The sequence below is a fragment of the Corvus kubaryi genome, unplaced genomic scaffold (assembly GCF_017639235.1).
Source record: "Corvus kubaryi isolate FWS band 111438036 unplaced genomic scaffold, C.kubaryi_AGA036_p1.0 37260, whole genome shotgun sequence".
Taxonomy (NCBI): domain Eukaryota; kingdom Metazoa; phylum Chordata; class Aves; order Passeriformes; family Corvidae; genus Corvus; species Corvus kubaryi.
This window is the reverse complement of record NW_024581077.1, coordinates 6829805-6972032: the sequence shown is the minus strand read 5'-3', so window position 1 is coordinate 6972032 and position 142228 is coordinate 6829805. Positions and strand designations below refer to the sequence as shown.

The following is a 142228-nucleotide window of genomic DNA, read 5'->3' as shown; positions in this document are numbered from 1 at the left end:
GAGACGACACGACCGCAGACCTGCCCTCAGTGCCCAGCAGCCCCGAGCCAGCTCGGCTCCTTCAGCATGGATTAGTGGCTCGGTAATTTCTAGCTGCTGCTTAATTTGTCTGGGGTCACCTAGCGTTGAGCTGGAGTGAAGGGTGGAGGGCATTGCCCTCCTGTGCTGTGTTGTGCAGCCCTCCACCCCTTTGCTCCACAACCCTTTCACATTCAGGGATACCTCTGGAAGTGCTTAAACATGGGGAGAGGCTTTGGGGCATGTCCCTGGTGCATGGATCCACTGACAGTGCCACAAGACCCCAGGTGTCTTCCCAGTCCACCTCACCCTCTTCCTGCTTTCATGCAGCTCCAAATACACCATTTAGGTGGAGAAAGTACAACCTGCTCTCAGGTGGCTGCTGCTCTTCGGGGAGCAGCAGGAGATTTCCTTGGCTGCAGCATAGCACAGATTGTGCCCAGGCTGGTTTTGGGGGGTGTCCCCTGGGTCACACCAGTGCTGGTAAGCAGTACCCAGGGCCTTCCAGACTATTTAAATTATTAGGACCATCCCTGGGAAAGGACTGAGACTTGATATGGCACAGGAAATTCCCACAAAGCAGTTTGCATTTTGCTGCCTGGTTTGGGAGTATGATGTATATGGGCTGTGCTGGACCAGCTGAGCACAGTCCCAAAGGAAAGTCCCAGGGTTTCCTAGGATATTTACAATTACATTATCCGAAGGAAAGTGGAACAGAGATATCTTGGTGTCTCTGGGAAGACTGGGGTGTATGGTGGAGGACCTGTCATGTAGGCAACACGGAGGGGGAGTTTGAAAGGCAACACGCCAGTGGGTCTAAGATTGCCTGGTCACCCCTTGCTGTTAAGTCTCCCCTGCAGAAGGAGGTGGTAGAAGCTAGAAATGATTTTCTCACAGCCCTAGGCTGTGGTGCTGGTGTGAGTGCTTCTCTCTATAGTCTGGGCAAAAGCATGTCCAAGAATCAACTCTGTGGGGTTAACCTATGCATTACATAAAGATGGCAAGGACAGGGTTGTTGCAAGCCGACTCCTCTCCCATCCTCCACTGTAGGATGCTATGGGTCTTACTCTTCCCATGAGGTGAGGGACTGCAAACTCCCAACACTGGTAATGTGAAGCTATGGAATGGTTTTGCAGCTTTGACTGAGCTTTGTCAAAGCTTCAGTCAAAACCTGCATCCCTGTGAGACCCTCTGAAGTCTGCTCCCTACCCTGTGCCTAAACTGTCCCAGGGACAACCAAAGAGGGACAAACAAGGGTAAAAAAGCCAAGACAGCACTTCCCTCTTGTTCATTGATGGTCAAAATTGTTTTTACCTGTGGCTTTGTGATGTCTGAGCCCTTACAATTCCCAAATATGTATATCTAAATTGTGTTTAACTTTGTGGTGATGGCCTGGTGACAAACTGTCCCTCTTCTCTCCCTGACCTGTTTGAAGTTTTGATCCTCTGTAAAACTAAGATGTAGGGCTAAAGTCTCTTCTAGGGCTGTTTGGGGTAAGACTGGAGTAACTTCATGAAGCTACAGGATATCCCCATGGAGAGGCATTTATGAGATCTGAATCCTGTCCAGGGATGACCCTGTTTTCAAGGCAGTATTATTTCTAACTCCTTTTCCCTCCTCAGAGCAGCCAATTCGTCTCCCTAACTGTTAAGTTTCCCCGGGCTGAGGGCTGCTCTACAGTGTTTCTGTCTTACGCTTGCTAACTTGTGACTTCGCAATCCTTGGGTTGCCATGGAAAGGATTATGCTGTGATTAATGAAGGCATTGTCAGCTAATAGTTTTTTTCAAAGCCTCTCCTGGAGCTGCAGAGAACAGCTTCCAAGCCTGGCAGAAAGGGGCTGACAGGATAGGTGGCTGCAGGCACTCAGTCCTGGGCACATTTTTGGTTGTCCACATCAAGACCATGCTGTTGGTAGCTGGCTGCAGTCACTGTCACATCGGCTCTCCCAGTCCCTTTTGAGGGTGAGAGGAAAAACAGGGGGGGTTATTGTTCTCTTGGAGCAGAGCCAGTGTTTTTGTGCTCCCAAAGCAGAGTGGGACAAGTGTCACTGTACCAAGGGTTTGGCAGGATGTGGAGACGGCATGTAAGATGGCTTTGCACTGTGAAACCCTCCTCTCTGCTAGGCAATGTCCAAGGAGAACTGCTGTGGGATGAACTTACATGTTTGTGACTTTCTAGTCCCCCAGTCATGTGCTAGGTAGAGGCAGAAAGCTTATCAGGACAGCACTGCCCCAGTAGGGTCCATGTTTATGCTGTCTGTCCAACCCCAGTAGACCCTCCCAAACCCTGCTGTGCCTGGAGCTGTGCACGGAGCCCCTGCTCTGAACTGTAGAAACACAATGGTTGGAAAAGCCCTCTGAGGTCACCAAGTCCAACCCTCAGCTCAGCACTGCCAAGTCCACCACTAAACCGTGTACCCAAGTGCCACATTTACACATCCTTTAAATACCTCTAGGGATGATGACTCCACTGCTTCCCTGGGCAGCCTGTTCCACTGCTTGACCACCCCGTCTGTAGAGAAAGTTGTCCTAGTATGCAATATACATCTCTCCTAGTCAGACACTAGTAGAGAACAGAGCGCAGTTGTGCCCAGCTGCACAAAGGGAGTGCAAAACACGACAATCCAATGAAAAACAGGCATTTTAAGTAGATTGAGTGCCAAATGAAAATAGAAAAGTTAGAAATCCATAGCCAGAAATCTCTGTGGACTCCTGCATTTCTTGGCAGTGTTGGATGAGTCCCCCCCAGACCTGCCCAGCCTGAGCAGCTAGGTAGCAGCTTCTACCTCAGCCCAGGTGGAATCTAAAAGCTGAGAACTTAGTCCCACTGTCAACCTCAGAGTGGTCACAGAAAATCATTGAGCTCTTCTTGGACTGCATTCCCAGCAAATGCCTTTCTCAGGATGTTGGTTCAGCTGCTGCCATCCCCTTTCCTGCATTTAACCTGGTGTAATGACACAGCATTTGCCCGGGGTGCAGATGACCTGAACACAGTTTCATGTGCATGAAAGGAGTTAAAACTTACACTGTAGGTTGACTGGCAGGTGCCTGGGGGGGAAGGTTTACACTGCTGCTGTTGCTGCACAACCAGCCTGGTCTCCACCTTTATGGGTATGGAGGAAGGAAGGATATGCCTGATGTTATGTGGAGTGCTGGGAGAGTGGAGCCTCTGTGAATCCTGGCTTTGTCCTCTCTTCCCATCTGACACTGGCTTGTACAGTGGGAGCTGTGCTTGGAAGGGGCTTCACCCCATCAGACAAAGCCACTCTCTTCAGCTGTTCCTGACTTTGGAAATGGGAAGATAAATCTGGGATCATGGTAGCCGTCAATGTCTCCATGTAAATGTAAAGACTTTTAGGAATATTGTAGAATCATGGAATGGTTTGGGTTGGAAGGGACTTTAATGATTAACTCATTTCTACCCACCCTGCCGTGGGCAGGGATGACTTCTACTAGACCAGGTTGCTCAAAGTCCCATCTAACCTGGCACTGATCACTTAGATTTAGTCTCGTAAGGCTTGCAGGTTGCAGCTATGAAACACCTTTCACCTGAGCAGGACTCACCTGCCCAAAATGCCAGGGCACAGGGGAAAGGTGCTCTGGGCTGTGCTAGTTTGAGACCAGGACCCAAATATTGGGACCAAGCCCTTCTGTGTTCCTCCTCATATCTGCCATTGTCCAGAGAGCAAATTCCACTCTTCTGCTGATTTATCTCATTTCAAGTAATCTAAAACAAAAATGGTTCCACCACAGAGAATTCTGAGAAAGGAAAGATGGTCAGAGGTTTGAAACACCCTCCACAGGAGGAATGATTGTTTAGACAAAGGCTCCAAGCTGAGAAGAGATGGGAATAAGGTATGTTATAGGTCCTGAAAGATCATGTTTGCATGGGGAATGCAAAAGGAAGATTTTCCATAATTTTCCTTTGAAATACAAAAATTAGGGAGCATCAAATAAAGCTTATAGAGACCAGGCTCAAAGATAAAAAGAGTTTGCACAATCTGGCATCTGTGCTGCTCCTTATGGCAGAACCTCATGGATTCTCAAAGTATTGGGTTAAAAAAAAGCACTCAGACAAGTTTCATTTACAAAAAGCCTCTAAAAAACTATAAACATGTCTATTAAAAAAACCCTTACAATTTTTTGGCTCTAGAAGTTCTTGAGCTGCGAATTACTAGTTTCTGGGGGAATGTTGCAGAGTAATGCCATTACATCTGCTTTTATACTGCTCCTTAGGCATCCTCTGTCAGAGAACTATAGTAGATGGGGAGCCCATCTACTATGTATATATGTACTACTATACAGACTGGATCCAGTGCTATTTTATGTGGAGCTTACCTCACTAAAAAGTTGTTCATGCCCTGAGATCCTCCTTGAAACAATTCTTCTGAGATACTGGCCTTGCTGCACTTCTTAGTTGCCTTGGAGAAGATAAAGTGTCAGCTCATCATTTTAGTACGAGTGCCATGTGTCATGCAGGTCGAGGGAAATACAACAAAACCTGTTCTCTTCTTTTTTCATTGAAAATATTTTTATTCCAGCAGATACAGAGAGGAGCTTAATGGGATTTCTTGCAGGTTCTGTATCAGCTTTCCTGAAGGCCATTAGGGAGTTGCCACAAAGATATTGATCAGCTAGATCTCTGCTAGAAAAGCTGGGGTTTGTGTGTGGATTCCTGTGATTTCCAGAGCTGACCCATGCTTTTGTTGGGGTCAGGCTTGCTTTGTAAGTCAGTTTTCCATGTGCCTGGTGTGTGTTGGTGTACAGGAATTTGAATTCATGCCAACAGGAGAGGCTGGGAGAAGAAAATGCTTTGCCTCTTGGTGGCATCGAGTTCCCAGCCCAGGCAAAGCTCCCACTGAGCTCAGTGGGCTCCAACAGCTTCACAGTAACAGTGGGGCTGGAAGGGAAGGGGGAGCACCCACAAACCACACCACCTCTCATCACCAGAGGTAGGGTCCCCTTCCCTGGCTGAGGCTTTTGGGGAGAGGCAGACCTCCTGCACTGGGACAGAGGAGTCTAGCACGTGTGTGCTGTGGTGAGGTGGAAGGAGCTCTGCAAGCCCAGCTGGAGTGCATCAAAGTGCTGCCTCCCACGTCTGAGCCTTTGGGTGTTTCCCAGCATCAGTGGAGGTTGCTGTTACGTTGTGATACCCCAGCTATTTCTGTCCTGCTTCCTCTCATCCCTCAGCTTTGCTGGATCAGTGCCACCAAGGCCAGCAGATTTACCCTAGGCTGAGATGAACTCCAGAAGCCTCACACACACACACGGTTTGTCTCTCCTACAGCCCACAGAAGGTTTTGGTCTGGAGAAATAAAGGAGTGGTCATTTCATCTGTAATTTTTGTGTAAGAGCCTTCCTCAAGCCAAGTCTACTGAAAGTCCCCATGAGTTCTCCATGATGTTAGTGATACACCTCCCAAACACCCCAGGCCAGGCTGGTGGTGCTACTACTGCATCCCTGATTCAAAAAAAAGTGACAAAACTCTCCACCAGTCCTTTAGGATTTCCTTTCATTTCTGCAGGATTTGAGAGCTACCAGCTCTCTCAGAGGACTTGGGGTGCCCAGACACAGTCTGCCCAGGGATCAAGATCCACAGCAGGAACTATTGGATCTTTTATGTAATTCCTTAAAGCGGTGCACAGAGACTTACAAACAATTAACGAGCAGCTCATCCCAATCTGCTGCCTTGCCAGGGAGGGCTCTCAGAGCAGGTATTCTTCAAGGACACCATCCCTCCCATGGAAGGTATTGCTCTTCTCCAGCACAAGACAGGGGAAGCTTTGCCTGCTGATGCCCCCAGTGCTTGTGGGTGATGGAGCAGGTCCTTATAGAGTCAGAGATTCATAGAATCATTAAGGCAGGAAAAAATCCTCTAAGATCTTGGACAAATGATGAAGTAAATCAGGGCTGCAGTTGATTCTGTTTAATTGTACCAATACGAGCTAGGGTGGTGGGTAACAGAGGGTGAAAGCTGTTAGGTCAGCCTTATTGGTCTTAGAAAAAACCCTCTGGATCTGCCCCAATGCCCTGTCTTATCTGTTTTTCTCTCAGGGCAGACTACTGTTTAGAGTAACAAACTAGGTCCTGTCCTCCCAGCCCTGAGCTGAGCAGGCAGGGAAGATATTAAGTGAAAAGGGCTGGAATGAAAGTCAAGCTTTTCAGGTGCAACTGTGATGTTGACATCAGCCGGGGAAATGAGACTTGTCTCCAGAAACTACTGATTTCTTAAGTGTAGCTGAGAGCAAATGACATATATCAACAGCTGACCCCTTTCTTTGTGTGGGTGTCTCTACTGCAAAGAAGGGTAGGAACAGAGCAACTTGTTAATGCTGGAATAAATTAAGGACCTGATTAAAGCTGGCTTTCTCATCTAGGCTGATTTCCATAGGAAACAAGGCTTGTGTGGCCACTCTGCCTGTCCCTTTAGATGTGTCACCTAATCACAGTAGTTTGATGATCAAGTTCACTTCAAATTTGAGCTGTAACAAGGAAACAAAGTTCCTGGACACTTCCTGAAAAGACACAGGTGAGCATGGAAGAAATCTGCAGCATGATGCCAGCTCCTGTTGGACATCTCAGGTGGGGTGAGAAAGCTGTAATGGATACCCCACATGCAGGAAAGTCTTCTTAGGAGGGGCTATGCCCTACTGACCATCTAGAAATCTTATTATTTGGAATTTCGTCATTGTAAATGAGGCTTTTGTTAGCACTGCTCCTCACAGAGGAAATTCTGTCTGTTTCTGGCTCTGCTGTTTACCAGGTGGGAACTTGTCATGGAGCAAAGCCACTTTACTTCCTGGACACTCCACTTCTTTTGTCCATCCAGGCTGTTTGAGGATGCAATGACTTTTACTTTATGCCTATGCAACACCTAACATATAAAATCATAGAATGGTTTGGGTTGCAAGAGACCTTTTAGATTATCTCGTTCCAACCCACCTGCCATGGGGGCAGGACATGGACACCTGCCACTATACCAGGCTGTTCAAAGCCCCATCCAACCTGGCTTCCAGGGATGGTGCATCCACAGTTTCTCTGGGCAGCCTGTGATAGTGTCTCACTAACCTCACAGTAAAATGTTTCCTCCTAATGCCTAATCTGAATCTACCTTTTTATGTGCCCTTTAGTCTAACTCTGCTTTGACCTATACGAGTGACTTCAGCTCAGCCAGATGATGCCCTTTAGAGCACAGAGTATCCCATGCACCGAATAACATCCAGCGAGGAGAGCAGTAGATGGGCAGCAAACGGCCCCTGTGACTCAGAATCCCGAGCTGAAAAATTAATATAACTTTCTGCATGTGCAGCCAGTGAGTCAGGGAGTGTCTGTCCTCCTCTCATCAGGGCTATTACAGGGCTGATGTCTCCCAGCACTGCCTGATACTGCCCTGAGGGGTGTGATGGTGATTGCACCAAAGGCACCCTGAAAGGGCAGAGCAGAGTCTCCACTTAATTTTACAGTCCCTGTTCAGGCAAAACAACCTCAGGAGTCAACAGGAGTCTCAGCAGATAAAACAGGGTTGGTATCTTATGATATGAACCCACTTAATCCTAACAGCTCTTGCATTTGGAGGCTGACCCCGGCCTCTTGAAGGGCCACCCCGAATTTCTCCAGGACCATGGAAAAATAAGAGGATAGTGTTAGGGCAGGCAGAAGGAGGATTTCACAAAAAATCCCAGCAGAGGCGTTCCTGCTGAGACAAAAACCCTCACAGGATTACAACAGCTTGCAGAAGTCTTGCTCCAGCCAGCATTAGCAGCACCAAAAGGAGAGAGCCAAGGCCAGACCATTAGGGACTAACAAGAGAGAGGTGAGACAGCTGCTTATTAGGCCAATTTAAGGCTGGAGAAGAGCAGAGGAGGTGCCTTTATTAAAGACATTCTGATCTGGAGTCATAGGCACAGACTTGGGTGCCCTGGTTCTACTGCAGGACCTTGAGGAAAGTGACATCCTCCCTCGATGCCTCAGTTTCCCTCTGTGTGAAATGAGGATGGCATTAGCCCCTCCTCCATAAATAAGCTGGGATTCAAAAAGGAATAACACAGGATAATATCTCACTGGAGTTGTTGGTAAAACAGTGGCTGAAGTAAAGACTCCTTTAGTGCACACTTGTAGGAAAAAAAGCAGAAGTGGATTAGTAATTAATTTACTGAGCTGGGATTAGTTCAGATCTTACCTCTGCCATGTATTGTCTGGGTGGTGGAAGGTCATCTAGAGACTGCTGTAAAAAGGAGCACCTCCCCTTAGATTTCTGGTTCCCAAACCTTTGCAACAGGCTTCCCAGATAAAGCTGTGGATGCCCTGCCCCTGTTGGATGGCTCCTTGAGCAACCTGGTCTAGTGGAAATGCTCCCTGCCCATAGCAGAGGGGTTGGAACAAGATAACTCTAAGGTCCCTCACAACCCAGATCTTTCTAGGATTCTGTGACCTTTACAGAGTTGTTCAGATAAGAGACAGAGTCTTTGTAAGTGCCTGAGCAATACAGCCAAAGGGTTACACCTGCATCTAAGCTAAGGGCTAGTGTCTGTGGTTCCACTGCAGGGCTGGCAGAGCCTGGGTGGCTCAGAAGGTTGTGGCCTCCTGAACTTGGCCCAAAACAGGATGTACCATGCATGAATCTCCTCCCAAATTCATGCATTCAGTGCATCAGGCTGAAGTCAACCACCTTGTCTGTGTGTATCCCTTGCTCTATAAATGACAGGGATTTACCTGCCCATGAAGGAGCAGGTCCATGGTGACCCCACTGGCACTTTCTGGTCTGCTCAGTCGAAGCTAGTTGGGGTTCTCTGAGCCATGGGTAGGCAGGTTCTGAGCTCTGGCCTTGGCACAGTGCTGTCCAGAGATCCCAATTTGCTCAGGACTAGCAAGCGGGCTTCCAGTACAGCCCAGCACTGTGGTACTCCGCGGAGGAGAATCTTGAGAGCATGTTCATGTCTCAAATCCCCCCTCAAATCCTCCCCTTTGTTTCAAACAAAGGCTTTGCTCCTAATTTGTTGTCATCTGCCAGGCCCTGTGTGTACGGGCAAGACTTGGGAGTTCATCTGCAGGTAAAGAGGAGATGAAAACAGTTGCAAACACCGTTCAGCCAACCTGCAAGTGCAGCATTTTCCCTAGATCAGCTCAGCCTGCTGCGTCTGGATTATGCTGAAATTACACCTGACCTCCTTGCAAAAGGATACTTTATTTGATTAATTATTGTGGCAGTTGAAAAATACTCAATCGCCGGTAGAGGTTGGTGCACAAAAGGAAATTGCCCTCCTCGGGAGGCTGTGCTGAGTGCTCTGCAGAGAGTCGGGATCGGATACTGCCGTGGTCCATTGTTCTGCTTGGGCTGTGTGAAAGCACAGTGAGGGAGAAAAGGTCAGGTCTTTTGTTCAGCTCCTCTACCTGCTGGACTTTTCGAGGAGATTGAATGCAGGGTAAATCTATTGAACTTCCTGCTGAAGGCTTAAAAAATTGATGCCTGTTTCCTGACCGCTCTCAGATGAACAGAGGCTACTGCATATTGATTCTCTGACTTTCCAGAGGGGGGAGTTTTCTGTGATTTCTTGCTTTAATGTAACATTTTGGCTGGGACTCATTCTGCTGAGGTGTGTCTTTCCCTGGCACTGCTACCAAAGCCCTCCAAACAGAGGTTTGGGGATCAAACCCCCGCTGTCAACTAAGTGCTCTTTTAACATATTTGCAGCTGCTCAGGGATGGGAGAAAGGAGGGGACATAGAAATGAAACCAGTCACCTCAGGCTTCTTCTGTAGCCTACAGAGATAAATAAGCCTGATAGATGGAATGAATTGGGCCTTGGAGGCACTAGTGTGTCCCCGTAGTCATGGGGGTGATCTTAGAGAGTCATAGAATCCTTCAGGTTGGAAAAGACCTCTGAGATGGTCAGTTCCAACCATTAACCCAGCACTGCAAGTTCACCACTAAGCGATGACCCTAAGTGCCTCATTCACATGCCTTTTGAGCACTTCTAGGGATGGTAATTCCACCACTGCCCTGGGCAGCCTGTTCCAATGCTTGAAAACCCTTTCAATGAAAAAAATTTTGCTAATTTTCAATTGAAACCTCCCCTGGCACAACTTGAGGCCACTTCCTCTTGTCCTGTTGCTTGTCACTAGGAGGAAGAGACCAACCCCCCCACCTGGCTACAACGTCCTTTCAGGGAGTTGTAGAGAGAGATAAGGTCACTCCTTTTCTCCAGGCTAAACACGCACTGATCCCTTGGCTGCTCCTTGTCAGACTTGGGCTCCAGACCCTTCAGCCTTCCAATCTTTGTTGACTTGATTAAACCCAATGTCTGCAATATCAGCTCAATCCCGCCTTGGGTGTTAGATGGGACTTGGAACATGAAAAGAAAAGAATGAGAACCACAAAGACACCTAAATGACAGCACTGTCACGGGAGAGGAGACAATGGGTGCTGATTTGAGGCATAAAGCCACAACAGAGAGATACAGTAATGGACTCCCATTCTGGGGTTTGCATGCTTACTCCGTGGTCCCCAGGCTTGTGTGGATAAACACAGTGACAGGTGTTTGCTCCCAGCTCTCCTCTGATCTGTGGCACAGCCAGGAGGAGGCAAGGAAATGTTCAGGCATTGTTTTGCACCATCCCTAGGTAGTGAGTGCATCACAAAGCAGGCTCTTGCCTTTGTGGAAACTTTTGCTTCTGTCGTGAGTTCTACTTAAAATCACATCCTGATGTCTGCAGTGTTTTGGGGTTAGTTTTTGGGTTAGCTAGCTTATCACCTTTTGAGACATGGTGTCAACTCAGAGTGTTGCACTCTTGCACAGAATAACAGAATTAGTTAGGTTGGAAAAACCTCTGAGATCAAGTCCAACCTCTGACCAAACACCACCATGTCAATAGACCATGGCTAGTCTTTCCTTAAACATTTCCAGGAATGGTGACTCCACCACCTCCGTGGGTAGCTCTTTCCAAAATCTAATCACACTTTCAGTGAAGAAATTCTTCCTAATGTCCAAGCTAAACTTTCCCAGGAGCAGCCTAAGCCTATGCCCCCTTGTCCTGTCGCTGGTTGCCGGGGAGAAGAAACCAACGCCCACCTGGCTCCATCTCAGGTAGTTGTAGAGTATAGCTCAGAATGCACCCCCAACATAGCTAAACACACAGGGGGGTCAGCCTCTTTTGGGGAACGGTCTTGTCCTCATCTGAAATATGAAAGAGTTTGGGTGACTCTGTTAGGAGATTGGTACTGACAAAGCAGAGGATCAAATGGACCACAGATGTTCGTGAAGATGCTCAGAGGACCAGAGCACGTTTCCTATGAAGACAGGCTGAGAGGAGAGAGTTGGGTTTGTTCAGTCTGGGGAAGAGAAGGTTCTGGGAAGCATCCTTTCCAGTACCTAAAGGGGCTAAAAAAATTCTGGAGAGGGACTTTGGACAAGAGGATCTAGTAATAGGACAAGGGGAGGGGAGTTGATTTACACTAAGATATAAGAGAGAATTTCTTTGCAATGAGGATGATAAGGCACTGGCACAGGCTGCCCAGAGAAGTGATCAATGCCCCATTACTGGAAGTATTCAAGGTCAGGTTGGATGGGGCTTTCAGCAACCTGATCTAGTGGAAGAGGTCTCTGCCCATGGCAAGGGGTTTGGACCAGATGACATTTAAAAGGTCCCTTCCAATTCAAACTATTTTGTGATTCTCAAAAAGTTCTGAGCCCCTGCAGCTGGAGTTGAGTCTCCATAGTCCTTTCACTGGCCAGTGCAGTGCTTTGCAAAAGCAAACAGTGTGGCACAGCCTGAAGCTGTCATCACAGGCTCTGGTTAGTGCTGCAGCTCTTGGTGGAGGAAGGCACAGAGGATCACATTCCTTTCCCTTGCTGTCTTTTCAAGCCCTTCACAGTCTCAGGAGAGATCAGCACCTGAGCATTTCATGGCACCGCATTTCACAGCTTGTGAAAATCAGCACAGTTTCTACCAAAGTCATTTTATCTCAATCATCTGATACTGCTGGGGACATGGTCATTGAGATTTTTAGCTGGGTCAAAAGAAACAACACTGTTTGCATTTTTAGCTGATCTGTAGTCAGCCTGATTAATGAGGTGAGCTCAGCACATGGTTTATAAGTGCTCAGTTTTCTGGGAGAAGCCACATTTTTCCTATTGTTCATCTCTACCCAAGGTCTGTTGAAAATCACACCCTATTTTTGGGTACTGAAATCTTTGGCTGGAAACGCTATCTCCTGCACAGCCCCTGGCACTCGTCTGTCACTCATGTTGAGTAGATGACACCCTGTTTATTGGTGGTTTCAGTTACGAGCATCATTTCCCTGGGTTTCAGTTGCACTTGCAGAATGACAGACTGCAGCGTGCTTTAGCACTGCACTTTCTTCCTGCAGCTACTTGCATGGAAAAGAAAAAGCCTGAATGTACGGAAGTGCAAAGTGTCTGTGTACGTAATGCAGCAAGGCTGCTCCTGTACTGGGCTGTTTTACTACAGAAAGCCACCTTGGTACCTGTGGTCTTTTCATACTGTAGTTGTTTGGCTCATTGATTCCCTGGTTGTCCATGTTCTTTTGTGTAGGAAAGATGGTTTTTTACTCCAAGTAGCTGCAGTTTTATGGGTTTGGAGATTCCAGATCTGCGGGATAGCTGGAACATCCTTTTTGCTTTAAAAAAAAAAAAAAAAAAAAGTGCCAAACAAAACCCCACCACAATAACGAACTATCAGGTCTTCCCTGCAAACAGTATCCGCCCACGAGAAGGAGAAGCCTGACGGGAGTACCCTCAAATCTAATTAGCACCTAATCCTGTGCCTTTCATCACTGTAAGGCTGAGTGTTGCAGGAATAGCTAGAGAAAAAGCTGCGCATCTCCTAAAAGAGCCCTTGCAGGCTGTTGTTTAGTTGCACCGTACTTACTGCACACCAAGGAGCCCTTCTGAGGATCCAGGGCTTCCTCATGGATCTTTACCCAGCCTGCTATCCGATACACCTTTACATGTCAGCTTGCAGCTCCGCTTGAATTTGTCTTTTTCCCTCAGTTGTCTGGGAAGTTGGATCTGCAGCTGATAGGGAGGTAATTCTTTACACCAAAATACACCTCTTGTTCAAGCAGCTATTCGTCTCCTGAGACCAGCATTCACTGGAAATCTGGTAATCACTCAAGTTCTGTTCCAAAAGCTGTAGGAAAGGCTTTTCTTGACCTTCAGTGAATTTGGGTCAGAGCTTTTCCAGGAAAACAGGCTCTGTGCTGATCACAGTGCATGCTGAGCCCGCAGGCAGGCTGTGTCATGGATGCACCGCTCACATGAGCAGTGGTAATTCCAATGTTTTCTGCAGTTTATTGCCACTGTGACCTGCCTTGCTGAGGTGAGAGCTTCCTCACATTCCTCACGTCATTTGTCAGCCTGACCTCAAGCTGATCTGTCTGTGCGGAGGTGGCAATTAAGGCATAAATAAGGGAACTTTCTCAGCACGGTGGCAGGCAACATGTGGCCAGGTGGTGCTTGCAGTGTCCCCACATCCCCACCACGAGAGTCTTGTGCTGTTTGCTCACTTGCAGAAGCTCAGGGTGTGCTGTCCTGTGTGTAAAAAACCCAGTAAATACTTGAGGTGAATTCCTGTTGCTATTTATTGCACTCTGGGCAATACCATTGCTTTTCATGAGAATACATCTTTTCTCCACGTTAAAGGAGATAACGGGTAACGAAACCAGAAGGCTGGATTTTACTTTTCTGGTGGAGTTAGAAATGACCATTTCTTCTTGCAAGGCTGAAGATACATGTGCCATGGGAAGGGAAGGTGTAAGTGAATGGCCACTACCATGACACTTCAGTCCAAAGCTCAGATGGGAGAAATGGGGGAGATCATAGAATCATGGAATGGGTTGGGTTGAAAAGGACCTTAAAGATCATCTAGTTTCAACCCTTTTGCCATGGGCAGGGATACCTTCCTCTAGACCAGGCAAAACCCTCCATGTGGGCCCATCTGTGTGATCAGTTGTAGTTGGTAAGCTGTGACTGCCTCAGGTGAGAAGCCGAAGGCAAATACAGAAGATGAGAAGATATTTAAATAATTTTTAACACTAAGAATTGTTTGAGCTGGAGCTAATTACCTAGAGAAGTAGTGGGTTGTCTCTGTTGAGGGCTTGCTTGTATTGATCAAGCTAGTAGGGAAGATTGCTCTTAGTCAAGAAGAAGATGAATGGCTGCCATATTCAGACTGACATCTTCTGACCTGAAAGCCCTGGTTGCCATTCAGGGCTCTAGGAAAAGGGCAAAAATACAAACTGTCATAGCTTCCCAACCATACCAGCTTCCAGATGGACAAAGACTAGGAGGAGTGGTATGTAGGGACGCTGCCTTCTTCCTTTCTGCTCGCTGTCACCCACAGTCAGTGGTTAGAGATCCCAAAGACTGGCGGGGTTTGTCAGCTTAACCGCATTCAAGAGCCATTGTTTTCCTTCCTGATTGTAATCCTGGTTTTGGTAAGGACAAAGGTGCTTGCCTCTGAGGGTGTAGGTCTGACCTTTTTATTTGCCATTTCTCAGATGAGCAGTAAAATACACTGGAAAATCCTTAATCCTTCTCAGATCCCTTGCAGGAGGGCAGGAGGTGAAAGCAGTTGTGTGCAGAGAGCACTGATGTTAAATCTCTTTGCTCAACTAAGGTGACAGACACATGTTTCTGCCAGTCAAGTGAAGTGGATATAAGACAAATGAAATTCTGGTTTTTCACGCTATGAAGTGCACAGGGTGTTCTCCAAAAGACAGGCTCTATACCAAGATGGGTATAGACAGGTACAGGCATGGAATGTGAATGCACACACCCCATAAATTAATTATTCATTTTTTTCACTGTATTTACATTCAGGAAAATCATGTAGGGCACAGAACTTCAGGAGAAAGGAATAGAGTGAAATACCTGAATTTCTTCTAACCAATGCTTAATAAGCATGTGCTCTGGAGGATTAGCACAGTGGAGTGATCCCCCAGGAAGTATGGCCAGTCATGTGGTTGGACTCTGGTCCTGAAGTACCAACAAGGAGCACAGAAATGGCAGTTAAAGAGATTAGAGTAGCAACCCCCTTCTTTGCAATTGCAGGATAATGGCTTCGTCCAGGTTCCTCAGACTTTCCCCCTCCAGAGTCTAACTCCATCAGGTTCCTTTTGTATTTAGGATCTCTTCAGAACCAGGAAAGCCATGCTGGAGATCACTGTGGTGCAGACCTCATACTGAAACACTCCTTGGTTTCTGTTGACCACAGCTTGCAAGCAAGTGGCATGTTCTGTGTGACACATCATTCTGCATCCAGAAGTAGTTTAAAGCCCCTTCAGCCTCACCCCACTGCCTCCCTCAGACACTCAGTTCAGATGATGTTCAACCAATGATGGCCACAAAGCTGAAAAATTAACCCAAATTACAAAAAATACACTTTCCAGAGGGTTGTTTCTGTGCCCTTATGTATGAGTGACTTGGAAGAGGTGCTGGGTATGTTTTGTTTAGCCCACCTCATTTCCCAGACCATCTGTAGAGCTTCTCGCAGGAGTGGGATTGAAGTGCCCTATACTCACCTGCCAGCAAGGGTCAGAGGGTCCAGGTGGCTGTTTTGTTCCACCAGGGCCCCCATGAATTAATAGGCAGCTGATCTCTTTGGTGCTCAGACAAGCCCAATCCTTACTGATCCTTGTGGGAAGAACAGGCAGGGGAGTCTGCTGCTTCCCCTGCCCTTCCCTTTTGGGGTGTTCACTGCCGAGCAAGCTGTGGGGAAAGCTGGCTCTCAGTTGTGTACAAGCTCCCTTGCAAAGACATCATGAAGGGACTGACAATGCGCTGAACAAGAGTAGGCCTGGTGGCATGGGCTGAGACTAGACCTGCAGAAAATAAAAATAACAATAACCCACAAAAGAGTCTGGCCACCGAAGTCCTGTTTAAAACCAGAGTGGATTTGGTATGTGAATACTCTTCCAAACATGGCACAAGACCTATTCAGCATCACCACAGGCCAGGCTAAGCAGGTTGCCCACATACCAGGTAGTCTTAGTGCTGGGAACCAGGATAACCATGGAAAAGTGCTTTGCTTCAGCAGCAGCAGGACAAAAGCTGAAGGAGCAGTTCTGAGACCTGAACTTTTAGCTTTAGCCCAGCCTGTGGGAACAGATGTCCCATGCATGGTTTTTGCAATGTGGACACCCAATGGGGCCAGCACACCTAGGTCACTTGGCTAATTAGCATAAAATTTATGCCTGGAATACTTAGGAGCTCCCTTGTTGGGCAAGATCTCTGTTTTTCAGAGAAGAAAAGGGAGGAAAGGAACTACTAGATGACTTGGTCATAGCAGATGTCCTTCAGCCAAGGAACTCCAAATGCTATCCAACTACCCACCCCAGCATCCAACACTGACCCTCATATCATCATGTTCAGACCTCTGAAGAACCTCCCCCAGAGCCTACTCTGAGCCAGGCCAAGATTTCACTGACTATTCCCAGTGGAGTAAACTCTTCAACATCCCTAGGCAGTCTGCTTCAGGGCTTTCTACTTGGCAGGGTTAGAAAGTTATTTTCAACCCATGTGAATTAAAGAGAAGAGTAATAATTTAGTGTGCTACAGAGAAGGTTCAATCTTAGAATTAGGAAAAGTGCCTCATAGCCTTTCAGTTATTAAAGTGTGCATGTGATTTTCCACCACTCATCTTCCTTCTAGGAAAAGCAAAATTAATTCATTAAATATGGCCTGTGGCCAGAGTTTGTCTAGTATTTCCTAGTGAACAGTGATGCCCTGGCTGTTCTTAGGACACCAGTTCCTTTCCCAGGCAATGCAGATGGTTTGTGGATCATGTAGATGGCTTTAACAGATGGATGTTTTCATTAAGGTGGTTGAAGGCACTTGGATGGCAAATGCCTACAAATTTCAGTGGGGTAGTTATCTCCATCAAATATGTGGTCTGTGAAAATGTAGAGGCGGTGCAGGCAGCTGGTGAGGAAAAAGGGAATAACTGGAAATTCTGTTGAGCCATTACAGTCTCTGCAGGAGCTAATAGAGATAAATCCTGCCTTTCTAGCTAGGATGGGAACATCTGTGTTTCCCGCTACACCTGAGAGGCTGCAGAAAATTCAGCCAGCAGGATCAGCACCAAAGGCCAAGTCCCTACCTGTCTGAATGGGATGCAAGCAGTTGCTGCTGGTGGGGAAATCACTTTCCTTGCCATGAGGAAAGTGTGTAGGGACATGCTTTATTCATGGCAAATGGGACATTATTGTAACTTTTTTTTTTTTTTGCAAGACTGAGTCTGCCTCTTTGGGAGATCCGACCTGGACACAATTGTGGGGAGGGTGGAAAGACTTCTCCCTCCCATCCCCCCAAGAAATGTTTGGTTTTAGTGGGGGAAGCATAAAAATGAAAAGTCATGGCTAAAACTTGAAACAAAATATTTAGGTTTTTATGATGAGTCCAGATTACTTTGCAACTGTGAATGACAATGTTTTGTGTCCTGCAAGATTATCCTTCATCAGCCTTCACATGTCTAGTGTCCTGTGGGAATTGTGTCTCTGAGAACTAGTGCCTTTTTCCCTGCTTTTTAAGGCATGAGTATTTTTACTATGCTGGAAAACATTCCACACCATAAATACAACAATTATTGATTTTCATGTAGCAAGGATGACTGAGAGATTAAAAGCTGCAGAAATTCAATTCTTTGAAAGCATTTTTCAGTCATACAAACCCAACACATTTAATTTTGGGAGCTGTGAAATGGCACCAGAGCAGCAAGCACAAACTCAGGAGCAGCGTGAGACTTTCCCATGTAAATCCCACAAAGATACAATTTGCACTACAGCTGGAGCAGAGAGAGGAAATACTCCATCCAGTTCAGGTCTCAGTTCGAGGCTCTGCTGGGGGACTTGATATTTTCTTTCCTCTCTTGAAAGCAGTTTGGATAGAAAGATGAAAAGCCAGCCAGCTTTGTGGTGTGCTGAGGACAGTACTCCCTGTCTCCATGTGCTTTAGTTCATACCACGGGATCCAAAGACACATGTAATAAATCAGTATCAGTGTGTTTGCTGGGTTAATCCTTGAATAACTTTCTAGGACTCAGTTTACAAAATATTACTTGCATAAGCAACCTCCAGTCCCAGTCTCATTCACCTCTGTGCCAGCATTAATCTGGATGTATTTAGAGGATTGTCTCTCACTGTCTGGAATTAATATTACGAAAGCATTGGGAGTTTCAGTGCTACTAGCCCTCTTCCACACCTAGGGCTGTGGAAACGCTGTAGGGTTGGGACAGTCCCCGAGCTGGGTCTCTTGAGTCTGGAGGAGAGTCATTTATTGCTGACTTCTTTTGATTTAGGTCCATTCCTGGTGATTGCTGATGTGTTTATACAGGAACCATGGTCATTCTACGACAGGTAAGTGAATCATTCCTGTCTTCAGCTTCTCTAGTTTTACTCCATCACCACAGGCACTAATAAAAAAATTTTTTTGGAGGGGATGGGTCAAGTCAGGTTATTTTTGTCCTATCTTATTTCCCTAAAAGGACTGTTAAAAGATGCAGAGATACTCATTAGCCTTAATCCTTTATTGGCTTAGAGGAAATCATTGCTCTGTGTGTGTAGTCCAGATTAACCTCACACAATGTTCCACTTCTGTTTTCTCATCTGGGATGGCCCAAAAGCTGCACGTGAGTCCTGGACATGCAGAAGAATAAAACAACTTACTGCCTGACTTAAAATAGGATCTGGTCAAAAATTGATTTTCAATTTCCAGGAACAGTTCTGCTTTGGTTGTGTAAAAATTGAGTCTTTTTGCACATTCAAAAGAAATCGAGGGGTGGAGCACCTCTGATGTGGAGACAGTCTGAGATAGTTGGGATTGAGAAGAAGAAGGGGAAGAGAAGGCTCCAGGGGGGCCTTGTGTCACCTCGCATTACTAAACGGGGCTTGTAAAAAAGGAGAGCAACTTTTACATTGGCAGGCAGTGATGGGACTGGGGAAGTGCTTTTAAACTAACAGAGGACTAGATTAGATCAGATATTAGGAAGAAATTCTTTCCTGGAGAGGCACTGGAACAGGTTGCCCAGAGAAGCTGCCCCATCCCTGGAAGTGCTCAAAGGAAGGTTGGAATGGGCTTTGAGTGATCTGGTCTAATGGAAGGTGATCCTGCTCATGGCAGGGGGTTTGGAACGAGATGATACTTTAAGTCTCTTCCAACCCAAACCATTCTATGATTCTATGAATTGAAGAATTAATTGTGTAGCAGGTCTCATGTAGATTCTGCAATAATTTAGGGCTTCAGATTGTAGTGTTTTCCCTTTGTCTAGGCATAACATGTCTCACTCTCAGCTTCTTATTGCCGTGTCTCACCTGGGGAGGACTGACAGTCCCACCACGTGTCCTGGGTTGGGGCTGCTGATTGAGACTCAAGTGTATTTGTCAATACAGTCGAGCATTGATGCAATGGAGCAAATCTACCCAACAATTTTGATTTAATTCTGTGTCTTGCTTGGTAAGCCTGCTTTTGTCCAGCAGAAAGCACTGGACCTTTGAAGGAACTCACATAGTTTCAGTTTATAGCAGTGACACAAAGAGCTGAGGATAGCTTTGAGTGGAAGGAATGCCAGAGATCTTGTGGAGCAACTGAAATGCTTTTTATAGTGTTTCCCCAACCTGCCAGAACCTGAGCCCAACAAAAACCGGCTGCACTTCAGTAGGGGTGTGAAGAAGTTCAGTCCTCCTTCCAAAGGCTCCAAGGCGTTGGCCCCATGCACAAACTGCCTGATGCAGTTTGCAATGACAAGGAAAATGGGTGTGGAAATAAACATGAATTGGGTTAAAAGGTCAGAATAGCAGTTGAGAAATACCCTGTAACAACTCTGTCTAGGATGATATCGCTCTGGGCTGCCTGTCATGTCTCTCTCTGGGAGGTACCCCTATGTGGTTCAGCTACTGGTTCATAGTCTTCTGTACCGGTCTGAATTCACACTTTGCAGAGCCTTAATCAAATTGAGCACCTTCCTCGTTATCTAAAAACAAAGTGTTCCGTCTAGGCAAGGCTGCAGCGTGCTTCTGAATAATTCTGGGCACTCTCCCTGTGGGTTCAGATGCCAAGCAGTGGCTAGCAGGTATCAGGGAAATAGGTTTGTGTTGAATTTGTTGCTTACTGCAGACATCTCTGCAGCATGGAAGAGGTGAGCAATGACCTCTCTGTGATGAAGTCAGGTTACCGAGTTGTTAGCAGGTACAGGCCCTTTCTCAAGTCACTTCATACCACTTTGTCCCATCTGAAGGTCCTTTCTGAGTCACATAGGAAACACTTTGCTCTCTGTCACCCAAAAGACTGCTGTTTATGTGATGCTTAATTGCAAATAGCAGCAATATTCATATTTTGCGTCCTTCAGTTTTGCTGTAAGATTTTGGAAATACATCTGTGATGTTCATGACCTGTATTACTTTACAAGGAGCTTTCTCTCTGTCTTTTTCGTGCTCGTTCTTGAATGTGCACAACATGCTTACAGTCCTGCCATCCTACAGCTTTTTCAAACAAAACCCCAAATCATCACCTGGGATAGATGAGCACAGAGTTTTGGGCCCTTATGGCTTGGTTTCCCTGTCCTTACCCAGCTGTAAATCCAGGAATTCTGAAGATGAGCCTGTGACATTGCTTCCCTTCCATTTTCCCATCAAAACAATTCCTACAAGGATCTCCCTTAGGGAGGGAGAACTGAGCACCGAGGGCAGTGCACAGCTCCAGCGAGGAGGAGAAAGCACACAGAGCTTTCTGCCTGCCCTGTGCCTTCCGCCCAGTAATCCAAAAGAAAAGCCAATATTGTTCCCCAGCAGGGGCCTGCAGGGAGCCAAACTTATCAGCTTTAGTCACTAGCAAATTACTAGTGGCAAGTCCATTTCCATGCACAAAGAAAAGGAAGATGGAAAAGGAGGGCTTCCTGAATTCCTGCCCTGGCAGCCTGACAAGTTGGTTTGGCTCCACAGCACAGCAGCAGCTCGTTCATGCATGTTCTGTCTGCTACGTAAAGCAGAGACATTTTTGGAGCTGGAGTGGCGACAGGGAGGGTGTGGTGGTCCTGCCCACAGCTGACCACACAGCCTGGCCAGGAAGAGGGCTTTCCTGGTGGCAAATGGCAACAGACTGCTGCTTGCTGCATGGCTCTTTTTGCCAGATCTGTCTTCTCACTCTTGTGGGCAAGCCCTCAATTAACCCAGTCTTAAATCCAAGGTGCTGCAAATTTGCTGTTGCTGGGCCAGCGCAACAGAAATCAAACCCACTTATCTGCTGGGAAATAAAACGTGCTGCAAAATTAAAGTCTTTCGTGGAAGACTGAGTTCAGCATCAGGAGTTGGACTGGATGATCCTTATGCATCCCTTCCAACCCAGGACATTCTATGATCCTGCAAATCTCATCCATTAAGCTGGACTTTTCAGATTATTGTATCTGTGTTACTGTGGTCGCCTGACCACGTCCAGACCACATGAGAAGCATCACTGCTATTGTAGGTTTTCCCCATTCTTAGTGTCCCCCATACCTGCTCCTGCAGTTATGGGGAGAAAAGTGGAACTAAGAGTTAAAAGAAACAGTGGAACCCTAATCCAAGCAGATAAAGGAAACCAAAGTTCAGCCAGACATTAAGGTCTTGAGGGATCAAGGACAGTGGATGCTTCACACTATAAAGCTCTTTTTAGTTCAATAGCAAAACAAGGAAGTTGTTCTAACTATTTTGAAACTTTGCAGTTTCAAAGTCAGAGACTTCAGCTCTGCTCTCCTGGCTTGTCAGAGCTGCTGGGGAGGCGACTCTTGGGGGCAATGCCAAAATCTCGCCGTTTCCTTGCCACTCTCCACTCTGCAGTTCCTGTGACATCTCTGGCATTTCTTTGAATGTAAAGTCCCCAGTACAGCTTCAGTTTTAAACCCCACAGGGCCAACATGAACAGGACAGTCCTTGATATCTTCATGTCTCTGTTTTCTGAGGATATTTGTTGCTTCCTGCTCTTGTGCCAGGAATGGCCTTTAGATAAAACTGTCCTTTCTCCTTCTTGCCATTTCTCAGTGTTTGTATGCAGAGTTATAGTTTTCCATTGTACCCTTGGAGCTGACCAAAATCCTACAAAACCCTTTTTACCCCCCTCATGTTAAACAAGCTCTGCAGTCCTCTTGTGATGGCGGCAGCCCTTTCTTCACTACTCCAGCTTAGCTTCTTCTTGTTAAGACCAGAATTGCACATTGCAATGCAGGTGGAGGGGATTTGTGCAGTGTGTAAATGAGCAGAAATAGATTTTGTGACTGCCAGTGTTTACAGAGTCTCAGTTTAATGCTCCAGGAGATGTTTCCGCATGCTGGGAGTAAGAATAGCAGAGACCAGGTTTTGAAACCTTTCAGTTCATTCACAGACATCACCCCCTTGGGCTGTGTGAGCAGTGGCTTTACCTGGAGCTGAGATACACAGTTCTGAGCACACACTCAGCTTTGCCAAGTGATTCATTGTGCAATATGTTTTGCTAGCAAGGAGGAAGGGGCGGGGGAGAAAAACAACGTTGTTGTAGGTCTTCTTGGGGCTCATCTGTAGTCATGTTATTATAAAAAGCAAAGTGTAACTCTGCTGTTTGGATTCTCTTTCTCATAAACACTGAATAATTTAAGTCTTCTCCCATTTATGCCTTGTATCTGTCTGATCTATGAGTCTGAGGCTTCCCTGGATAGCTGTAATGCAGCAGTGAAAAGTCCAGCACAAGCCAACCAAAGGGCACATTTGCATATAGATTGAAACATGAATCGTTGGGAGCCATTCATTAGTTGCAGTACTCAAGACATTTGGCATTTTAACAGCTCCTTGCATCAAATCCTTTCCATCACGTTTATGGGGCAATTAAAGTGCTGGGGTTGTTGTGTGCAGAAAATGAGGCTGCAGGCTAGGGAGATGCTCTTGCATTGCTATGGCTGTGGAATATAAATTGTGTGATGTCAAATAAAGGCAAAGCAAGCAGTCTCAGCCCTGGTGTGGAGATACCCTCTTAGAGAGCCTGTCTGAAATCCACTCATTCCTGCTTCTTGATACCTCAGACAAACCCCCAGCATCCGTTTTTCCTGAAGTGCATGCGCTGAAACCTTCATCTATTTGAATTCAAGACAGAGAAGGCTTGGAGTGAGAGTTGTTGTATGTAGGACTGAGTTTAGTATTGCTTTTTTAAAAGGCAGTAGCAAAATACTCAGCTAATAGGACATTCATTTGAGGGTATAGGAAATTTCAAAGGACTCAATAACAGATTTTACCTTGACTTCCTATTGGGGCCACATGTTTCCCCAGGAGAGCTCTTGCAGAGCAGCTCATATATCATCTTGTCTTGCTTGATGGTAACTTCTCCATGATTGTCAGAGCCTTTAAAGATGCATTTAACTTGCTGAGACCTGTCATCTGGAGCAAAAAGAGAGGGATTCAGCTCCTCAAACTGTCTCTTTCTCTTAAACCCTCCAACTCATCATAGCCTCAAGTTGTGCCAGGGGAGTTGCGATTGGATATTAGGAAAAAATTTCTTCACCAAAAGGATGATCAGTCATTGGAATAGGCTGCTTAGGGCAGGGGTGGAGTCATCATCCCTGGAGGTATTAAAAAGATGTGTAGATGTGGAACTTGGGGATGTGGCTTAGAGTGTTGGGTTAACAGTTGGAGTTGATGATCTTAAGGGTGCTTTCCAACCTAAATGATCATTCTATAATTCTGTAACCTGACCCTGAAAATGTCTCACTGTATTTACATGCTTTCTGTAAAAAAAAAAAAAAAAAATCTGTCATGAATCTTGAACCTCACCTGGCCACTCTGTCGCAGCTGGTGGAGTGGGGGTCTGCTGGCCCATCTATCAACCCTTTTTTCAGGAGCAAAGTTTGGGGAGGGAGATTAGAAATCCTTCATTGTCATCCACCCCACATCTTATCCTGCCACCAGGGATCACCACAAGGGTTGATTTCCCTTGGTCATCCAGCCATGGAGCCTCTGGTTACTGTTCTCAAAGGGAGGAAGCACTTCCATCTCAGCTGTGCAAACAAAAAAAAAAAGAGCTCAGGAGTTCCTGTCCCATCCTATCCCATCCCACCCTCCCCGTTCCATCCCATCCCCATGCCCTCATACCCACCTACCTCCATCTGTCCCAGATGTGTGAGACAGCTATTAGCTGGACCACCTTGTCCATAATTTTGCCAAAATCATATGATTCACATGTACTTCTAAAAATCTTTTACATAAGTTATGATTTGTTTTTTTCTGTTATTTTTACTCAGGTCAGTTCTCAGATTGTATATATAGGGGCTGACAACTGGAGGGATTTGAGTAAAAGGTAGACATTTAAGCCAACATGTCTGCTTTAAGGTTTGTGACGTGACATCCTCAGTAGAGTGTGGGACCATGCTTGCCATCTGCTCCTTGTACAAGTGGCTGTGCAGCAGGCGGGTGTCTCTCCTTGTTTGAGGTGACCTTCCTCTTCATCAAATTCCTCTTGCAAGATTGGAAAACATTCAACAGCAAGGCATTAGAAAGAGAACACTCAACATTTCATGGATTTGGGGTTACAGATACTTCTGTGGAATGACTCTGATTTGAGTTTTATGGTATAAAATTCATTCCCTTTTCAAAGCACAGCATTTGCTAGCACAGAGTAGACTTGACAGCAATTTTCCTAAAGAAACCCACTTAGCTCTGGCTTTTGCGATCAGGTTCAAGAGACCGAGCACATCTCCTGGGGGCCAGGGCAAGAAAAGCAATAACAGACCTTTTCAAATAGCACAAATTGAAAAATGGCATTTCTTTCTCAGGCAGAAGTTGAGATGGGGGTATAGAGAATATCTGTCAAGATGTCATTTCCTGGTCAATAAGTAAAATAGTTCCATTGAAATGAAAAGCTGAATTTGGAGACAGAATTCCAGTAAGAACATCAAAATTATGCTCTCCATGTCAGTTTTCAGTGAAACTCAAGTGCTTTCACTAAAAGCTTTGTTTGTATGTTTTTCCTGTTGCATTACAGGTTTTGGCAAAATGGAAATCTCTAAGGAAAATTTATAGTGAGAATTTTTGAAGAGGAAATCTGTTTTGAGTTGGTTCATAAATGTAGCCAAAATTGTAGGATAATTTAGATGTTTCCTCGAATACACATAAAGAGACTTCTGAAAAATAATTCAAAATCTATTCAAGAACAAAGAAAATTCAATACTGGGAGTGAAATAACCTGAGATAGGCCAGTGAGCCAGCTGCCACTTTAGATACTTCTACTGGAGCTTTTGACAATGGGGAAATGAGATGAGTAAGTGTGGACTGGGAGTTGAGAATTTGTATTCTGATACCTTAGCATTTCCATTTTTCTGCTCCTGGGTAGATTTACAGATACTGCCCTAGTGGTCAGCAGTACTGGCCAGCTTGTGCAGAGGTTGTGCATCAGTGTTGCAATGTAAGGGAATTGCCTTTTCTCTTTGGCCACACCCACATGGATAAGTTTTACAAAAATGGGGAGGTGATACGGTGGTGGATCAGTCCTCTTCTCTGCTTTGCAAATCAGCCCTGTTTGGGAGGTGGCATTGGCAAAGGAAACCATCTGATTTTTGCAGTTTGATATCCCCTTAATTTTGGACCAGAAGAGTATTTTAAAGAAGTATCTCATCTTACCTGTCCTGCTTTGTGCTAGGCAACCTCATGGGCCACTGGAGAAAGCAAGATGCTGCCTACCGTAGATGGTTGTTTGGTGTGCCTTAACCTTGCACACCCATTTGCATGCCCTGCCTGAGCTAATCCCACTTGCATCCTGAGAGTATTGCTCCCAACTCCTCTAGCAAGAAGCAGATGTCCTCCATCCTTTCCCCAGAGCCACTTTAGCAGAACCCAGGAGAAGAAGAGGTTGGCTTATCTTGTGTGCTGAAGAAAGAACCAAATGCTGCTTGGTTTTAAGATTAGGAAAAACACCTGTCTGGGACAGTGATTTGCCCACCATGACTCAGAAGCCTTTTGGCAGCTTGTGCAAATGCAATGTGAGCAATTTATGTGCATCCCCTACCACCCAGCCAGGCGTTTTATTGCCAGCAGCATTGCTGGCAAATGACTCTTAAGGTCACACACTGCATTTTCATGATCTACAAATCACTTTGTGAGGGCATTTTACTGCCCCTTCACCCCATAAAATTGCTAGATTCAGTGTGAGATGAACAGGCAGTCTTTCCAATTACATAGGTGCTGGAAATTAAACAACATTTGCATCCAGCAAAATGCAGTGGGGGCGTTAACTGTATTTCCATGATGATACTGTCGGCTAATTCCTTACAGAAACATAGGCTTAATTAATATACCTATATGATAATACTCTTGCAGCCTCAAAATTAAGGCTGTGTGGCAATTACTGAATTTTATACTGAAAATTATACTTTCTCAGAGCAAGTATAAAATTGATGAGTGTTATTCACATGAATTAATTTCCCTTCACATGATTTGGGTTTGCACATGAGTACCCATTTAGCTGCCAGTTTCTGAACAAGCTTTTATGCCATGCTAGGCTCCCTGAAAATGCCCCCAGCCAAACCAAAATTTTGGTTCCAGGAGTAACATTTAGCAAAACTTATTTGTAATGCAACCCTTCTCAAAATGGGTTTTGGAGGCCATATCCCCCTCGTGCAGCATATGGACTGTCCTTGTAATAAAATATCCATGAGAAATATAAGCAGTACGAAAACTACAGGAATTATTTGCTGTGCCCAAGTGCCAAGCTTATTTCTTTTATGGTTTCATTCTTCTAGCTACTAGAGTTCAAGATGTCCATATGAAAGTCTTATCCCACTGCCAATCTTACCAGCCACCATTCCTCAAAATTTTCACGTAAGAAATAGGTCCAACTTCCTTTTCCAAGCTGTGACTATTGCTTTGTTTGCAATGGCTGGGGTCTGTTTGGTGGGACTTGGATTTTGAAACAGTTTTTTGGGCTTGTGCATGTAAAAAAGGACTGATGTTCAGGCTCCAGTTCATGGTCAGTTTCTGAAGGCCAGGTCTCTTCAGTGTGTGCCCAACAAGCTCTAACCCATTAGCTGTAAAGCTGTCCCAAGCTCACAGTTGGAAGGCATCCACAGTGCGCATCTGTGTGTGTCCTGATCCAACAAGTTGACTGTCTTGGCTGGGTCTGGTAACTGCAGGTGTGATTTGAACAGTGAAGGTTGTCCCAATCTCTGTCATCTTGTGCCAGCCCACAAACTCCACTCCATCTCTGTTTGCAGCCTCTAGGATTTGTCTAGCTGAACTTGCCAACTGGTCCCTTCGGACCTTTGATAAACCAGGTTGTCCTCCGTGGTCCCTATGTTATTCCAGAGCCTTCTGGAATTTCATATACTTCATATTAGCTTCAAAGTTTAACGAAAACCCGTGGAGGAATCATCAGAAGCAAGTCTCCTGATGCATTTGGTAATTCCAGAGAGTTACAGCAGATGGGGCTGGTATTGTGCTGTGCAGCTCTGCGGCTGGTCCACCTCCTCCTTTGGAGGGACCCACCATCAGCACTATGGGATGTTTTTCCAATACTGTAGGCAGGGGGATTGAAGAATCCAGGAAAGTGGTTGCAATTAGCAACCTTTTCTGAGTTTCCTTTTCAAGGTGATCTTGTATGGAGGCAACTCTGGAGTCTTCAAAACCACAAAGCAAGCAATGAAATCCAGATTATTTTTCTGGGTTTTGATAAGTACTTGTGGGATTCTTTTGTTTTCTATTTCATTCTGAAAAAACAACCATGTGCTTAATGTCCTCAAGAGTTTTTTCATAGTATCATAATATCATAGAATGGTTTGGCTTGGAAGGGACCCCAAAGACCATGTCATTACAATCCTCTGCAATGGACAGGGACACCTTCCACTAGATCAGGTTGCTCAAAGCCCCACCCAACCTGTCCTTGAGCACTTCTGGGTTTGGGACTGCCACACCTTCACTGGGCAACTTCTTCCAGTGCCTCACCACCCTCACTGTCAAGAATTTCTTCCTGATATCTAATCTAAACCTGCCCTCTGTCAGTTTGAAGCCATTTCCCTTTGTTCTATCCCTACATGCCCTTTTCAGAAGTCCCTCTCTGTCTCTCTTATAGTCGCTTTAGGTACTGAAAGGTCACAATAAAGGTCACCCAGGAGCTTTCCCTTCTCCCTGCAGAAGAATACCAAAACCCAGGTTTTTTACATCTTGGAGTGTCTTTTCTCCTTTTGGAAGGATGCTACTTGCATTGCAGCACCTCTGCACCCTTGTTGCTAGCACCTAAGGAACAAAGACCGGTATCGAGATGTTTTGAATTGCATCACAAGCATTGCCAGCACAATTTGTTTGTTTTCAGTTATGCTTTCTCCTGCCATCCATTCCTCTCAGGGGCTGGCTTTTCAAACACACCCCTCGAGTAGTCAGCTTCTCCCTTCAGCAGTCATACCACAAATTCCCTCAGGATACTACTGACTGAGCTGCAAACTAACCTCCCTCTGGAACCCCTCGCTCTCCTCAGTAATCATCACAACCCTCAGTGGGTAAGCAAAGATAGTGTGCAAAAAGGACAGATCTGCTCAGATGTGGTGTGGCAATGAAGGAAAAGTAGCATTACTCCCCTTTCATTCCATATTTCCAAAGATGAGATATTCTATTTAAGTAGTAGGGCTTGTCTAGACAGATCGTGGCTTTGGCTAATGCAAACCCTTAGCACAGACACATTTCTGGTGGGAAAATTGCATTTACACGAGTATAGACTCCTATTCTATAGGAAAATAATATATTTGCAGTGCGATTAAGCACTTCTTTCTACTAAGTCGACGTCTTTGTTTATGCAGGAATTGCTGTGCAGATAACAATGGTCTCACATCTATTTGGTACGCAGGAGCTAATTGCAGACTAGGTCTCAGTGAGGTGGTGAAAAGGCAGGGAGGAGCAAAGGAGAGCCTGAAGTAAAGAAATTAAGCAGAAAGCATCTTCCCACAGCATGGAAGATAAAGCTAAAACTCTGAAAGAGAATTTGACAGGTTGCATGTGAAAAGTAAAAGATATTTTTATCGCAGATGGTGGGAAAATATTCTTTGTTTCCAAAGGAATAAAATCAGCCAAAACAATTAAATTCATGTGGTTGTTTTTAGGCTTCTTTGAACAGCCTGCATGATCCAGGATTAGAAACATCCCTTCCAATTTACATTTCTGTGTATCATCTTCTTTTTTTATTATTTTTCCCCTTAATCAGTACTGTACAATGTAATTCAAACTGTCCTTTCTGTGAATTGTTGTGATCTTGAAAAGGCTGTATGCCTCAGAGGCAGAAAAATGTTTTGCAGACATACCTATTTACCTCCATCTGTTACATAGTTCTGTAGCTCTCATGCTCATCAGCTGGGATTCTGCTTTCATTAATCAAATCAAACAGTTCTCTGCCTTCATCCAGGGAATAAAGCTCATCCGTGAGTGTGGCAGAGCCTCCATCCAGCTGTGCTTAGTGATGCCACTGCAGGTACCTCACAGGCAGCAGCTCCACTCCCCCAGCCATGCTGCCAGTTCTGTGTTCTTGCTGCTCTCCCTGCTCCTGCACTGGGGCTGTGCTGTTTGCCTGGGGAGCCAGTTCAGGGACTAAACCAGCAAAACACTTTGCAGAAACACATGAAAATGTTCCTTCTGGGTTAATGCCCTGAGCTAGTCCACTGGGGATCAAATCAAAGAAAAAAATCATAGATTCTTTTAGGCTGATCTAGTCCAGTCCCCCTGCAATGAGCACGGACATCTTCAACTGCACAGAGCCCTGTCCTACCTGATCTTGAAAGCTTCCAGAGGTGGAGCATCTACCACCTCTCTGGGCAGCCTGCACCAGTGTTTCACCACCTTCACTGTAAATTAACGTCTTCCTGACATCCAATCTAAATCTCTCTTCTTCTTGTTTAAAGCCATTACCCCCTTTTCCTGCTAAAAGGTTTGTCCCCAGCTTTCTTGTAGCCTAAAACAACCCTACTTCAACTTGAAGCCATTCCCCCTTGTCATATCACTACATGCCCTTGTCAAAAGTCCCTTTCTAGCTTTTTCTTGGATCTTCTTCTGGTACTGTAAGAGGCTCTAAGTTCTTCCTGGAACCTTCTCTTCTCCATACTGAACGCCCCAACTCTCTCTGTTTGTCTCCATAGCAGAGGTGCTCCAGCCATCTGAGCATTGTCATGGCCTCCTCTGGACTCACCCCAGCAGGTCCATGTCCTTCATATGTTGGGAGCCCCAGAGCAGGTGGGGTCTCACCAGAATGGAGGTGGGGGGGAAAGAATCCTCTCTCTTGGCCTGCTGGCCACACTGCTGGGGATGCAGCCCAGGATGCAGTTGGCATTCTGGGCTCCCAGTGCACATTGTTGGGTCATGTCCAGTTTTTCATCCACCCTGTCCTTCTCCTCAGGGTCGCTCTCAATCCCTTTATCCCTTGCCCTCTATGGGCACTGGGGGTTGCTCTGACCCAGGTGCAGGACCTTGTGCTTGGCCTTATTGAATCTCATGAGGTTCCCATGGACCCCCTCCTCCAGCTTGTCCTCTGGTGGCATCTCATCCTTAAGGTGTATCTACTGCACTACAGACCTCGGTACCATCAAAGGGATATGAACAGACAGTTGAGCTGTCCAACCTTAGGGACCTCTTGGAATCAGCATCCCTCCCAAACTATGCTTAGAGAAGGAGATAGCATTCCCTTAGTACAATCTTCCTAAAACTTGACATACAGAAAACATACATTTATAGAAAAATATCCAAAGTGATTAATTCTGGATGGTAAGGACAAGGAGTTTCCATCATGCCTGCTGTTGCAAACTAGGAAGATTTAGCTGCACCCTTGGTTCTCTGGGGGTACGGGAGTGACTGTTCCTGGCAGATTTAGAGTGGATCTGAAAGTTCCCAGAGTGGTACCCAGCAACCTCTTACTCCTAGGACCTGAAGGAATATGTCTTGGTCAAACAGTACTGAATTACATGCTCCCATCCTAAAGTGCTCCCCTTCTGATTCCTCCTGTTTTTATCTTCCCTCAACCCAGTTTTCCAGATTAGTGCTTCTTATGATTGCTCTGATGTCTTCATTTGGATTTCTTCCATTTGCGTTTAGGACAGGACCCGGCCATGGGGCTAAAAGGCTCAGTCTTCACTTCCTGTTCCACTTCTGCATCTTAGCAGATTTTTCAATCACATCCTAAGCAGCATCCATCAGCTTTTTGTGTGATACGCAGGGCTCTGGCACAGCATTTGGGTGGGTGACACCCGGGGACAACCTCATCTGCTTGTAGCATCAACGGATTGCCAGATTCTCCACGTCAACTGTGACAGTAATGCCATAGGCATCACGGATTAATTCTTCTATCTCCCTGTTTGTCTGCATGCTTAAAATCCACTCCTGAGCCAAGAGGTCCCAAACAGTCAACAACAAGCTCCTTGCCAAAAGCCAGGGGAGAGGTCAGGCATCACTGGGAGCTGAGCCTCATTACACCGCACTAAGTCACGCCCTTGTAAATCTGACTAAATCCATCATTTTGGTCCCAGAGCCTTTGACTATCCCTCAGCACCAAACAGGAAAATGTTGGGATGAGTGCCACATTTGTGGGAGGTTTTTTTCCCTCCTGTCAGTATCAGAGTTACAGAGCGAGTAAGCAGTGCATTGATTATTGAATTATTTAACAACTCCTCTTGCATCTCTCCCTTTGCTTCAGGAAGCCTTTGTGTGTAGCTTGTTACCTTGGCTGACAGCTGGTGCCTGATGTGCTATAAGAAATTGTGAAAGGAATCTTCTATGAAACAGGAAAATTATTAGTGTTACCAACTACCAGCATGTGCGCTTCTCCTCTACGTTATCATTTGTTATCAAGCAGAAATGCAAGCTTTTTCTTCCTTTTCTACCTCTTCCTGGTGATAGTGGCAAATGCACATCTAAAGATGAGTGCAAAGAGTAGTGATGAGCAGTCCTGATTCTCCCTGGGATTGCACAGCTGTGAATCCAGGAGGAGGTGCATTAAACTGAGCAGGGTACACCTGTGTAATTGAGAGCTGAACTGAATCAGACAGGTGATATCTGGAGGTGATGATAAGTGTTTTTAGTAGAGCATAGATGTTCTACTGCCTGAAGGATTCAGGTAGCTGCTGCAAGTCCTAACTGGCATAATAAGGTGCAGTGCACCAGTACATTTGGATTTCAGTCTGCTGTCTAAATCACTCTGAAATTTGGAGCTGGGGGAATACCCTATGATTGCACTGGTGTCATGTGCAAGGATTTTCATTCTTCAAGGATGAGCAGGAATGGAGTAAAAGACTCGGCTCTGGAAACCTGGATACATGATTGTGCCTGTTTCCATAAAAAAACCCCAAACAACAAACATCACAAACAGGTTGGTTTACATCAGTTTTTAGAGGTATGGCCCACAGATAACATTTAGCCCACACAGTGCATCAACAGCCATTCTGCAGAGTATCATCTTTCTTATTGTAGAAAAGCAAGTTTTAGTGCTCCGGGGAGTAACTGCTGGCCTGAGACTACAGACAGCCTCTGCCACTGATTTTTCCATATCCTTCAGCAGTTTACCTGAGTATCAGCCCTTAGGGATTTTCAGTATCCGTGCAATGGGTAGGAGCCACCTTAGCTAGCCTTGGACACATGTACTGTAGTTTTGTAGCTCCAAAGAGTGTGAAGAGTGTCCTCTTCACACACTTCTTTAGGTCAGCATCATCTGGCCTAGTTTAATTACCTGCTTTGGTGACCATAGGAGTGTCTCTCTTTTTTTTGCCTTGAATGTAGAGTAGGCTAGGGTAGGCTAGGATATTTAATTTGAAAGGGGTGATCATTCAGCAAAGGTCTGGATGCCTTGCTCAGAGGTGAACACTGGGTTAGTTGAGTTGTACCTGACCTTTTGTCACTGAATAACTCAGCTTTTCAGTGGTAGCTGCAAAATGATTGATTCAAGAACACTTCTTCAGCCCTGGTAGTGTCTGATGCATTTTATTTGGGACTGAAAAACAGGCTGGGGCAAAGAAACCCAAGCTTTCATTAAATTAGGGGGTTCACCTGCTGTTCACTGTGCTTCCTGCAGGTAAAATTTCCTTTCTTTCTCCAACAGTAAGGTCCTTGCCACTGCAATAGCAGTTAATGGGAACTCAGGCCTCAGCAGCAGCATAAACTTATTGTCTGTGTCACATCAATTCTTTAGGATAAACATTTACTTACTATGAATATGCACAAAGCATGTCACAGCAGGACCTTGATCTCAGCTGTGCCTGCTGCTGCAGAGGTGTAGTAAATCATCAGAGCGGGGTCCAGCATGGCTCTTTTGGCTCATACTTCTCTCTGCAGGGAAGGGTCTAATGTTACCCCGGGGAGCTGTAATCTAAACCGGATGGCATTGCTGACAGGCTGCCAGCCAGCTAAAGGTTTATTTTCCTCTACTGTGGCCCTCCCCTCATTGTACTAAGTGTGTTTATTTGTTTCCCACATAAGGCATAGCACATTTCCTCAGAAAAAGCAGGCTGATAGGAGGTTTAGTGCTGTTGCTCTGCCTCCGGATGCATAGAGAAGGGAGGCTGGTTTCCAAGCCAGGCCATCTCTTCCGAGGAATGGGGTTTCCCGTTTCCAGGAGGCAGCCTGCTCTGGTCATTCAGGCAGACCTCACTGCAAATGCGAGGTGTCTCTGGCTGACACTTGTGACTCTGCCTAAGACTCTGCCTAATCACTCTGTGATTGAAAATCTCCTGCTAGCGGAGGAGCAATGAAAAAAATATAGTGCTAATGTGTGAAATTATAGATCTTCAGCAGCCCCAGTGCCAGGAGAAAAATAAGCACACTCATATAATAGGACTGCAGAGGCTGGATTCAGCCCTCTAGGGTCCTATCTATCCTTTGGATCCTCTTCCAAGGATAACCTAGGGCAAATCAGTCCTGTGCTCCTCAGCTTACTCTTTGGCAGCACACTGGGACACACAGCCTCAGAAATATGGTACAGGGTATGGCTGAGCAATTATGGTATTGTCTGCTCCAGTGCAAGGTGAGATAAATACTCCAGCTGCTCTCTTGGATCTGCTGCTCCCACACTGCTCCAGTTTCCATGGCAGAGCACAGTGAGGAAAGGTGTTGTGGTGAACAGAGAGCCTCTGTAGGACCCCACTTATATCCAAAGAGCCCATCTTCTGGATCCCTTTTTATATATTTAATCATTCCTTTCTTCCCTGTGGATCCTCTCATTTTTTAGCTTCAATTTGACATCTATCTTCTACTTTCTAGGGGAGCAAAACCACAGTCATTTACAGCACTGTGTGTTCAGGTCATGCTGGAGGCAGACATCTCCCCAGGGATTGCTACATTCACTCTGTCCCCTTTTTCATGCCTCATGTACATTTTTACTTACTTCTTTGGTGGAGATCCATCTAATTAATCTTCACCTGGCTTCTTATCCATGAGACATGATCTCTTCCTTACTTTCCCTGAACAGCCACAAGAATTATACACCTTATTGTCCCGGGGCTTTGTAATGCAGCTTAAACCTACAGCATCGCTTGCCCTTTGGGCAAGGGTTGCCTCGCTGTTGTCACTGCTGCTCATGGTTGAGCAGAACTAGCTCTTTATGTGTTTAATGTACCCATCACCTGCTGTTGTCCTTGGAGACTGTGTCCCAAGAAGGGTACCTATGAAGCCTTCCTTTATCTAGAAAGCTTTCCTCCAAGTATGTAAAATCACAGAGTCATTAAGGTTGGAAAAGACCTCTAAGTTCATTGAATCCAACCATTAGCCTAATGCTGCCAGGCCTACCAATAAACCATGTCCCTATGTTGTGCTCTTCATGGACAAATAGATTCAAAACTCCGTGGAATGAAGGCATCATGAGAGCTTTGCTTTAAAACAGTGATAAATGAGAATGTCTTAGCAGCTGCACTGATACCTAGTCATGCATTGCTCTGGGTCTGTATAAATAGCAGTGCTTTAGATTCAAAATTTTAATGGAAGAAATTGGGGCCCAGCTATAGTGGTCTGAAATCCTCTAAATGACCAGAAAAGCCTTTCTTAGATGAAAATGAGAAATTTCAAGTGTATCTAAGATAGGACAAGGAAAAAGCAAACCTGAGGCTGTAAAATGCCGTGTGCTCTTTGGGCTGGGCCAGTGGTCCTGATTAGTCCTTACTAGAGCAGTCCTCCCTATAGAGAAGGAGTGATTGCAGAAAGGGGTCTGTGGAAATGGCAGGTGTAGAGTCAGTGCAACCTCATTATCTCCATGGTCCTTGTATTGAGCCCATTTTCATCCACAGCACAGGCTCTCCTCTCACCTATAGGCACAGAGGCCGTGCTGCACTGAACACCTTCCACTCAATTATTTAAAATTCAGTTGCTATGGATCTACTCAAGGCGATCAGTTTAAAGAAAATGCAGATGGCCTCTGGTTTTGAGTTCCTGCTGCGCTTTGGTTAATTTGGTATGTAAAGGTATTAGGTTAATTAAATGCCATGTGTTGCATGGGGACTGACTGCATTTGTGGATTAATAAGTATCCCAGAGTGTTCTGTGCTGAAAGTCCTCAAGCTGGCAGACGGTTATTTCACTAAGAAAGGAAGGTAACGGAGAGAAGTCCTGGGGAAATGAAGAGGTTTCCTGTTAATCCTGCAGTTGTTTTTGCAGAACGGGTAATTGCAGTGTCCTTCAGGTCCCTGACTGAGTATCAGCCCTTGCTGGAGAGACTGGAAGAATTTAAGTGAAGAGAAGCAAAGTTGTACAGTTTGCTTTGAGATTCCCACAGGTCATGTACAATGAGCATGTCAGCTGGCCAGGGGAGGACCATGGCTGGTGCGTGGGAATTTTCCTGCTAGGAGAAGATCTTTACCAAGAGCCATATTGTGAATCAGGTCAGAGGGTGTCCTGTGAGCAGCAGGCATGATCACGCTGCAGGTCTAGAGCAAACCGGGCACCGCATTCTGGCATTCATGGTGGAATACACGTAGAAAGCAGAGACAGGGACAAATACCACTGCAAACTTTTGGAGATGTTGAAGAAGAAGAAAGTCGTTTTCATGCAGCCATGCCCTGAGGTGGTGGAAGATCAGGAGAGAGACCAGGGCAGATGGACACTACTTCGCAATGTCAACCAGGTCCTGAAGCCCACGACCATTTTAGCGGTAAGATAGGGGGTCCCAAGCCCTGAGCATGGCTGGAAGCTTTCAGGCTACTTTGAAATCTGTCTTGCTGTTGATGGGATCCTTGTACTGCTTACGCCAGCTTCTCTCACCTTCCTCCTTTGTCCCCCCCCAAGCACTGTAGCTCCCCTGCAGTGCAACCTTCTTGCTCTTCACATTTGGAAGCTCCTCCTTAAGATCCTCTTTGTGAATTGTGTGGATCTGTGTGGGGTGTTTTCTCGTCTTGCACCACTGTTTGGTTGTCACTGCCCCCAGTTTGTGAAGTCCTGAGGGTCTGCCCCAGAGCAATTTGGAACATTTTTCTAGTTTGAAAGGGTGCTAAACCCACTGGCTGCATTGAGGAAGAAGAGGCAGACCATGTTCATACTGTGAAGGGTCTGGTGGTATTCTCACTTCTCCAGTACTTTGTCATGTATTTTGGAAGATAAACTGCACCGGTTTAGGCATGAGGCAGGTTATGCAACTCACAAGCCGCAGCTGGTAAATGCATGAATCACCCCGATTTGCCCTGAAATCCCCAATATATCTGCTGGGTTTGGGACTGATCCAGAGGTGATTGCTTCAGCAGAAGCAATGTAGCTGACTTTCATGGGATTTATATGAAATTGATTAAAGTCAGAAAAGGAAATGGGTCAGCACTCTTAATAAGTGATGTTATTTTATAACCCCCCAACCTTCCTGAGCTTACCAGCTTAGCCCATCCCATAAGACTTTTTTCACCAGTATTAAGAACTGCACTTTAATGGGTTTAGAAAGAGCAGTTTGAGGGAACGAGCACTCTGTGCATTAGGCAGACAAAGCACAGAAGTTTTCTTAGTGGTAGTAGAGTATCAATTTACCTTGGGGAGGGCAGACTGCCTTTTATCTCAGCTGTATGGTAATGCACCATATGAAGCAGGCTGCTTTTACAGCTATTCAATATTAGAGATTTTTTTTTAAAGAAGACAGCATTACAGTTCTTGGGGTTTTGATCATGAGCAATTTTTACAGAGCTGCTAAGGTGTTGGAAAGGTTTTCTGCTGAGCAGGGACCGAGCAGCCTGGCTCGTCTCTTGCTGACACCTTGATCAGGTTACCCACTGTGTGCATGAATTTGCCCAGTGATGCAGAGAGGATAACAGTGCTGAACATTCTGAAATGCTTTGAGTCTTGGATCAAAGAAGCTAAAAAATAAATATTAATATATATCGATTTATAATGTATCTGCTCCTGACACTGTATTCATTAGTTGTGACTTTTTTTCCTTTTTAATTAAGTTATGAGATGTGGGGATAAGACAGTTAATGAGAAAAAGATATGAATATTATATTTTTATGAGCTGGATAAAGATACTTATAGCTGTAGCACAATCCTTTGAGGAAATGAAAACCCAAACTAAGGACTGGATCCTGAGCTCCATGTGAGCAGGATGACTTTGTTGATATCCTAGTGAAAACCTAGCAAGTAGCTGCCAAGGGTAGAGTCTGCCACAGAATGGTTGGGGATTCCAGGTGTGTAGTTTCTCCATGTGTGGATCCCTGAGTATAACCTTACATCCTGGTGGTACTCAGAGTTTTGTGTCTCTTGGAATTCTTAGTAAATGATAACTCGGATGGTGATGTCTCCAGTTCCCACCGCCCAGCAGAGAGATGAAGGTTGTTTAGCAGCCTGTTGGGCCAAACCAAATCTCTAAATATGCTCTGTCCACAGAAATGGTTGATAGTGGATACTCAGGAAAGGGGTTATATCAGAGCACATGCAAAGTGATACATCCTGGTTTTCCCTTCTCCCTCTCCCAGCAGTTCTTCAGGACTTCAAAAGGTAGATACTGCATTTGCATCGTGCTTAATAGGTACAAGTGGAGCTGGTCCCCAGGAATGTGGGTTTAGGTGGGGCTACAAGTCCACCATATTAATATCAGCTGCATGAATGAAAACACACCTGACAACTAGATTGTTCCCAATTTTAATGCCTTTTCCCACTGAGAATAGGGGTGGGAAATAATTCTGCTTTGTTCCAGTGTGGCTCCTGCTTGGGGCTTTAGTTTGGAATTATTTTGGAGTTTGCTTTTGTATTGAGAAAAACAGCTTTTTAAAAAGCTTTTTTGCATTTGAGTAATTTAATATCTACAGAGCTGATGAGCAGATAGTCCCTGCCCAGCAGGACTGACAGAGGTGCATAGGATCAGTAGTGACATGGAGTGAGTACACAGGGGTCAACTGCTTGCTGTGTCTTTCAAAATGAAAACACAGAGGTCTCAAATGAAAGAGGTAAAACATTTGAAACATGTAAAAGGACACAGCCTTTTGGGTTTAGGGATGCTAAAACTTTGCACAGCTTCAGAACTCAAGTGAAATTGCTCGCAGCAGATAAAATCCACTGAGACGTATTAAATACAAACAGCCCACCTACACATTGCTGTAGCTGGAAGAACTGAAGAAGAACATACAGCTGCCTCTATGTTCTTAACCCATCTTTAGTCATTCCCTTTTCAGAAGTTTCCAAGGAATATCTGGTAATTGTTAACTGCCAGGAAGAAAGATGCCACAAGCCTCCAGATAAGGCTTAGCAGAGCTCAAAATCATCTCCTAAATGTGACTTCGTAGGTTTGTACATTACACAGAGGAAAACCTCTACCTGGGTGTTTTTTTCTGCCTGTATCACTGTTCTGTAACCTGTTTCTGCTGGATGCATTCTGTGACCAACAACCACTCACAAGTTTGAGGAGCAGAGACTTAGGGCAGTGCGTGTTTGCTGTGTGGACCATGCCCTGTTGCTGGCACCTTGCAGGGGATTTTACAGAGTCAGGGAGTCATTCAGGTTGGAAAAGACTTCTAAGATCATCAAGTCTTACCATTAACCCAGCACCAGTGTGTTCACCACTAAACCACACCCCCAGGTGCCACACGCAAAGCACCTTCTTTCCTGAGCCTCTATGAAAAGGGGTGGTTTGTGGTTTGCAAGGGAAATCATTTGACTTGTGCTAATGATTTGGGTACCAAACATCTACAGCTTGTATTCCAAGGGATGCTGAACTTCCTGCAGCACTGAGTATAACTGTGCTGTCTTTGTTTCCAGGGGGATTATGTGTGGATGGACCTCAAAACCGGACGGGAATTCGACGTCCCCATTGGAGCGGTGGTTAAACTGTGTGACTCTGGACAGATCCAGGTTGTGGATGATGAGGGCAATGTACGTACAAAGGCCTGTGATGTGCCTTCTTCAGCTCTGTGACCTTGCTGGGACAGGGGTCCCAGGGCCATGATAATTGACTTCATTATGGGCTTCTCATATGTCCTTGGGAATCAACTGTGCCATAGTTTTCTATTTGTAGAGACAAGACAGTGTTGTGTCCCTACTTTTGTGGCTGCACTGGGAGTGCAAGATTGAGAAGCTTCTTGAGTACAATGGTAGCAGAAGCCCCCAAAACACATTTAGATAGTTATTTGTGCAAACCCTCCTAAGTCTGAGGTTCCTCTGTTTTTATCCAGTCCTTCCTGACCTCCTACCAATGCCTGATGTGCCTGAACATTGGTTCTCCTTCAATTTCCCACCTCTACTTTCGTGCAATGGTGGCTATTTTAGAGTAAGGTCTCTATCACAAGCAGAAGGTGGTTCTCCATGCTTCTTTTGTTTTTCTTACTGGGGTAATTGTAAATGCTCTCACTCCCTTCAAGGGTGATAGAAAGAGACTTGGTTTGGCAGGGTCCTTGTGTGCAATTTGTAGTGCCTTATGAAGCCCTTAGAAGTGGTGAGTCTAAATTACATTGCCAATAAAAGTATGACTTTGCCATCCCTCTCTCCTTTTCTAAATCATCTTCTCTCTGCTCAACAGTATTTTGTGGCAGAGGGTTAACCAGGGATGTGAAAATGCAGTTGTGAAGGGGAAGACAAATCTGCTCTTTGTTATAAACTCCCCTGATGTGCTGGATGAACATGTTGCCCTGGAGGAGGCTCCTGCCAGGATGGCTTGTGTCTCCGGTCTCTTGCTGCTCCAGTAAAACTCCAATAAAAATATGCTTTTCTTCTTCTGTTACAAATCTTTCAAACTCATCACTGCCTTACCCCAGAAATAGAAGCTGTGGCACATGTGCTGATGGTCTCTTGTGTACGTTCTTCCGTCTGGTCCTTCTGTTTGGGGTGGGCTGTTTGTGTCTTTCATCCAAGTGGTCTCTCATTTGACTTACCTTTCTCTGGCCCTGCTCTTTTCCCAGGAGCACTGGATTTCCCCACAGAATGCCAGCCACATCAAACCCATGCACCCCACGTCCATCCATGGAGTGGAGGACATGATCCGCCTGGGGGACCTGAATGAGGCAGGAATTCTCAGGAACCTGCTGATTCGCTATCGGGAGCACCTCATCTATGTGAGTGTCCACCTTACCTCCACATCTCGTTCTGCACTCCACCCCCTGCTCTCCTTAGCTCCAGGGAACCCACGTTGGGGGGAATCCTGATTGAACTAAACATCTGGGTTTCTACCTTCACCTTGTCCCAGGTGGTGAGGGGATTCTGACATTAGAGGACACATTTCAGCGCTTGTGTATGCCCCAGTGAAAAACCCTGTGAGTTAGGTGATGGGCAAAGTCCATCTTGCTGTCCCACCCCTGTAGAGGTTTTGGGCATGTGCATTAGCTTTCTGCACACAGAATAACCAGTTCAACCCAGGCCATGAGCATGTTGTAGTCATCCTAAAGCAAAAACTTTTGTAGGGGTGTAAACTACATGCTGGATGTGACCCTTCTGCCCTTTCCCCCTGAACCATTAACTTATTGAACCCAAGTGGGTGAAGACAACAATTGCTGGAGGTGGAAGGGGTGGAGGAAGGATGAAGAGGGGCACATATGAAATAACTGGGAACAAAGAAGTGAGCAACTCCCAGAACACCTCTAAAAAACCTTCCCAGTCTGTGTTAATGGCATATTAGCCCTGGGTTGCCTGGGATCCTGACAGCTGATCTCTGGGGACAGCAGTGTCCTTCCTTAGGTCAGCCCAGTCGTGTCATGCCCAGTGGACCCAGTGCAGCCTTGCCAACCCAAACAGACATTCATAGATGGAGGGGTTTACAGGGAGCCAGTCAGAACTGCATCTCTTTTCTGTGATAGCATTGCAAAGGCCACCTCCCCAGCATGACAGGAGTCAGCATTCAAGTCTCTGTGCTGGTTTTATCAGTGTTCTCTATGCTGTGTAGTCTTGTGCATGTTCCTCAGAGAGAAATTCAGAGTGCACATGTGTTTGCTGCTAGATAATGTACTCAAACAGCCTCTGCAAATATGGAAAATTTAGTATTACTCTTAAATCCTACTGTTTTCAGATACCCAGGTAAGTGCCTACTGGGCCTTTGAAGGCCTTTTCAAAGCCTGCTGGTCATGTAACTTTTAAAAGGCTCTAGAGACCACTAGATTTTCAGGTCAGAGGGAATTGCAAGACAGTCAGACTTCACAGATAAAATAAGCTAACAGAGTATAGGCAGGATTTTATTTATCAAGTCTGTTTGTTCACCACTGCTTGATGTCCAGTGCCTTTTGTTAGGAAGGTTTTGGATTAGGGATGGGCAGTGATGGAGAAGACACCACTCTGTTGCGTAGGCTGTTAATATGTTTGACAGCTTTTTGCCCCTTCTCTGGGAGATACCGTTCTCTTCTTTTCAGAGATGGAGTCCAATCCTGGAGGAAGGGGACATGGGTGCTGAAAAGGCACCCCTAAGTCCCCAAAACTTGGAGGAGAATAGAGACCTCCAAATGCATCTCTCACTCAGACACTTTGTTGTGCGTGATGCCTAAGTCCCCTGTATTGTCAGTTTAGACAAAAAGAGTATAACCAGAAAATTATTCCCACCTTAGATGAACTGAGTTTCTCCCTTTGTAATTAAAATTTCTTGCCATTTATAATGGTAAATTAGCAATTTAACAGGCCAAATTCATGCTTGAGGTGGTGTCTCCATGTTCACTGGGCATCCATGGCAGTTACCAGAGGTGTCAATAGAGCCAGGAGAGACAAGATTGCCTTTCAGCTATGCAAACAGAAGTGCCTCTCAGATGCTTTAGAGCTGACTGGAGCTTGGATATCATAGAAGATTTTGTGTTGGAGGAAAAGTTTAGGCTGGTGGTCTACAGTTCAACCTTCCCCTGCTCAGAGCACATCTATCTTCAAGGTTAGGTGCTGTACTTATGTGGATAATTGAATTCAAGCAACCTGAATGCCACCCAAGAAGTACAGGTGGCCAATAATTTGTAGCTGATTGGCTCATTCAAGGAACTTGTATTTACCCATTGAGCACTGCCCCTTTTTCCCCTGCTTGTGGGCACCCTGCAGTGGCACAAAGTGGATTCCTGCCGCTCTCTCTGAGAAAGTTTGGATCATGTTGGATATTTTTTCAGTGGTGTCCATGTGTCTCTTTTGGGGTGCCTATGTTGTCCAGCAAGTGCTTGTTGCCTCTCTAAGTGACCAGAGGTCCTCAGATACAATTTTGTGTTGCAGTATCAGATTGCCCGTGACTATACCAAGCTCCTTCGTAAAAGCTCTGTCTCTGAGCTCCCTTGCCAAGCTATTCACAGGCATTCAGGAAGATTAGGAACACAAGCACTGGGCAAAGTGTTGTTTGGCAACATCATCCTAATAAGGGCTGATGCAAAGGGTAGCTTCTAGCCTGGAGGTGAGTGTGGGTGGTGATTTGGGCTGAAGTGACACAATAACCACATTGGTTTCTCTACCAGTTCTTCTGGTTCGATGGTGACAGTGCAGTGTGTCCTACAGAGTTACTGCCTAAGGGATGGCCACATCCCACAAAGACATTTGCATCACAGAGGTTCCAGGTTACTGTGCCTTGATTGCTCCACACCACTAATGGCTTTAGAGTGCCAGCCCAAGAACTGGGCACAGCACAGCAATTAGTGCAATCTCAGAATCGGAATGACACTCTCAAAATGACAGAGAGTGCATAGTTTGATAGAGAGGCATGCAAACCCCTTCTGTCTACAGGTGTGTAGCTGGAGACTTGGGAACCCAACCTTAGATCTCAGCTATTACTAATGATGGCACTAGGAGGAGTAGATTTGTGTTGGATGTGGTAAATATTGATGCCAGTTTTGCAAAGCCAAGGTACCATATGGATGCCATGTGTGCAGGGGACACCCAGTCCCCTGAGGTGCTTTTTTCTGTGGTATAATTAGCCCTGTCTTAAAGATAGTTAAGTTTCACTGCTTGAAAGGATTTCTGAGCCTGCTGAGTAAATGATTACTTTTCCAATGGGGCTTCAGTTCCTCTTGTTTCCTCATGTCCTTAGCTTTGTGGAGGATGTAGTTCTGCTCTAATAAAATATAATTTCCCTTTTTCTTCTCCCTCACATTTTACTCATAAGACAAACTGCGGCGGGAGGGTAAGTATGACTCTTGGCAATGTCATTTGCAATTGCTGTCATGCCTTCCACTGGATCACCTTTTTCTGTTCAACATTGTGGCCTTCTCATTTACTTTGCACCACCATTGCTGCTGCTTCATATATGCACTGAGAGCATCCATCCGCTTTGGTGCAGAGCTTGACCCACATGGTGAAGTTGTGACACCTCCCAGAGCTGGAAGGTCCCTGACCTGTGAATGTGGTTAAAGCTTTTAAGTCCTTCTCAGTAATGACCTTAACTTGAAGGGAATAAATGTCTGCAGCAAAATATGAAAAACTTCAGCAAGGGATTCTTGCCCTTAGTTTGGCTTGCATGCACCAAGAGAAGCTATGCTGAATAGCAAGAGAGTCTGGTGGGGAGTTTGGACTCATGAGTAAGGTTAAATCTCTTTATCTGGAGATGCCTGCTGCTGCTCTCTAAGGGCTGCCAAAATGCAGTAATGTTCGGTAGAGCTTTAACCCCATAACAATCCAGATGAAGTCAGCCATGGTATTCTGGGTAGTGAGGGAAGCAGGCTCAGAAAGGATTTGTTTGGGGCTAATTAAAATGTAGGTCATGCAGGCAGTAATGAATTTGCTGTGAGATGCGGTTCCTGTGGTCAGCTACGGCAGAGTCCCTGCTCTCAGTAAAGCTTTATTTTTCCAATAGAAAAGGACTTTGACATCACCCAGCAATAGAAACCAGTGAGCTAATATTTCCTTGGAAGTGCCCTTTGGCCCCTCATTGAAAGAGTGAACAAAGTTTTGCCTTCTGTCAGCTGTGAGAATTGGGCAAATTGTGATTATTTATCAACTAGGAATGACCTACGAAAACAAGCAGTAGTACAAGAGTTCGTGCTGACAGAGTGTTTTGCAGATCACAAGGGAAGGGTCAGTGAGAGCATCCAAAAAGCTTTCCTGCCACTAATGGTTAACATCTTTAAAAGCCTCTCTGTTTCCATTTGTGGCAGGGCAAACCAGTGTGACTGAAATGCAGGGGTTTCAGAGACCTCTGCAAGCAGTTAGATTTTTTTTTTTTAGATTTTTTTTTTTTTTTTTTTTTTTTTTTTGAAAAGAGGCTCAAGGAAGATGAAAAATGTTCCTAAAATTAACCTGGTAATAAATTGTAAAGAGGAAAAGAGTTTTCCAAATATCTCAGCTAGGACTCAAAGGAGTCTTCATTAGGGATCTTGGTGTCATAATCCCATTCAGAAATTGAGCTCACTTGTTCTCTGAGCACTGAGGTTACTTGTTCTGTCCCCTTTGAAGGCTTTTCTGGGATGTCTCTGCTCCCTTATTTCAATGCCTACTTCTTCTAAAATCCAGTCTACATTATTTCACATCCAATATCTACCCTTTGGAGTTGTGATGACATTGTTCTTGAGCTCAAAGAGCTTTTTCCCCTTACTGGCACGTAACCCCCTATTACAGAGAAGAGTATCGTGTCCTTTCTCAATTACCACTGTAAAGTCAAACTTCACATGGGATTGAACTGAAAGTTGCTCTCTTGTGTTGGCCTTGAGACTAGAAGGTGAGGAACCCCAATGTTTTTCATCATCCCTACTATGGGACACAATTGCCACCTACTGGCTGCCTTCAGGAAGCCCGAACTGGTGGCAAGTGTTCCATAGATGGTGACAAATTACTTCTTTTCTCTCACAAGCATCCTTGGCTGTGCCACTTTGCTGCTTTGTGCCAAAATCTTACTGGTTTTAGGCCGTGCAGATGACAACCCATAAGGATTGTATTAATATTGGAATTACTTATTTTGTTTCCTGAAAAATATGTGCAGTAGTGGGGGCGCTTTCACAGCTGGTTCCACCAGGAAAGAAAGGTGAGATTAATCTTGTAACTTCAGTTGCTAAAAATTAACCTAGAGAAAGGGACTTGAATTCTTTGAAGTCACAGAGTGAAAGTAGCCTCCATCTCATGCCCCTTGGCTAAGCCAAGGTGGAGGCCCATGACTCACCTTCTCTAGACACTGACTTCTAGACAGATGAAACAGGGGAAGGAGATCCTTATTCTCTGCCTTGAGCTTGGGATGTGGCCAAACCTCCTAACCTCAACACTGTATCTGAGCAAGATAACAAAGTTCACGAGTCCTTTGGTGAGAGGCTTGAGAGAAACAGCTTCTGGAAGGACAGAAGCGAAAAAGCAAGATACTACAGAGGAGTTTGCTGCCCAAGGCCCAGGACAGCTTTGCTCGTTCAAGTGCCCCAGAGAGCATGGGAGTGGACCAAAGGCCATTTCCAAAATTTCAGAAATAGATGAGAAGGGATATGTCAGGACTTTGTGGGCAATATCCATCTGCACAGGACAAGGTTTAAACTGAAGTATGGAGAGATTTGGTTAGGCAGAGATGGTAGAGAAGAATGTATTGCAAAGGGAAGCTTAGCATCTGCTACGGATTGATAGAAACAGGTTAGATAGTCATCTGTCAGAATGGTTTGGATCCAACTGGTCCTCCTTTGGAATGGTTCTCAGGTTTCTTTCATCTATGGTTTCTTGTTGTATGTGGAATGCAGTAGATGTGTATGAACATATGCTGGCTCTGGTGATATTTTTGCAAATATGAGCTTCTCTTGAGACTCTAAATCTTAACTGAGAGCATCCAAAATATGAATTAAGGCTTGAATCCATGCTGTGCATGAGCAAGGCTGAGTATGAACTGATTTAGGTATTTTGGGACTTCTGTTCCCCTTTTCCTCTAGGCTCCCCCTGCAAGCATCTCTGAGCATCATCTTTCATCCAGCTTTTAAAAAGCCTTGATTTTTGTGGCCTCCATCCACATCCCATCCAAGCTGCCAAAGTCTCTCAGCTGCACCCCACTCTCCCCATAAACCTTCATGTGCTTCTCCTCCAGACATACACTGGTTCAATACTGGTGGCAGTAAACCCCTACCAGCTCCTACCCATCTACTCACCTGAGCAGATACGCCTCTACACCAACAAAAAGATTGGTGAGATGCCACCACACATCTTCGCAATCGCTGACAACTGCTACTTCAACATGCAGCGCAACAACAAGGACCAGTGTTGTATCATAAGGTGAGTTGCTAAGTTTCCAGCTGGACCATATCCTGAAAGCAGATGCTGAGAAAATGCAACATGCTTGATTTGGAACAGCTTATCAGATAGAATCAGATGTTGAGTGACTGATTAGATCTTCCATCCACGTATTCCCTGTGCAGAGGTGGTCTCTGCAGTCACTCTGTTCCTCGTAAAGGTGCTTTATCAATACTTTGGTGTTTACCCTTGCAACCCAATAGATCTCATATTTATGTTTAACCTCCCCTTTTAAATTTAAACTCAATACTCCTACAGACATCAAAAATGCACATATCTGTAGTTTCTGCACAAGGAAGGGTTAGGGACAAGCTTGATCACTGGACCTGTGGTCATTCACACTCCTGAACGGGTCTCCATGCATGGATCTGCTCTGGACCAATCACCCTTGGGCACCAAGAAGTGCCTGGTTATGGGTATAGTTATATATATAATATGGGTATATATTCCCTCCAGTATCTGTCCCAAACAATGGTATGAGCCAGATTTGACATCCTCAGCCCTCCAACACTGTCAGATAAATTCTGAACCCACAGACAGTTTTTTTGTTTGAGGCACCCCTTTCCCCAAGGCATGCCTACCCTAAGTTTCATTGAATAAAGACCCATAACTCTGGAACATCCCGTGTGCAGTATTTCAGATACATGAGTCTGAAAAGGCCATTCAGTAAGGCTTATTTTGCTGGTTTAAAAAAGCATCATGTGGGGCCCATAGGAGAGTCGATGCAGTGTGCCAGTGGCCTGAAAAGTGAAACAATTTGCCCATGAGGCCAGGGCTGGGTATTCAACATCAGGAAGGTCTATTTCAGTCACTGAACAGGCCATATACTCACCAAAATATTTCTGCCCAGCCCCTTCCTCTTGTAGCATCACAAGATAACTGAGGTTTTTTTTCAGTGAAGAGGAAAGTTTGAGGAATAACTCTGGCTTCCTGCCCCATAAGCTTCTCCTCTCCCACCTGCTCTTTGTTAGAATAAGCCTAAGAGACCTGTGGAAGTCCCTGCTGTTAAAAGGCCGTATTTCACAGTCTGCCTTATCAAGACTAGTGATGAAGATGTCCCATGGGAACAGCTAGACCGTGGACCAAAGGGTCATGGTCTGGTGATCATACCTGGAAAAGCACTGACTGAAAGTACTTCATGACCTTCCTAGTGCTGACTGAATGATGGCATTTGCTCAGGATACCCAAACTCAAGCAACAGCTTGGGCCAAGTGGAACACAGAGCAAATCTGAATCTTGGCTGGAAGCTGTCTGGTACCATGTCTTACCATTTGTCCCACAACCAGTCCTTGGGATGCTGGAAACCCATCCTTAGTGGTCTCATCCTGCCTACGCTAACAGAAGAGACACAGAGACAGAAGTCCCTTTGGAGACAAAGGGAGGGACATTGGCATGGATGCAGCATGGCTTTCACTGACCTTCACTCCTGTTGTCTTTGCAGTGGTGAATCCGGAGCAGGGAAGACAGAAAGCACAAAACTGATTCTGCAGTTCCTGGCAGCAATCAGTGGTCAGCACTCCTGGATTGAGCAGCAGGTCCTGGAGGCAAATCCCATCTTGGAAGGTGAGGCCTCAGATAATGGAGAATTCTTTTGCTGGAAAAAGTAAAAAACAGATTCAGGAAGCACAAAATATAACCAAATGTAAATCACTTACGTAACACTTTGAGTTTCCAAAAAAGTGACAAATTTTTTTTTTAAAGTACACTTTTGCTAAACAATACATTCAGATTCTTTCCATCTGAATTTATTTTTCACAAGAATAATAATCTCTGGTCTGAGCTCTCAATGTTTCCTTTAATATTTTTGACAACTACTGTTGAAAGCAAAGCATTTCAGCTGACCTTAATTATTTTTTTCAACTGTTTTGTTACTTAAAATAGAAAAAAAATGTGGTTTTCCAGTTAAAGCAGTATTTCTTTCCTCAAAAAAAATCCATAAAAAACCCTGAATTTTATCTAATTCTGTGTGTAGTATGTAAAAGTGCTGATCAATATCTTTTTGAGTATCTGATGTTCAATCAAAGTTCTTTTGAAAAATCTCACCACCACTTCCAGTGCTGGACTGCATGCAGAGCACCAATATCCCATCAGTGCTGTATTCAGCTAACTAATTATTTGCTTTTTTTGGCCATAGTTGCAAAAATCCTATTCCTATTCTTTGATGGTTCCATAAAACACCAGTTTAATAGGACCTGAGCTTCACAGCACCTTGTGCTGGCCATACACAATACTAAACCCCACCTTTTCCTTCCAAGATCAGTGAATGGCAGCAGAATGCAGAAAAAGAAATAGAGGAGGTCAAGAAAGAACCAGATAATGAGAATCAGCTTGTGGCCTTAATAGGTTCAGTGGCAAACTGTTACTGTGATCAACCCCACTATTTTAATTGAATGTCTGTAAATTAAATAGGGGATCTGACCCTCTTGAACCAACGTGATGCCAGATAGACCTTTGATGCTTACACAGAAAAATCACATTTTCCTTAAAGAATGACACTGGGATTGTTCTTTAAGGATGGAGGTTTGATCAGCCTGGTCTAGCAGGAAGCATCCCTGCCTTGGCAGAGGGGCTGGAACTAGATGATCTTGAAGGTCCCTTCCAACCCAAACCATTCTATGATTTTTACCTCCACTGTGTGGTAAATAACCCTCTAGGAATCAACAGAAGTGTGACAAGCATACAGGGCGCTATTGACTATGCACTTAGTCACTGCTGAGATTCAGGGAGGAGAGGTTCTGTAGTTCAAGCACATGTCCATCACCTGCCAGCAATCCTGGAGCAGAAGTTGCATGGTGTGCTGGCTCAGGGCATTCACCCACACCTAACAGAGGATGGACATGGGTTCCTTTCTCTGCATAGTCTGTTTGCAGAGAGAAGTCTCCCGCTGGGGCTTGGCTTAGTTGTCTGTGTTTCCCTTTTGGATGTATTTTCCCTTTTCTTTCCCTCTCAGTGATCAAATCTCTCACCAGCAGCTCTGTCATTTCCTGCACAGTGTCACCTTGCACACTGCAGCCACTCTTGCTCAACTCTTGTATTTCATCAGCTGCTGCCAAAATCCTGCTGTCCTAGCCCTTCTTCCTGGATAAGGTCATCCCATTCCCAAGCTTCCTTTTTTGTGCTCCTCTCTGTATTTCCAAGGGTAGTCAAACTTAACAGAAGGCTTTGGAGCTGCTTTTTACCCTCTCAGCCTCTCTCTTTTGGCTTTCTTTCCCCCCATGAGACCAGACCCACCATTCTCCCTGCATCAGATCCCCTCTAACCCACCACAATTCTTGCAGCTTTCGGGAATGCAAAGACCATCCGTAATGACAATTCCAGCCGATTTGGGAAGTACATCGATATCCACTTCAACAAAAGGGGAGCCATCGAGGGGGCAAAGATTGAGCAGTACCTGCTGGAGAAGTCCCGGGTGTGCAGGCAGGTAAGGTGGTACACCTGCAAGGCACAGGGACTGGCGCTCGGGCAGCCGACCTTTGCAGTGCTGTTCTCCTCACAGAGCTGACACTTGCTCTTCTCCTGCAGGCCCAGGACGAGAGGAATTACCACGTGTTCTACTGCATGCTGAGAGGAATGACCATGGAGCAGAAGAAGAAGCTGGGTCTTGGGAAAGCCACGGACTACAACTACCTTGCGATGGTGAGAGAGCAGTGCAGCAGAGGTTTGGTGGGGTGATGTGGTGAAAGGGTGTTAGCAAGGGAGAAGGAAAAGAGAGTTGCTTCTGCAGCCAAGAGCTGCTTTGCTGGTTATGACCTTCTTGAGCCTTAGCCGCAGGGTTTGAGAGATCTCTTTGTCTCACCACCACAAGGCTCACAGTCTTAGTGGAAACCCTTAATCCCTGTGTCTAGACCAGGCTATTTCCACACTTCCTGTGAAGCAGGACGTAGTCTTGGATGGGATGGTGTATGGTGCCCATGCCACGTGTTTGGAAATTACCAGGGAGCTGGGTAAGACCTGATGCTCTTGAGGCAGTGATGGACAGGGAGGAGCGCTTGCCTGGATGGCACATTCTAAGCAGAATATGGGGCTGAGCTGTGTGTCCAACTGAGCAAGTGTCCAACTGAGCCAGCAATCTCCAGCCCCACTCCCTATGTACCAGTGTTGATACCCAGAGGAGCTGATATAAGCAGGTGTAATCATCAGCAAGGCTGGGACCCAGCTTTCTAACTTGATCAGTGGGAGCCTTCAGCTCTCTATCCCCATCTCAGACAGCTTTTTCTCCTCTGCTGGTGGCTGTCAGACCCAGAGTACCTGGGGACAATAGGGTGAGTGTAGGTCACAAGGCTGAGCAATGAATCATAGAACATGACAAAGGGCAGAGCCAGATCCACAAGTTCAGCATCATCCCTTAAACAAAATGCTGCTGGTTCAGGGGGAAGCCCTGATAGCTTAGGGTTACGCCCGCGTGCTCCATGCAGTGTGTGACCTGTTTGCCTCCCCAGGGTAACTGCACCACCTGTGATGGCAGAGATGATAGCAAGGAGTACGCCAACATCCGCTCCGCTATGAAGGTCCTCATGTTCACCGACACGGAGAACTGGGAGATCTCCAAGCTGCTGGCTGCCATCCTGCACATGGGCAACCTGCAGTATGAAGGTAAAAGGACAAAATACAGGGACATGGTCCAGTGCACTGCTGCTCTTTATTCTGCATGCTGACAGGGAGCCAAGCTTAGGGATGGAGGGCTGTATCCAGAACACCTGCCATGGTGCCATGCCAGGCACTCAGGTGTTTATTGTGGCATTGTAAGGACAAGGAATGAGGAATAACTCCACCTGCCCACAGCAGGGCTCCCAGGCTGCAGTGTGCTCAATGACATCCACATTTTCTGAATGTTGTGAGGTTGAATATGGCCACAGGCCATTCAGTACATTCAGATTTTACAAGGAGAGGCTAATGGAGTATTTGACAGGTGCCTGTGTGATTGGATATGCCTTTGTAAAGGTACCAAACAGCTCTGCTGTCAGAAATGACAGTGATTTAAAAAGCCTCTTTGGAAGACAGAAGCCTAAAGCACTTAGATGCTAGAAGTATTTCTAGGTTCTTTACTGTCTTGTCTAGCAGAGCAGAGTGCAGGTCCTTTGCAGCCAGCAGCAGGACTCCAGCAGATGTGTGAACTTTTCTCTCCCTTCTATGGCCAGATTTTGCCAGGACATCACACAGAGGGAGTGGAAAAAGACCCTTTCCCCCACCCCATCCACCTTCTGCAGAGACACGTCCCTTGCTGATGGCTTTCCCTCTGCCTTTCTTTCCCCAGCTCGGACCTATGACAACCTGGATGCCTGTGAGGTTGTTCAGTCAGCATCACTCATCACTGCGGCAACGTTGCTGGAGGTCAGTGGCCCTGCAGTGCTGCTGTTCCCTTTCTGATTCAATCCCAGGTTTTTAGTATTGTGGCAAGGCTTCAGCTGAGCCAGCCTGTCCTTGCACCACCAGCTCTAGGAAGCTGAAGAGGCCCAGATAAGCCATATTGTGTCCTGCACATGAAGGTGAGTGTCTCCATCTGCGCTGAGTAGCCAGAGGACGCCACAAAGATGGTCAGAGGGCTGGAGCACCTCTTCCGTGGAGACAGGCTGAGAGATTTGGAGTTGTTCAGCCTGGAGAAGAGAAGGCTCTGAGGACAGCTTAGAGCCCCTTTCAGTACCTAGAGGGGCTACAAGAGAGCTGGAGGAGGGACTTTTGACAAGGACGTGGAATGACAGGACAAGAGAGAATGGCTTCAAACTGAAAGACGACAGGTTTAAATTAGATATTAAGAAATTCTTCACTGTGAGGATGGTGAGGCACTGGAACAGGTTGCCCAGGGATTTTGTGGCTGCTCCACTTGTGCAAAAGGCCAGGTTTGATGGGGCTTTGAACAACGTGGTCTAGCAGAAGGTGTTCCTGCCCTTGGCAGGGGGGTTGGAACTAGATGATCTTTAAAGGTCTTTTCCAATCCAAACTATCCTATGATTCTATGATCTGAGCTCCCCTTCATACCAGCTGATAGTAACAGACCCTCTGTTGCACATCGTCCTAGTAAGGACATCCAAAATAACTCAGTCCCTAAAGCAGGGTGTTTCCTTCATTGATACAAAGAAAGTTCATGACGGTACTTGAGACAGATGTCATATATACTCTGTGTATCTGAAGTGAGGTGAGATGACCCTCGCTGAAACCATGGGTGCAGTGGCTGGAGCATTCTTCAGTGGTCTTCTCAAGAGCTGACAGGGATCCCTCAGGGACATCATCTTATCTCCATAGGCACTGCTGGTCCCAGAGTGTGATCCACAGCTCTCTGTCCACTTAGGGAGTGGACATTTCCCTGAAGAAGCATAAAAAGGAGTCAGGGTGATGCAAAGCTTTAACCATTCTGGTAGCATACAGCTTTGCAGGCTTTACTTCTTTCTCGTCCTGTCTTCCCACACGTCATTAACATTTCATGCTAAGCCAAAAGAACACCTTCCAGATGAAAATACGGTATAAAAATGTTAATTTTTCTCTCTGAAAATGTCTGTGTCGTCATTTGAGGTACCTCTCCTGTATGGCAGCTGTGTTTGATGTTGTCTCTGTCAGGTTGAGCCTCAGGATGTGATGAACTGCCTTACCAGCCGGACTATAATCACGAGGGGTGAGACTGTCTCCACCCCTCTCAGTATGGAACAAGCGCTGGACGTGAGGGACGCTTTTGTAAAGGTAAGTCTTGGGGCATTTCCTTATGCCTTCTGTTGATAAGCTGAAGAAATCTGCCCCTCCTGAGACTGGAGCATCCACTGCACAGGAAAAGGGTCTCGCTTGGGGCCTGTGTGAGCTCAGATCAGCAGACGCCCTTGAAACCATGTTCTAATTGGGATGCACAAAGAATTGAGATGGAAGGAGACTAGGTAGCCTGCTCTGCAAAGGATTTGCAATCTGGACTTGAGATTGTCTGTAGTCAAAGGGGACCTGCAGAAGAACCAAGAAGTCTGAAATTACTTCACCTCAGCTTCAGGAAAGATCCTCAGCTGCTGTAAATCAGAGAAACTCTACCAACACCTCTAGCACCCACACCTGAATTTCAGGATTAGGGACGTAAGCAGCAGTAAATACAGTTGAACAACACAGGGCCAGGGATAGAGCAGTCTAGCAGCCATCAGAGCACACAGAACATCACTTGAGACTTTGGGGAGATGAAGGTTGATGGGGTGGGTGTGCATCACTGCTGTGCTGTTTGCAGCCCCATGTAAAATTGTGAGACAAGCATTATTGGCATGCTTTGGCCAACTTGGGTCCTCACTTTATCTGTGGGGAAATGGTAGATAAAGCTGGTTTGATAGCTAGCCTGCAAATCCTGACAGTGTCTTCTTTAGTGGTGACGAGCTTTTGAATTGAGCTCCCCTCTTGGTTGCACTGCTGTAGCTTATAAAATAAAAATCAATAGCAGTTTAAAACGTGAAGTTCTGAAATTACTGAAGCAGCAATATCTGTTTCATTAAATCATCAGACTCTTCAGCCAGCACTGCAGCGTTTCAATGAGCACTTTGTCCAAGTGAGCAAGATGTTCTTGCAGTGTAACATGGCTCTGCTCTGCTGATCTGTAGAGAGAAATATGTGGAAACCAAAGAAAGGACTGTCTGGCTTCATAGCGAACCCATAGATCCAGCATTTAAGACTATCCAAATTTGCGGTTTTGCTCTCAGTTGTCTTTTAGCTAGGCTTTCAGGTCTGTTTTCCTTGATCTACATAATGGTTCTTGAAGCTTTAAACCATGCCAAGAGTCTGGCTCAAACGTTGGTGAGCACATCCTCAGGGACTGTCTGATTGTTGGCCATGGTTTAGAAGAACCTGTGTCATTGAGGGTGGAATGGTGACACAGAGTTGCAGGACAAACTGCTGAACTGTCTCAGGGAGCTCCATCTTTGGGATGTTGCAGGGAATTTATGGGCGACTTTTTGTGTGGATCGTGGAGAAGATCAACGCTGCAATTTACAGACCTCCTTCCCAGGAACTCAAAAGTATCAGGAGATCCATTGGCCTTCTTGACATCTTTGGCTTTGAGAACTTCACTGTGAACAGGTATGGAGCCTGCAAAAGGAGAACGAGGTCTTGCTCCTCATTCACAAGCCCAAGCTCAAGGTCTTGCAGTCCTTTCACCTCTCTTGAAGTGAACTGGACTGGGTTGGTCCAAGCCTTTTTCTGTATGAGAAATTATCAGAGCTAATCAATTGCAGCAGACAGCATAGTTCCTAAACTGGTTTAGACCACACACATAACATTGTTTTGGGAGAAAAACTGATTGTCTGAACCAATAAGGAAATTCTAAGCCAACAGCAGCCTTACTGAGAGGTTGACAAGGTCTTAGAGTACTACTTCAGGCATGGAGAGACATGTAGAAAAATTAACCATGATGGATCTAAAGTTGCCTCTTCTTGACCTTCCCTCCACAGTTTTGAGCAGCTTTGCATTAACTTTGCGAATGAAAACCTGCAGCAGTTCTTTGTGCGCCATGTCTTCAAACTAGAGCAGGAGGAGTACAACCTGGAGAACATCAACTGGCAGCACATCGAGTTCACTGATAACCAGGATGCCTTGGACATGATTGCTATCAAGCCTATGAACATCATCTCCCTCATTGATGAGGAGAGCAAGTTCCCCAAGGTGTGTTTTGGGCCCAGCCTTGCTGCCAGTGATTCTTCTGGTTTTATCCCCTTTGTACTTGCATGCTGGCATTCTGTGAGAGATCTGCTCAGCCCCAAACACACATTCACCAGTGGCCTGCCTATTTATAGTTTTTATTGCTCTCTTAAATTTTCTTCCATCAGTATCACAGCCATAATAAAACAAGTGTTTGTGATGGGAAAATATGCCTGCAAGAGGCTCAAGAACATCTATTGGCAAAGTTTAAGAGAAAATAGTGTTAAATGTACTCCTTTTGGAGCATTATTTTGAATACAGCATTACATATCAGTGATATTTAATCAGTTTCTGTAATTTCTGCACTTGACATATCCTCTCCAGCATACCACTTCTCAACATAAATGCACAAGACAAGAAAGAAATGTGCCATTGACTGGAAAATTATTTCAATGGGAATAGCCTTGGTTAAATGTCAGATCTTTTCATGCATGAACAGGGTACAGATGCCACCATGTTACACAAGCTGAACTCCCAGCACAAGCTTAACACCAACTATATTCCTCCAAAGAATAACTACGAAACCCAGTTTGGCATCAACCATTTTGCTGGAATTGTTTACTACGAAACAAAAGGTATGGAGCAGCTTCTGGGGCAATTCAGGGGGTGAGGGGATGTCCATGGCAGATAAGCTGCTGTTGTGTTGGAGCAGGGCAGGGTGGTAGTCCACAGTAGTGTCAGTGTCCTTTTCTGGCTGCAATGACTTGACCCTCCAGCTGTGCCCATGAGCTGCAGAGTTTGGTGCCGTTTCATTCGTGTGTGCCTGTGACAGAATGGCAGTGCTTTGCACCACTGCATCTTCGATCCAGTCTGAAGATGTGCCTCTGTCTTCCTTCTCATGGTCCCTCTCTCTCTGCCCGCTCATTACTCCCATTACCTCACCAAGAACATCCAGTAATCCACCAACCCAGAAGCTGCTTGCAGCTCCCATACTGCCCATGTTGCACTCTGTCATCTATGTGTTGTCCCATTATTTCTCTAGGTTTCTTGGAGAAAAACAGGGACACGCTGCATGGAGACATCATTCAGCTGGTGCATTCCTCAAAAAACAAATTCATCAAGCAGATCTTCCAAGCAGATGTGGCAATGGTAATGCAGGCGGGAGAAGATCTTTATTCACGAGGAGGGGTGTTCCTGGAAGGGGTGGAAGATTTGCAGACTCATGTTGCTATGATGCTCTTTGGGGTGTTTCAAACCTGTTAGTGAGAGTCAGCCATCAGGAAGTGTTAATGCAGTGCCATGGATGCATCCACATTCATGCCCCCAGTTCACTGCTTTTTGGTTCATCAAATATTATTTTTTTGCTGTGATTGCCCCTCTCTGAATTGTGTAGGGATTGGAACAATCAGATTTGTGATTGTAGAAATCTGAGAGAAAAGGAACTGTGCCTTCCACTTGATACATTCAGATGTGTGTGTAATAGAATGAGAAGTAAACTAACAGAGGGCAGGTTTAGATTAGGTATTAGGAAGAAATTTTTTCGTGTGAGGGTGGTGGGATACTGGCACAGGTTGCCCAGAGAAGCTGTGAATGTCCCATCCCTGGAAGTGTTCAAGTGTTCAAGCAATCTGGTCTAGTGGAAGGTGTCCCTCCCCACGGCAGGAGGGTTGGAACTACGTGACCTTGAAGGTCCCTTCAAACCCAAACCTTTCTATGAGTCCAAGTAAAAGCTAAATACTTGCCAATCAGAGTAGAACAAAGGGAGAATCTTGCTGGTCTTTATGCACTGCCACAGGACTTGGAGGGAGCAGTTGTATTTTACTGTTACAACAGCAGAGAGAGAGAACACCAGTTATGAAAGCTGAACTTTAAAGCTCCTCTTTCCTCATCCCAGTCCTCCAGGAGGTTATGTGTTGACTCCATGCTCAGTGTGAGAGAAGACTGTGTGCCCTGAAGCTTTAGAGAAAGGCAGAGTTATTTCTTTAACCCTTTCCACCCCATTTGAGCATTTTTTAGTGGGATACCAGCTTAAATGCTGAGATTAGTGACCATTTCACCGTTAATAACAACACAAATGTGTGGTATTTTCTTCGGGAAGTTGAAAATCTAAATCTCTCTACTCAGCCCTGCTCCCAAAATTAAAGTAGAAAGTGTTTTAAAATATCAGTCTTGCAGAATCTAAAAGTCTATACAGATCAGTCACTATGGCCAAATCCCCCAGTTTTTCCCTAAGCAAAAGCCATGGAACTGTAGAGGGTGTGGGGACAACATTTTTCAAAGCAAACAAACTTTTGGCAGTCCGAGTCCCATTTCCAAATGCCAGCCAATGCCACTGATGGACCAAGGGACTTAGGGACTTTCAGGAGTGCCAAGCTGTAAGTGCTGAATTCCTTTACATGATAAGGGAAAGAAATATTTACATTCCCAAGACATTTCTTTAAATGTGCTACATGCTGTTTTGAAAGCCTTGGTCGTAACCTTTAGCCATTCCCTTTTGCTCCTGCTGAAATTAATGATCATTATCCTTTCGACTTCATTACGAATAAGAGAACATTTATCAATTATTAATTAAGCTACCAATTGGCGTGACACTCCTGGTGGGTTCAGAGCTATCCTCAGATGTGGATGCTCCTGTTGAAGTAGACACTAACTCCCTTAGCATCAGTGCTGCTGCTTACTTTGCTTTTTATTGCTTATTCCTCGCTGCTTTTTATTTTTGGTGTAAGCTTTTGACCTTGGAAGTGATTTCTTTCTTCTTTGGGCAGAGTAGAGATGCACTCTGGGTGATCAGCAAGAGGGTTTACACAGTCACGCAAGCTTTCTCACGGGGACACCTACCAAAGCATCTTTAAAAAATGCTGGAAGTATATAATAGCAAAGTTGGGATGTCTGCCTGGATGTCATCTAGAATGTGAGAACTGAAACCTTTGAAAGCATCAGAACCCTTTTTTTTTTTTACAGAAACCATTTGGGTTTTTTCTATAGTTCCACTAGACATCTTCAGAATCTGTCCCAAGTGGTGGTCTCTGTGCTTTGATACTTTAATGATGTCTGGTTTTCTTTTTTGAATTAGAGGTTTTTAGCCTGACTGTCATGGAACTGGAAGAGGAGCCAACATTGTGTACCAGCTCCCCTAGACATGCATAGGGTTGTTGTGAAACTGGAGAGCACTTATTCCCTGAACACCACCATGCAAAAATTCTCAGACAAGCAGGATCCAATATAGGGCTGAGATGCTTTTGCCAGTGCTTTCCACCAAAGTTCAGTAATGTTTGCACCCCCTTTCCTAGGACACGTGCCCCAAAAGAAGGAGCAAGTGAGCCTGGGTCATGAAAATTGACTGCATGTAGCAAAGATCTGTGGTGAAGTGTCCTTGGAATGTCTTGGAATGGTGCATGCCTTCCCTGAGCATCAGTGAGGCAATCTGTGGAGGAAGAGATGCTCAGGCTTGGGCAGTCAAATCTAACATCTTCCCTTAAAAAGAGACATGTGGCTGCTCTGCCAAGGGCTAAATCAAATCATGAGGCATTTTGCTCAACACCTTCCAAACTTTGGTTCTCAGGAGCTTATTGACAAGTTTGTAGGATTTTGTGGGTCAGTGACAAGCAAGTCCACATCTGCTTTACATTCACTCTTTCAAATGGGGTCCTTACAATCTAGAAACTTGAGAAAGCCACAGATCAGATCAGAGAAATTTGAAAACCAGTTGAGAGTGTATCTTTGAATATTGTAGTAACTGTTTGGTCCCTGAAAGACCTAATATTTGTGCACAATGAAACCTGTGTGGTGAACTGGGTGTTTCTGGAGCACATGGGGCTGTAAAGTCTCATTTATGCACAGCCATCACAGAGAAGGTCTGTCTGCATGTGTTTGCTGAATGGGAACATTGCTTTGAGTGGTGCCAGGTGAAATTATGGATTGAGTGGGAGTTGTACACTGTTCCTCTGAGGAATCAGCTGGTATGGTCTGGCAGCATTGCTTGCTCAAGGAACAGGTAGAAGGAGCAGTGGAGGATGGAACCCTGTAAAAGGAAAAACAAATGGGAAACTGAGGGGGCTTTCCCCTTGGCAAAAGTTGAAACTCTATCCAAAATACCTGATTTTTGGGATTAAAATTAGGGAGGAAGGGAGGGATTTCTTTGGAATTTCTGTGTTTTGTTCCTGGCACCTTCCCAGCCACTGTATACTGAGAGCAGAGATGAGTGAGGATGAAGAGTGGGAATGGCTGAAATTGGATGGATAAAGAGTGGGATTAAAAAATGTACAGTTTGTTTCCAAGAAGCAAGAGCTGAACACTGGCAGTTCCCTCAGCTTCTGAGAAGTTAACATCGAGACAAAGGGGAAAAACCAGGAGAGGGTTAGACAAAAATCTAAGAATAAATGGACTTTGTTCATGAGATGTATTACAGCTGGACCTCCAAGACTAAAAATGTCAGGCTCCCATTTCAGTTATTCCTTCTTTTCACTTTTGCTCTTCTCTGTCTCTGTTTTGTGTTTTGTTTTGTTTTTTTTACCTGTGCTTCGTGTAGTTTCTCTGTGGCTATGCATCCAGCACATTTGGCCAGTCGCCCTCGCCCACACCCACACCAAAGGTAAACTGAATACATGAGTTCCTCTGTTGTATACTCACCTCTCCTTGGCAAGGATTGTGCTTTACTCCTGTTGGTTTATTCCTCTTCCTGCACTATCTATAGAGGATCCATTTCAAGTGACCAATGTGACGGAGAGCATTTTTACAGCTTGTTGAATAGGTACAGGTGTATGACTGTGTCACTTAATTCTAGGATTCAACTCAGAAGAACTTTGTAATGGTGGGAATTTGGTTTGGATAAAATCAGAACCAGGCTCAGCCATAAGTTTTTTTTCTTGATATTTTAATCATTTTAAATAACTTCAGATGGATCATCTGGGATTTGGCTGTTGTTTACCGCAGTGACACCATTGGCTTCAGTGGGACATTATTCCTCCAAACAACTGCAAATCTGGCCCTCTTTTGCACTTTTTGAGGCAAGACAGCTCACGTGCAAAGGGAGACCCCTGGACTGCATTTCTAAATGCTATCGTTTTTGGAGGTGAAGGGTTAGTTCTTGTTCAAGGGAGACCTCAGATCCAAGTCTTCAGAGACAAGATAAGATGAAATTTTGTCATGATCATCAAAACAGGCTTTTGGCATCGTTTTTAGGTCTTTTCTGTTGCATCTCATCTGCTGACTGGTTCTGATAGCTTCCCAGACTTTGCTTGCTAGATATTTGGCTGTAAGGTAGCATATTGTGTGCTAAAGATTTTGTGCTATAAGCTTTCTGACTCTGCTCACATTTCGATAACCCCTTGATAACCAGAGGATTAGCCTGCTTTTCAAAATTCAAATCCTTGCATGGGGCTGAATTTCATCTTTTTTTACTTCTGCAATATCTTGGATGTTTGGATTTGGAATTCCAATGAGGAGGATGTGACCCAAAATGGCTGAAAGCCATTCATTCCTTCCTCTCTGTATCATGGTTAAAACTGTTTCAATTGGAACATATCACTGGGCCTTGCTCTAGAGTTGTAGCAAAAAATAATAGTCCTTCCTGAGTCAGGATATGAGAGAGCTGGAGAGGGATTTTGACAAGGGTACTGAGTGATAGGACAAGGGGAGTGGCTTTAAACTGAAAGAGAAAAGGTTTAGATGAGGTATTAGGAAGAAATTCTTCACTGTGAGGGTGATGAGGCACTGGCACAGGTTGCCCAGAGAAGCTGTGGATACCCCATCCCTGGAAATGTTCAAGGCCAGGTTGGGTGGGGCTCTGAGCAACCTGGTCTAGTGGAAGGTGTCCCTGCCCATGGCAGGGGGGTTGGAACTGAATGAACTTTAAGGTCTTTTCCAAACCAAACCATTAATGATTCTATGATTCTGTGGTGGGATTAAATCCAGGAGAGAAATGTGCAAAATCTGTCGGAAATGTTTAGGCCAGTTTTTTTCCTCTGAAGATGTCAACAGGAGATGCAGGGAAATGGGAGTTTTGTTGTTGTCATAGTTGATCTTACAACTAAGCCTCATGTTTTGTAGGTTTTCTAATGAATAATAATTGTTCATATTTGTTAGACACTGAGGTAAAGGTGGAACAGCCAAGATAAAAACGATCTTTCATATATATATATATATATGCATGTCAATAAGCTTATAGTTCAAAATAGTGATACTCGGCACTGTTATGTAGCCCAAGTCAACTTTGCAACTTTGCATTGGAAGGCACTTTCCAGACTGCACAGCCTTTAGGAGAGAGACTGTCTCTTCACTATATGACACTGCATAATGAGGTGGCCTCAGTTTTCAGTGGTCACCTGAAGGCCACCCCAGTGACATTTCATATAAAAACATAACAAACAATAAGCATCATTTTTCTCAGAAACTGCATGTCCCATTGGCATGGCCCAATTCAGTTACCTTATAATCCTAAAGAGATGGGAAGATAGTCCTTTGTCCAGAACCTTTCCTCAAAGTACTGCTGGTAATACAAGCTTCTCCTTCCTTCCTTAGCTCTCCTCAAGTATTTCATCTTTCTGCATTTCCACTGAAGCAGGTTCCATCTCCTGATGGTGTTTCTGGTGCACCAGCAGCCTTCTCCTTCAAGGAGGAGAAGGTGCAGAGGGACAGAAGGAATAACTTCTACCATTTCTGGCTCAGTGACATTTCTCCTTGTAGTTGCCATTCTCCTTGCCTTTTGTCTTGGTGTTACTGCAAACAGCCATGTACGTGTTTGCACCTCCAAAGTTCAGACTGGCTTGAGATGGCAGAAAGAAGCAGAATTGAAGCATGTCCAAATGTCATGCTGGTCTGCACATCATTCTAAACTCTCTTCTGCATGCTCCTTCCCTGTAAATCATTGAATTATCTTCTTTTTCTCATTTTTCTCTTCTGGTTTTGAGTCTTTTCTTCCTTTGGTACAGAATACAGACTGAGTGCCCCAGTTTTGGGTACAGCACCTGTGAATGCTGCTCATCCTTCCCCACGGCACACAGGTCTCATCCTCCTCTTCTACTGGGCTTTGTATGCACACAAGTGAAGAGAGAGTCTGAGTCCCAAAGATGTTGCAGTCTCAGAGTTTGAAAGCTAAGAAGTGTCTGGCCAGGGAAAAGCAGAATGTATCAGCCCTTTTCCCATCAGGCTATGAGGACTGGGTCTGGTTTTAGCTAAGAAAATGCTTCTCCTCTGCAGTAAATTCTGTCTTTTTAGTGCCTTGCTAGGCTGTGTTGACAGGCTGCTTCACTCCTTTTTGGGGTCATTTTGTTGAAGTAAGGGAAGAGGTGTGATTCTCTCCAAGCTGCTGTTGAGGTGAGGCAGAAGGAACCACAATGGCTTGAGTGGTGTCACCTATCCCTGAAGGAGGAAGCTGATGAAAAACACTTGTCAGAGTATTCATTGTGTATCTGAGAGCCCAAATAGTGCCCATAGGGCTGATGCCCACTATTGAGAGGGGTCTGTGCACAAAAGTCAGGCCCTGAGATGTCATCCCTGAATGGGATGATGTGGTCTTGACAGGGGGAGCCCAGACCACTCTGACTATTTGGACAGGAAGACAAGCTGCTCTCTGGTCACTGTCCCTTCCTTCCAACCCCTCCCAGCAAAAAGCTCTCAGATGTAAGGATGGAGATGGCACCAGTGCTTTTTGCCAGATCTGGATGCATGCAGGAAAGAAATGCAAGGCACCAGCAAGCTGGAGAGGCATTTCTTGCTGTCTGGGAGCAAACCACCCGTGCATTCCCTCGTAGACCCCTTGTACAAAGTCTTGCTGCCTTCCTAATACCATGGCTTAAAAATGATCTCTCCCAGCCAAGCCCAAATTGACAAAAATTTGGCTAACATGCAGTTGTTTCCAACTGCCAGCTCTGCTCCTGTTGCTGCTTCTAACCCCTGTGGCTATCCTTCCACATCTCACAGAGGTGACCTGCACGCATAATTAGCAAAGTGATAAGAAAACATTCATCAAAGCCTTTCAGACCAGGATTCTTGCTGAAACAGCCTTTTCCTCAGAAAATCTGTGACAAAATACGAGCATCAGACTCTACTATGCTCTGCAGGTAGCAGTTGTGTCCATTAATTACTCTAGATTTGTTAGCAGTTTGTCCTTCTGGGGAGGATTTTGCTGGGAGAGATCACTGGTAGCCCCCCATGCTCTTCTTGACAAGCAGGCCAGATTTTTGTGGTGTTTGCATGAGCTGGGTTTTCTCTTGTTGGAATTCCATGATGACTTTGTGTTTGTCTTGATTGGGTTTGTCTCAACATCACATCCAACCTGAGCTCTGTAAAATCCCTGTTCGTGGTAAAGGGGTTGGACTAGAGGGAATTTATAACCCCTTCTGATCCAAACTGTTCTGTCATTCTATGGAATTCCTCAGTTTTGGGGGGGTGGGAATGTTGAAGGTTATTAGTGCTATGTGATGAAGCATATGTAAAGATTTTAGCAAAAGTAGAAATAAACACGGCAACAAAAATATGCAAATAAACACTGCAAAATGTGGCAGCAAGGCCAGTGCAGATGAGGATTTTGTGACTCCACACATGGCTTGACCACCTGCAAATAAGAGAATGTTTGGAAGAAAAATGCATTAAAATCCTGCTGGAATCCTCCCTTTGGGAATTCTCTGGCCATCAGGTCATGTCACATGTTCACCCTGTTTTTAATTCAGAGAGAGTTGCCTCCTGGTGCCAAACTTTTCCTCCAACCTTTCAGCATTGTCTGCTGCCCCACAAAGACCCCCTGAACACCAGACCCCACTAGACACACAGCATCACTGTGATTGATGTGTCATGAGCTCAGGTAATAGTGGCTGGCACATGAAATGAGCTAGGGACTTCATTCGGAGGTGGTTTAACAAGGTTTTCCCAGAGCAGGGAGAAGGGATCTTAAGGGAAACATATACGTTCTCATTTAGAAACACTTGCCCCAAAATAGAGGTTGGGTTATTAATTTGACCAAGGGAGCTAAACTAAGAAAAATACTCCAAATCATCCTGATTCACCCTAAATACTCACCTCACTTAGTCTAGTTAATCTTCTTTTCCAAAAGCAACTGGAATCTGTGGTGGTACAGGTTGAGGAGTCTCAGCAGAAGTTCCTGAGCTGTTGCAGAGTCACCCTGCAGCAAGCATTCCCCTGGATTATATTTTACCCTAAATGGGTCTCTGGTTCTTGTTCCAGGGAGAAGGAGGAGCTCAGCCTGACATGAGGAACCATGACAGAGGGTTTGGCATGCCCATGCTGCAATCCATGGGGACAGGGAAGCCTGTGCTGCTCCTGAGGAGCATCCCTGGGCAGGTGTATTGCCCCAAGCTGTAATACAAAGAATTTTGATGGCCCAGAAGAGGCAGTATGCTCTTATGGGCAGATCTTCCTCATGGCTTTGCATAGGGAAGATGGGTTTTCCAGTCACACAGCAAGGTTCAAGCAGGAGAAATTAAATCATGGCACTTTTCCTGCCTGCACAGAGCCATATGGAGTAGGCTGCCGGAGCCCGGCCATTGCAAGTTCACAGGCTCTGCCCTTCCCCTCTCCTGCCACAACTTTCAGCCACCTCTGGCCCCACTCCCCACTCCAGCCCCGGCTGTTGCAGGAGGTTCCTGGGGATGTGGCCAGAGGGGAAAGGCACTGTTATCCTTTCATTTCCTGAGTGCACTCCGCTGCGGTTTTGCAGGGAGCAGAGACAAGGAAGCGCTCACCGACGCTCAGCAGCCAGTTCAAGCGCTCCCTGGAGCTATTGATGAGGACTCTCAGTGTGTGCCAGCCCTTTTTTGTCCGCTGCATCAAGCCAAATGAGTACAAGAAGCCCATGGTAAGTCCTGCTTTTCTCTCCTGGTTCCTTTTTGTACAGGATTGCCCGTGGGGTCATTCTGCCCTGGAGCTACCGCCAAAACTCCTTTGGGCATCAGTGGAGTCAGGATTGACCCTGCGCGCTTAGAAAACCAACCCGCAGCCTCTTGTGCAAGCAACAGAGTCACAAAAGGATTAGCAAATTCAGGCACTTGCTTTGCAGTCCAACTGCACCCCAAAACTTCTTGCAGGGGGTAGCTCCTGACCCTGCCTTTCTTCCCAAGGGCAATCTCAAGGAATTCACCCTGCAGCCCTTTATCCTATAGGAAATGCCTCTCCGTTTCCATAGGGGGTAGTCTCCTTCCTGCTAGAGACTTCAGCTGAGCCATGTTCTGTGGCAGAGTTCAGTGCTTTCTAAAAATCATCTTCCCATGGGTGTTTCCCTGCAAATCTTGGCTCTCAATGGATCTCCCTTATTTTAAATCCTGTTTGATCCTTTCCACTGCCTTTTTATTTTCTTCACCAATTACAAAAGCATGGTTTTAAAAGCAGAGGGAAAAAGAGGCAAAATAGCACAGAGGAAATGTGAGAGGAGTTATCTTGCTCAATTCACAGTGATTTGCTTCAAAAGCAATGTACACTATGGGGGCAAACTTCTGGGAGCAAATGAAAAGGAAGGACAGGGCTGTCAATCCTCCTGACCACAAACTGCTCATGGAGGGGACTCTTAGTTTTGCAGAAGAAGGCAGGTGGGTGTTGTATGCCCTGATCCCATTCCCCACACTTTGCAGGATCAGACACTGATGCTGTGAGCTATCACTGTTACCTGCTCACCAGACTTAATAGCAATACTGCTTGGAGAGGAAGAGCTTTATTTAATAAATAAAGTTAATATGGCCAGAGCTGGGGCTTTGTCTGAAGTCAGTGTCTGTTAGCAAAGCTCAGATGAGTGTAAAAAAGCAAAAAATACTGAATTTCAGAGCTGTTATGTACAAGCAGTGTTTGAAACTTATTTTTGCTGTTCAGTGAATCTAGTATGATGGAGAACAAAAGGTTTGGTGCCTCTCTCAGATCATTTTACTGTGCTCTTATCCTGGTTTTGGTGAGAGTAAAAAGGCACCTGTTAGCCTGTTAATGGAATACCTTGGGTAAATATTTAACAGTATGTCTGATCTGTGATTATCATCTGAGCAGAGATCAGAACAAGACCTTCTTTTTGAACATAGGTGATGTTGAGAAATAGATGTACATCCTGAACTGATGTTAGCAAATTATTCCAAATGCCCTGACTCTGAGCTGTTTTTACACCTGGGTGTCTGGAATTCAGTCTGGTATTTTGTGTCATGCATAGGAAGCCTGTATTTCATCAGCTCTTGCAAGTACTAAGCCAGAAGTCTCTGTTCGACCTATTTGTCTACAGAACTTCCAGTGGGACATTAAATCAGCTCCAGGTTTGAAAGAATTAGACAAAGAGAAATTAATCTCCCCATTAAAGAAATGGGTGAGCTAACACTGAATCAGAGACTGCAGTATGATATGAAATGTGATTTCTTGCTAAATTTAATTTTGGCCTTGGTTTAATAATCCAAAGGAAAAGAAATCCCAGATAAAGGCGCACAGAGCTGTTCAGGGTGATTGCAAAAGAGAACATTGTCTGAGAGATCATTTTCTGTCCCTGCCTTTGAAGGAAAATGTACTGATAGTGATAGGAAATGGGATAGCGGAAGTGAAAGGTCAGTGGAAAGTCCTGACTGTTTGTTACTTTATGTTATTCTAAAACTTTTACTTCCTTCTAAAATGTGCTTTAGGGGGCAAAAAAACTGTTTGTATCGGGATGCTGGCTGGAGTTCTCTGGGTCTGTACATCATCTCATGCTGTTGTTTCTGAGTATTGTTCTGGTTAGTCCAAGAAAAAGGCATGGGATGAATTCAATAACAAACCATGCAAAGAAAACGCGGGGGGCTTTGGTTTCAGTCTGGACCGGGCGTAGACGAGAGATCTCTGAAGTCAGATCTTGGAACATGCGGTTTATTGCAAAGGGCGTGGGTATTGGGGCACTGCTTAGAGCTGCCAGACTCAGCTCGGAGCAGGCCCCGGAGAGCAAGAGAGTAAGCGGGTAAGTAAAGAGAGAGAGAGCGAGAGGAATGAGAGTGAAGAAGAAGTAGTGAGAGAGAGTGTAGTAAGAGAGTGTGAGTGTCTGAAGTCCTGGTTACAATACAATAAATCATCTTCTGTACTGAATATTCTAATTGTCACTAACCAATCTAATACAAGATACAAATCCTATAGCATTTACATACAGCCTATAAGAGTTCTTATATTACCATAGAGTGTTACATCTTAACTTCTAAAAACTACTCTTTGGACCCCTTCTGCTGAGCTAGTAGGGTCTGCTCTGACCCTTGGACCTGCCTGCAAGCAGAGGGTATTGTTCAATCAAGAGGGGATTACCTTCAGTTGGCCATACCATTGTTTTCCAGTTGTTCAGTAACTAAGACTTGGTATTTCAAAAGTGGCTTTCATTTCGATGTCGCTTATATTTTTCATATTCCCAAAATCTTTTGTCAGGCAATCATATTTATAAGGCTTTCCTGTTTCATCTTCCCCAACAAGAAAATCAAAACTGTCTCCAGCAGTCTGTGCCTCATCAGGAGCACATAGTTGCCCATAAGTACAATGAACGAGCCCTAAAAGATTTGCAATCAAACCCCAGTGTCCTGTAACCTCCCCAGCTGTTTGATCGGGAGCTGTGCGTCCGTCAGCTGAGGTACTCAGGGATGATGGAGACCATCCGCATCCGCCGGGCTGGATACCCCATCCGCTACACCTTTGTGGAGTTCGTGGACCGCTACCGGGTGCTCATGCCGGGGGTGAAGCCAGCGTACAAGCAGGTGAGAATCCTCTTTCACAGGTGACAATTGCTCTCTGCTGGGAATCTCCAGAGATATTTATGGGGTGCACATCCTCTCCAAAAACAATTATGCAACATTTGATCCCCAGGTGTCACAGTAGTGCTCTGGGCTTTCCAAGTGAAGGAAAAATGGTTACAGGGCTGGCAGGAACAGTTAGCCGTATTCAGCCTGTCCCTTTCACTCATCTTAAATGAGGTGACAGTAAAGCCATAAGAACCTCACTAGCAGAAAACTGCAGGATTTGGGACCAGAAAAGGTTCACACTGGGCTTGGGAGGAGCGATGGGTGAGTCTGGTCCTGGTGAATCCCAACCCCTTTTCTATCAGGGTGACCTGCGTGGGACATGCCAGCGCATTGCTGAAGCAGTGCTGGGGAAGGATGATGACTGGCAGATTGGCAAGACAAAGATATTTCTAAAGGTGAGTGGTTCTCCACATTCCCCCCACCATCTTGGATCCTTGCCTCTGGAGGCATGTCCTACCCTTTCCATCATAAGACATGACCCTTTTCCATGGTTTCTGGGCTGGCATGTCAGTGGGTAGAACCTGGGTTAAGGCAGAACATTAGGGGCCAGTTTAGGAGCAGCAGGCAGGAGGAAGTCCTGACACTGTGCCAGCACTGATGAATTCACAAAACCACACCGGCAGAAAAGTGGTCACATCCAGTGCACAGCCTTTTCCCTCCTGGGGTGAGTGGTTCAGCTTCCTCTCCTGCCTTCACCCAAAAAGGCACAGCAGCAGGAGGGATGCCCATACAGAGCCCTGCAGAGAGAGGGACATGAGCACAATAGGCTCATTTTCCTTTCTGCACATCCTTGTGCAACCCAAGATGTGCCTACAGTCTCCTTTTCTGCATCAGTCCAGCTGACACAGAGCAGTTCAACACTGCAGGTGCCCTGCAGCCCCATACACACTCATCTTTCCTTACAAACCCATTCCTGTGCTGTTCTGGGAAGATGAGGCTTCTCTTGAGCAAAAATCTCAACTATAAACCCTGACTGCTTACACCTAAATTCACCCCCAAATCCCACTGCCAGCACAAACAACCCCATCTCTTCCCCAGAGCTTGTTCTCACTAGTTGCTCTTTCCAGAGCCTGTTATCAAGATCTCACAGCTGTCAGGACAGGAAACAGAGAAATTGGGAGGCCCCAAGGGGCCGCGGGAGGTCGAGCAAAGCAGGAAATGTGTGGAACTGCCTCTGCTGCACCCAGTGTGGCATGGCTCAGCTTGCCGTGACTGGGAAAGAAAGCTGAATCACACACAGCATGGGAGGAATCAGAGTAAAGCTTGGATTGGTGCATCTGAGAGCCTCAGGACAAAGGAAATTCAGTGTTTCGAGGAGCTGGTTTTTTCCTTAGGGTAGGGAGACATTGCAGTCTTGGCTAGAAGAAGTAATGGGATCCAGGCAGCCTGGAGTTTGCTTACCAACCTCTCCAGTGCTCCTAGGAACTGGTCCCATGGCTGAGAGCAGTAGGAGGGAGCTCTGCAGGGAAGTGCAATGTAATTCAGACTGTGAAGTATTGCATTTGCAGCTTCTGGATGACCTGTTTCATTTGGGAATGAAGACTATAGATCACTAGGGTTTATGTTAGCATTTCCCCAGTGAGCAGGTGGGGTAACACTTGGGACGTAAAATGACCCAAGAGTTTATTTTGAACAACTGTCCTGGAGACGGGTCTTGTACCACCCTCTCTGGCCACATATCAGGCAGAGGGAGAGCTTGAGACATTGGTGCTGTGTTGCTTCCTCCCACAGGACCACCACGACATGTTGCTGGAGATTGAGAGAGACAAGGCCATCACAGACAAAGTCATCCTCATCCAGAAGGTGGTCCGTGGGTATAAAGACAGGTAGGTATGAACCCCACTGGCAAATGGGAGGTGACCTGTGTGGGATGCTTCATCCAGCAAGTGGCTCCTCGAGGCTGCGTCACTCCTTTTGTGCCCAGATGACCAGAGGGGACCCTGATGTGCTGACACTGAGGTACAGCGAGTACTAAAGGAAAACAGTAGAGGAAACAAGAGGATAACTGTGTTACCTGCCTCAAACCTGGACAGAATAGGACCTTCTGTCCCTGTTCAGTGCCGTCTTCAGGGGATGTGGTGTGTGCTATGACAGTGCAGCAGTGGGACTCTGAGCCTGCTGAAGGCAACCCTAAGACTCCAGTCTGTGGAGATCACCACAAGATCTCCTGCAGAGGGAACCCTGGGTCATCTACTGTGACTAAAGTTGCTCTCCCCAAGGCCCAAGGGGTTCAGAAGTCTTCCCTTTGCAACCCGGTTTCCAGACATGGGAGGAGGACAGGGAGCTCACAGGATTGTTGTGGATGAAGAGGGGGAGCCACAGCCGAGGACAGGATTCACCTATGGAGGAGGGACAGTTGTTGGGGTTTTGTTCTCTCTTACCATCCAAGCCATGGTATGACTCGGGTGGTGCTTTGCAGAAAGGGCACCTGCTGAATAACTCATCAATCTTTCACACACTAATCCTAGTAAGACCCCCAAGGCCTCCTAACACAATTGTCTCTATGTTGTCTGCAGGTAGAATCAGGTCAGGCTGGGAAGGATTGGAAGAGCAGATAGGGATAGCAGGGTGGTGTTGGTGAGGTTTGCTCTTGATATTTGGGTGAGATTCAATCCATTTTTAGGTGCTAGAACAAAATGGGAAGGACACATAGGGAAGAGATTTTAGGTGTGAGAAGGGGATGCAGGGCTGGGGGAAAGTGGGGACCATTTTCAGCATCTCCTGCTCTTCTCATTTCCATAACTGGGCATAATCTGCCTGCCCAGACCTCTCAGAGAGAGTCCCTACAGATGTTTTTTGAAAGCAAAGAGAGCTGGGGAAGGAGACATTTTCAGGCCAAAAATGCAGTGTTTATTCCATCTGGACACTCAGGTTCAAATCTCTAAGAAGTGAGGCCCAGGAGATGATGATAACTTGTGGCCGAACCAGAGGCAAATGATTGAAATTGACTTTGAAATTTGACTTTGCAGGTCCAATTTCCTGAAAGTGAGAAATTCAGTCCTGATGATTCAGAGATACTGGCGTGGACATAACTGCAGGAAGAACTATGGTGCTGTAAGTACACGGGTGCTTCCTCACACCTCTGCCTTCCTGCCTCTTTCACCTGGGACATACATGAGGACTTCTGGTTAAAAATGTCCCATTGAATGTAAGAAGTGGTGAGGTTGGCTTTTATCAGTTGGAGCAATGAAAGGAAGTTTGCTCTTTTGCTCTGTCTTCTCATTGAAGAGACCACCTCCTAGTTGTTCTTTTGCCTGTGACTTAAATGTCCATTGCACCAACTGATGATTTGGGGTTTTGTAAGTCTTCCCCTAGTTTCCAGATGGCTGGAAACTCAAGAGCCTCTGAAAAACAGACTCCATCTCCACGTGGGGCCATATTTGAGTTTCTCACCAACCCATCCATAGTCCTCTTCTCTCCCTGTTCCAGCTGGTTCTGAACCCAACAGCAGGGTCTTTTGGGAAGTATATTGGGATCTAAAGTATCTCAATATAATCCTCCAAGCCTGCAACTTGATAAAAATAGCCACTTTCCAGGCTGGCTAGGATGCTGCCTCCTGCTATCAAACAGCATCTTGACTGTCAGGCAGGAGCTTTGCAGCTGCTGGACCTCCACAGGAACAACCCTTATGGCTTGTGGTTACTTGGGATGACCAACCCGACATCCTGAAGCCTCTCAAAGGCTCAGTGGGGAAGAAACTGTGTTTGTCCTTCCTGGGCTTTGAAACAATGCAGCAGCCAGAGGGCTTCATTTCCCCACCCTTTTGGAAAACCTCCCTCCAGAAGGTTTGCTGTCTTGGGGACTGATTTCAGTGGCTGTTATTTACAGCCGTGCAAGCAGGAGATTAGCAATGGAAATCTGCTTATGGTGGGTGAGCCCCTGGCTGGCGGGGTGGTTTCATCCTGCTCCCTCTTGCAGATGAGGATTGGCTTCCTGAGGCTGCAGGCCCTGTACCGATCCCGCAAGCTTCACAAGCAGTACCATATGGCTCGCCGGCGGATCATCGAGTTCCAGGCACGATGCCGGGGCTACCTGGTCCGTAGGGCTTTCCGCCACCGCCTCTGGGCTGTCCTCACCGTGCAGGCCTACGCCCGGGGCATGATTGCCCGAAGGCTCTATAAGCGCCTCCGAGGGGAGGTGAGTACCATGGAGGAGAAACAGAGATGAGGAGAGGGGAGAAAAACATGCTTCTGTATCATGTGCTCTTGGGATTCATTTTTAAAGGAAAAAAAATCCAAAAATAATTTGGTTCCTATTCAGAAGGCTCTTCTATTTATTCCCACAGTATTATCGACGCCTGGAAGCAGAGAAACTTCGGCTGGCAGAAGAGGAGCGACTTCGAAAGGAGATGAGTGCCAAGAAAGCCAAAGAGGAAGCAGAAAAGAAACACCAAGTACGTGGGGACTGATCTCTTTCTGGGGTTCTGACTGTTCTCCAGGAAATTGCTTCTTTGAGGGGCAATGACAAAAATATCTAAGGGATTTCTGCCCTGCTTGAGTGGTTTGTATTTAATTCTCTAAAGTACTCTGTGCTTTATTAGTTTGAAGCTGCTCCAGAATTTCTGATTTGCTGCACAGGAATGCTAGAGATTATAGTTATTATTCACTTGCTTTTGCTATTGTATGAAAGGGGAACTGGGACACTCTGTGTGTGTGTGGACATGCAGGGCTGTTGTATAAAAGAAAAAAATGAGGTCAGTGAGAGTTTCTGGACATGGACCAACACCCCTAAACAGGCACTAAGGAATGGGGAAAATGCATTGCTTTGTCCTTCTGCAGTTGGGAAACTGCGACATGGACATGTTGCTGATTTGCTTCAAGTTATGATACGGGTATAGTGCCCTAAGCACCAGGCAGCCTGCCTTCCTACAGCCAGGCCCTGTGGAATTTACTGCCAGCTCTTTGGAAGGAGCAGTTCAGTCATTGCACTTGTCCTTTTGCAGGTACGCCTGGCCCAGCTGGCACGGGAAGATGCAGAGAGAGAAGTAAAGGAGAAAGAGGAAGCACGTCGCAAGAAAGAGCTCTTAGAAAAAATGGAGAGAGCTCGCAACGAGCCAGTGAATGACTCAGAAATGGTGGACAAAATGTTCGGATTCCTGGGGACAACCTCCTCCCTGCCTGGCCAGGAAGGCCAGGCACCCAATGGCTTCGAGGTACTGGAGATGTACAGGAGCCTGGCTATCTCATGAAAGACATGAGAAAAGCAAAATATTAATAGGTCAAGGAAGAGTACAGCAGTAAAAAAGTGTGTCTCTGAAGGCTTCCTTCAAGGCTAGGCTCTCCTGTGTGGCCCCAGAGTGTTACTATGCTGTGGCTGGAGATGGGCAGGCAGACTGGCCGCTTTCCCTGGGACTACCAAATGGAGGAGAGCAGTATCACTATAAGGTCATCAAGGACCTGTGACCTTTGAGATCTTTCCTTTTTGGTTCATCACAGCTCAAGGCATTTAGCTCTTAGACACCCTTTCCCCATGCTGTGAGTGGGGCCATGCTTGTTACTTCTTCTTCTGCTCTAGGGACATTCCTGGGCACAGGCATGTCCTTCAGAGCTTGGGCTTTGCATGGGCTCCAGAGCTATATTCCATGTTTTCTCTCCATCTGACTTTTCCTTTTGGGATGGAAATCAAACTGACAGAAAATTCAGGCCCAAAGAAAAATGGTATTTTGATAGCCAAAGCCATGCTGAGTGTCTGACATGTCCTTCCACAACAGGATCTTGAGCAAGTCCAGAAGGAGTTGGAGGAAGAGGACCTGGATGCAGCATTGCCTCTCCCTGAGGAGGAGGAGGAAGACCTCTCAGAGTATAAATTTGCCAAGTTTGCTGCCACGTATTTCCAGGGCACAACGACACACACGTACATCCGCCGGCCTCTCAAGCAGCCTCTCTTGTACCATGAAGATGAAGGAGACCAGTTGGTGAGGCAGGGGATGAAAATCCTTGAGCAGGGCTGGGTGGGTTGGAGCAAGCCTGGGTAACCCTCCAGCCAAAAGGTACCAGCAGTTTCCATTTGGGATACACTCATCTGCTGCACATGTGTCCATGGCCACTGTCCCACGGGCATGCTTTGAGTGCCGGTAAGACAGTGAATATTAGAGGGATGGAGCATTAGAGAGGAGGGTCCATCTCTGGACCTTGGTATCTGTGTTAAGACAATGAGGTGCTCTGGGCTCAGGGCATGGGCAATGGAAACCGTTGTTTGAGTAGCACTTGTAAAGCTTCTAGGGAGCTGGAAAAGTTGCTTCTTACCTTGTCATACACACCAGTGCAGAGCTGTAAGAGAAGAACCGCTTGTCCCATAGCCAGCAGTACAAGAGCAGAAATGGGTTGAACCTGCATGGCTATAATGCACGTTATATTATTCATGAACTTGCCTTCGCTGTGGTTCTCCTTTCCCTCTGCAGTGGGTTAGGAGCTGCAAGTCTCTGCCCCTTGATAAGGCTGGCATCTCCTATCAAGAAGCAAACCCCTGGTAGGGTTCACAAACACATTCGTGGTGGCACAAACACAGAGCCTGAATGTGGTCCCAGCCAGTGGCCTACCCAGCATGCTCAGAGGGGACGTGTGCCGCAGGCACAACTTCACGTGTGATGCAGGGAAGTGTTTTATCTCCTGCAGATGTACAGAGACACCACAGTGGGACGGCTTGCCCACCCCCTCCACTGCCCTGGTGGGAGCTAATGGGGTGTAACTTTCCTTTCAAATAGGCAGCACTTGCTGTATGGATCACTATCCTGCGTTTCATGGGAGACCTCCCCGAGCCGAAATATCACACAGCCATGAGTGATGGTGGTGAGAAGATTCCAGTAATGACAAAAATCTATGAGACTCTTGGGAAGAAGACCTATAAGAAAGAACTGCAGGCTCTGCAGGGAGAAGGAGAGGTAACTGCTGCAGCTGTAAAAGAGATGTTGTTATTATTAGGTGTTGGATATTGAAATGTGTTGGAAAGAAGCGACTTGTGGGGTTTGTGGCAGGCAATCAGTTTGATGATTTTATTTGCGCTTACGATACGAAGGGAGAATTGCCTGTGTGTCAGATGTTGATCCTGTCCCTCCCTCACAGGAGGAACTGAATGTTCCCCAGTGACGGAAGTGCCCTGATATCTCTCAAGGGACTTTGAGCTCTCTCCTTCACCCCACAGGGCTAAAATACAGGGGGGGAATGCAATGTGCTATGTTTCTTATTTGGGGATTTCCTTTTGATCTGCCCTGAGTCAGAAGAGACTAATTTAAAAATGTGTCCTTAATCTTGGAGCAGGAAGTAATTAGTTACCAGGAGATTAAACTGTGGAAATAAAAATTTTTAAAACAGTAAATCCCTATTGCATCCTGAGTGCCTTCTGGATATCACTGGAGGACTTCATCTTAATATCCTTCCCAGACAAAACATTGTTCTGGATAAATCAATGTTCACAGTGCTGATACATTTCCATCTTTGGCAATTGCTTTATTCAATAGGACAAGATATTCTCTGCTATTAGCATCTTCTGGATGTCATTGTGTAATTTTCAAGAAGTTTTCTTGACAAATCTCTGCAGCATTTGCAGAGGTAAATTAACAAATCTCCTCATTCTTAGAAATTATGATACTTCTTCCAGTGAAGACAAGACTTCCCCTTCTGGACAAGAATAGCGTCAGGATCATAATTCTGTAAAAATATACACCAAGAATCACCTTTCATTCCTTCTACCCACAATTGCTTGCTTGTTTACTACAAAAAGGCGTATTTTATCCAATCGAGATATCAGGTAGTACAGTAGAGAAGGGAAATTTAAGCTGTCTTTTTCTCTGTGGTTGCAACATCTCTTCACAGTACGAAAGATGCCGGAGTGAAATAATATGCAAATCCAGGTTTACAGCACCAACTCATGCTTATAATGGATATAAACCATCACAGCCACAGGACTCAAAGTGTTGATTGGGTGTGAAATCATGGTCTGTTCAAAGCTGCTTAAATGAGGAGAGATTAACTGGGTCCAAAAGTTTGCTATAAAAGTAGAAAGCCAGCAAGTAATTTGATGATACATAGTCAGTGCCTGGAGCTGTCCCACATCAAAGGTATTCTTCTGGGAAAACTGATAGAGCACAGGGCTGATTAAAAGTTACGAAACCACAGTGGGTAACTACCTGTCCATGAATCCCTGGCTAGATGGCTTCCAGCTAAAAACCTGCTGTGCAAATGGCTTGTCTCAGAGAGTGGTCTTGCTCATCTCATTTCCACTGTCATACAGCAGAACTGGGTGGACCTGGGTTAAGCAGGAATCAGCCATGTATTCAACATAACTTTTTTTTTATGTTCCCAATATATAATTTTGATCTGAAGGACACTTACTGATTAGAGAATATCTACAAAATTCAGAGCCAGCCCTGGGTTATCAAGGGGCACAGGAATATGTGTCCAGACTTCTGGTTCTCACCAGCCTCAGAAACATCTCACTCTCTGCTCAGGATTAATGGTCTTTTGCAGGAGCCCAGGTGAGGCAGGGAGAGCACTTGTTCAGCACTTGCGTTTCACCACTTTGCATCCACCCCTCTTGCTTTGCAGAGTACTCACATTGATGGGCACAAGAAGAACAGTGTGCGGCACAAACTGGTCTCCTTAACACTCAAGAAGAAATCCAAACTGACGGAGGAGGTGAGGGGAGACGCTTGGCCGCCTGGCAGCACAAGTGCCATTGGATTGTCTGCAGCCCTCTCTGACTCTCTTCTGCTTTTCCCTAGACAACATAGAACCAGCCCTCCTCTGGGTTTGGCGCTACCTGTCTCTCTGCCTGAAAGATTTAAGGAGTGTTTAAGGGGAAAGGTTGGCTTCCCGTGTCTCCTTGAGTCATTCTGCACCTCGCGCCGGCCTCCCCTCGGCTCCTGTTCTCCATCCATCCAGCACCTTCCCTCCCCTCTTTCACAGCCCTCCATCCAGCTGCCGATACCTCCCACCACTCTGTGATGGTCTGAATGTTATCCCTGCTTTTAGTTTCCTGCCCTCTACCATGGCATAGATAGCAGAGGTGGGGTCTCCAACAGCACTCACCCATCCTCTGTTCCATTCCACTGCCAGGGACAAAACTCCCCATGGGAGCAGTTACGCTGAGCTGAGAGCTTTTGAAAAATCCCATCTCAAAAGAGTGAGGAATGATAAATCTTTCAGGTGGGGGTGATGGAAACAATTAATAGAGTGCCCATTGCCAGAGCAGGCACCATCTCACCTGGCTATAGCTGCTTGAGAGCATGAAGATTGCTCTGTGAGATATTCCCTTAAAGGTCAGTGGGGAGAAACAGGACCCAGTCCAGCTCACCCTAATTGACTCTGAACACACTCTAAAAATATTCATCTCTCTAAATGGAGGTGGGGTTGACTAGCTGAGACAGCGAGCTGGTAGGCAGATGAATGCCATCCTTGTTTTCACAAACAGCACCATGCTTATGCATTTTCAGCTGCATCATTAGCATGGGGAATAGGTCCATTTTGCCAGTTAAAACACTGATGATTATTTTAGTATGACTAAGTTAAAGGGACAGGTCCTCCTTGGCAATAAGATGGGTTTATTCCCAAGACCCTTGGTGGCTCTCTCCCAGCAGCAGGACCAGCTCAGAGCTGGGAGGCAAGGGTGCCATTGTAGAAACCCTGGGAAAAGACCAAGCAGGTGGAAGTGTGACTAGACAGGACCATTTTTAATTTCACCCATACATGATTAAAGACAACACAGTCAAACCCTCCCATTGCTGTTAAAATCCTAAATTGGAGAACTACTGAGAGCCCTCCTGGCTGGTGGAAGAGTCCTCCTGGGGGAGCACCACATGCTTGGGATGGGGGTGGGGGGGGACACAGTAACTGGCTGTCCTGAAAGAGACCCGTATGTCTGGTTGGCAGGTGACAAAGAGACTTCACGATGGTGAGTCCACGCTGCAGGGTAATAGCATGCTTGAAGACCGACCCACTTCCAACCTGGAGAAGCTCCATTTCATTATTGGTAATGGCATCCTCAGGCCAGCCTTAAGGTTAGAAATCAAGACAAAGGCATGAACATGCCATTCTTTTCATTCCTTCTTCCTTGAGCTTTTCTTGAGTTATCCAAACAAGTTTGATACTGTCTGCTGCTTTACAAAGCTCTCATTTTGTAATTTTTATGGTTGTGTTGTATAATGCAGGCTGGGCTGAATCATGTTTCTTACTGTCCATATCAGGCCCAGTGGAAAGACCATGCAAAGGGATTCAAACATTCTGAAAGTCCTAATGAAACTGGATTGGTTTTATTAATGCTCACTCTTGTTCCTCACTACTCCATTTGACCATTGTATCTCTTTTGTTTGTGTGAATATTTTTAATGGTTTCCTAATGAAAAACTCAAACTCATTTCAGCTGCTAAATGAAGCATTAAAAAATTCTAAAATGTCAAATGAAGGCCACTTTCACATCTCTGGTTTAGCCAATTTATGTGTTTATGTTTATTAATAGAAATTAATTAATGTTAAATAGTTCCTCTAATTTTTTTCTGTTTAACTTTTAATTATTTTTTTTATTCCTGTTGTAGGGATGAAATCTACTGTCAAATCTGCAAGCAGCTGACCCAGAACCCATCCAAAAGCAGCCATGCTAGGGGTTGGATCTTGATGTCCCTCTGCGTGGGATGTTTTGCTCCTTCTGAGAAATTTGTGAAGGTAAATTTTAGATGACATTTGTCTGATTAATTATCTGCCAATACATTTTCTTTTCCACTCATGGGACCAGCTTTTCTCTTGGGTTTCACAGTAGAGGGAATCCCAGTCTTTGCCACAAAGTTCCTAAGGAAAGTGTGCATTATCCCAAGTTCAATGTCTAATGTGAATTAGATGAGTCACTCCTGAAAAGTGACTCTCCCTTTCCTGTGACTCTAAAGGTAATGTAGACAACCAAATTAAATGATGCCTCCTGCAGTGTAGATGTGTGAAGATGTGATTAAGTGACTTCTGGTAGGAAATTTGTTTGTGGGAGGCTGCAAGTGCAATTTGCACAACCAGACCAGCCCACATTTCTCCCGTGTTTCTCATATGCAAAGGTCTGTGCATTCAGCATCTACTGGCTTTGACAGTGTGACCTCAGGCATCTATTCTACCAAAACTGGCAAGGCATAGAACACAACCAATTATGAATATAAATTTATGCTAAAAAGAAATGCACATAGAAAGGGAAGGATTTAGTTTACGTGGAAGTACATTTGCAAAGGTGCTCTTGGAATGACACTACATTCCCCACCACGTGTCGTACTGGAAACATCCAATTCCAAACATGAGATAACATGTAATCCATCTCCAGCAGCACTGTGGATCAGCAGGACTGAAGTTAGTGGGAGATGCCAAGTGGCTGACACTTTTGAAAATCAGATTGTTCTTAAGGATTTTCTTTTCCTCTTTTCTGGGCAAAGTTCTGTTGCCTAGATTTGAACACTCTGCTTTCCAAATGAGTTATAGAGTTAAAGAATTGATTAGGTTGGAAAAAATGTCTAAGATCAAGTCCAACCACTGTCAATCCCACTGCTAAAGCTTACCCACAGGTACCACTAAAGCATGTCCACAGGTACCACATCTGCATGTTTTTCGAACACTTCCAGGGATGGTGATTCCACCCCTTCCCTGGACAATTTGTCCCAGTGCCTGACTGGAAATAAAGATGTTCCATTAATTTCCATAGATATCAGATTAGGTACCAGGTCTTCAGCACTGAAAAGGCTGAAGCCAAGAATAGAAATGCCTCCTTCATCCCCAGGCCTTGTCGGTGTGAAATCTAATAAAGAAGATAAATCACTGGCAAAGTCGCAGGCAATTAAATTATGTGGGAAAATGAGATCTGAGAAGTATGGCACAGGAAGTTGTGCTGGTTTAAATCTTTAGTAGCAGAAGATTACTTTAGGATAATGAAGCACTTATCAGAAATAATTTATAAGTAGTTCTGGAGACTCAGACACAGAATGATAGAAATACAGGATCATAGAATCACAGAGGCATAGAATGGTTTGGGTTGGAAGGGATCTCTGTAAGTCATCTAGTTCAACCCTGCTGCCGGGAAGGCGCTCCTTTCCCTAGACCGGATTGCTCAGAGTCCCATTCAGCCTGGCCTTGAATGTTTCCAGGGATGGGGCAGACACAATTTTTCTGGGCAACCTGTTCCAGTGCATTACCACCTCCACAGGAAAGCATTTCTTCCTTATGCTCAATCTAAACCTGCCTTCTTTCAGGTTAAGGCAACTTCCCCTTGTCCTGTCATTCCATGTCCTTATCAAAAGTCCCTCTCCAGCTCTCTTATAGCCCCTCTAGGTTCTGGAGGGTGCTCTAAAATCTCCCTGGAACCTTCTCCAGGCTGAACGCTCCCAGCTCTCTCAGCCTGTCTCCGTAGCAGAGGTGCTCCAGCCCTCTGAGCATCTTGGTGGCCTCCTCTGGACTTGCTGCAGCAGGTCTGTATCTTTTTTGTGTTGGGGGCCCTAGAGCTGGACACAACACTCCAGGTGGGATCTGGTTAGGACAGAGCGAAGGGGCAGAATCCTCTCCCTCTCCCTGCTGCCCACGCTGCTGGTGATGGCTTCTGGGCTGTGAGTGCATATTGATGGGTCACGTTGAGCTTCTTGTCCATGAACACCCTGAAGTCCTTCTCCCCAGGATTAGTCTCAATCCATTCTCTGCCCAGCCTGTGTTTGTGCTTGGGATTGCCCCAGCCGAGGTACAGGAAATTGCTCTTGTCCTTGTTGAATTTCATGTGGTTCACACAGGCCCAACTCTTAAGCATGTCCAAGTCCCTGTGGATGTCACCTATTTCCTTCTATGATTCTGTCATTCAAAAGTATCAATTAGAACTGAACATTTTGAAAAAGATTTCACTGATAATGAGGCAGGTCTTCAATATGTATTCCAGCTCCCAAATATGCAAGTTATGCTTTGGATCCCATTAGACACCTTTATTGCATCATGTGTTAGGCATGGGCCAAGACACATTAGCACTTCTGTTCTTTGCACCTTTCTTTCAACCAGCAGAGGGCTTAGGTGGAAGCTTCAGTCACAAGGAAGTAGGAACGTGAAAAAACATGTAATTACATTGTTCATTGTTTGCAATAGTATAATTAAAACTACACTTTTACCTTGCATCGAGCACTTAGGATCATTTCAACAGCTCTCATCTCTATAACCTGGCTGTATTACATAGGTACTTGGTAGTGCTGCAGTGAGTTATGATTGACAGAGATAGCTGTCTCTCTAGCCATGTTATTTATGGCTGACAGTGTTATAAAGCAGTCTGTGTTTCTGAAGGAACAGCTGTGTGTTATCATTCAGAGAACTCTTTATCTATCTATAAAGTCTCTCAGAAAAATTAGATTTACAGAATTATTAGTCTTACTTAGCATTTTGGCCAACATGTTTGTGCAATATTTTTCAGTGTATTATCTTTCATATTGTGAAAATCACAGGATTTAATTTTCTCTACAATAATATGGTTGTATTTTTAACATACACTGAAGCACTTCAAGTTCTGGTTTAGGCCAAATTGCAATTTAAAGTCTGACTAAGGGAATATCTGTTTAATGTCACCATGAAAGATCTTTTGTGCTGGCAGCTAAGTGTTCTGAGTGGCATTCACTTACAATTCCCCTGGATCATTACTTACACATCTTTTTCATTCACTCCCATCTTTTTGGCCAAAACTCAATAACATTTTATAATACATCTTTAAAATTCAAAGATAGAAATCAGTGGCAGCAATAGCAAGAACAGAAAAGCTGCTTCTCTGGCTTCAGTCAAAGTCTGTTATCTAGTCTGGTATCTTATCTCCTCTGAGGCCAGAAATGCACAGTAGAAGAACAAGGCAGGCGTGCAGACTGTCCTACTCTCTCTCAGCTTCCAGTGCTGTGATGTAGGAACATCCGAGCCTGAGTGTTATCACCGTCATTAGTCACAGAGGGCTTTTCTCCAATAAAACATTACTTGTTAACCTTTGCAAATGCTTGGCCTCTTAAGCCAAAGGTCTAAACAATGTGTTCCCTGCTGCCAACAGTATTTGAGGAACTTCATCAACGGAGGCCCCCCAGGTTATGCTCCCTATTGTGAAGAGAGGCTGAGGCGGACATTTGCCAATGGGACAAGGACACAGCCACCCAGCTGGCTGGAGCTGCAGGTACGAGCCCCTCCATGTCCTCCCCAGGCAACTGGGGCTCAGGGTTTAAGCCTTTCACTGTCACAAGAACCACATCTTTGTCAGGACAGAATGTGGGGCAACAAAATGCCTATTTCTGTCAAGAATTTTCAGATAATTCCAACGTATTGCATTCCCTGTACATCTTGGCTTTGCTCCAGAGTGTGTTGAAGATCAATCCTTTTGGCTGCATCAATATTTGTAAATTCAATGTGCTTGAGAGTGCTGTTGGGCATTGAGGCAAGCTGGCATAGAGCAAGCCCCTGTGTGTTCTAGGAAACTGTCTTCCAGATGAAGGTGGGTGCTGGCAAACTGCCTCCTGTGAGTGGTCCCTGGGACTTCTTTGGGGGTAATCATAGCTGGAACAGGCAGTTTGTGCAGAAGTTGCTCTTTTTCTATACCAGCTTGCAAGCACATACAGCTGTGCTCCAGTGTCCATGAGCATTCCCTGGCATGCTTGTATTTACTGGAGTAGGCACCTCGATGACTGAATGTGTTAAATAAAATATCTGTGACTTCTGAGTGCTTCCAGTGGCTGACCATACATTATCCCATTGATAAATGTGGTATGGTAACACTGAAAAGCAACCAGTCAGTAGGATCAGGAATTAGTAAGTGGTTACCAGAGTAGGGTGGAAGAGTACGCAGGTAAATAGTATTGAAATACACATAACCTCATAAAGTTTGACTTCAATCCTTTAGGCAACCAAGTCCAAGAAACCAATCATGCTGCCTGTCACATTTATGGATGGGACAACAAAGACACTGTTGACAGACTCTGCAACAACTGCTAAAGAGCTCTGTAATTCTTTGGCTGACAAAATCAGTCTGAAGGACCGATTTGGCTTTTCACTCTACATTGCGCTTTTTGACAAGGTATATCTTAAGTTCTGTTCCTGAATATCTCTGGGAAAGAAGGGGGAGGTTCTCCTTGCTGTCACATAACTTCCAGAAGGCAGGATTATTTCTACAATGCAAGTGTCACCATGATTTTCACAAAAAGAGTAGTCAGACTCTGCAGCTGGGTTGTAGGAAAATCTCTCTCATTGGAGATACTCAGAATTTTACAGGAAAATACAGAGAAAGCCATTCAAAGAGGCACTGTTCTGACCAGTGTGCTGGACCAGAAGCCTCCAGAAATTCCTTTCCTCCTACATACTTATGTGATGCTATTCTCTTGCTGTCAGTTAAGCTTATTAGAGAAGAATTTCCAGTAAAACAACCTACCTGGATTTTTATGCAAGGGAGCCAATTAAATTTAATCGGAAAGCTAACAGTTGAAATTAAGCTCCCACAATGAGCTAATATCCAAACTGCCATTCCTGCATTGGCATCTAACCTGATTTCTTTAACATAAAACCACATGTTTTTCAGAAATTCTGTAAAAATAAAAGGTGAGCATAAATGAGAGGGGTAAAACTTCATCAGGTGAGACAACAGCTACAAGTCAATGAAACTAAAATATTCCAAGAGGTGCTGTGTAAGAGGATGAAGTATATTCTCACCTGCAGATGTGGCCACCTCTGCCTCTAGGTGGAGAAAAAAATGGTTTATACTCTGCCTTCTTCATCTTTTTTGAGGAGTCATTCAGCCAGGGATGCCAAGTCTGAGGGGATATAGTCCTTTAGGGGCTTCGTGGCAGACACCAAAGAGAAGGCAGGTAAATTTCTGTAACAGGACAGGCTTTTTTATTCTGGGTTTTTCTGATGCTTAGCATGGTTGGGTCCAAGCCCATGACTTTGAAACAGTGTGTTTCAAAGCACAATATGAATCAACAATAGTTTAAAATGGGACCATTGGCTTTGCTGGTTCATGTTGATGCTCTCCTTTCAATCTGGATGGGAAACTGGAGCTCAAAATGGAATGACTCAGCCATGCTGCAGAACTATTCAGTCTTGGCTGTCTAGCAGACATAGATACATTGATTGTTGTGATTATGAAGGAAGTCTGGCTGAGTGACTCAAAAACAGATCTCTCTACCTAGAAAGGTCTGCATTTGGTCAGGTGAATGCCACATTTCCCTCTGCCCTTCCCAGGTGTCCTCGCTGGGGAGTGGCAATGACCACGTGATGGATGCTGTGTCCCAGTGTGAGCAGTACGCCAAGGAGCAGGGAGCGCAGGAGCGCAACGCGCCGTGGCGGCTCTTCTTCAGGAAGGAGATCTTCACTCCCTGGCACAACCCGAGTGAGGACAACGTGGCCACCAATCTCATCTACCAACAGATCGTGCGAGGGGTGAAGTTTGGGGAGTACCGGTGTGACAAGGTGTGTGACCTCAGCAGCTCCCAGTCTGGTCCAGCAAGTATCTTTGAGATGGTGAAATAGGTTACAACAAAGGGGATGATAAATATTCCTCCCTGGATACCCATTAGCTTGGGCATTATGGTATTCACGTAGAAAACAGGAACTACAGCAATCAGATGCTCTTGACTGGGCTTGGATGCTTCCATGTGCTGCATGAGCACTGTCTCCTGTTGAATTTTGGATGGGAGAGTGAACAGGCACTTTGTCCACCCGCCTCAGTTTGGAGCACCACAAATAGTCTGTAACCAGATCACCAGACCAGCAGTACACAGCAGAACCCTGCTTGGTGAATCCTGCCAAGCCTTAGGCATGAGAGATGATTTGCAGGATACCCAGACCTCTGCCATGCAGTACAAACCCAGTAGTGTTGGCATATACTGAACAGACACTGGCAGCATAAACACAGCATTAGAGTCTCTGGGAGCTCACAGAATTATTCCAGTGTCATGGAAACTAGCATTTCAGGAAACATCAAAATCTCTGAAAATGTCCATCATGGTTTTTGGGTAGGATTTTTTAGCAAACAGCCAACTTTTTGTGGGGCTTGTGTGGGGTTTTTGTTTCTGTTTAAAATCATCTTGGTGTCAAATTGAAGACATCTCTCTTCCCCAACACCTGGCCGTTCTCCTGTGATCTGGTAGAATCCAGTCACCTTGGAAACTAAATCATCTTTTCACATCTATATTGAATTAACTGCAGCTCTTTTATCCTGTCAGAAATCCTGTCCTTTCTCCCTCACCTTCTGCTGCTCCTGGTCTCCCTTGTGCTATTACCATTTCGGTAGCTCTGTTGCTTCACACCAAGTGCTTGAAATGCAGCTGCATTAAAGGATGTTTTACACGTGCAGTTGGTGGGCTTCCCAAATGTGGGAAATGATGGACATACGCAGTTTTCAATCACTAAGCTTTGTCTGCCATAGCAAAATCACCCATTGCTGACTGCAGACATCAGAAACAGGCTGATCTGCAAAGAAAGGCTGGGGCAAATGTTGCCACACAGTACAGTGTTGTGTGGTGCTGGTCACTGAACATGTTAAGGCTTAATCATAGCTTTTAGTAGTCAATGTCCTGAACTTAAGTTGAGCAAAAAAGCTGCAAAAGGTGAAGTTCTGCCAAAGAGAAGCATCCCCACACAATTTTGTAGTACACCCAGCCTCCACAACAGGCTCCTGGAGTGGTGGAGGATGGATGTTGTGATGACCTGGTAACAGCATTAACTTGGTTTGTTTGGCTCCTACAGGAGGAAGATCTGGCAGAACTGGCTTCCCAGCAATACTATGTGGACTATGGGTCAGAGATGGTACTGGAAAGACTGCTAAATCTAATTCCATCCTACATTCCGGACAGAGAGATCACAGCTTCAAAAACAGTGGAAAAATGGGCTCAGCTCATTATAGCTGCACATAAAAAGGTGGGGACAATAGATCACCAGTCGAGGACCATGTTGTGCTTCAGTAGCTTCATGTGCATTTTAAACATGTGTCAGACATCATAGCTCAGCTCTTAGCCTGGCCTGAAGCTAAATCAGCGAGAAAGGGCAGGGTTTGTATTAACCATATTCAGCTTTACACCGGGTTTTATGCAAGATCTGACAGAAGACAACCTGCAAAGATTTACTGTGAGATGCAAAATGCCATTTCTGGGGTGACATTCCTGTTACATGAGATTGTGGTGTTACTGGTTGTATTACAGAGGTGGTCTGTGTTTCCAGGCATTGTCAGGACCTTGTTGTGCCAAGCATTGTATAAAACCTCCCTGGCTTCAATTAGAACACTTGTGACACTCTCACATGGCAGCACTGCATAACTCATTACCCAGTACTCATGACCACTCAAGAGGGGTGATGTTCCTGGCATGAGGATGGGCATTTAACATCAGGAGCCAGCTTCAGATTACAATCCCTACAATGTAAACATCTCCATATGCATTAGGAGTCTCACCTCACCTTAACTGTCAGTGGAGACACAGGGATTCACTTGGATCTTGCACATCCTCTGTCAGCCTGTCAGCTTTGTACAGAGGTGTCAGGTGTTTAAGGATGCCCTAAATAAGGGGCTCAAGGGCTGATGAGTGTCCACTTCCAGCTAAAGGAATGTCAAGCTGAAAAGTAAACACACACTTTAGGAAAACCCAAAGTCAGCTGAGATGAGCCTCACTGAGACTGGTCACTCCAGATGCTTGCCCAGCCTCTCTAAGTCAAATTATTCCCTACAGTGGGAACTGAAGGCCAGGACTTCGTCCAAACTGTCAGTTGTTCCTGTAGTAGTTTGTTTGGCCCTTAGCCACACTGAGACCTCCATTAATATTTGTTCCAAGATCTTCAGGTTACATGGATTGATGTTCTTTGCTCTCTTCCTGGTTATAACTGTGTTTTGCTTCATGTTGGTTGTGGTTTGCATTTTCTGTAGGGAATTTATACTCAGAAGAGGGCAGACCCAAAAAAGGTCAAGGAAGAAGTAGTGGATTTTGCACGTTTCAAGTGGCCTTTGCTGTTTTCTCGGTTTTATGAAGCCTTCAAATTCTCAGGTGAGTCAGTAGAGCACATCCCCAGAGGACAAGATGCTCTAAAGCAAAAGGAAGGAGAGATGGAGATTCCACAGACAAGAAGGGACCCATCTAGCTGGTCTGTTTTGGATACATTATTTTTTGGTGCATCCTGATTAGCAATGGCTCAGGCTATGGGTCTGCTACTATTTCTATCCATTAAAAAAACATCCTTATTTGAAACATTTTCTGTATCCTAAGACCCTTCATGAACTGATTGAATGCCTTGTCTTCAACCCAGGACCAAGCCTGCCTAAAAATGATGTGATTGTAGCTGTCAACTGGACAGGGGTGTACTTTGTGGATGAACAGGAGCAGGTTCTCTTAGAGCTCTCTTTCCCGGAGATCACAGCTGTGTCAAGCAGCAGGTAAGGAGCAATAGACTTGGCTGGCAATCTCAGCATAGATCAGTTCTTTTCCAGGCTTTGCCTCTGGATGTCATTATGTTTCGTGTTTATGTCTCCTATAAAAATATATCCCAGAGGAGGAAAGCTACAAGGGCAGAGTTTTACCCTGGCCACCATTAAAGGTGATGAATACACTTTCACCTCGAACAATGCAGAGGATATCCGGGACCTGGTGGTGACCTTCCTTGAAGGACTAAGGAAACGATCCAAATATGTGGTCACTCTCCAAGACAACCCAAACCCAGGCAAGAAAATAGCCCAGCTCAGTGGTAAACATATGGATAGATTGAATATTCCCAAGGAATTTGGAAAAAGACAATTCAAACCAATGGAGTTTTTTTTGCAGTGGGAGAAGAATCTGGGTTCCTCAGCTTCCTTAAAGGAGACCTGATAGTTCTGGACCAGGACACAGGAGAACAAGTGATGAACTCAGGGTGGGCTAATGGGTTCAACGAGCGGACCAAGCAGAGAGGGGATTTCCCAACTGATTCCGTCTACGTCTTGCCTACAGTCACCATGCCTCCGCTGGAGATCGTGGTAAGCTGTCTTACGGAACTACACAACTTGGTACAATGCCCAGGGAGGTCAAAGCCTTCCTGAAGTGCTTACATCTGGCCAGAATCTCCCTGAAGGTAAGGCAGAAACCAAAGTGGATGAGAGAGATGACAAGTTGTCCAAGGCAAAAGTGACCTCAGCCTTTCTTCTGATCTTGGCACTCAGGATACCACAAACTTGTGACTTATGTATCCATGTATTGTGCTAAACCCCTCCAGCTGGCCTGGTTGCTTAAAGGTGTATTTATGGTTGGAGGGAACTGCTACATTCACATATGGAGCTGTAGGTTCCAGAGCACATTTTCTTCCTCAGGAAATGATCCACATTATGGAAACATCTGTTATTCCTTGCATTAGTGACTGAGAATGGCACAGAGAAATGACAGCTGCACAGTTCTAACTGCCTGTTAACAGGACTTGATGGATTATTCTCATTTGCACTGTTCTTGTTTTGTATCTGCTTCCTCTCTTTGAATATATCAGATATATTTTATTTCAAATATACCAGGTAACAGAGAGCTTTTCATCCCACAGGCTCTGGTCACAATGACCCCTGACCAACGACAAGATGTTATCAGAACCTCTCAGATGGCAGTTTCAGACAGTGAAGAAAGAGTAAAGCCATACACCTTGGAGGAATTTTCCTATGATTATTTTAGGTGAGTTTTTTAAACCATTCTCAAAAATTATAGGAATCCATCTGCAGGTAGCTTGGGAATCAGAAAAATTTTGCTACTGGAAAAGACTCTGAATACCCCATCATGTGACTTTGTACAACTGCAGCCTCTGATTTAGGTCATGGCATTTGAACAGCAGGTTTTCCACAGACAAGGTTTTATAAAGTATTTCTTCTCAGCAGAGGTGTAGCAATGTGAAATTTAGTATTATGTGGGAGGATGTGCTTAGGCTACATAGGCATTTTCATCTCAGCTCCAAAAATCTAAATGTGCACCACTGCTGAATGCAGCTGACCAAAGCTCCCACTTCTGTTAGGATGGGCTGGCAATCCAAACAGACAGACCAGATCCTCTGGGATATCTTCAGCTTGTCAGGCTTACACTGCTAGGTGATATTCTTTCAGTGCAGCTGCCCTGGCCATTCATCCATCATCCTTCCTGTGGTTTGAAGCTTTTTGGGATAGAGTTGGTGGTTGTGGTGTCAGTACTTTTGTAGGCTCTATAAGAGACTCTTCTGAGTCACAGGAATGTACAAGTGTTTATCTTTGGGCAGAACTGGAGCTTGCTAAATTGTGATGTCCAATTTGGTGTAAGAGTTCATTAGCCAGATGCTGTGAGCAACCTTTCTAGGTGAAACATTGGCCACAAGCTGTCCCTTTTATCCCTGTAGTCTTCTACCTTTTGCTTTGTATTTGCCACCAGACCACCTCCAAAGCACACCCTCAGCCGGGTCATGATCACCAAGAGCCGTGGAAAGGACAAGCTGTGGTGTTACACCCGCGAGCCCATCAAACAGCCACTGCTGAAGAAGATCCTGGGCAGCGAGGAGCTGTCCCAAGAAGCCTGTATGGCCTTTATTGATATCCTTCCTCTGCTTGGGAGTGCCTTTGGGCAACAGGTCTGACAGACAAAGGGCTGAACAGGCTCTTCAGGGCCCCAAGCAAAGCCCAAAGAAAGGTTTGTGGTCCCTCTTAAGGGCTGTGGGACCATGTCACAGGCTTGGAGACGGGTGTGCACCACAAATCTGTACTTAAGCATCCTTGAAATCTGAGGTGTGTCTACTTCTTAATAAATGAGGATTAGGGGACTAGCTATTGAATCCTGCTGGTCCACACTCACTGGTGGTGTTCTCTCTTGGTTCAGCTGACTCTGCAAAATGCACCTTCTGTGGAAGGCCACAGCCCTAATCCGTGTGAATGCGGACCAGTCCACATGGCCTCAGGGACAGGGTTTGATGCCTGAGTATCCCTTTGCAGCCACTTCTGTAGTCATGTGTAGGATGTCTTTTAACTATGTCATCAACAGAAGGGCTTCTCCAAATATCCCAGTTAGCTTATCCTTGACTCCTGCCTCCCACCAGTGCTGAAATATATGGGTGACTACCCATCCAAAAGGACCCGCTCAGTCAATGAGCTGACAGACCAAATATTTGAAGGTGCCTTGAAAGCCGAACCCCTAAAGGATGAAATCTACTGCCAGACCCTCAAGCAGCTCACAGACAACCACATCAAGTAAGGGTTGTTTGTTCCCCTTGGCCCAAATGCATTAGACTGTGTTGCACAAAGCAGATCTGAAGCGTCCATGCCATGAGTGATTTTCTTCCTCCTGGATTTCTTCTTGCACAGATACAGTGAAGAGAAAGGCTGGGAGCTGTTGTGGTTGTGTACAGGCCTTTTCCCTCCGAGTAACATCCTCCTGCCTCATGTCCAGAGGTTCCTGCAATCCCGGAAACATCACCCCTTGGCAGCGGACTGTATCCAGAGACTCCAGAAAGCCTTGAGGTATGGCACCAAAAGATCTCCTAGTCCTGACTGCGCCACAACATCCAAATATGTGTGAGAAAATACAATTGGGAGATATTTTGGTGACTAGAGCACAGTGAAAGCTCACAGCCTCCCTCTCTATTCCACCAAACTGATTGAGAGACATTGGGTTGCTGATAAGCAGTGCAGAAAAATAGAAATGAATCAACTTTGTTCAGATCCACTTAAGTCACTTTCTTCTTTGTAGGAGGAAAAATATTGTAATATTAAGAAACTAGCTGGAGTTACTAAAAAAGAATATGCATTAAAAGGGAAGATTTAAACAAAGCATTCTTGCTTTGATGATGCTGTGACACTTGCCACCTCCTGTTTTGCAGGAATGGATCCAGGAAATACCCACCCCATCTGGTAGAAGTGGAAGCTATTCAACACAAAACGACCCAAATTTTCCACAAGGTTTACTTCCCTGATGATACCGATGAGGTAAATGGGGGAGAAGGAATTTTTTTTCTGTCAGGATGGCTGTCAATTTTCTTATTAAAATCTCAGAAGAGGCTAATATTTGTTCTGATCCAGAAAAGTTCAGCCTTTCCAGAAGCCTCTGGGCCAAAGTGTTACAAGGAAAATCCATCCTTGTCTACTCTTTTTGTAGTAGAGTTGTTGCAATTTGTGTTTTTCAAGATATGGGTGCTCTGCTGGTGTTCACTGGAGGGTTTACAGTATGACTGCAGAAAGAGGGAAGCTGGATGGGTTCATCCACTCACAGTAGCTGACAAGCCTTGGCTCTCAGTTATTTGGAGCCTAGACCAACGATACCCAGTGGGGTATCATGATGGGGCCCCGTGGGGACTGGGCAGAATGTTGCAGTACTGGCAAGTAGGTGACTGAAATTACCCCTTCTGACCTGAGATGACACAGAAATCATACCTGCACTCAGGAAGCTCTCACTAAGCATCTTACATGCTGATAAGGCAGCTAGTCATATTGATGCCAGAGCAGATAGGCATGTCCTTGCAGATACTGCTGTCTTACAGTACTGATTAGTCTTCCTATGAGGCTCACATCTCTCTCTTCCCTCATGCCCTTGGGTACAACTAAAATCCTGTATTCCCAAATGGGTTTATTTGTAAAACAGCCCACACCCATAGAAAGAAAAGGATGATTCCCCTGCAGCAGCTGTGAGTGCCCTTGTTTATCTGTAATGGAGAGTTGAGCGAACTCTTGGGGCTTCTCATCACTTTGAGTATTTTTTCCTACATGACCAGCAGTGGACATGACACTGCTTTGTACACATGCATCTGTGTGAGAGCCAGTAGAAGGAGGCAGTGCGGACTTCTGCACTTGGATGGGTTTGCTGTGATCCTTTTGGCCATGGAAGTCATCATGTGGACTGGCAGAGTGGCATCATTCCAGTACAAGATGCATCTGCACTGAAGTGCTGCTGAGCATTAGCAGCACTGAACCCCAGATCAGACTCTCATGGGATGTGGAACATGGGTCCTGGTGGTTTGGTGATTCAGGCTAACACAGCCATGCATGTGGGGGTCAGGAGCTTAAATTCCTTAAACTGCTATGGACTGAATCTCATTAAGTGGGCAGAGCAAAACTGAGGCAATGTAAATGCTGAGCACAGCTCAAAAACCAAAACCAGAATTGGGATGTGCTATGGACTGAATCTCATTAAGTGGGCAGAGCAAAACTGAGGCAATGTAAATGCTGAGCACAGCTCAAAAACCAAAACCAGAATTGGGATGTGCATAAAATGGGACAGATCTTTAAACATCCCATCCTTTAGATATCCATAAAACAGGAATCATTTTCCTTCTATTCTGCTATCTAGAAATCAGGCATCTGGCTTAGGCCTGGTCTAAGCCAGGCATCTGACTTCCTCAGCATCACTGGAGAGACAGTTGGGACAAATCAGCCTGGAGGTCTCTCACTCTGTCTTTCCCACCTCTCTTCCCTCAAACAAATAGTTCTGACACTTCACTGTTAGATCAGAAAAATTTCCTGCATTGCCTAGAGAGCTCTGGATAAGCCAGCACAGGATATAGATACAGCATTACAAAGCACAATGGTACAGTAGTAGCATGACAGAGCTTCTGCAGGCATCCCTTCCAATGCCCAGAGCCCCAGTCCACAATGTCACTGATTTCACTGGTGGTGGGCATCTAAATCCCTCTGTGCACCTGGAGCTCCTCAAAGAGAGCAAAAAGTGGAGATTAACCTTGAGACAGCAGTGGTGATGGTCTTCCTCTCTCTATAGGCATTTGAGGTGGAATCCAGCACAAAAGCCAAGGACTTCTGCCAGAACATCTCCAACAGGCTGCTCCTGAAGTCCTCTGAGGGCTTCAGCCTCTTTGTCAAAATCTCCGACAAGGTGAGTGACCCACCCTGAGGTACTCGGGACAACCTGCTTACCAGTGGGTACACATTGGTGGAGCCACAGCCACGTGGTGAGCAGCATTTCTCTACAAGCTGTGTGGCATTTCTAAGTCAGATCTGATCTGATACAGGTGAGGTTTGCAGTCCCACAGCCCTGACTTCTAGCAGTCACCCCAAAGGACTTAAAGCACAGACAGGCAAAGCTCTCCTGGCCTGTTGCTGAGTTGGGTTTATGAGAAAGGACTAAGTAAGAAAAATGTGCAGCTTAGAGCTGCCTCTGGAAACTGGGAGAAATCTATGGAGATAGTCATCAGGAAGTGAAAAGAACTGTGGTGAAACAAGTTGCAATGAGGAGTGATGGGTGAAATTAGAGACAGAGCCTGAAGCAAGGCACTAGCAGGGGCTTTCTCACATCAGCAGTTTATAACGCCTCAGTGTTAGCAGCACAAAGCAGTGAGCAGCAACTACAGGAGAGGGACTGGGGCCAACCCTGCCTGTGGTGTCTTGTCACTTGTTTTGGGCACCACAATATAAGGAAATAAAGCTGTTAAAGAGGACTATGAAAACAGTGAAGAGCCTTGAGGGGAAACCATATGAGGTCACTTGGTCTGTTCTGCCTGGAGGAGACTGAGAGGAGACCTCATTGCAGTCTGCAACTTCCTCATGAGGGGAGGAAGAGGGGCAGACACTGATCTCTTTTCTGGGGTGACCAGTGATGAGACCTGAAGGAATGGCATGAAGCTGTGTCAGGGGACACTTAGACTGGATACTAGGAAAAGGTTCTTCACCCAAGGGGTGCTTTGGCACTGGACCAGGCTCGCCAGGGAGGTGGTCATGGCACCAAGCCTGACAGAGTTCAGTAAATATTTGTACAGTGCTGTCAGGCACATGGTGTGATTCTTAAGGATATCCTGTGCAGGGCCAGAAGATGGACTTTGATGATCTTTCTGGGTCCCTTCCAACTCAGGATATTCTGTGATCCTGTTGTATGACTCACTTGCTTAGTCTTTATGACTTTATGGGCTGTTTCCCCTAGGTCATCAGCGTGCCAGAAGGAGATTTCTTCTTTGACTTTGTGAGACACCTGACAGACTGGATAAAGAAAGCAAGACCAGCAAAAGATGGTAACAATGACTTTTTTCTTTTATGGGTCACACACAGCCTTCCTACAGCCCTCCATCCCTTTCAAACAAGACTGACCACATAGTCTGCCACAAGCACTGGAACAGGCTGTTCATGGAAGTGGTGGAATCACTGTCCTCTAGTGTTCAAAAAAATGTGGATGTGGTGTTTAGAGACATGGTTTAGCGGTGCACCTGGCAGTGTTAGGTTAGTGGCTGGACTCAGTCTTAGAGGTCTTTTCCAACCTCAGTGATTCTGTGATTCTGTTGGGCCACACTGATAGGGGTGGTGCTCTCTACACAATCCCTGGGGACATCACCTGGAAGGTAATCCATCAAGGAGCAGCAAAACCTCTGCTCCAGGGCTAGTCCTGGCCCCTGTGAGGAACACCTGCTGGAGGACAGCTTTCCAGGAAGTGCCTGCAGGAAGGTTCCAGTGGTGGGATTCATCTCACCTCACCAACCACATCCACAGTGGAACTGGCTGCAGCTCTGCTGAATTTACCAGTGGTTGCAAGACACAGGTGCCTCCAGGGTACAACTCCTCTGTCCTGTGTTAGGCATGGGCACTATCAGTGAGGTTGTGGAAGTGAACCCAGACACTTTTTTCACTTTATTAAAGCTTTGCATGGCAGTGATGTGGTTTGTTCTGCAACGTCAGAGCCCAGTTGGCCTTGTGAATGCCCCTGTCCCTGCAGGTTGTGATGGTGCATGGGCACTGCTGGATGCAGACACCGATCGCCAGCTGGTACTCTCACCATTGCTCTTATGTTTGCTTCACTTGCACAGGTATAGTGCCTTCCCTCACCTACCAAGTGTTCTTCATGAAAAAACTGTGGACCAACACAACGCCTGGAAAAGACTCAATGGCAGACTCAATCTTCCACTATTACCAGGTGTGCCGGGACTCTGCAATAGCTGTGGAGACTTGGGAGGGATTAGGAGTAGGTGTAAGGACTTGTCCATTTGCAAATGTTCCCTGGGCACAGCCTCCTAGCCAGGGGCTGGATACCTCCACAAATTCCTTTTAACATCTGAGGATGAAGGTCCACAGGCATCCTCTCTATCTCTCTGTTCTTTCCTCCATGCAGGAGTTACCAAAGTACCTGCGTGGCTACCACAAGTGCTCACGGGAAGAGGTCCTGCAGCTGGCGGCTCTCATCTACCGGGTCAAGTTTGAGGATGACAAGTCCTATTTCCCCAGCATCCCCAAACTCCTGAAGGAGCTGGTGCCTCAGGACCTCATCCGGCAGCTCTCTCCAGATGACTGGAAAAGGGTAAACCAGCATCTTGGTTCATAGGTGTGGCTGGGAGATGCCCAGTCTCTCGGGTAACTTTCATTGACATTCAGTGTTGAAGCTGGACTGCCAGAATGAGTGACCCCTGATCCTTCTTGAGCCTTATCAGAGCTTCAGCCTCCCTGGCACCACCAAGAGAAGAAATTTTGTATGCATGTTCACATACACATGCCTTTCCCCGGGTTTTCTTTGTCCTGAGGCTGTGGCTGTAGCGGTGGATGCAAAGCCAGATGGAAACATGCTAAGAGATGGTCTCCTGTAGAGGTGGTCTATCATTTAATGCAGACTAATGAGTAAAGGGATAATTCTCCATGCTTCACACAGGGAGAACTGTGGCACAAGTGCAAACAGGTCTAGCCTTAAAACATTAGATGTGTCTCACTGTCAAGAAATAGTCTGATAAGTCCTTTCCATTTCCTATCTGATATCAGCATCTCTGGATTTAAGATCTCTCAGTCTCATCTGCTGTATAAATTGAAGAATCAAAATTTATAATGTCTTTAATGGAGTCACCAGCTCAGCTCATCTAAGAAGGACCTGCCTTGGTTCCAGGCCCTGCTCCTGTGACCAGACAGCACTTTTTTGAAGTGTTATTGGAGCAGAGACTAGAACCAAGCATCAAGGCCAGGTTGGACTGGACTCAGAGCAACCTGCTCTAGTGGCAGGTGACCCTGCCTACTGAAGGAGATTTGGACTACATGATCTTTCAAAGGTCCCTTACAACCCAAACTCTTCTATGAGTCTATCATTGTGGGACTGATGCTCCTTCCCTGCAAACATCCCTGGTGCCAGGTGGTGCAAACCCTCCATCTCTGTTACGTTCTCTGTTGCAGTCCATCGTGGCATACTACAACAAACACGCGGGCAAAACAAGAGAAGAAGCCAAGCTTGCCTTTCTAAAGATTATCTTCAAGTGGCCTACATTTGGATCAGCATTCTTTGAAGTGAAGGTACCTGCCCTGGGGGTTAGCTGGCAGCTTGTAGCCAAGATCAGGAGCCCTGCACCACAGAGGGGTTCCAAATCTGAACCAGACTGGGACAACCCTGATGAAACAGGGAAGTAGTGTCATACTCTTCATCATAAAGGGCAAATACACTCATTCATTGCTGCCTTGCCTCTTTACACTGACAGAAGCATTGTAGAGCTTCAGCATATCACAGTCATTGGGGCTGTTCCCACAGTTGTGCTGCTGAACACACAACAGCCCTTCTCTGTTTTGCCAAGGCAAAGGGGAACCTGTGGTTTTCCAAGGGATGTGTCTCTACCCACCACAAACCAAATCTGGACCATCCACCATGGCACTAGAGTTCCATCAAGAACTTTAGAAGCCAGTTCTGTCAGGAGAAAACAGGGAGAGAGGAAATAGGAAGGGGTCTGATTTTGCTTGATACATCCTCTAACCAGTTCATCTCATTTCCAACAGCAAACTACAGAGCCAAATTATCCAGAAATCCTTCTAATTGCCATCAATAAGCATGGAGTCAGCCTCATTGATCCCAAAACCAAGGTAAGCAAAACTTAGGTATTCACCAGATGCTCCTGAGCCCAGTCCCCAAGCCCTTACAGAAGACATCCCAAAGAGTGTGTTGCTCAGAACTTAGTGAGTTCTCTTTAAGCCTAGTTAGAAAGGCTGGATAGACAGAAAACTTTCTGGAGGCAGAAATTCACTGTTGCACAGAGCCAGCCCAGCCTTTTTCAACAAAAGATGGATTGGGAGCATCAACTATTAGGGCCCGATACCCGGAGAATGCACACACTCCTTCCTTAATCCTTTCACAGGCAATAGGAAAGGAGCTGGAGTAAATGAGATCCTACTAGTTACTTCCACCACCTGCATGGTCATTCTAGTATGGCAGTCCTTCACAAGATATGGAGGATCTGGAGTCTTGATCTCACTGCCATTCCCATGAGTCTTATCACAGTAGACATCCTTGGCCTGCTGTAATGGAAAGTGAACAGGGACATGAGAAGTGCCCACAGCCCTTCATGGAAGTTGAGGCTCTTGCATGTTGAGTGTCAGTCTTGTGTTCCCACCAGGATATTCTCATCACTCACCCCTTCACCAAGATCTCCAACTGGAGCAGTGGCAACACGTACTTCCACATAACCATTGGCAACTTGGTGAGAGGAAGCAAGCTGCTCTGTGAGACCTCCCTGGTAAGAAGCGTTAAAGGTTAGACAAATCCTGTTTTTAGCAGCAAATTGTGTCTCAGGGATTCTCTGGACTGAAAGTGGTCTCTCAGAAGAGCTGCTGATATGTTTTTTCTCATTCTGAATTTCCTATGGCTCTGCTCAATGAATCAGAGCTCTCACTTGGTCCGTCATCCAACATACAAGCAAGCCTAAGGTGCCTGGGGTGTTGCTGTGTCAGGACCACAGGGGACTGCTCCCTATCACTGGGCTGAAAAACACCTTAAAGCTGGTGTGGGCTCAAGGGGTACTCTTGAGCCCTTTAACCAGTATCATTTACCCAGCTTGTCCCTAGTAACAATCACAGCAACAAACCTCCTCCTAGACTATCTTAAACCCAAAGCACAAAAGATAAAAATTCCTTCTGGATTAATTGTTACTAATCTGAGGCATTCAGTATTTTGTTGGCCATTTGAAAATTCATGTCCTATCCAAAGCTCCCTATGTCCTTAGCCTCAGCAGCATCCTGGGACAGGCAGTTCCTCAATCTCAATGTTGCAAATTTTGTTTGGACACTGTTCCTTGTGGAGAATGGGGAAACAGGTCAACGCAAGCACAAGCCAGAGAGCGTAAACTGTGCTCTAGAGGCTGCTAACATCTTCCCTCTCCTCCTCAGGGGTACAAGATGGATGATCTTTTGACCTCGTACATCAGCCAGATGCTAACAGCCATGAGCAAACAGAGGAGTGCAAAGGGTAGCAAGTGAACTGCAAGAAGCCACTGGCACGTGGTCATGGGGCTAATTCACCAGCTGAGGGCTGTGGGATACCCGTGCAGCTGGGCGAGAACCTTTGCCTCCCAGATGTGGAAGATGAGCCGAACACCATCAGGGAGTTCACTGGACTCTGATCTTGAGGGCTCCAATCCCACCTCCCATTCCAGCGAAGATGACTATCTCTGACCTCCTGTTCACCTTTCTCACCCTGCATCTCAACTCAATCCTACGCCTCAAAGATTTCCAGGGGACACCATTGCTCTCAGAGAATGACCAAGGCAAAGACACTCCAGCAGGAGGTTTGCCTGAACCCAATGGTTGGCATCACAAAGGCTCTTGGAAAAGGATTTGTGTGTCTGTGTGTGTGTGCGTGTGGTTTGCTTTGCTTTCATTTGTTGTTTATTTTCTTAAATATGAGAGCTGTTAGGATGCTAACAGGTTTTTGGTGAAGTTCTGGGAATTTCATGTTTGAAGAGGAATAACAAAGCCCTGACCCATGCCGGAAAGATGTCCAGTGAACACTGCAGGGCTTGGTTTTTTTGTCATTACAAAAGAATACACTGTGTTCTTAAGATGGACGGAAAGATAAAGCAGGCTGGGAGGAGCACATTTTAACTAGGAATCAGAATAAACAACCTACTGATTGAACAGGCTAGAGTACTAAAGTGCAATCTGTGCAATGCTGGAAATATTTAAAGAACAAATTTTAAAGTTTTGTTTCTTCTTCTATTTATTTTTTAAAATATTAAAAAGGAAAAAAAAATCCTGTATTTCGTGCCGGTATCTGGATGATGACTCAGGGCTGAGGGTGACCTGCAGAACAATCCCTTGCCCAGGGATTCCCCAAGAGCCATGACTGCCAGAGGCTGAGTAAGGCACATCTTTCCCGACTTAAGGGCTCAGCTGGAAGTGAAGGTTGGAAAATTAGTTATCTCCTTTTTCTCCCTGTGTCCAGAAAAATTAACCTTGGGAGGACTTTTACTGCAAGCTTCAATATGGATGTAGGGGTTTTGAACACCCCATTCTTGGAAGACTGAGGGCGAGCCTATGTTGGGCTGTAATTCAAACATGAACTTGGCCGCTGCGTTTGTACCAGCTGAGGATTTTATTGTGCTTTGTGTGTGTGTTTCTGTATAAAGCAGCTCTTCATGAGTCCCAGCTGGACCTGAACCAACTCACAGCAAGGGCAGACTCCTGATTTCCGTGGGCTTTTCTTCATCTTTGACTGGCTGTACTCATCTGCTGGCTGTTTGCCTCACCTGCCACCCAACGCCACGCAGCGTGGACCAGCTTACTTTGGAGCAGAGATGGGATCTGCTGGCAGAGAGGAGGCTGAAACCATGTCGTGTCTGGGAGGATACAGGGGAAGAAGCCTGGGGGTGCCTTTCCAAAATCCAGGCTTCAAAGGAGCACATGGCTGGGTGTGGGGTATGAGGAGAGGTGACAGTTGTCCACCAAGATCTGGTGTTGGTGCCACTGAGTGGATCTCAGTAGATGTTGAGGCCTCTCTTGGTCCCGTGCATTGGACTGGGTTTGGCTGCTTTTTGTAGAAGTCCATATTGTGGGGTGTCACATGCTGCTCTGTTGAGCTCAGCTGCGCTCAGGTCTCCAATACCATGGTGTGCCAGGGAGAACTGGCAGTGCTGCCTACCAGACCTCAAGGACTGTGACATCCAAGTGGGATGCAGCAGTGACTTAGGACTGTGGTTGCTCCATCAAAGCAAATGAGATGCTCCATGGAGACATCCACCAGCCAGACAGGGCTGCTAGGAGATCCCATTCCTCCATCATCCCCTACCCAAAGCACTCTGGTGATGGGAGCATGGTTACACCAACCAAGGCTACGCTGGGAGCCCAGCTGCCTTCACACCATCCATCTCTGACATTTCTCTCCCTTCCCCAGCTGCCATGATCCAGCTGTCCCAGGGATCCCACCTGTCCTTAGACACATGCCTATCATCACCACACCATCACTGCTTTTTCTGAGTCTCCAGCCATCCCTGCCTCCCATAGCACACTCAGCAGATGACCTGCTGCACAGCAGTGTTTCCAGAGCTGTTCTGGGTCATCTTTCCCCTCCCACTACCCTCATCCGTCCACTTACAGCTCTGTTGGCCTCCCATGCACCCCATAATTTTGGGGGAGGCTGGAACTCTGTGTGCGTGTACCTGTGTGTCTTATGTATTGGCATCTGCTGGCCTCTTTGTATTCACACCAAGCAATGTAACGTGAAAAAAACGTATGTCCAAGTGAAATACTCCAATTAAAAAGCATCAAGTGGCTTGTGGGAGGCTGTTCTGCACTGTGCAGTTGTGGTGACATCTCCAGGGGGAAGGGTGAGATCAGGGCTCTTGGGTTCTTGGGGACAAGACTTCTCCTTGCACAGTTCAGTTTCTGGTGAGAGTATCCAGCAGTGGGGAGGAAACCATCAGTGTACCCAGACTGGAAATTAATTGAAATCTTTTCTTTTGGGATAAAAAACACTGAAGGCTGACAGTTTCCATTGCTTGTCCTCTATGACAAGGGCTGAATTTTCGAGTCAGTTTTGAGCTGAATCCCTGGAAGTGTTGGGTGAAAAGTTTGTATGTGGGAGGCAGACAACCAGCCATGTGCTTAACAAGGTTGCCAGACCTTGCTAGCTGTGAAGGAACAAAAATAGTTAGCCACTAAGATGTGACAGATTGTAAGGCATTAAAGGAAACCAGAGGTCTAACTGGCCAGGCTCTGCCTAAGCAAGGCTTCTGAGGATGAGGAGGCTGAGCACAGGGAGTTACCAGTGCATGTTGGCCAAGCAGCAGCTAGATGCATGGATCAAAGAGCATCGAGGTGGCTTTTCTCAATTAAAGGCAGCGGTTGGGGGACCACAGCCAAGCCCCTCACTTGAACACCAAGGGACAGGCTGAGGAGCTCATGGTGCACTCCATGCTCAACCCACATGCTCCCCACTCCTACTTTGGCTGCTCACATACTTCCACGAGTGGTACCCATGACACCTATGTATGCAAGGCATGGGGAGGGGGATTTAACACCATCCGCTCCCCGTATTTCATAGATCTGGAGCTGCTCTACAACAATTCATCAGTTCTTTAGCCTTTTTCCAAAGGAGGATGCTTCATTTTTTGCATTTCTAGCCTCCAAAATACTCCAAAACTGCAACTTGGAAAGGTTTGGGTGCTTCTCAGCACAGATAACTCTGAAACCTAATCCTTTCCTCTCACTTGTGATCACATCATTTAACAAAAGGCTCATGTATGAGAAAATGTCTATAGTGTGAATCAGGTAAAGACTACTGTATTCTTTCCCAGTTTGCTGAAATAAGAACAAAACAGGATAGGAGAGGTAAAATGTATTTAAAACATCACTTGAAATTTACAAAAAACGTATTCTTATTATCTGTTCAAGTAGAAATATATGGCTTAAACCTGAGAGATGTTTACATCTCCCTTACAGAGCATAGGCCCCCTCCCCACTGTGTGACAGCAGCCACCTGGGAGAAATGAAAATTGGAATAAATCCCAGGGTGTAGTACAGGTGTACAGACCTTCCCAAGGGAAAAGCAAACAAGACACTTGGTGGGACCAATTCACACACAGCTCCATCCTTCTGAAGAAAAGTTGTTGGTGTGTTACCGGTCATAGTCCCAGTAGCTACATGGCCAAGACATTATAAATCCTTCAGCCCCCATGGGAATGACATGCCTTCACCCACAGACAAGGGGAGGAGACTGTCCTGTTAGGCTATGGCAGGGCAAGAGTGGGGAAAAGGAAAACCAAAGTTGCCCCTGTCTCTGTTGTAGAAAGGTACCTATTGTAATGACCCAGCCAGCAGCACCATCGTGGTGGAGATAGTGTGCTCTTGGGGGTGGTGGACACCTGCAAGGAGGGAGGAAGGGAGGTAGTGTGTGGAGAAGAGGCTGGTCTGATAGGAGAAATCTGGGCACCTGAGAATGAGGAGGGCTGGAGGATGCTCAGATGTTTGTAGCATGTGTCAAAACAGGGCTTACACACAGCACGAATGATTGCCCTGGGGGATGCCAGTGGTCTCAGGGGTAAACGGTGGCTTCCATGTGGTTGCTGCATCTCACCATAGTGCACAGTTTCTTCATGGCTGCAACTCCATCTGTGCTCTCCTACACCCCAAGGATCCCTGACAGGCATGGGAGTGTGACAAAAGCTGTAGGAGAGGAAGGTTGGTGCTCATCTCCAGCAGGGCCATGAAGGCAAATGGCTCCTCCTCACCAGATAGATCTGAGCCCCCCTCCAGCTGGTCTCCTCAGCCTCATCGAGATGGCAGGTCCATGTCCCTTCTCTGCCCATGTCAGGCCAGGACGGCAGGCATGTCGTTGAGCTCTGGAAAAGGAGACACATGATGAGCTACCAAACATCTGCATCTGTTCTGACAGCCTGTGAGCAAACAGAACCTGTTTGAAAAGGCATGCAGCCCAGGTTTGGTCATTTTTTCTGGATGATAGCTCCATGGGTGCAGAAACGTGGTGCATGGGAGGGTCCTCAGCCAATCCCACCCTGCCTGGCAGAACCAAGAGTGCTCAGTGCCTCCAGAGTCTCTTTTCACAGCATCGCAGAGTAATGAATATTGGAGGGGACATCTGGAGGAGCCTTTGCTTGAAGCAGGGCCAATTGGATTGTGCTGCTAAGGGGTTTGGGGCTGAGATTGATGCCTTTTCCTGGTCTTAAAATCAAGAGTCAAACACGGTTAGAAGGGAAAAAGGGATTTTACCTTGGTATTTATTTTAAGGATCCTTAGGTGCACATGTCCAGGTCGAATGCACCTCAATGCACACTGCAATGCACACCCTCCCAAAGATCAGGTATAATATTATAGGTCTTACTAATAGCATATCTATCAAAGATTCCCCAATGAGAGGCTCAAATGAGCCCCTCTCCCCAAGGAACCTTTCCCTGGATGGTTCTATCTTGGTTTACAAATGTGTTCTGGAGGGGACCTTGGGGTCTGGGGCACACTGATCCCTAACTACGAAGCTTCTAAGATGTTTAGTCTCCTAGCTGAACAAACAAGTCCAAGAATGTAGGCAAAAAGCACTAAGAATACAGAAGTTGTAAAAAGGTATAACAGGGGTTTATAAGAAAAGGCAAGAAATCATCATGGCATCAAGATAACCCAGACTGCATCCTTCCTCATAACCTTCCTTATAACTATGGACATCCATCACCAACCCATCCATCAGGATCCCAGTGGTCCCACAGAGACCACCCTGAGCAGGATGCAGCTGCTCTCCTTGCCCTGCTCACCTGTCTTGAATTTGTTGTATGTGCCATTCTCTATCATTGTGTTACTGTCCTGGACACAGCAGGAGAAATTCTTCTCTCGCCACCTGCATGGGGCAAAGCATCTGGGTCAGGCCACTGCTTGCTGTGGTTTTCCTCACAGCCCCCTGCAGCCTTGGACACCTTTTTCCTACTTTGTGAGGGCAGGTATTTTGGGATTTTCTCAGGTCCTTACCGAGAAAGGACTTGAGTGCATGACTGATGTCTAAGCACCCACACTCCTGTGTGCAACAGCATTTTGAAGGCAACTTTGTGACTAAGCCCTGTTTTCTGAGCAAGATTTAAGAGCTCCAAAGCCCCAGAAATGTTTACAGCCACTGGCTCTTAAGCAGCCAGGGCAATTTAAAAATTGTGATTTTGGTGTGTTCATAAACCTGACAAGACCACACAGGGCACTGAGGCATTGCTGATGGCCCTTCAGTCCCAGGAGGGCTGGGGATGCCCTTGCTGGAAGGGCAGCCAGGAGGACTTCATTGTTTGGTTGGACCAGAAGCATCCACAGGATCCTGGGAAATGCACACAACAGGAACATGATCCTGGAGGAGATGGGCATGGGAAGGTCTGATGGTGGTGGTGATGCTTTGCAGGGGTGGTTGTGCACCACCCTACAGCCTTGAAAACAGAATGAAAGCAGGACCTGAGGAGAGGAGAGCAGAGCAGAGTAAGAGAGGAAGGAAGGGAGGGAGTAATCTTGCCTTGGGAAAAGCCTGGATGCCCAGCAAAAATGCCTGTACAGCTATTAGTTCATCGCTGTCAAACTACCAATTAATTTTTTCATCATCCCAGAGAAATAGTAGCCCTCCAACCTTTTCCTATGCCGAAGCAAGTCACAGTTAATGGCAGGCCAGAGTGCTTACCCAGGGGCTTCCCAAACTTTCCTCTTGCTGCCACTGGCAGCACAGTTGTACTGCCAGCACCCTGCAAAAAATCTCCCCTGGGCTGCCTGCTCTGATCCTGCCACCCATCCACAGACATCCAGCTGAAGAGCTGAGCCCAGCACATCCTGCTTTCCTTGGGCACTACTGGGATGAGAGCATAGGCATGTTCCTCATACAGCTGTGGCAGGGCAGAACATCCAGCAGCCAAACATGACCAGCTGGGGTGAGCCTCTTCTATGAACCCCAAATTTCCCAATAATCTTTGACAGAGGGGAAGGAAAAAAATGTGGTGTCTGTGACACAGTCAGACATTTTTGTGTGGGAGGATGGATTTCCTGTGGGGTTCTGGAATGTGCAGAAAGAATGGGATGCTCTAATATTAACATTGGGAGCTTTCCTAGCAAATCAATCCAATGAAACATTGTCAAATAGTAATAATAGAAAAATAATTTCCTTTCTCAGCCCATCAGCTTTGATAATTGGTTTATGTTGCTATTATAAATCCACCAGTTCTCCACTGAATCCTGAAGGTAGACAATGCCTGAGCTGCCAAAATGGAAAGGGAAAATGAGAGAAAGCAGGAGAAACAGAGAGGTTTGGGGGGACTTTAGGGGCTTTCTTCCATTTCCAGAAGAGAAAGCTAATGTTCTCAAGTGTAGTTTTAACCCTTCAGGTCACCTGAACGCATCCCTCCTTCCCTCCACCTGGAGCAAAAGATCAGGTTAGAATGGCCATTAACAACTTGGTAGTTACCAGTGCAGAGCAAAGATGAGTGAGATGAGGAATGCAGAGGTCAGATCTGTCAGGATCCACATGATGTTGTACTGCCGTGGAGTCTGGAAGAGAAAAACGGAGGCTGTGTCCACCACTAAGGACCACAAGATTTGCAAAAAAAGTTACTCAAGCTCTTTCTTCCTGATTGAATATGGCTGTTCAGCTGCCTGGTTTGCATCTGCAGTAACATCCCTTGAGTATTTAAAGCATTTGGTGGCATTTCAAAGTGGCCACTTACCACTGCGTTGTGTTGGTGCCAAACCATTCTCCTTCATAAAAGTGGGTCTATTTTACCATAGAAGATTTTACCGTATCACAGTGAATGCCACAGAAACCTCTTGTGTGTACAGGCAGGCCTTGCACTTCTCTGCTTCACGCCAATAACAACATTAACTGGTGGCATCTCATTTTCTCTGGAAAAACTACCCTTCACTGAACACCACAGAGAGCCTGGGGTGGCTCCTGCTTTAAGTCTAAGAGCATCTGAAGATTCATCCTTAGACTGGACCTCCACCCAAACTTAGGATGGACAGAAACACTGCAGTTCTCTGGAGGGGAGCATTGTAAAATCTAATTCAAGAGTGTGAAGCCAACTGCTTAAAGTCCTTACAGAGACTCTGGTGGGACCAATGCCCCAGGTGCTTCTTGGCCCTACAGGTTGTCCAAGGCAGAATAACAAATAGAGAAATTATGTGAAAATTTCTCCCAGAAGGAAGGCTTATTTCTGTGGTTGTTTCCCTTGGACTTGTAGAACAAGACCAAGTTTGACAAGGGCAGTGGGATGCTCTGGGAAAAGAGAAACTTCTGACATCAGTAAGGTGCTTCAAAAGGTTAGAAATGGAAATCCTCATGCATCAGCTTGTTCCCTCAAAGGTCCTTCCTTTCTTCCTGCACAAGTCTCAATATAACTTGTTTTCCCTGATCCCAAGGCCTGAGCTGATAATCCTAACAACTAGGGTGCTTCTTCCTGAGCCAGGAGAAAAGAGAAGGGTATGGTAATACCTGTAGTGTCTTAAATGTTCCAGTAAGCCAGGTTTCAACTCAGGTCCTTCTTATGCAAAGGATCCTTAAAGGATGCTTTCTCCATATGTGAACTGGCCCATAGTCTCCAAAGGTAACCGTGAACATCCCAACCCTACTTCCCACCCCTGAGACAGAGAAGACTTCCACTTACCATGAGGAAGAGTGGCTGGCTGAGATCCTTCAGCAAGTGGACGGCATTGGTGGTCACAGAGTGTGCCCCAGAGCACCATGCCAGGGAATAGAGCCATGGCTCGTTGACCACATAGAAGTTGGTGGTGATGTTTGCCTCGGCGTATTTCCTTTAAAAGACCAAAAGGCAACAACCTTCATTGAGCAAGGAGATTAGTACTTCCTTCGGGCTTACTCAAGGAGATTCGGGAAGATCATGGGAAATGGTTGTAATCTTCTGTAGGAAGTGCTTACTTTATGACCTAGATAAGGAACATAAAGGAAAGCCAACCAGCCAATAATTAATCATTAACAATTGGTCAATACAGAATAGCTGAACAGCTGGAAACAAATGCAGATAAAATGCCCAAAAGGTCAAAACCTTTCTAATCCTTCTGCCATATTAATCAATATAACAATGTGTTTGTAAAGGAGGCTGTTCAAGTAACAAGCAATAGAAAAGGAAAAAATGTGCTTCACCAGGGAAGGTTTAGATTGGATATTAGGAAAAATTACTCAATGGAAAGGGTTATCAAGCTTTGGAATCAGCTGCCCAGGAAAGTGCTGAAATCATCATCTCTGGAGGTATTTAAAATATGTGGATGTGGCACTTGGGGACATGGTTTAGTGATGGGTTAGGGAGTGCTGGGATAATGGTTGGCCTTGATGATTTTAAAGATCTCTTAAATCTAAACAATTCATGTTATTCTATAATCTCCCCACATTGTGTTCAAAACCACCACAGAATCACAGAATAGCCTGAGTTGGAAGGGACCCAGAAGGCCACAGAGTCCAGCTCTTCAGTTCATGTGGGGATTGAACCCACAACGCTGGTGTTGGTTAGAGCACCTGAGTTGGTTAGACCAGCTGAGCTAATCTTCGAAGCTGACCACCCAAGTTTGTTATGGTTGCTCCATCAACTCATCATTTCTCAAGTTATTATGAGCTATTGAAACTTGATATGAAGTAAGTTCATTCTTTATACAAAGGTAATGTATCATCAGTATCAGCATTTATATATCTACCTAGGATCTATCCAAGGTTTACCCAAATGGATCTGCCTATGACTTTTAATAGCCTTTCAGCCTAGAGAAAAGAAGGCTCTGAGGAAACAGAGTACTTTGCAGTACTGAGAGGGGCTACAAGAGAGCTGGAGAGGGACTTTTTACAGGGGCACTGAGTGACAGGACAAGGGGGAATGGCCTTAAACTGGAGGAGGGAAGGTTTAGATCAGACATTAGGAAAAAATTCTGGATTGTGAGGGTGGTTGAGACACTGGTATAGGTTGCCCAGAGAGGTTGTGGACTCCTCATCCCTGGAAGTGTTGTGTTCAAGGCCAGGCTATGGGGCTCTGAGTAACCAGGTCTAGTGGAAGCTTCCCTGCCTGTGGCAGGGGGGTTGGAACTAGATGGTGCTGAAAGTCCCTTACAATCCAAACCATTCTGTGATTCTATGATTTTATGATTTTACATCCTGTGACAATTATAATTGAGAAAACATGAACATTACTCTTGTCCAAAGGATTGAAGTTTTTCCTTTCTTTTTAATTTCAGCTAGACTTCAATGGTTTTGTGCATTGGAAAGAGCAAAAAATCCTATTTACAAGAGGAGACCTAGACAGGTAAAGCTTGGGGGGTTTCATGTGCGAGTAGCATTTTGGAAACTCCTGCAATGAATGTGAAGCCTTTCATCATAGAAATTACATTTTCATTGTGTCACATGCAACAGAGTACTGGTAGCAACAGACAAGAAATGATGTCTCCAAAACACTGGCTACAAGAGGGTGATGGTCTCTCACCACAGCATTATGCACTCCCACTGATGTTTGCAGAAGAACCATGGAAGGCTAAATAGTTGTTCATTCTCCATGATTCAGTGTTGGTGGGACTGAGGATGGCACAAATAAAAAGACAAATCAGGATACACCTGTGTTGTTCTTACCAGAAGATCCTCAGATCCTGGTAAATATGGAATTGAGGACAGCAGGGTTTAATTACACGTGCCACCTCTTAGTCAACAGGAGGAGTGAACTGCAGTCTGTCACCCCTAAAATACATCAGGGATGGCTACTTGATCTGAACGACCTGTTCCCAAAATATTCTAGTCTCTGGAACTGGTCACTGGAGGGAGACATTGTCCCATGCATGAGGCAAACATAGTCCAGATGCACCCCAAAGATTACACCTGGAGCTGAAACCTACCGGATATCTTCACTGGACATTTCAGTGTAGACCAGATTGAGTTTGACAATATTGTGCTTTAATAGGTCTTCTATTGGTGCCTTTCTGCCCATCGTGTGCTGAAACCCAGGAGCGACAGATTGAACAAAGGATCTCACACTGTTATGCAGCCACAGAACCTGCAGGCAACAAGAAGAACCAGGGAATTCTCAGCAGAAGAATTCATTCCCCTAATATGCCCCACTGTTCACACAAACACAGTAAAGATAACGTCTTGAGGGGCTTAACCCAGTTTGTCAAATGACTTTCTCCCAATGATCAAAGAACATTCAGATGCAGGGTTAAAACTTGCAAGTCACTTTTATCAAGAAAAAAGTATCCACTGTTTCTTGCTTACCCACTGGAAATCAGTGAGTACATTTCACACAGCCCAACAAAAGATGCAGTGTTGAAAATGAATGAAAAGACAGCTTTGGTCTATGGAAAAGGCAACCGAAAATATTCTGTTCTATCATTCTTCCAGCATGGAAGAAAAGATCTTCAGCAGATACAGATCAGCATAACTCCCCAGACATCAATGGGTACATAACCTGATTCCCATGAATTTAGCAGTCATCCATTGCCAGGGGCAGGAAGGCAATATTACAATTTATTTTAATTTAAGCCAGGAATTTTAATGCAACATATAAAATAAGCATGAGTAGCAGGGAACAGACTGACAATTAGTATATTTATGAAAGGGTGCTGTTTAGGGGCTAAGGCATCAGCTGGTATATACACTGCCTTTTTCCTGTGCTGCTGAAGGATTACACCCTTGTGAACCTTCTGAGGAACTAATAGTAGGAATATACTCCAAATGATGCCTTTTAAATCAAGTTAAATGCAAAGGGCCAATTTTATGCAGGTGAAATCATGCAGAGTATGCCCCAAAGTCCCAGTTAGGAGAGCAAGAAAAAGGGATATGGAGTGAGGCCACCCTACCAGATGGCGTTTAATCTTCGACTCCTTGAGGATGACGTCCAGGATTTTGCGGATCCACAAGTTCCTGTAAGGATGTCTCTCTGGAGGGCGGTAGAGATCAAATATCACAAGTTTATTGTGACTGTCTGCGAGGCGCAAAAAACCACTTAGCGTGTAAATGGACTGATTCATTGCCTGGTTTTGATCTGCCTTTGACAGCGAGCCCATCCCTAAAAATGGTTTGTTCTAGAAATAAACAGATATAAAAAAAAAAAGGAAATCAATCAGGCAGTTTGCTCTGGGAGTCAGCTGTATCTCTAAGAGGGAAAATGTTTGATGTCAGTCCTCAACAGGTGGGGATGTTTTATTTTGCTTATTTCTTCTACATAAGAAACGGGGAAGCTAACCCAGGCTGTGAGGACATTGCTTCTGGGACCTAAACTGCATAGTTCACAGCTAGCTCTGCTGTGCTTCTCTGTCCCACCTTGTTAGCTCTGAGTATTATAAACAGCACATTGAACAAGTAGCTCTTGTCCTCTTCCCCCAGCTCACGAGCTCTGCTGCTGCCATGATAAGGTGACACAGGAACACCCACCAGCCAATTGTTACAGGTCTCCTTAGCCTAAAGGCAAACTGCACAAAGCAAAGAGACCCAAACTAAAGGATTTACTCTGGCTTATTGGGAGTTTTGGCTCAACTAGAAGTTCCTCTTCCAACACTGATGCTGTTAAATAATAGGCAGCTGGTGTCTCTTCTACATCTAGTTGGTGATAGTCATGAGATGATAGAAAAGTTTGGATTGGAAGACACCTTTAAAGCTCATCTAGTCCAACCCCCCTGCAATGAAAAGGGACATGTCCGACTGGATCAGGTTGCCTAGAGTCCAATCCAACTGACCTTCAATGCTTCTAGCTCTTTATGATATTTACCTTAAGGAACCATGTTCCAGCATTCAATTTCTGCAGAGAATCCCAGGAGAATAACGAAGCAGCTTTACCAGTCTCATTAGGGTAGACCTCATGGATGTTAGTTGTCCTTCTCAAGGTGTCGTCATGCATGAGGAAAGGAACCCCATCATAGCTGCCAGAGAGCAAGAGTTCAGGTCACCTGGGGTACAGGTTCATTCACAGCACGAGCAGATTCATGCCAGGTCAGAAGACCATGTGGGGCGCTGTGAATGCAGCAGTATAGCCTCCCTCAGTGCAGAGAGTGCAATATGGAGGAATGCTGAGGCTCAAGACATCAGGTTATTTCCAGCTTAAATACTTCTAGGAGATCTCACAGAAGTCATGCTCATCTGTGCCTCAGTTTCCCTAGGGGCAACATGAAGGAGGAGACCTTTTTGCCTGCCAACTCCCCCAAAAATGGTTAGTAACTTATGGTTGAAATCTCTTTTTGCTGACATCAAAGTGTTTCTCTGGTTTTCAGAGGACTGAATTCTGAATGGACAGTGATGGAAATGCAAAATTTTCTTTTATAGAAAGGTCTAGTCGAGTAGAACATCTAAATATTAGTGTTTTTCTCATGCAGTGCCTGGAAACAGCTCATCCTGCACAGAATGCTGGCATTTCATGGCAATGGGTTCACCAAAGGCAATTAAAGATCTAATAATTAGGGCAGTGCTGTCACAAATCTGAACACAATTTTCTGTTGGTTTGTAGACCTCATATAACCCTCACTATGATCTGGAAGTCAGACTAGAGTAGGGACTTGTCTCTATACTCTGCCAAGCATTTAAAACACGATCGTTAAATCAATAGCTGCAGCTTATTGACCTGCCTGAGAACAACCATGCCCTACAGCCCCTGCCATCCCATGACAGCTGAGGGACCCTGTCCCAGGCATCAGTAAAACCTAATTGCCTGGAGCTGCATCTCTCCAAACACATGTTTCTGTAGTGAGTGGTGAGTATTTTGGACCAAACCACTACAAGCTCTTAGAAGAAGCAGCGTATATTCTGTGAGATGCGATGTTTTGCCCTCACCTTATGGTGACATCTGTTTCAAGACCATCCCCGCCATGCTCAATTGTCTTCAGAAATGACATCTCAGTGTTTTCTGGCGCCAGCTGAAAAAAAAAAAGCAGATGAGCGGATCATTTTTAAACACTCTCTGGCGGACTCTGTAAATACTTTCTGCCTCTTTGTAACATCTCTGTTTTTTATTAAGGGAGCATCATTATAATGTTAAAGTCTACTGTTTATTCTCTTCCACTTTGGCCAAACCCATCTTGTAGAAGAATAACAGAATCGTAGAATGGTTTGGGTTGGAAGGGACCTTGAAGATCACCCTGTTCCAATCTCCCTGTCAGGGCAGAGACACCTTTCGCTAGACCAGGTTGCTCAGGGCCCCCTCCGACCTGGTCTTGTCCCTCAGGAACAGTGTTTTCCTTGTAAGCAAACCCATGCAGTGATGTCTTTGGCATGCAGTCCCAATGACCAGAAATGTCTCCCACCCTCAGCAAATTTCATGGGAAAAAAAACCAAACAAAAGAACAACTGAAGATGATGATGAAAGTAGTAAGACAAAGGATGAAGAAATGACATAAAATAACTTCTTCAGACCTACCATTGGTGCTCCACGGTGTCCAATGAGGGCTGGCTTTGGTCCAAGTGTTCCCTTCTCTCTGATGCAAGGAGAGTACATTCCCAGAGGTATCAAGAAAAGAAAGAGAAGGATAGCCAGGTATGGACCAACAATTACCACCTGAATAACTGAAAGAATTTGAAGGAGGAAGGCTAGAGTTAATCCACATTGTAATGTATGAATCTGCCTTGCTGCTTAACTTCTAATACAGTCCTCCAGCTAAGTAGCTTTTGGGCTTCGTCCAATCCCTTTATCCATCCCTTCTTCCCCTTATTTTCACTTTCTCTCCAAACAATGCAATGCAGGAAAACAAGCTGGTCAAAGCAAGGATGCAGGCTTAGTCAGGACTGCAGGTTTTATGCTTTAATTACATCTCACTATGCCTTACAGCAAGATATGGCTTTATTTCTTTTTTCTTTAGACATGGTGCAATGAAGTCTCCATCTGTAGAAAAACAATCCTCAACAGAAGGATGCTAATTTTTTCTTTCTCAGATAAGAACAAGCACCATTTTGAAGTTTCATTCACACTGAAGAAGAGTAGGTACCTCTCCTTCAACTGTGTTGCATTTCCTTACTGTGAATACTTCCCTGGTTCATTCAGATTGTTGTTAGTGCCCTTCTGTGTGTGACCTAGAGAATCCTATGGACTGAGAGCATGGATATTGCACCTCAGAAACTTGCCAACTCATTACCTACAGTCTTCTCTGGACTTTGTTGACACATTGCCCAAGAGCCCCGGGCGTCCTTCACCTCAGGGACCAAAAGAGTTCTTCTGAGAAATGAGCACCTATGCAACACCACCTCTTTCTTGAATGGGTACCACCATCCCTCTGTGCCAGTGGCTCTGAAGGATGTACTAAGCTAGGAGTACCTCAGGCATGGTGGTGTGTAATATCTAGGGTGCCTGCATATTCTCCCCCAACCTCTCCAGCTGCAGTTCAACAAGAAAAGTCTTGGACAGGGAAAAAAAATGCTTTCACCAGTCCATTCGGTCTGTGATTTTTATTGGAAACCAGTGTCTGAAGGTGGGTGTCAGGTAGATAATTTTGGCTGTATGGAGAGACAATCAGAGAAAAACAGTCACTCCCAGTCAGGCTTTTCTGCAGTTGTTCCTGGCATCTGGCTTTGTCCTTACAACATTTGGTCATTCTTCCTAGAGGTAGGCAGGAACTTCCCATGAGATAACACTAGGAACTGATCAAAAATCTATTTTCCCTATCTCATCTGGCTTCTCCTGAGATACATTAGGCTGAAGTGGTTTGTCTGACTGGACTGGAGATCCCTTCTCTATACAGCAAGCAAAAATCAGCCAAGGGAGCTGCTACTGGCTGCTTTCTCCTGCAGAGGGCTAAACAAATTTTCACTCATGACTCAGAACATGGGTGCTTCTGCTAGTCTCCACCATCTCAACACAGATCACTGCCTCAGTATAGGGAAAAACAGTGCAAGATAACATGCAAACCAGTAATACGTTGGGACAGAAACAGGGCAGTGCACAGCCCAAGTCCCAGCCCCACTCATTTCCTTGGGATATGCAGAATTTGAAAGTCTCCTCCAGCTGGAGTGCAAGTGTGGGAGGAAAGGGCTCCTGCATCCCCCTTTTCCCATACCGATATATATCTTTTATCATACAGAGAGCAGGAACCAGAGCTGCCATACCTTTCTTATCTGCTCTGATGGCATGAAGAGCCACAGGCCAGGAAAGAAGGACCATGATGGCAATTGCCCCTATGTGGAGATAAGGAGCTGTGACCTGGCAGGCAGAAAAAAGGATTTTAGTCAAAGGATGAACTGTGGAGACAGATGGAAACAATCCCCATCAGAGCTAGAGCCCTTACCCCTGGATGGGCTCCTGCTGCAGATACCAGCAGTTAACCACTCTCCCTCGCTGTGTTGGATCCACCAAATACCTCAGGACTCAGAGGAAAGGCCAGGCCAGGGAGGAGTGTGCCTGAGGAGTGCTCCTCACTTCTTTACTTTTTCCTAAGTCAGCTGAAGGGGACACAACTACCCTCCTCCATGAAGACATGATTGCCACTACTGATATGCCATAATCTGTGAGCATCTTCCAGTTTAACCCAATATAAACCACTCCAATGCCATCCAGGAGATAGCTTTCTCCACACCACACCACACTGCAGTTAAATCATTAAACTGATCTCAACACACCTGAGTGATAAAATGTGGTATTTACTAGCTGTGGTATGAAACTAAATACAGTGGTGTAAGAGAAGCAGATATATTAGATAATATTGCTGGACAGATAATGATGCCTTAGGTTTTAACTTTAAGTCAATAGATTTGATTTCTTTAATCTTAAAGATTAAACAAGAAGATTATAAGACAAGAATCACTTCCATGCTTCTCATGAATGCATGAATAGAGTTGGAAACCAAGCAGAAATACAGATCCTGAATGGTTGCTGGTTTGATACGTTTTTCCCCAAACTAGGCAAATCTGAGCTAGAAACCAGTCCATCATCTTCTCATGTTCACCAGAGCCCTGTGGCAAATACTCCAGCTAGAACTGACAGTTATTAAGGTATGTGCTAAGAAAAACCCCAACTACCCAGAAGCAAGCCTTTCCTGCTGCTTAGTCCTGATGCTGGAGCCTCTAAGATGGAAGGGTTGAAGAAAGCAGCAGTCACTGGGAGACGTTGGTGGATGTGACACTCTCTGCCCCAGACACTCGACACCAACATCTCCCAACCAGAAGCAGGATTCAGTTGTGCAAGCAGAGGTGCCATCTGAGATGTCCATAATACCTGAGGTAGATCTGCAAGGCTAATGGACGTGACGTAGTATCTACAAGAGATTCATGTCCTTTGGGAACAGCAATGGGAGGCCATCCCAAAGGGCATGGATACCTGAAATAAACAGCACCTGTGGGCAACCCAAAGGCTCTTGTATCTCCTTCTCCTCATCCACATCCCCTAGTGTTTGTCAGGGGGAGGAGAAGCTGATGTTTTCTCATTACCTTTGCCAGTGCATAACCCAGTGGTTAGCAAACTGTAGAACAGGAAAGTGCAATTAACCACATCCTACAAACACATCTTGCCAGTCCACTTGCATTGCTCTCCCAGCCTTCACAAGCACTAAGCCACATGGGAGAGAGCTATTAGACCCAAATAGGGTAGAATCATGGAACTGTAGAGTGGTTTGGATCCTGCGAAGCAGCTGTGTAGTCAAAGGCTACATACTTCTTCCTGCCCAATACAACTGGGGACCTGGATGCTCAGACACTGAACAGCACTGGACAGCTCTTGCCTCCACCTTCAGATCTGGTGAGAGTTGAGGAGGCCAGCAACCATGAACTCTGATCTCCTGCATCCAGCATTTTGTCCCACCTGACACCAGCATTCTCCACCTGCTCCCCAAAAACCAGTTGCTCTCTTGCCCTCAGGAGATTAAGCTCTTCTGAGTCACAAAAGACTGGAACTGTGCTGTACCAGCAGACTGGGATGAGGGATGAGGGAGAAAGTTCTTGCTCCAGTAAACCTACCAGCCTAAGGGGTCTGATTTACCTGCCCTGGACAGATGAAATTTAATAGTACACCTAGATTTTTGGGAGGGAAAAAAAAAGGCTGTAACTTTCTATATCTTTCCAAACTGAGACATGTTACATCACACAGCTTGAAACTCAACCTCGGGCCTTGGCTTCCTTTCCCCCAAGAGGAAATGTTAGGTCATAATAAAAGTTTACTCAGAACGTACCCTGCTAACAAAAACCATGTGAAAAACATGCACCATACAGAATATCTTCTGCCAGTTGTCACAAAAGACTTCTATAAACAAGCTGCTCTTTCAAATAGACGTCCTAACCCCTCTTACCTGGAAGGACAGGCGGACAGTTTTCCGGTGATCTCGCCAGAGTATAGATAATGCAAAGAGGGATGAGACAGTGAAGCCCAGGACGAGAAAAGTACCAATCTGGGGACACAGAGAAGACATAAATCAGCTTCGGCATTTTTGCATAGGGTATGCCATCCATCTGAGTCACAGGCTAATTTAAGCAGCTCGATAAATTGTTTAAGATGCATGAGACTGACTATGCCAGTTCAAAGACGGAGAGATCCAATGGGACTAAAACCAAATCAACAATGCTATCAGTATGGCAGGACTGATTTCGGGAGCTGGGTACTCAACTAAGTCAGCTCTCAGGACTCTCCCTGTAATCAGTGGAGAAAGAGGAATTTCAGAGGTGATCCATTCCTGCTTGCATTGTGATGGAATATGCATTTCTGCCTGTTGATATAGATGGAGCCTAGGTTACCAGGTTACACTAAATCCCTAACCTGCAGATGGAATTCATCACTTCTAAACTCAGAAGTGATAAATTCCGCCCAAAAGGGACAACAACACAACTTCCTTGTTCTATGAGCTGCTTTGTAACAGGCTTCAGCGGTAACAAACCCTCCCATAATTAAGAGATGAGAGCTCACTTTTTAACCTAGAAGGTGAGGCAGTATCTCAGTCAATTCTTCAGCTTCTTGTTTGGTTTGGTACCATCACTGCAGCAATGGCAGGCTCTTCTTGGTGTATCATCTATCTGCTGACAACTAAAGGCAAGTAGCAATTGCACCAAGGCCCTAACCATTCTTCGGGGGATCTTCTACAGATCAATGCCTTAATAATCCCTTGCACCCATGAATGCCTCTTTTTTATTATTCTTCTTTTTTTTTTTTAATTTGGTTGGTTGGTTGGTTGTTTTTTTACAAATTGTTCTACAACTTTCTGGTTCTCGTGGAACCCATTTTTCAGTTGTAAAGGTCACTCCATTTCCATTCCTTAAATGAAGAAACACAGGATCTAGCACCTGCATGCTCAGCTCTTCCCTCCCACTGCAGCCTTTGCAACTGCATTGCATCCTACCCTAAACTGCATGGATGGAGGAGCATTTTTAAATGCCTCACACAGCCTCAAAAATTACTTAAGGAAGATGATTCTAGCACATAATTTTACAGCAGCAAGTCCCCAGTAATTTGTTTCTGTATCTTCAAAACTCCAAAAGGCATTTCCCATACCACAGAATAGAATTAAGAACTATAGAACAGTTTGGGTTGAAAGGGACTTTAAAGATAATCTAGTTCCAGCCCCCCGGTCATGGGCGGGGATGCCACACAGTAGATCAGATTGCTCAGGGCCCCATCCAGCCTGGCCTTGAACACTCCCAGGGAACCATCCAAAGACCAAAAGGCATAAAGCACCAGGATGCTTTGGAAAAGCCATATTTCTCTCCTACAGAGAGAGCAGACACTTTTTGCACTGTTGCTGGTGTCTGCTCCAGAAAATCATGCAGTGCTTCTCAGGAGAACTTTGCTTTTGACTTCATGTTACCATATGTAGATGTGTCAAATATAGATATCTTCACCTGAATGAGTCACTGCAGGCACCTAGTGGGGAAAAAATGGTTCTTTGAGTGTGATTCATCTCATCTTAATTTAGATGTCTATGACCAGCTGGATGAATTGCATCCTCAGAGGATTCATTTCCCTCCACCGAGTGCAAAAAGAGTTTGAGTGATCAGCTCAGGTGGAGATATCATTTTCATGGTATCTCGATCTCGTAAGATTAACCTCTTCCCTCTCTTCCTTCTCTCCCATAGTCTAAGAGGTTTCTGTGCAAAGAAACACCACAGACTCAATTATTTTAAAGCATAGATTAGAGTTACCAGAAAGCCCTGACTCTCCCCACCTTGTGACTCCAGTGCAGGTACAGCTGCTGACCTTCTGCAAGCAAACACATCGCGAGGACCTGGGAAATCAAGAAGAGATTGTATGCATCCTGGTGGAAGGTGGTGACGTGTGCCAGTGAGGCACTTCTGGAATTATTTTTGCATTGGGAAGTTACTTTACACTAGATCTTCCTGCACAAAGTCAATGTTTGCAGGACAGGTGTATGGAGAGAAAAGTTTATTGCTACAGTAAAAATGCTTCTGAAATGGCCAAGCATGTGTCAAGACTGCCCTTCAGCATCAAAGACTTTTTCCTGGGTAACAGATAATTGGGCTCTTTGGGGTACTTGCTTTCAATGACTTTTTGTGATGAGAGACTCTGAAAGAGGAATGATGGCCAGAGTAAATTATTATTGTATAAAAGAATACAGCACAAACCTTGACTATTTTCTATGCATTTATTGTGATTAGAGGGGTATCAACCATGGGAGAGAAGTCAGGGAATAAAAAATGCCTCAGAGCAGCACAAAAGTATGGAGCAGACAGCAAAAAAGGCAATTCTTCCACATTAACCACAGGAAAGGCAGGAGACAGGCACATCTCAGACCAGAGAAAAGTGTCTTGGGGATTAAATGACTCCAGTTTTTGGTGGTTGGCATGTTTTGTCCACTTGATGACAAGTTGGAGCCCTTGGGGAGGGTTCTTGTAAAGCATGCTGAAAATGCCAGCCAGGACAGAGGACAACCCAAGATGCTTTGAACACCAATAAGTCGAGAATGAGGCAAGTCAGTCCATGGTTCTCATGCAGAGTTTCTTCACACAGTTGCACACCTAAGTAACCAGTGGGTCTGGAGATGAATTTCACCCAAAGAAGCACTTTGCTGCTGTGAAAATGCACAAGTCTATGCTCAGGAGTCTAAATGCCTGGGGAAACTTCCCAACTACTGTAAAGGATAATTTTGGGCCCAGTATCACCAGGTATCAGGGCTTAGAGAAAAGTATCTGTTAGTAGACATCCACTGAGGAGGATCATTTTTGCTGCAAGTCCCTCCAGACTGTAGCATAGGGGGATTGTATGAAAATAGGACATATAGATTTGGGGGGTCTTCTGTCCTGAAACACAACTGCAAGTGAATGTAAGTTGTTTCCTATCCATCCACAAAAACTCCCTCTTTCCAGGATTATGCTGATTTGAAGCAAGATACAAGGCCAGGTTGGATGGGGCTTTGAGCAACATGGTCTAGTGGTAGATGTTCCTGTCCATGACAGAGGGGCTGGAATTAGATAATCTTGAAGGTCTCTTCAAACACAAATCATTTTATGATTCTGTGATAAGCTTGGCAGTGAATAAAAGTGCTTCTTGACATGTTGGCTTCCTTTAATGGAATAAATGCACCCAGTACAGGATGAGTAACTGGGAGCAGTTGAGAGAGAACTGAAATACTGCTAAAGATCTTAAATCAGCCCCATTTAAATAAGCTATTTCAGGGTGAAAAAATGAGAGAAAAAAGCTACTCTGCTCCTTTGCTGCAAGTCTTTGTTACACAAAGACCTGGTCCTTGTGTACAGTAAAGCCAAACATTTAGAATATTCTGAGCCAGAAGGGACCCACAAGGATCATCAAAGTCTATCTGCTGGCCCTGCACAAAATCACACCAAGAATCACACCATGTTCCTGAGAGGATAGTCCAAATACTTCTTGAACTCAGGGCACTCAGGCAGACTTGGTCCTGTGACTACTTCCCTGGGGAGCCTGTTCCAGTGCCCAACAGTCCTCTGGGTGAAAAACCTTCTCCTAATTTTTAACCTAAATCTCCACTGATAGAGTTTTATGATGTTCCCTCATGTGTTCTCACTGGTCTGTCTACTCCAAATTGCTTCCACACACTTTCTGGGATTGTCTAATATAAGTACAGAGGCATGAGGGCTTAGGTGACCAGTATGTTTCTGACTAATACTGCCAAGGTTAGAGTCTAGGTCCTTCTTGCCAATCCCATCATCTCACAGCCTCCAACACTTGCATTCTTCTCTTCTTTAAAATGAGGTGTGGAAGTGTCTGCCCTCCACCATCTACCTGCAAAGTGGTGATTAAGGGATGCTTCTCAGTGGTAAGAGAGATGGGCTCACTGCAAGGAGGATTGCACCTTTGTCTCCCTCTTTCTGAATGGCTGCATTGACCACAAGGTTACGCTGCAAAGGGTGGACAGCAGGTGCTTAACTCCACTCTGCTTCAGCATGGGAACAACCTTGTAATCATCTCAATACTTCTGGTGAGGTGTGGGCAGGCTCTGAACCTACACTACAAGGACATGCAGGCAGGCACTTAGACACTCAGCTCACCTGAAACATCTGCTCACTTAGATGTTCTCAACTGCTGGATTCAGGTCCTTATATTCATTCACTTTATGGCAAGAAACTCAGAACTTGTCTGGTACCCCAGTCTCTTAGGGATGGAGTTTTGAGGTCACGTTTTGGATTTCAGCATCAATGTACTATTTTGAGTCCTTCCATTTATGAATGAAGAGGCCGCAATGCTTCTGAACCTCTTTACTTTGCACAGTCACAAGTCTCCTCCTCACAACCCTCAGAACAAACATGATTGAACTGCAGAGAGGCAAATGTTTTCTGCTGGGGTGTGAAAGACTACACAAGAAAAGTTTTTCTTCTCCACTGAGCATGAACAGCTCTGTAATTAGACCCCTCAGCTTAACCTTTTAACCCTAATGGGGATGAGAAAATTGTCTTGGGGACTGACTGAACAATTGAATTAATTGAAATTGATTGTGTGAAAAAATGACAATGATGCATGTGGACGGAGAGCATCTTTGTCCAGACAGCTAGTGCTTTCTTGTGCAGCATTTTCTTCGGCCACTTGTGGCTGGTGGGCAGAAGACTGTATGCTTCAGGGGGTCACAATAAGGTCATGGAAGCAGGCTTGCAGGTTCCAGTTGGGTGCCATCATTAAGAAAGAGGTAATGGTGCTCACAAGCAAAACCAGACCAGCCACTGGTTTATACAAAATCTTTCTGCTCCAACAAGGGCATCAGGGTGCTCATTTTTCCAACATGATGGGCTGTTCATGCAAAACACCACCAGAGAACATCACCTAGGTGAAGGTCTCCAGTCCTTCTTGCAACACATGGGGGGATACTCTCCATCCAACACCGTTCAACCAGAATTTGGGATGTAATTTATCATGGCAGAAACCTATTTGGCCATCAGTTGTTTGAAATGTATTAGAGCAAACCACCTGTCATATAGTACCCACACTGAGAGATGTATTTAGATGTGGAAGGGCTGAGTTACACTTACCAGCCCGTGGGGCTCACTGTTTTGCTGGGTGGTCCATCAAAGCCTTCAGTGAAAGTGAAGCACTACGATGAGCTTTGCCCAGCCACAATTGTTACAATACCCTTCATGTTTTCAGATAGAGGGAGCATAAGTGGTGGCAGTGATAACTTTCCTTGCTCCCCTTTCCCTCAGGACCTAATAACATTTAAGTAGCAGCCTCATGCCCCCAGCACCCACTGCTCAGCATGGATGCATGCAGCAGTCTTGCCACATAGGACACAGTGGCATGGCGATGCAATCAAGCAGGACCAGTGTCCTCAGAAATACCCAACAGCTTTTGTTGGGTCACTTAACAGCTTCATAAAAGCAAGGAGCAAATGGACCTTCACTGCAGGGGCTGTTCCCAGGGTGGAGGAACCTCTGAAGTGTTTCTTCTGTTGTTTGATACCATCCAGACAACTTGTATTCTTTCAGGTTTATCCATGCTCACCCTTCTGAGGAAGGCAAATGTTGTTAGCCTCGTTAGACAGAACTGAGAAGCTTGAGAGGAAGAGGAGGATGTAGCTACATAATAAAGAGTGAGACCAGGACTGAACTAAACCATGTAGGACACCAATTTCACCTCATATCCTACATCTTCCTTTCTGGCTTTACTTTGCCCATCACCTGCCCTGCCAGCTTGCAGTCATCACATTCATGCTGACAAAAACCTGAAAATACTCTAAGAAAGTCCACTGCTTGGACACTGGCTGATGTTTGGATCCAGACAGAGCATGACTGAGCTGATATATCAGCCCCAGGGGTCTTCAGGCTCCTTAAGCCCAGGAAATCCTGTAAAGCCAGTTTCTAGCACAGGCTGTGGTGAATTAGTCTGATCCTGAGGTTGACTCCAGATCCACAGCCTGCTGAGGCACCATCTCAGATGTATCCATGTCATATGGGCATCTCTGGCAGCTCTGAGTTGCCCCAGGTAGCATTGTAACCACCAAGCTACCCACACTACTCCATGGCCCCTGGGAAAGCCAGGTAGGCTCTGCTGAATAATAGTCCATGAGCCCTAGAGCCACCACTGTGTTACAAAATCCTTGTAATTACTTATTGTTGTTTGTCCCATTCAGACCTCAGTCAGTCCACATCTCTTATGATGCTCTTGATTGCTGTGGCATGACCAAGCACCTCTCCTGTTTATCACTTTGGGGTTTTTACTGGTAGCACTAGAATAAAAGTACTATTTATTTGTACTTCATCAGGAAGAAAGGACCCCAGAAACCAATTATGTTAGGTACTGCATGGACAAAGCCAAAAGAGATTCCCTGTCATGAGCAATTTACAGACTGACTGTATGACGACACGTCAGGGAATGGGGAAGAACAGCAGGAATGGAAGATAAAAGCTGGTTGTCTTGGTCACAGAGGTGAGACAAAGCCATAACCTCACCTTCAGCACCTGGCATTTCAAAATGAAAGTCGGAGCAGGCACAAGACTGATGTGGACTCCAGTGCCTGGAGTCAAAGTGAATTCTTGGCCTATAGCTCTGGATGCAGAAGGTGGAAACACAGATGCAAATCTGTTTAATTTGAGAGCTTTCTTATGAAGGAAAGAACAGAGGAAAAGGATGAGTAAGTAGAAATTTTAGGAGAAGTTTGGGTTTGGTATGTTTCCCTAACTAAAGCAGACATCAGATTAGAACTCTAGAAAAACTTTCACAGGACGTGGAAAAGTGAGGATTTCAGGAACCTCTTTCAGCATAAACTTCAGCAGCATCTCGTGACCACATCTATGGCCTCTACCTGGAGAACATCCTCCAGCAAAGCAGAGTGAGTCAAGTGATAAAGTTCGATTCTCCTTCCTCTAATAAACCTTTTTATCCAGGATTAGAAGAGTAACTCAGCTGTGATGACGTATCACCACTGCTACCTGACTCAGAGCCCCGTATTTCCCTGCTGCCAAAGAAATAATCTTCAGTTCCCTCCAAATCTAAATCCAGCCACTGCTGGCTCAGCTTTCCTTGGGTTCAAGGAGGAATTGTACACATTTATCAAAGGGACATCATTGAAAGAAATCACAGAAACATCTGTCTCAGAGACCCCTGAGCTGAAACTGGTCATTTGCAGGTGGATATGGGGAAAAAGTACTGTAAACACTCATTGTGTTCCAGATCTTCTCCAGGCATTCACTGTCTAAGGATCATATGGAGAACTAGACTGAGCTTCAGTCTGAGACATTAAAGCCATCCCTATGCTTAGCTTTCAAGGTCAGCTTACAAGGAGCATTGCTTACCAGTAGCAGTGAGGTGTATGCGAACAAGACTGCAGCCACAATCAGGATAACAAGAGACCAGAGAAACCAGAAGCCCAGGTTACCATAGTTATACCTAAAAATAAACCAATAAAATATTGTAAGAATGTTTTTGGTTAGCACGTGGACTAGAGGGGACCAACAGCCCTGTCCCTTGAAATTCTGAAATTTTCTAAACAATAGAACAAAGAAAGGCAGAGGAACAGCCTACGCTGGTAACATGCAAAAGTGATTAAGAGCTTCCTTCCCAAAATCCCTGATTGCATTAACCATCAGACTAATACACATTATTATACCTTTCCTTCCCATAATATTTGAGCAGCTCTAATTTAATTTTAGGGGCCAGACTTGCATAACTGTTGCCTGCATACTACAGAAGGAAAAGATGTGCATAAATCCCTGACGATTATTTCTTACTTTTGAATCTGGGAACCTGGAATTCTCTTTCAGTGAGAGAGCTGGTTCAATGCCTCTGATTCCAGCCATTACACTTCTTCACATGGAATGGGAAGGAGAAAGGGAAGGAGAAAAAGAAAGACTCAGAGAAGAAAAGAGTTATTTAGTCCCTTTCATTCACAATTTTTGTGACGGTGATTCTCCTCTTTCTCCTAAATTCACACTTACACCTAAAAATTGTAGCCAAGCAAAAGGCAGAGCCTCAGCACCTCCAGAAGCATTGGACATTCAATTTGGATGCTGTAACCAAGAGTTTAAGGTGCCAAATCTTTGCTTCATGACTAAAGTGCCCTGTTTCAACACAGCTGCTCCAGAGGCTGCTCATCCCTTCCCAGTCATGCCCAAGGGGTGGGAGAGGAGGAAAACACAGTACTTACCAGTCAAAGCCGTTGTAGTCATTTTTACCTTCACCCCATGTGTACAGAAAGACCAGAGAAAAGCAGAAAGCTGCAACAAGCAATGGGAAAAACATGCATTCCCGCTGGAGAGGGAGAGGAAGGACAAGCAGTCAGAGCTATGGCCAGCCCAGAGCAATCAAAGCAAATGGCAGGTACTTTTAGGCTGTCCCTAAAAATATGTAGCTTGGTGTTGGAATTCTAACTGAAATAAATATGGAGAGGAATTCAATTCCCATCCCTTGTAACCAGGAGAATGTCCTCAAAAGCCTACTCTGCGCTACTTGTTTTCAGGGAAAACTCATGACTTCCAAATGAATGGGATTTTTACCGCCTCACATGAGAGGAAATTGCACTGTACAGCAACCTTCTTTGCAATTCTTACTGCACACCCAACCCTAATGTTACTTCTTTAATTTGATTCTATGGCTTTGAGATGTTTCACTGGCCAGGAGAGGTTGGTGCAAACTCCACATTTATTAGTTGTGTGGCAGCACAGACAAATTGAGCTTGCCACCGAAACAGCAATTCATCAAGCATTTAGAGCAAAATCTAACAGCCCAACAGATCCCAGCAGGCTCCAAATGATATTGGGCTGGGATTCCATGACATCAACCCCTTGTCTGCTTAGACTGCCCTGCCCCAGTACAGAAATCCATGTCTGTGCTGATTTTGTGCTCATTTACCATGTTGCAGCAGCATTTCCCAGGCTCAGTCCTCTCGCGCTGGTACCGCCTCCAGCGGCAGCTGTAGAAACCAGCCAGGCAGGAGACGAAGGGCTGGTGCTCGTACCGCTGCAGCAAGCGCCGGCGGACCACCTTCAGCTTCCCAAACTTGAGCCTCTTGAGGGTGGTGGGACTGGCCTCCATCTGAGTGGCTTTAGCTCATCTTCCTCCTGGAACAAGACCACAGGTTTTACGGGGACACTGTTGGGTAAGCTCTCCATATCTGAAAAAGGAGAGGAAGTTTTCCCAAGAGGATGCTGAGACCAGCAGGAAGTGAGGCTGAGGACATCCCATCTAATTTTATATACCAAAGTGAGATGACCAGCTGGGGAGGATGGTCACTGCAAATCGTCTTAGCAGTCAGTGGTGCTCCTGGTTGTAACTTAGGTGCTCTGAATCACCTTTGAGGCTACCTCTGCCTCCTTTTGCCTATACAGGGAGTTCTGGGAAATGAATTCATTAACTTAAGCACATTTCAGATTATGTCATATGAACCTGAGCCTAGGCTTACCTATGGGAATTATTCAACATCACTGTGACCTGTTTGAAACCTGCTATCAGTTTAACAAGCTCATATAGAAAAGGCACTAAACCCCACCCCCAGGTACACAGCTCTCTTATCCTGGAAAAACTGCAGCACTGCAGAGACTGATCCCTTAAGAATTAATTATTTCCTGGCTGAAACAACTTTACTTGGAACAGGTTTTCAAGTGTAGAAAGGCCAGCTGCAAAGATGTACATGTGGGAGACCTATTCATAATCATAATTTAAAGCAAAGAACTTGGTGGTAAATTGCAACCGGTGTAGTTACAGTGAAGCAAATAGCACAGAGACTAGTGCTAACTGAAGACTGCTTCACCCAGCAGGGCACTACCTTCAAGGTAAGACTTCAAGGAAAGATTTAGGAAAACAGTTTTGTGTGGGCATGCAAAGAAGCCCCATTATACAGTCCTTCTTTAGAGTCAAGTTAGTCAGAGATGTTTTTCTGTTGCGTTAAAAAGTGCCATCGCATCCTTGAGTCCACACCAACCATGTCCAAATCTTGGAACATCTGCTGCAAAATCCCAGCTTAGGACTCAAGATTTCCCTAATTTTTCAGATGTAATACCAAAAATTTAAGAGGAAGAATAAACAGTTTGCTGCACTATACACATGGATGAAACGCACATATATAAAGGAAATAACTCGGATCCCAGTGTGTCCTCGGAGAAATCAGTGCATAAATCCTTGCAGACTGACACATCCAAATAACTGACCAGTTTGCAGGAAGCACAAATAAATCAGAGACATCAGACACAAGTTAAAACAGAAAAGACACTCCCCTCACTCTCTTTCCAAGTGCCCCAGCCTATTGGCAGCTGGAGTACCAGGAAAGAGGATGGAAAGGAAACAAAAAGAGGGTTCCATTTGGACCACTACTAACTATGCAGCGTTAAGAATGCCATGCCCTGAATGCCTTCCTGAGACAGATGTTTCTGTCCATCCAAGACAGGAGTAGGGAATGACACACACTTGGATGGGGTGGCATCAAGCCATCCCTAGAAGCTCAGCAGTACCAGATCCTGGCACCAGCAAGTCACCCTTAGTAAAAAATTGATGCCAATCTCATGTGGCAAGATGGTGATCCTGCTCTAGAATTCCCAGAGCACAGCTGGGGGGATGTGGTGTAGATGACAGCTGATCCGGCTGGTTTCATCAGCTGGCCTAAAGTACACCTGGCCTAAACCCAGCAATTACCAAGTTACAACAGCCACAGCTTCTGAATATATTTGAACCTTCCGAGCTCTTACCAGAAGGTTGTCACATGCCATGGGATTGCAGTATTTGTTACCTCCTATAAGGATCCCCAAAATAGGAGTTCCCGTATCACCAAAGGACAGCATCCATTTCTGCTCAGCCCTTCTCCTTCAGCTACAGGAATTCAGGGCACTGGACCAAACCCGTTAGTTTTGCTGTCAGAGGGCCATGAGGTTTGTTACTCACATTCCTGGGTGTGGGTACAAGGCTCACACATCAATATTTGTCTATGAGCACGCAGGATTTGATACGAAAACAGATTATGGAGATCCTGAAACACTGCCCACATCATCTGTCTGGCTCCAGCAGCATGTCAGGTGTTAAACCTAGGTGTTAAGTTTACCCCTCATGAAATTGTCAGTGATGGAGATCCCAGCATCTCTCAAGACAGGCTGAACTAGTCCTAACTCACTTTATAATTCAACACTGGGGGGGTTTTCCCAGTGTCTTGTCTACTGTATTACAGTTAAGGACATTACTTCATGCCTTGTTTATTGTGGATATAGTGAACTCTTCCTTTGTTACGTATTTCATGTATTCACATGTAGATGTCTTCCCTTAAGCCTTCTCTAGCCTCAACAATCCCAGCTTTTCTAGTCTTTCCTTGTAGTTCATGTTTCCTCCTCCTCAGAGTATCCTTGTATGGAGTGCACAGTCACCTGCTATTTGGGATTTCCATGACAATTCCCATGGGTTTTGGCACACGGTAGCCACAGTCTCTCCAGGATACACCTGTTCACCCATAGCACAGGCTACTCGATACCTGCAGCATCCAGTTTCTCTCATGTATCAAACATCGTCTGGCCTTGAGCTTCTGAATGCTTAAATAATTCACCCTGGACTCACCCCCAGCAGGAAGGGAAAGGTGTTTCAGCTTCATCACACAGTGACAGAATTTTTTGGATTGGGAGGGATCTTAAAGATTGTTCCACTAGACCAGGTTGCTCAGAGTCCCATCCAACCTGGCCTCTAACACTTCCAGGGATGTGGCATCCAAAACTTCTCTGGGCAACATCAGAGCTTCATCTGTGTATCAGAGTACTTATGACACCACCATAATTAAGAATTTCATTACCTCCTACCTTAGTCTTTCCAATCAAGTCACCTCGCCAAGCCCATGGGTTATTGGGAAAGGGGTACTTCATTGCAGAGGAGGCTGGGGAATGAGGGAGAGACAAACACAACCTCCTGTCCACAACCCCCTCCACCAGCCTCTGGCTCTCCCAAAAACATGAGGCTGGTCAAAGAAGAGCAAAACACCTTTGTGTCTGGCATTCCCTGAATCCCCATTGACCCTGTTGTCCAAGCAGTATCAGTATGGCAATAAGATCTTTCAGTATCAAGAGACTCAAAAAACATAACTTGTCCCCTGCTTTGGGTTCTAGCTTCTGCTGGCATCCATCTGTCCCTCTTTTCCTGTCTTCTCCCTTTTTTCTGCCCAGAGACCTTTTCCCTCCTCTCCCAGCCCCCAACTCATTCAGCTGCTCCTTTGAAGCCTGCAAAGGGCCAAAGAATCCCACAAAGGCAATAAACTCAGACTGAAATTTTATCTTGTCGAGTACAGAGGACAGATGTTCTCTAGCATATCTCCACTCAAGTAAATGGAGATATAAATGGAGACCCTACTGCACCTTCCGGTACCTAAAGGGGCTACTACTGAGCTGGAGAGGGACTTTGGACAAGGGCATGGAGTAACAGGACAAGAGAGAATGGCTTCAGACTGAAAGAAGGTAGGTTGAGATCAGTTCTTAGGAAGAAATATCAATGAGTTCTTGTCCAAAGCAGAAACCATCCTGCCAATCCCCAGATCATTATTTGATCCAAGGCTCCTGCTCCCTCTAGGCATACAGGGCTCACCTAGCAAATAGGAGCCTTTGAGCAGCTCTGACCCACAGCTTCAGGGGCCACTGGGTCTCTGCTGAGGAGCGAAGCACAAGGCATGCTCAAAGCACTAATCAAAAGGTGATGCTTGCGTGGAGATGCAAAGGAAAGAACTGACAGGGAGAGGGAAGACCAAGAACAATTCATCAAATTTTAGGCTGCTTCACTCTTAAGCCAGTGACTCCTACGAAGAGCCCATCTGCCTCTGCAGTTCTGCAAGATTCATGTGTTGCGATGCATTTACACTGTGCTGCTGCTGGTATCAGCAAACAGCCCAGTAGTAACTCCCAGGACAAGTCCAGGAGAAATCCCTCTTCAATGTGCCAAGACCCATGTGAGAATGAGGAAAACAAAGACAGACACAAGGACAGTCGGAAGGGTGCTTCTCAGCTCAAAATGTACTCATATCTCCAGGCACTCCGTTCTTCTCTTTATACCTGCCCCTCCAAACAGGCATCACTCCTCCCCTTTTACCTCCACATATTCTCCCTGGTTTCTGCCCTCAGGTTCATCTCTATGTTCTCAAGTAATTGTGTTCCCTTCAACACTAGCTCCCTCCTTACCACTCAGTCACCCTTCAGGTTCTCCATGTTCCTCTGTCTCATGGTTTCATCCTTCCTGGTTTCATCCTTGGTAACCAATTATCAGTCTGCTGCCACAGTTGGGAAAAGGCAATTAGAAGCCATAAAAACATCCCAAGATCTCCCAAACTCCCAAGGTCCGGCTGAATCTGCAGTGCTTCAGACCACATCAAACACTGACATTTGAATTCACAAGCATCTGATCCTGAGAAAGATAATATCCCAGTAACTGGGCCCATCAACAACACCGAAGCAAATGGCAGATGCAGAAGCCAAAAAAACAATTCAGTCCTTGGCAGGACTTAGCAAGAGGTTTCACAGTCCTTGCATCTAGATTTGAAGCACAGTTCTCTTAAAATTCAAAGATCGTCTGCAATTCCTGCCCATCTTTACCAGGCAAAGTTAAATGGATAAAGGGAAACAGCAAACTTGCATCCATTCACCGGAATGCCATGGGAGCAAGGAGCAACCAGGTAAACATGCATCAGTAGGATGGCAAAGTTTAGGACTCCTTAACAAGTGAGGCATGAAAGCAGTAACATATGTTTTTCTGCTCCATAAACCCCAGGGACCTCAGGTTTTCCATGGCAAACAGAGACTTTGTGTGCTTGCAGATAAGAGTCCCCATAATTGCAGGCAGTCACACAGGGCTGCTGCCTTCCCACTGCTTGGCAGAGAGTGAGGAAAAGCATGGGAAATAGCCTGGGGGCATGAGAGAGGAACGAGAAGGAGAGCAAAATCAGGGAACATATTCAGCCACACAGCCTGAACGCTGAAAGCACTGCAAAGAGAAACGGGCTTGAGAGGCCAGTGCATAAGCAAGGATTAAAAACCTGTGTCTTTTTGGGTGCTGGGGCCGGATCATTCATAATCCAAGGGGAAAAGGTACAGCAGCCAAATTTGCCATTGCCCTATAGCTTTTTCCCTTGGGCCTTTTAAGTATTTCTGTCCTTTCCCCGGCATCGAGGTCTCTCCCACACAATACCTTACAACGCAGGGGGTTGGTACGGCACGGCCGGCGAGGCGGCAGCGGCGGAGGCGGAGCTGCGGCCGGGGGTGAGGGTCAGGTCAGGCTGTCCAAGGAGAAACACCCCAGCAGCAGCAATCCAGAGCCCTCGCAGCACCGGGAAGCTCACGGCGGCGGAGCGGGCGAGGAGCGGGCGGAGCCGGGAGCACCGCGGCGGTTTCAAACCGGCCCGGGCAGCGCGAGAGGCCGGGGCCGGCGAACGGGGAGTGCGCGGGGAGTGCGCGGGGCTGGCGCGGGGATTGCGCGGGGAGTGCGCGGGGCTGGCGCAGGGCTGGCGCGGCGGTTCTCTGGCAGGCAGCGGCTGGCACGCGCAGCGGTTGTCCCAGAGGTTGTCCCAGCGGCTGTCCCAGAGGTTGTCCCAGAGGGCGCTGAGGCGCTCCAGCACAGGCAGCAGAGTCAATTGCCTCAGATGCCTCGAGATGAGACGACCAAGAGGGGACCTCACCTCTAAGTGTCCGCGGGGAGGGTGCCAAGAGAATGGAGCCAGGCTCTTGGCGAGAAACTGGTGCACAGGAAGCTCCACCTGAACAAGAGGAAGAACTTCTTTACTGTGCAGGTGACCGAGCACTGGAACAGGTTGTCCAGAGAGCATCTCCCACTGGAGATACTCAAGAACCACCCAGTCCTGTGCAACGTGCTCTAGGATGACCCTGCCTGAGCCATGAGGTTGGACCAGATGACCCAGTGTGGTCCCTTCCAGCTTGACCTGTTTTGATTCCGTGATTCCGTGGTTGCAGGCTCTTTCCAGATCCTACATTTCCCACTTCACTGCAAGAAGAGAGCTGGGCGAAAAAAATTGCATGGGTAACAGGAGTCACATGAAGGACACAGAGATGGTCATTTCTCAGCCCCTGAGCATGGCCAGTTTCTCCTAAAAATCTGTAAAAAGACAGCAGAAAGGAGTGATGCCCACTCTGCCTGTTCCACTGTTTCCAAGGGGTTTGGAGGACTAAGAGATTCCTTGAACCTGAGCTGAGCCTCTCCAGCATCTGCAGCTCCTTAGCCTGGAGATTCCTGCCACCACTCTTTGGGGGATCACTTCCTGGCCTTTCCCCTGGCACTCTTCCGCAGCATCACACCAACAGAAGCAAAGGAATAAAACTTCCTAGCAAGCTGCCGCTTGATCACCATCATCATGAGCTGCACATAGATCTTGCCACTAGCCAGAAAAGGTCAACAAAGAGAATCCCTTAAACCTGCATTTCTGCCCTACAGTCTGCCCAAGGCTCTTGATCACCGTCCAGCATCCCGTTTATTTGACTATCATCTGCCTTCAGTTTCTTTCCAGGAAATGAATGAGGCGTAACCCAGGAAATGAAAAAAAGATCAAATAAAATAAAGATAGTTGTAATCTCCCTGTGATAAAGAATATACTCTATATCCTCTCCCTGGCAGATGTTAATTATAGTTTATCAGTATGACCTTCAGCAGTTTCTTGATAAGCCCTGATCTGGGATCCCAGGGAGTGGCACAGCCTGGGACAAACACGTGCAAGGCATGTCTCATGCGTTGCTTATCTGTTGGCTCTGAGGTGGAAGAACACAGCCCTTAGCAGAAAGAAACAACAAGGCTTAACACAGGAAACAACGAGCAGATGTGGATATAGAAGGGGAATAACAGCTCCTGCAGTGACTGCAGGGATGATACTTCTCCTTTCCATTTGTTGTAGTACACCTCTAACAGGCAGTGGCTGTGGCTTCCAAAGACGTGGAGAGATTTCCACCAAGGTCCATGCCCTACATTGTGGAACACCTCACCACATTTTGAACAGACAAAAATAATCAAGCCCATTTCAAACAAATACTGCCAAAATCCTGTATCTATTACACAGGGACTTACCCCATAACAGAGGACATCCAGGAAGAGCTGTGCTGGGAATGGCTGCTGTCCCCTGCTCAGCCAGAGGTGCCTCAGCTGTGGATACATGCTTTAAGGAAAGATCTTCTCAGGCAACCAATCAATTTTGTGGGGTCAATTTAAGAAGCCCTTGAGGTGCCCCCATGGCTAAGAATGAGTGATATGGGTTTAGAAATGCTCTGCAGCCCCAGATGTCTAAACATACCCCTACATGGTGAAGCAAGCCTCACTCCAAGGTGAGAGCTATTGACCTTGAAACAAAACCCGACATCAGCCATGAGAATTTAGCATAGAAAAGGCATCTTAATCCCTGGTTTTATTCCAGAGTGATCATCATAGGAAATAAAGCTGCATAGCTGAAACACATTTTTGCACAAATCACATTTTTCCTCCCCCAAAACTCTCCCCTAGAACTGTTTACTGTCTCTGTTTCTTCAAGGTACCTCTCTGAAGAGTGTCTCACAATCAGAGGACTGGAGCACCTCTCCTGTGAAGACAAGCTGAGAGAGTTGGGGCAGTTACTGACTTTAAACTGAAAGAGTGCAGGTTTAGATTAGATATTAGGAAGAAATTCTTCACTGTGAGGGTGGTGAGGCACTGGTACAGGTTGCCCACAGAAGTTGTGGCTGTTCCATCCCTGGAAGTGTCCAAGCTCAGGTTGATGGGGCTCTGAGCAACCTGGTTTAGCAGAAGGTGTCCCTGCCCATGGCACGGGGTTTGGAATGAGATATCTTAAGTTTCCTTCCAACCCAAACCATCTCATGATTCTATGTTTAGAGCATGTTTGTCCCCAGGTGCAGACCCCAGGAGTCATCACTCATTATTCACAGCCAATTGCAGAAATCTTGTTTAATCATACTTATCATCATTAGAAATTACAGCTGTTTTTCTTCATTTTCAAAGCACTTTTCAGGCTATATTAACAAATGTGTGCCCAGGAAATTATTGTCCAAGTCTCAGAGCATTTACAATGGGTTTTATACAAATGCTTTCAGCTTCATGTGGAAACAGGCAAGGGGAAATCATCATGTTTGTAAAAGGGTCTCAAAGTGCTACAACAGATTTTCCCTCTCGCCTGCTAGGAGCAAAATGAGTATTTTGAATAAAGCGGAAAAGGAAAAGAGGAAGGAAGGAATTCGGAAGGAAGGAATTCGGAAGGAATTCGGAAGGAAGGAAGAAGAAAGAAAGAAAGAAAGAAAGAAAGAAAGAAAGAAAGAAAGAAAGAAAGAAAGAAAGAAAGAAAGAAAGAAAGAAAGAAAGAAAGAAAGAAAGAAAAAGAAAGAAAGAAAGAAAGAAAGAAAGAAAGAAAGAGAAAGAAAGAAAAAGAAAGAAAGAAAGAGAAAGAAAGAAAGAAAGAGAAAGAAAGAAAGAAAGAAAGAAAAGAAAGAAAGAAAGAAAGAAAAAGAAAGAAAGAAAGAAAGAAAGAAAGAAAAAGAAAGAAAGAAAGAAAGAAAGAAAGAAAAAGAAAGAAAGAAAGAGAAAGAAAGAAAGAAAGAAAAGAAAGAAAGAAAGAAAGAAAGAAAAGAAAGAAAGAAAGAAAAAGAAAGAAAGAAAGAAAAAGAAAGAAAGAAAAAGAAAGAAAGAAAGAAAGAGAAAGAAAGAAAGAAAGAAAAGAAAGAAAAAGAAAGAAAGAAAGAAAGAGAAAGAAAGAAAGAAAGAAAGAAAAAGAAAGAAAGAAAGAAAAAGAAAGAAAGAAAAGAAAAGAAAGAAAAAGAAAGAAAGAAAGAGAAAGAAAGAAAGAAAGAAAGAAAGAGAAAGAAAGAAAGAAAGAAAGAAAGAAAGAAAGAAAGAAAGAAAAAAAGAAAGAAAAGAAAGAAAGAAAGAAAGAAAGAAAGAAAGAAAGAAAGAAAGAAAGAAAGAAAAGAAAAGAAAGAAAGAAAGAAAGAAAAAGAAAGAGAAAGAAAAACAAACCAAGAGGTAGAGAAAGATTTTTTTTCAATGCCATGTCTTTGGCTGGACTCAGGCATAATCTGATCCAAGTGTTCTTGGGTACATGGGCACTTTCCCAGCATAGCAGAGATGAGCATGACTGACAGGTATCTTTGTCTCTGTTGGTGCCAGACCCCTTAGCAGAGTCTTTCCTCCATTTTTTACTCTGATCAGCCTTCATATACCTCATTTATAAACCATTTCTTGGGTTATACAGCACCTCACTCAGTCTTGGGTTCCCACCTCAAAAAGACAGAGCCCTTTAGGGAAGCTGGCATCCTTCCCCTTAGCAACACAGGTAAGCAGAGGCAGAAATTAGCCCCAAAAGGGATCAGGAACAGCTACCTTCCATCTGTGATCACACAGAGACCTTCCACCCCCCAGCCAGATGCTGGTCCCAGATGGCAGCAGTGAGATGTCCATGTCTGGGTGTTACTTCGCTCAGCCAAAGAGGGAATCAGGACCATCACTGAGCTCCAGGTCAAACCTCAAAATGGAGACTCAGCATGACCAGTTTGGGGTGAGATGCTGCTCCCCACACATCAGTGTGGTCAACAGGAGAAGGTAAGAGTTTTGTTCTCACTGTGCTTGTGGTCGTGCAGTGTCACCAGCAGCAGTGTGTGCAGACGTGCTCAGCTCAGCCCTGTGCAGCACGTGGGCACAGCCCCGGGCTCTGCCCCTGGGTGGCCCACAGCTTTCTAAGAAGTCGCTCTCCCACCATTGAAAAGCCACTGTGGGGAGGCAAAAAGTGCTTCCATGCCTCAAAGCCTGCCTGGGCGGGAGGAGGAGGAGGAATAAATCCCTTGGAAATAAATAAAAAAGAGCTCAGAAAGGAGGGAAAAATTTCTTTGAAGCTATAAATCCTACTTTGTGCATTTCAGCATGCCCCTGGCTTGGGTCCCTCTCTGCTCCTGGGAATGCCTAAGCAGCTCTTTGTGCCCTGCTATTAAGGGGAGACGAGGAGATTTGGGCGCAGTGTGGGGGACCCTCTCCAGCCCCACAGCCCCACCGAGGCCTGTGCATCACCACAAGCATCATCTCTGGGGGAAGACTTTGTCCCTGAGCCAAGAGGGGAGAAGAAAAGAGGTTTCCAGATTGCATACCTCGGCCCAGCAGCTCTGCAGAGCGCTATTCAGCCTGGACAAAGGACAGGGGCCCTGGACAGCCACTGTGCTGAAGACCCGAAGCGCTGGCCCTCCCCCAGGCTGGGTGTTAAAGTTCAAGCCTTGGAGCCAAATGCCCTGCAAGGAGGAGAGGAAAAGGGAGGAAAGGAGGCTTTCCATGTCACCAGACAGAAGTTTATCCGTTTAGTTATTGACAGTATCCAAATGCATGAGGGCTAGCCAGCTTTTGCACCGTAAGAATGTGGTGCTGCTGTTCTCAGAGAAAAATCCTTTTTAGCTAATTAAACACTACCACAATTCTGCATAAGGCATCTCAGGAAATTCTGAACTCATTTCAGAGCAACAGGATGTTCTGACACACAAATCCCCTGACCTAACCTCAAACCACAGATGCAGCGAAGCCAGCACCCAGAGCCTCAGTTTCCCAGTTCAGGGTTGTGCCAATAGTACAAGAAGATCCAGCAGGTCAGGACTCTATGGCTCATTTGATTTTCATCCATCTGCTAGTGTGAGACATGGAGTTTGCTTAGCAAAATCAAGAAGATTAGCACAGATAACCCATGGGCAGAGCCTCGATGGACCTCCTCAGGGCCAAGGACACACAGCACAGTCACATCTGCTGGATCAGCACCCAGCAGCGCTCACATCCCAGCATCCTGGAGGAAACGAGTGATTTATTCAGCTGTAGAGCTTGGGGTGGGTGTTCTCATTCCTCCATTGATCTTTCCTGGAAGACTGGTTAGAATCATAGAATCATTAGGATTGAAAAGCCCTCTAACATCAAGTCCAACCATTAACCCCACACCGTCATGCCTACCACTGAACCATGTCCCCAGGTGCCACATATACACATTTTTTCCAGGTGACTCCACCACTTCCCTGGGCACTCTGTTCCAATGCTTGAGCACCCTTTCAGTGAAGAAATTTTTCCTTATATCTGATCTAAACTTCCCATGGTGCAACTTGAGGCCATTTTCTCTCCTCTTGTTACCTAGGAGAAGAGACAGATGCCCACTTGGCTGCAGACTCCTTTCAGGTAGTTGTAGAGAGTATTAAGGTGCCCCCTCAGTCTCCTTTTCTCAAGACTAAACATTCCCAGCTCCCTCAGCCACTCCTTGTGGCTCCATCTCCTCTGTGGTCAAGTGGTCATCCTGATCACCCAGAACAGCCAGCGAAGAGAAATGGGCACAACTCAGCTCATGCAAGGGCAGATGTCTAAATAGGCCAGATGAACGGCCTCACACACACCCAGAGTGCCAGGGCACAAGCCCAGCCCAAAAAGAAAGGGCATTCATCGCTTAAACCCAGCAAGCCCTGCCAGTTCACCTTCAAGGAACTTCTGCATCCTGGCACAGAGAGGACGAGGCCACAACTGCCAGGGGGTTGTCATCCTGTTGCCATACAAAGGGACAGCCACAGAAATTCTGCATATGGGGTGACATGAAGCGGTCACAGGGGCCACAGGTGGGTCCATGGGTAGGACCACATGTAAGGCACCAACAGGCTGATTCAGGGCAGTAGTACTCAACCCTACAGTGCCTCATTCTCACAGAAGGGCCAAAACCTCACCCCTCCCTGTCCCCCCAAACAGAGAGGAATATAGAACAGACCCAGCCTGGTAGCAGGTTGCCAACTGGCAGCAGAGAGGGAAGGAAGAGGTCACAGCAGCAAAGCACTAAGATGAAGGCTGGAAAATCTGAGGGATGGAGAAGATAAAAGGGTTGGCGTTATTCACCTGCATTTCTTGCAAGGATTGGGTCTTGCTCAACGAAAAACTTCTTAAAAGCTTTGCAGGGAAAGAGAGCACTTAGGACAGAGGCACCATGACCCCACAGAACCTTTCTGACGGCTTTGAGGCATGAATCAATTAAAGCAATCACAGAGCAAAGGTTAATCAGTAGCAAGTACATCTTAAGAAATAAGTAGTCTTTCAAAAAGCAACTGCTTTTGCCAATTCCCCCCTCCCCTTTTTCTAAAGTGTCTTTTATTTCTCCAGCTCTGGAGACTTTCCAAAGTAAGGTCAGTGATTAAGAGCAGCTGCCGAAAGGACCAGACTGAGTCGGTGGCGGCAGCCGGGGCTGCCGGAGCAGAGAGGACCGGACCCGTAATTGTCACCAAGGCTGAGTGCTGTAAAAGTGTCTCAGGGATTGAAAACCTTCCAGGGGCTCCCAGCCTAATTGGAGCAGATGGAAGCTGGAGAAACAAGGAATAGCTCACAGTTGCATTGGAGAACAGAGGAAATGAAGCAGGAGAGTAAGGCAGAGACTGACTCTAAAGCGTTTCTGCACAGGCAGTGAGACTCTAGCAGGCCTACAGCAATGCTCCGAGCTGCTCCCGGCCCGTGCCCTGCTTGCAGATATGTGCTTCTTTCTTCTTGCACCCAACGCGGGAGCTGACGTCAAAACAGCTGCCCTGGGCAGCAGCCACAGCCTCATTCACACATGTACTCATTCCCCCACCCAGCCCTGCCCTCCTTCCCTGCCTGCTGCTATTCTCGTGCTCCCTGCTGCTATTATAGCACAGCACCATCACAGCCAACCTCTTACCCTGTCACCTCTCCTTGCAAGTGCTGATGAAAGAAAAGAGCTGGCACACTGTGGTGGCCCCAAGATCTTCCCTTGGCACCAGACCTGCAGAGGGTGAGTCCCAGGACAGGGTTTCTCATCTCCTTCTTGCTACAGCATCATGTGCACTCACATAGACTACAGCTGCTCAGCCACTGGAAAGGACCTGGGCCACGAGCATGGAGAGTCCATCCTGACCCTGGCAGCAGGTTTTCATCATGCTTAACACACCTTCTTCCCTGGAGATACCACAAAGACTGGCAAGGCAAACAATGACAGGGGAATAGGATCAATAGGACATGGGCATGTTCATTAAATCAATGTATCACAGAATGGTTTGCGTCGAAAGGGATTTTCAAGATCAACTGGTTCCAACCTCCTGCCATGGGCAAGGACATCTTCCTGTTCAAGCCTCTGAAATATCAATGTTTCTACTTCCCTCCTCTTTTCCTGGAGAGAGAAAGAAATGCAGCAAGTGCCAATGTCCTGCTGGTGGGGAGAATAACTGGGAACATGACCAAAGATGCTCTCTGTTTACTAGGTTTTTATAAAATGCCAAGCCCTCAGCCACCAAAAAGCAGCCAGCTGTGAGTCCTGCTTGAATGCTGCTGGGAGAGCAGTGTCTAGCACATGAATAACATGATGAGGACAAGATGTTGAGGAGAGGAGCACGTGCAGGCAGGTTGCTCAGCTCCCTCACACTACATGCCTGTAGCTGGAGCAGAGGGTGCAACGTGGAGCCAAGCCTGTGCAGCCTCAGGACTCATCCTGCCATGAGTGCCAAGCTGCTCTACCCACACCAGCTCTTTTCTTTCCTTTCAGTAAGACCTGCAACACAAAGGATCTTCTCCCAACTTTTTATCCAATCTGCTCACCTAAAATGCAGCCCTAGACCCTTTTGGGGTTTGCTGCACACCACAGAGATCTCTGGGGCAGTTCTACAGGCCAACACACAGGAGGTCACTCCACGATGACGTACAGACCTCTTCCTGCAAGATATCCTGAGACACGGAGTCAGGTTTGGACCAAGGCCAGGCTGTTGCTGCACATGTGCATGGTGTTGCAGTCTACAGGGAACGACCGCTGCAGAGCTCCCTGCACCCTGTCCCCCATGCAAAGCCACCGAGCTGGGGCTTTGCCAATGGGCAGGATCTGCTCCACGCTGGAGCATGTGTGTCTCAGCTGATGGGTGGTAGCTTCTGAAAGTGTCTACACACAACCTGAAAGTTTTGCCTGAAGGAGAGCCTCTGGGCTTTCAGAGAAAAGAAGGGTACATTTTCAAAGGGCCACAAACTTCTAGAAGAAAAAACAAATCAACTTTTCTCTTTTAATTTGGCTGATACTTTATCGCATTGAGCGAAACTGTATGGTAACAACTTGCACAGAGGTACATTGTGAGCCGCAGGCAGCCTCACAACAAGCTGACACAACTAAATTTAAAGAACTGTGTTTCCATCACCAGAAATGATACATAAAGTTCAAAAGACACCATTTGCTCACCTCCTTGGTCCAATGTCATGCCATAAGGAAGTCCCAGGACTGGTCGTGAGAACAAGCTTTGTGTTTGTATCCTCCGCAAGGATTTCAAATTGCCCTGAAAATCTTGCACACCTTTTAAAAATTTCAATAGTGAAGTTATAAAGGAAGTGACAGCTTTGGCTCCCTTCACATTCAGAACAATTTTTAATTACAATCCAGCTGGTCTCATGGTACGTTATGCCTTTTTTTGTTGTTAAATGCAGCTTAAAATCTTTCAGCACCTGTAGGAAATGATTTCTGCTCTCTCTTGTCCTTCCACCTGGTATCATCTCTCAGAACTTATATGGGGAGATGTTACATTGTGAGATCAGGATTCCCCGAGAAAGTGTAGAAGTGAAGAGAAGGTGATGTACACCACGGGCTGGACCTCCAGCTAATCAAAGCTTGCACTTTGCAACTTAAAGTTGTCCAGGTGCCAGTCTCCAGGTTCACATCAGCTGAGTGCCTGATTCTGAATTAAAATTCACTCTTTCCCAGAAGCCAAAATTCCCCTGTTTCAGTGCTAATTGTGGTTATGCCTACAAATAATGTGGGAGCATTTGGACAACAGCAGACTAAAGCCAGGGTCAAATCCTGTTTCAGCTGCAAACTGAGCTGCTCTCTGAACAGTTGCCCATCACAGCCCCCAGGGTGACTGCAGCATCAGGGCAGATAGTGGACTGCAGTGTTGCTTCCAGCCTTTCTAACCAAGTCGCGATTATTTACAGCTGTTCCCAGATGTTACCCGTTCACGGGTTATTTGTTCCTGAGTCGACCTCCCCGTTCACACGCTAGGCAAGCTCAGGGGAAGAGAGAGAGAGAGGCTCCTTTCTCTCTTTTACTATGGAAACAGCCCTTTATCCCAAGGATTGCGAATGCTCAGCCGCCGTTTCCCTCCCACCGCTGCCCCAGCTACAGCGACCCCCTGAGCCACCCGCCGCTCACGCCTCATCCCGGCTCCCCTTGATCCGCTCAACAGGTCACACCAACTCATCCAGCCCGGACCCTGCGTGAAGCAGGACTGCTGAGCACCTTCTCCTCCCCAGCAAACTACCAGAAAGCCCCCTGCTCGCCCATCACCCGCTTCCCTCCCCTTTTGTTATCGTTTCTCCCTATTCTCCGGCTCTCTGCACTTTGTTTCTCGCTGAAGCCCAGGCGGGAGCCGGGTCAATCGCCCGCTGTCGCATCCCAACCAACACACTCAAAAACCCACAGATAACAAAGGAAAAGCGGAAAAAATCTCGCCACCTCGGCGCTAACTTTCAAAGCAAGCAGGGAGTAGCAGGCAGGGGTGAAGTTCAGCAGGCAGGAGCATCTCTGAGAGTTCGGGGGCAGGAGGTAACTCACCGCGCCGTGATGCACATGGAGGGGTTATTTTTGCTTTCTGCTGCACTTGGGTTGCTGTGTCCCCCGCCTGTGACACTCCGGGACGCGAATGGTGGCACCGCTGTGTGACACCCGGTATTAGAGAGGCTGCTGGAGCCGTCCCTCCCACGGTAGGAGGGGCCATGAGAGGCTTAATAAATTCAGTCCCCAAGGCTAGAGAAATTAAAATCTCATCATGGGACGCAGACAGCTGCTCATGGCATGGCTCTGGGAGACACCGGGGACTTAGGGACGAACTTAGGATTGATTCGTTCATCCCTTGCCCACCCAGAACAGGAGAGGCTCGTATTCACATCCCACCTTGGCAGAATTAAGCGTCCAAAGGATGGGGTTTGAGGAAATATCCCAAAGGAGATTCGGGAAAGATGTGTCATCGTTGACCCTCGGAATTAAAACTCCTGAACCTCCTCCATGAAAATATTTTCCATGGCTGTAAGCCCCAGGCAGGAATCCACTACACCAGGTTTCTGAGCAACCCCGGATGCAAACCCGCTTATTTTACTTGGGTTTTTGCATGGTTTTGGGCTTTAATATCTAAATCCTATTAGAGTTATAACTTCCTTTGAAGGGGGAGAGGGGACAGGTCAGTACAACAAAAGCAGGTTGTATTTTGTAACCTCCAATGCACCCTGGACTTTCAGAGAGGCAAAATCTCATAATAAAGTTCCTCAGGACAGGAAGCTGCACAACCTCATGCAGCTCCTCCTGCTCCATAAAAGTTATTTGCCACATTAGAAGCTAAAAAAACATCCCCTCCAGCCCTGAAGGGCTCTCTGAAACACTACTAGTGCGATTTTTCTGTCCCTGTAGTTTCTCACATTGGGATTTTTCTTCTTAGGTGAAAAGACAGATCAGGGGGTCCCTCAAAAGCAAAATCAGCAAACTGCCCTTGGGAACAGAGAGGGCAAAAACATGCCAGAAAGGATGGTCCAGCAGATTTTTGTGCCATTCACATTACAAAGAGAAACTTTTAATTAGAAGATGAGCTACAGAGGTGACAGCCTGGTTCACTCCAAAACTTAACGATGAGCAGAAGGCACATAAGAGTTCCACTTTAAAACAGTCCTTACTTAGCACTTGGTCCTAAAATAACATCACTCTTCCTGTGGAATTGGGAGAATTGGAATTAAATAAATTCAGGAACCACAAGGCATGAAGGTAGAAGCAGCTAGTTTTATTGCTGGTGGTTTTCCAGCTAACATTTAGCTGGCTGGGGTAAAAACCCATGGGGCTGTGTGTGAGCCTCTAGAAAAATTAGTTGCTTTATGGTCTAATTCCTGGAAATCTGATAAATAGGGCAGGAAAGGGTGAGATTAAGAAGACTGGTAGCACTAATGAGATTTAGGAAGCAGCAGCTATTCCAGATACCCTGCAGTTTTAATCTCCTGAGTTGATCCACTGGATTTTTCTCCTTATGTATTTGGGCCGTGTTGAACCCAGATTCATCACGGGGCCCCACTGAGGTCCTGCAGGTCCATGGCCAGAGGAAGCATGGCATGGGGGTGGCCTGGAAGGCTTAAGGAGTAGTGGAGAACACAGAGAGCCAGAGCACTTTGCTCTGCCTTTGAAGACAGTAGTAAGGTCAGCAACTCCCCAAAGTAAGTTCTAAAGGGCCTTCACCATCATCCCTTTTCTGGCTGCTATTATTCCAGCTGCTGCATCTTCATGGTGTGTATGAACCCCAAGGGTTATAGGAAGATAAGGGGACAGGGTTGAGCAACATCATCAGCCAAAAAGCTCCTTACAGTGGAGGTAAGAGCCTGAAAAATGAAAAAAGCTTATTAAAAGCACAACCATAGTCTTACCTCCTAACAAGCAAAGAAAACCTCAGATATCTCTGTTCTCTGCCCTAAAACATCTCTGTGGTTTTGCTTTCTTT

At 45.8% G+C, this 142228-nt stretch overlaps 2 protein-coding genes across 14 annotated transcripts; one reads left to right on the top strand and one right to left on the bottom strand.

Annotated features, from left to right (window-relative positions):
• Positions 1 to 35909: 35909 nt before the first annotated feature.
• On the top strand, positions 35910 to 100261 carry MYO7A (myosin VIIA). Of its 3 annotated transcripts, XM_042024203.1 has the most exons (50): positions 35910 to 36111; positions 39186 to 39299; positions 40322 to 40474; positions 43468 to 43485; positions 46348 to 46532; positions 47992 to 48113; positions 49829 to 49971; positions 50073 to 50186; positions 50990 to 51143; positions 51805 to 51881; positions 53103 to 53222; positions 54439 to 54581; positions 54953 to 55163; positions 55639 to 55774; positions 56182 to 56288; positions 59668 to 59730; positions 64813 to 64950; positions 67661 to 67819; positions 68167 to 68259; positions 69596 to 69690; positions 70834 to 70918; positions 71783 to 72001; positions 72150 to 72257; positions 72807 to 73016; positions 73575 to 73778; positions 74568 to 74744; positions 76408 to 76497; positions 77731 to 77858; positions 78392 to 78518; positions 81877 to 81996; positions 82717 to 82890; positions 84051 to 84278; positions 85557 to 85727; positions 86725 to 86842; positions 87102 to 87228; positions 87343 to 87512; positions 87614 to 87804; positions 88356 to 88480; positions 89201 to 89358; positions 89856 to 90009; positions 90124 to 90279; positions 90639 to 90744; positions 92528 to 92641; positions 93683 to 93770; positions 94557 to 94663; positions 94859 to 95044; positions 95899 to 96015; positions 96490 to 96573; positions 97104 to 97223; positions 97873 to 100261. In XM_042024203.1, the coding sequence occupies exons 1-50, from the start codon at positions 35980 to 35982 to the stop codon at positions 97960 to 97962; spliced, it is 6729 nt and encodes a 2242-aa protein (XP_041880137.1). In that variant the 5' UTR covers positions 35910 to 35979; the 3' UTR covers positions 97963 to 100261. The 3 variants fall into 3 exon arrangements, with proteins under 3 accessions (XP_041880137.1, XP_041880138.1, XP_041880139.1); XM_042024204.1 differs by lacking the exon at positions 59668 to 59730 and having other exon boundaries at positions 35911 to 36111; XM_042024205.1 differs by lacking the exons at positions 43468 to 43485; positions 59668 to 59730 and having other exon boundaries at positions 35912 to 36111.
• Positions 100262 to 101302: 1041 nt separating this feature from the next.
• GDPD4 (glycerophosphodiester phosphodiesterase domain containing 4) lies at positions 101303 to 140429 on the bottom strand. 11 transcript variants are annotated; one of them, XM_042024207.1, is made up of 18 exons: positions 140311 to 140425; positions 138946 to 139056; positions 130228 to 130494; positions 124647 to 124862; positions 123943 to 124046; positions 123092 to 123185; positions 117541 to 117600; positions 115678 to 115776; positions 113507 to 113600; positions 111828 to 111973; positions 111245 to 111327; positions 110190 to 110340; positions 109282 to 109506; positions 108322 to 108479; positions 106104 to 106251; positions 104909 to 104991; positions 103242 to 103324; positions 101303 to 102320 (listed from the first exon to the last, which is right to left on the bottom strand). In XM_042024207.1, the coding sequence occupies exons 4-18, from the start codon at positions 124827 to 124829 to the stop codon at positions 102289 to 102291; spliced, it is 1743 nt and encodes a 580-aa protein (XP_041880141.1). In that variant the 5' UTR covers positions 124830 to 124862; positions 130228 to 130494; positions 138946 to 139056; positions 140311 to 140425; the 3' UTR covers positions 101303 to 102288. The 11 variants fall into 11 exon arrangements, with proteins under 11 accessions (XP_041880141.1, XP_041880142.1, XP_041880145.1 ...); XM_042024208.1 differs by lacking the exon at positions 130228 to 130494 and having other exon boundaries at positions 124647 to 124855; XM_042024211.1 differs by lacking the exon at positions 138946 to 139056.
• Positions 140430 to 142228: the final 1799 nt, after the last annotated feature.

Excerpts from the sequence above, each read along its gene's own strand:
- GDPD4 (XM_042024207.1), bottom strand. The coding sequence starts at position 124,829 with ATGGAGGCCAGTCCCACCACCCTCAAGAGGCTCAAGTTTGGGAAGCTG. Across the intron at positions 123,186-123,942 it reads GACTACAACGGCTTTGACTG|GTATAACTATGGTAACCTGG; the intron begins GTAAGTACTGTG and ends GTTTATTTTTAG. Across the intron at positions 111,974-113,506 it reads CATCAGAGCAGATAAGAAAG|TTATTCAGGTGGTAATTGTT; the intron begins GTATGGCAGCTC and ends AAATTCTTTCAG.
- MYO7A (XM_042024203.1), top strand. The coding sequence starts at position 35,980 with ATGTTGAAGAAGAAGAAAGTCGTTTTCATGCAGCCATGCCCTGAGGTG. Across the intron at positions 82,891-84,050 it reads ACATTGCGCTTTTTGACAAG|GTGTCCTCGCTGGGGAGTGG; the intron begins GTATATCTTAAG and ends TGCCCTTCCCAG. Across the intron at positions 87,805-88,355 it reads TGCCTCCGCTGGAGATCGTG|GCTCTGGTCACAATGACCCC; the intron begins GTAAGCTGTCTT and ends TTCATCCCACAG.